The 134,693-nt window shown below is 43.1% G+C and overlaps 1 protein-coding gene across 1 annotated transcript; it reads right to left on the reverse strand.

Annotated features, from left to right (window-relative positions):
* Positions 1-30,937: 30,937 nt before the first annotated feature.
* On the reverse strand, positions 30,938-101,817 carry LOC120485521 (NACHT, LRR and PYD domains-containing protein 3). The gene is made up of 7 exons (XM_089128895.1): positions 101,714-101,817; positions 99,612-100,236; positions 88,460-90,415; positions 72,580-72,750; positions 58,164-58,337; positions 32,058-32,104; positions 30,938-31,984 (listed from the first exon to the last, which is right to left on the reverse strand). Exons 2-7 carry the CDS (start codon positions 100,184-100,186, stop codon positions 31,428-31,430), a joined length of 3,480 nt encoding a protein of 1,159 aa, XP_088985021.1. The 5' UTR covers positions 100,187-100,236; positions 101,714-101,817; the 3' UTR covers positions 30,938-31,427.
* Positions 101,818-134,693: the final 32,876 nt, after the last annotated feature.

The raw sequence follows: 134,693 nt of genomic DNA on the forward strand, positions 1-134,693 counted from the left end.
ACGGGCGGCCGCGAATGTCGGGCTTGTGTAGAACCCTCCATCGGGTCCCGAACCTTTGCATTGGGTTCACAGAGCGGGTCGTGCCGTTGCCCCAAGGCCTGCTCCAGTCCCTTTCTTCCCCAAAGTGCATGAGGAGTTGGTCGGCGCCTCTGGCGCTCAGACGGAGGCAACCTCGCTCCTCCTTCCTCACCACCCTGGATAGCGGGGCGGCGCATCGATACGAGGGAATCCGCCCAGTGCAGCTGTGTCCGAAGACCGCCTCCTCCTGGCGGGTGCCCCTCCCAAGCCCGTAGGTTTTCCTCTGTGCTGACCAGGGATGCCTACAGTGCATGTGGGGACGCCGCCTCCGCCATGCACGCCATGGCGCTTTTGCAAGTACACCAGGTGAAGGCGCTTCATGACGTGCAGGCGGGGGGTCCCGACCCGGCTCTGCTGCAGGAGCTGCGTGTGGCTACGGACTTCGCTGTCCGAGCGACGAAAGTCACCGCACATTCGCTGGGTCAGGCGATGTCCACGTTGGTGGTCCAGGAGCGCCACCTTTGGCTGACCCTGGCAGATATGAGGAAAGCGGAGAAGAACAAACTTCTCAACTTCCCCGTATCCCAGGGCGGCCTCTTCGGCAACGCGGTGGATAACTTGGCCCAGGAGTTCTCCACCGCCCAGAAGCAGTCGGAGGCTATACGGCACGTCCTGCAAAGGAGGCGGACTGCTGCGAGTCCTTCCCTTGTGGCTGTACAAGCCCCGGCCGCTTCCCGTCGCCGGGGTCGCTCCTCGGCGCTAGCTCCTCCTCCAGCGCAGACCACCGACCCTGGAGTGAGGCAGTCTGGTCGCAAGAGGGCGGACCAACCCACTCAGGCGCCCCCGGCCCCCTCCCGTAAAAGGAGGGGAGGGAAGCGTTCCTGAGACGGGCGACCTGGTGGAGCGACGATAGACTGCTCAGGAGGGTGCCTCTGCAAACCTCCTTCCCCCGGGGGAGGGCCGGGCGGAGAATTTTTTGTTCAGTTTTATTTCTGTTCTTTTATTGAAAATTTGGTACCCAAAGTTTTAATCAAAGAGCGGTTTCCTTTTCCTCCTCCAGGTCATTTTCGGTCGAGACTGACGGGCACTCAGTCTCCTCCACCCAAGAGGGTCCGAACGGCAGTGGATGCTATCTCAGAGCAGCGTCGCTCTCGTTCCCCTCTTCCCAGTCTGCAGATAGCAGCGACGCTTCCTCTGTTGCATTGCTCCGGTCAGCAACTGGACTCGGAGGGGCAGAGACCAGCTCATGAGGAGGCAGGCCTTGTGCTGCGTCTCTTCCCCTCCCCTCGCCATGGGGCGGCCCGCAGCAGGAAGCCCACGGGCTCTCTCTGCCGTCTGCCCCCTGGTGGAAGCAGGTTCTTGGCGAACTTCACGCCCAGACCCCGCTTCCAGTGGCTGCATTGCCACTGGAGCCGGGTCCCTGCCTTCCACTTCGCTCCCCCTCCGCGGGTACGCTGGTGGTTCGGGTGGGCTCGTTGGATCGGTACCTGGAAGCCTGGCTAGTGCTTCCGGGTCCGTCCCGATGGCTCATCCGCACCATTCGGTTCGGCTATGCAATTCAGTTTGCACGCCGGCCTCCCAGGTTCAGGGGCATTCACTTCACCCGTGTGCAGTCAGTGGACGCCCCTGTCCTGCGGAAAGAGATCGATGTCCTGCTGGCGAAGGACGCGATTGAGCCGGTCCTTCCTGCCGAGATGAGGTCCGGGTTTTACAGCCCCTACTTCATTGTACCCAAGAAAGGCGGTGGGTTACGGCCAATCCTGGACCTGCGAGTTTTGAATCGGGCCGAAACGGATTTTCGAGTGCATCCGTCCCCAGGATTGGTTTGCAGCGATCGACCTGAAGGACGCGTACTTTCACGTCTCATTTCTTCCTCGACACAGACCGTTCCTACGGTTTGCGTTCGAGGGTCGAGCGTATTAGTACAAAGTAGAGGTCTTCACAGTGCACCCGAGACCCGTCGACCCGGGACCCGACCCGGGACCCGTACGGGTTCGGGTCTACAATTTAAATGATCAGCCGGGTCCAGGTCGGGTCCGAATTTATTACTTCGGGTCCCGGGTCTGTTTAACATTGTGTGTAATACCCGTGCGATCGGAGTCGGACTCGATCAGAGCCAGAATGAGTCAGTCAGCAGCACTGCTTGTGTTTTTTTGCAACTTTTAAAAGTAGGTAAAGAAAAGAGAAATAAAAAAAAGCGATCTCACTCTCTCTCTCTGTCGTTAGAAGCAGAGCGCGCGCGGCTGCGCCCAGACTCAGTCAGAGAGAGTTATTGCAAGCCAGGGCACTGCGCGCACGGTAATAATGGATACCTTCATCAGTGATGTGCGAAAAAAGCTAAAAAACAGTGAGTACAAAAAGGTAAAACCTATGGGCTCCTCTTCTGTCTGGGCATCTTTCATGCAAATTGTAGACAAAGATGAGAAAAAAGTAAGTGCAGTTAAGTGTAATACGTGTGACGCACTGTTGAAGTTTGATTCAGCAAAAACTGGCACATCACATCTTTTAAAGCACACGAGGTCGTGTGGTAAAAATGTTTTGACCCAAACTTCAGTGGCGCCGTTTCTTAGGATGGGTGTAGTTCCAAAAAAAGCAAAGGATGCGATTTTGGAAAAATGCACTAAAGTCTGCGCAAAGGATTTAAGGGCCTTTAGCATGTTTGAAACACCCGCGTTCACCGAATTAGCACAGACATTATTAGACACGGGAGCAACACATGGCCGGTGTAACGTGAAGGACTTACTTCCATCTGTGTTCACACAGAAGAAATATGAAAGTCTCAGAACAGAGCTTCTGCCAACAGTTAGGAAAGCCATAGCTGAAGGACTGGCATGCGGAGCATCCACAGATATGTGGACAGATGACCATCGGAAGGTCAGTTACACCTGCATTACACTGCATTTTATAGACCAGTGTTTCCCAACCCTGTTCCTGGCGGCACACCAACACTGCCCCTGCGTCCCAATTCGCTTACTTATACTACGCCCTAAAAGTATGTACTCTTTTTGTGAAGAAAAAGTACATACTTTTGAGTGTGTAGCAAAAGAGTAGGCAAGCTTTGGGACGCACTATCACGTCATCTTTAACGGACATCTCTGTCGCGTGCTGCGTGCATCCTGTCACCATAAACTGCCCTGTCAATCATCTTGTCACAGTTAAAATCCACCATTCAATCTAATTTGATTTCCTACCGTTTCGGGAGCACGTTCATTTGCCAATCGTGGGTCTTTAATGCGGATACTTTCCTCGTGTTTTGCTATTTGAATATAATGATGCATTTAAAAAGTAATGGCTAAACGTATCCTTACAAATGTTCACAATGCTGCTGCAGATGCAATTTAATGTGGAGAACATTGAATAAATTATTTTTGTTAGGTTAGATAGTGATAATTAATCACTCAAACCTCTTTATCTAAACCTCTCAACATAACCGCGAGACTCGCGCGACCTCCGTGTCTGTAGTTTTTTTTTTTTTTTTTTTTTTTTACACTTTTTTACGCGTGTTTTATAGTTCTCTAACCGAATCCTCGTCCAACGCGCAATGAGTTGTGGGCAATATCACCCCTAAGAGTGTGCATCGATCTACACTTCGGATTCTGACCGGAAAAAGTAGACCATCCGGGTATCTTTGAAACACTCATTTCAACATACTACGGTTTGGGACGCACTAATTCTATTTTCGAATACTATTTAGGACGGATAGTATGCGAATTGGGACGCAGCATGCGTGTATTCTTTGTCTCCCTTATCAAACACACCTGATTCAACCCATCAGCTCATAATCAGGTGGGTTAATGAGCTGATGGGTTGAATCGGGTGTGTTTGATTAGGGAGACAAAGAAAACACACAGTGTTGGTGTGCCGCCAGGAACAGGGTTGGGAAACACTGATATAGACGATGCCTGGGAATTTAATACCAGGATCATATGTACATGTGCATTTCCATCCGGGGCAAAGAAAACGGCTTTAAACCTGAAGACAGAACTGCTCAAGCAATTAGGTAAATTTGGTCTATTGCCAGATGAGATCGACAGACTTGTGTTTGTCAGTGACCAAGGAGCAAATGTGCAGGCAGCGCTCTCCCGATGGGTGCACAAAAGCTGTATAGCACACGTACTGAATACAGTGCTGAAGCACACCTTTAAGAAGTCTAAGGAAGGTGATGAAGAGCATGATGGAGATGAGGAAGAACTGCAAGAAGTAAGAAGTTGCATTGAGCAATGTAAGACCCTGACAACATTTTTTAAACATTCTGGATTACAACTTCAACTTAAGAAGTCTTTGAAACAAGAATGTGAAACAAGATGGAATACTAAACTCGAGATGGTCAAATCTGTGCTTAATTCATTCGAAGACATTCAGTCCATTCTGCTTGGACAAAGGGGAGATGCATTGCATGAGTCACATATCGAAAGACATTCTTCAGATGCTTGTCCAATTCCTGCAGCCTTTTAAGCAGGCAACTGAAGAACTCAGTGGCTCAAAATATTATACAATGAACTTAGTGGCCCTCTGGAAAACCACGCTGATGACCCACTGCCAAATCTCACAGTCCCAAGCTGAACCAGCGCCGCTCAGGATACTGAAACACAGGTAAGTGTCTAATAATTACTCTTCTCTTCAGATTGCCAGCATTTGTAGTAAGTACATGTGCTCTATAAAAAATAAAAATAATATTATCCATTTAATTTGCTATAGTTAGACCTAATTAAGTGTTTTTTTAATGGATTATTCAACTAAATACATTCTATTCTATTTAATAGGTGCTTGGGTCTTTTGGCTGAACGCATAGTTTTGGGACACCATGAAAAGCTTGCCATGCTGCTCTGGCCAAAATTCAAGCAGCTTCGGATGTTCACCACAGAAGAGAGGGAGGAAATATATGAAAGTGCACGTGTAGAGTTGGCCAGCTTCCCTAAAAGAGCTACAACTGAGGTGAATGCCCAGCAGATGCAAGAGGAAGAGGAAGATGAGATGGCTGGGCCAGCACCAGCAGGACCAGAGCAACACTTTAGTCAGTGGGCTGACATTGAGGATGCCGAACTGGATTCAGGGGTTGATGAGCTAGAACAATATTTGAAGCACAAGCCCACAATGGAAAATGACAGAGACATTCTTAGTTTTTGGAAACACAACCAAAATATGTTTCCATCAATGGCACAACTGGCAAGAAAAATACTTTGTGTGCCTGCATCTAGTGTGAGTTGTGAATCAGCCTTCAGCATCTCTGGTCGCGCATTGGAGAACCGTCGGACCTGCCTCAGCACTGCTAGTGTAAATGCTTTGCTGTTTCTGAATAGCAACATGTAGGCCAAACATGAAAATTAAAGCAGCCCTATTAAGCACCACTTTATTAAAGATGAAGACACACACAGCTTAGAGAGCTGATGTTTTTTTTTGTTGCACTGCACTGCATAGCATTTCATTTTCATTTATATTTTTTTTAGGGCAAGGCTTCAAGAACATTTATGTTGAATATATATAATTATATACTTGCAAGCAAATGTAACTGAATGCAGTTGATTGCACAGAATGCACACTTCAAGATGTTTTATGTTTGTTTATTTAAGTCAGATAGCCATGGTTTGTTGCCATTTGTGTGCAGTGAGGAAACAGATCTTTATTTTCTATATTTAAGTTTATTTTATTTCTATATTTTATTTTATGTTTTTCTTGGTAGTAATTATTTTTATGTTGGTAGGCTACTATGTATAAGTGTCACTGTCATTTTGAGTTCGTGTTCCTATTATGTGACATACAGTAAATAGTTCAAATCTCAAAAATGCTTGCAGACTTTTTGAGTTGACACACTCATATTTAAATACATTTCAAATCAGCAGCAAAATCTGAGGTGAATTGTCACATAAATATTTTCTATGACTCTCAAATTCGTTAAAAAAAACAAACAAAAAAACAAAACATTTTAGGCTGATCCAGCTAGCGCGCATGTGCAGTCTCAAGTTTTTCGCATGTCATGTTTCTTTGGCAACCGGAGCTTCCAGCGAGAGGAGCACACATATGATAGCAAATAAATAACGTCAGCGGCCTCGCACTGAACGAGCAATTGTTATTATAAGTTAATTCAAAAGGACAAACGGTTAAGTTAGTTATTATGCGAGCGAGTTAACTCGAGTCAGAATGCACATGTGCAAACTCAAAGTTGCATTTGTCATCCATCACCGTGACATCAAGTGGACTTTTAAAGCTGAAATACTGAGTGGATTAAGCTTGGAATAACGAGAGAAATAACATGGATAGAACTTTCTTGTCGGTGGACTGTAATGCATCACAGTCAGTCAGGGAACGTTACAAGGATGTGAGACGATGACTACTAAAATTAGGTAAGACAAAAAGTTTTAATTTTCACAACTTGTGTGAAATAATGTGACAATTGGGTCCAGTCGGGTGTGTGTTACCGTCGGGTTCGGGTCCAGTTTTCAAATAATAGACGGGTCCAGGTCGGGTCCGGGCAGTACATTTATGGCATTTCTCGGGTCTGCACTGAAACTATTTCAGAGGCTCCTGGGGCATATGTCAGCCGCAGTAACACCGCTCGGCCTGTTACACATGAGACCCCTCCAGCACTGACTTCACGATCGAGTCCCGAGGTGGGCGTGGCAGAGCAGCACGTTCAGGGTCAAAGTAACCCCGCACTGTCGCCAAACCTTCTCCCCATGGTCAGATCCTGCGTTTCTTCGGGCCGGAGTGCCCTTAGTCCAGGTTTCCAGGCATGCTGAGGTTTTCATGGATGCCTCTGCCATGGGGTGGGGGGCCACGTACAAAGGGCATGCAGTCTCGGGTCTGTGGACAGGGCCCCAACCGCATTGGCATATCCACTGCCTGGAGTTGCAAGCAGTACGCTTGGCTTTGTGCCTCCTCAGGCGGTTTCTCAAAGACAAGCACATACTGGTCCGTACGGACAGCACTGCGACCATTGTGTATATCAACCGCCAAGGTGGTCTACGCTAGTGATGCGCGGGTCTGCTTTTTTTCCAACCCGCGGGTCCCGCTTTTATGAAATTATTTGGCCCGCCCCAGCCCGCACCGCACCACTCTCTCTATTTTTACAACCCCCCAACCCAATCCCCCCCCCCCCCCCCCCCGCACCGCACCCACAACCGTTAAATAGACATAGTAGCTACTAGGCATTGTAATGCAAATGAAAAAAGCCTTTATTTTAGCGTAATAGTGCTTGGAAACATCGCCCTGTAAACTGGCAACAACAGACGATCATGAATATTAACCATAAATCAGGTCATATTAATAAACATAACATTTACAAAGCAGCATCTAATGCTAAACCATTTTTTATTTCTTAGACCCCCACAAATATGTCTTGACATGCTGGAAGTGCCCGTTTTGTGGCGCTATTGTTTGTATATTTTTCACACGAGTTGCACTTCAGGTAGCCGAGACTACGTATGTATATTCCCGACCTCAATTTCTCCCGCGCCTCGTCTTCCATCTTCACTTATATTTCTCCGTTGTTGCTGTCCGTTGTTGTGAGCTGCTTGTCGCGGTTGGCCTTTTGCTGTGGAGATTTTCCATTTACTAGCCTACATACTGTAGGCAATCTGATTCCATGTATGGGGCAGATATTATTCATATGATACACAAACACAAGTAGACAAGGCCTGTTTTAGTTCAAAGATCACTCGTTACGGCAAAGCACAGATGATGATATGAATGATATGATGATATGACCAAGTATGCATACTATTGTGACTCCCCAACCTGCCTTCACGTTGCCCCCTAACTGTACTATGAATACGTCGACCTCATCTAACATACCCAGTGATAATAGACAAAATCTCCACCACAATACTGTCGCCGCGATCGCGGAGAAGCTTTGATAAAATGACTCACTCTCACACTAACTCCGCTTTTGATTGCACTGATTCAATGCGCTGTAACTCGAACATTTTGTAAAGAAACATGATGTTTTTTGAGTCGGGGATGAAGTATGACATGTCTGCCATGCAGTGGAGATTAAACTCGACCGTGGCACCAAGAGGGATTGATGGATAAAAAAATAAAATAAATAAAAATAATGACCCACCCCAACCCGCCCCGCAAATAAAGTGACAATTTCTTTACCCACCCCAACCATAGACTGTAAAAAATATGGACGTAGTGTCCGTGACGTCACCCATAGGTTTCTGAAGAGCGTTTTTGAAGACTAAAGTGGGCGGGGCCGGCCGTCGCCATCTTGGCAGTGCGTCACCTCTCGTCACTACCGGATAAATTAAAATGGGAAAAGAGGCGGGACGCGGGTGGAGCTGAGGTGCTAATGCTATGCTACTGCCGCTGAATTGACAGCTGATTGAAAAAGTAAAGCCAATGGTTAAAGTTCATGTTTTGCCCTTCGAAATATTATAATAGTTAAGACGTAAATAAAAGTGAGATTATTTACTTTACTTTTTTTATCAACTTTATTAATCTCACAAGGGGCAATTAGTTAAGAGCATGTATACAAATACATTAACACAGATCAAACACATTTCTCACAACATACAAGCAGTCAACTATGTGCATCGTGATGCATTATTATTCTGCTAGTTAAAAATGTATTAATTACTTACAATATTGCTCTAAGCTTGTGCATGTGACAGTGATTCAAGGCAAGCACACATGTCAGTCGGCATCTCACGTCAAGTTCGTAAAGAGCTTTAATTCAGTCCATTTTACAATCCGATTTTGGCCGCCTCTCAGTTTCTCAGATGGGTCAAACCAAAGATATTACCTCAGAACTTCAAGTAAATGAACTAGAAATCCGCGCTCATTCAAGGGTGTGCATCTATTGCATGGACGGAGAGAAAGCACTGAAATTATCAGACATCCATTAGTGCACGCGAGGGAAACAGCTGGAAACACAGCGCTGGTCGATCTCTCCATACTCAACACGACGGAATCCAACGGCGTGCACGGGTGAAGGTATAATACATGTGTGAAATAATCCCGGAAAAAGCACAAACACAGCTGAGGGTGACGCTAACAGACAGCAGACAAACGACTAGCAGTGAAAGCGGCCGCAAGAATCCACCTGTCACTCAAGTGGCCACGCCCTTAATTATGCAGAAATTTAAGGCTAAAATATAATTTAAACAGATGAGTTGTAAAAAAATTCACCCCCCTCACAGTTGTCATGAAGGGAAAAATGAGCTCAATAGACCAAAGCCACTTTTTGCTCCAGGCTGTAAACATATTTTTTTCTGCTGTAAAGTTGGGCATTTTAACATGGGGGAGATACAGATTTGACTCGCTTCTGCAGCCTGCCTCAAGCGGCCACTCGATAAATTGCAGTTTAATTCACTTCCGTATTGGCTTCAAGAGAGAGACGGGGAGGTTGCCGCTTGGCCCCAACCCGCCCCGCGGGTTACCCGCGAGCCCCGCCAGGTTACGAGTTGACCCGCGCATCACTAGTCTACGCTCCTGCCGCATGTCGCGACTCGCCTCCCACCTCCTCCTGTGGAGTCAGAAGCATCTGAGGTCACTTCGTGCCACTCATGTTCCAGGGGTGCTCAACCGTGTGGCAGACGAGCTTTCACGGTTGCCTCCCCTGCCAGGAGAATGGCGACTCCACCCCCAGGTGGTTCAGCTGATCTGGAGTGTTTTCGGAGACGCACAGGTAGACCTGTTTGCCTCTCCGGACACGACCTACTGCCAGTGGTTTTACTCCCTGTCCGAGGGGACCCTCGGCACAGACGCCCTGGCCCACAGCTGGCCCCGGGAACTGCGCAAGTATGCGTTTCCCCCAGTGAGCCTTCTTACACAGACACTGTGCAAGGTCAGGGAGGACGAGGAGCAGGTCCTGTTAGTGGCGCCGTATTGGCCCACCAGGACTTGGTTCACGGAACTCATGCTCATCGCGAAAGCCCCTCTTTGGCCGATTCCTCTGAGGAAGGACCTTTCTCAGAGAAGGGGCACTCTATGTCACCCGCGTCCAGACCTCTGGAAACTCCATGTCTGGTCCCTGGACGGGACGCGGAGGTTTTAGGTGATCTACCACAGGCAGTGGTAAACACCATCACTTCTGCTAGAGCTCTATGCTTTGAAGTGGAACCTGTTCGTCGACTGGTGTTCCTCCCGCCAGGAGGACCCCCGATCTTGCCCGATCAGAGTCGTGCTTTCTTTCCTACAAGATGGGTTGGAGCGTAGGCTGTCCCCTTCCACCCTCAAAGTGTATGTTGCAGCAATAGCTGCACATCACGATGTAGTAGAAGGTAAGTCCGTGGGGAAGCACGACTTGGTCATCAGATTCCTTAAGGGTGCTAGGAGGTTAAATCCGCCTCGTGTTTTGCACTCTGTACCCTCTTGGGACCTAGCTCTGGTACTGAGAGCTCTCCAAAGTCCTCCATTTGAGCCTTTGCTGACAGTAGAGCTGAATATCCTGTCCAGGAAGACAGCGCTCCTGTTGGCATTGGCCTCTTTCAAGAGGGTCGGGGATCTGCAGGCTTTCTCGGTCGACGAATCCTGCCTAGAGTTCGGGCCGGGCCTTTCTCGTATTATATTGAGACCCCGCCCCAGATATATGCCCAAGGTTCCTACCACTCCCTTTGCGGACCAGGTAGTGAACCTGCAAGCGCTGCCCCAGGAGGAGACAGACCCAGCCTTAGCTTTTCTCTGTCTAGTCCGTGCCCTGCAGGTTTACATTGACAGAACGCAAAGCTTCAGGACCTCAGACCAGCTCTTTGTCTGTTACAGAGGCCAGCAGAAGGGGAAGGCTGTCTCCAAGCAGAGGTTAGCTCACTGCTTAGTGGATGCTATCACCGGAGCGTATGAAGCTACGGGTGAGCCTTGTCCTCCCAGGTTGCAGGCTCACTCCACGAGAGGTGTTGCGGCCTCGAGAGGTGTTGCCGCCACGAGAGGTGTTACCACACCTTTGGTACAGCAGAAGTCGGCCTCTTTGCGTCTCAAGACAATGCTCAGTGTCCAATAAGCTTCACAAAGAACAAGGACGCGCTGGCCCATCACTGGCCCAGCTGCCCTCTCTATGCTTTCCCTGTGATCATGCTGTTACCACAGGTAATCAAGCGTATCAGGGAGAATGGTTCCTCTGTGCTTCTAGTAGCACCGTTCTGGCCGAACCAAGTTTGGTTTCCGGAGCTGATACAGGTTTAGAGCTTGGCTCCATGGCCTGTCCCGTTGAGGAGAGATCTCTTTTCACAGGCCGTGGGAAAAATTTGGCACCCACGACCCGAGCTTTGGGCTCTGCATGTGTGGGCCATCAACAGGTACCCATCAGTCTCCCCGACTAGACGGCTTTATGCTTACAAGTGGTCAGTGTTCTCAAGTTGGTGCTCAGCTCGCAACCCTGATCCATAAGATTGTGAATTATCGGAGGTTCTCTCCGTCCTACAGGAGCTCTTGGATAAGGGTAGATCCCCATCCATGCTCAAGGTTGCTGCGCTTTTCAAACATTCGCAAGGCCAGTCACTGGGTAGGAACGATCTTGTAGTCCGCTTTCTCAGGGGAGCTAGAAGGAGGAACCCTCCTCGTTCTCCCCCCCCCCCCGGTTCCCATATGCGACCTTTTCTTGGTCTTTAAGGCCATGAAGGGTGCCCCTTTCAAACCTCTACAGTCTGTGGACTTTACGTATCTCTCATTGAAAACCGCCTGGCTATTGCCTCAGTAAAGTGGGTGGGTGACTTACATGCACTTTCTGTTCGTGCGTCGTGCCTTGAGTTTGGGCCTAATGACTACAAGGTCATCCTCAAACCAATACTTGTTTGTGCGAACCCAACGCAAATCATGCGGGAGCGGGCACTTTGAACTTTGCTGTGGGCGGGAATGGGCGGCTAAAAAAAATTGCGGGATCGGGAGGTAGCCTAGCGACATGATGGAGATGTCAATAAATGATGTGGAAAAGATCCTCAAACGAGGTATTTACAGCACAAAACCTAAGCAAGGCAAGTCTGAAATTTGGACTACAAATCATTTTCCTGATCAGTGTGTCAGAATACATGCAGGCCAGGGTAACGAAAAAACAACCCCATGATTCTCTTTAATAATAGCAATACAAATACGTGTTTCTTTCCTGTGGAATGGGAGAAGACACAACGTCAATGCATCTCTATTATTGTGCGGGAATAAATTCTCAGAGTTTTGCGGGTGCAGACGGGAGTGGACATACATATTGCGGGGTGGGAGTGGACAACATACGTTGCGGGAGTGGGTGGTAATGGTCAGAAATTTGGCGGGCGTGGGCGGGATGAAGAAAACAGTCCAGCGCAGGGCTCTACCGCATCCAATAGGCGCGCAAGCTCCCTTGCCTAGGTCTGCTAGCTGCAGCAAGTGCATTTAAATTAATACAAATTATAAGGATAATTTTTGCCTTCAGTATTCTCGAGAAGAGGTTTTCCCTATAATGTTTTTTTCCATAGTAAATCTGGCTAGTTATTAGTTATCTAACATTAAAAACATTTTTCTATTTAACAAGAAAGTCATACGAACCTTAAAGTGTTAACCTGTCACCTCTGACCTTCAACAGCTGTCACAGCTCCTGGTGAAGATGGGATGTGTTGCAGCCCATGGCTCCTTAATAAATGGCAGAGAGTCTCAAACGGGTGCAGTAATTTTTATTCATCCAAATCAGCGTGAGCACCGTGAAAACTATAAGTAAACACAAATAGCTGATTAATGAACCTTTAGACACAAATTCGCAAACAAAATCCTCACCTCATTTACAGTACATCAAGATGCATTTTGTACATGTACAATACAAATCAAGTGACCTTTGAAGTTATTTAAATAACAACTAAAGACAATAATTGTCTCCTTTAACATATACACTTTCATGGTAGAAGATAAACAACAAAAATAATTTCCAATAATTATTTTTACATCCTTGAAGTCCTATTATACATAGAGCCAAATGATACACACCTTACTCCGCTCACCAAGGGTGCAAATTTTAGATTTGCTGCTTTTCGGAATTAGCCACTAGCTTGAAGGTCTCTGAACTAAAACAGCACACACATGTGTGGAAATAAGACAAAGCAAACTTCACCAAAAACGCATGAAAATGGAAATACATGAACTACTTAATATTGTAAAGTGAAGAGCACCAGGATTTCACAATTTACAAAGTTTAAGAGACAACTTACATGTCCATGATCTTCGGAGATGAGAGAAGTCAGGCAAGTGCAAATTGAATTAAAGCTGCAAGCAGCATTTAGCGGGGTTCAAGCAGTTTAGGCCGTTAAGGCCTTTAAGCACAAAAGCATCAAAAAACATAAAGTTTTAAGTTTCAATAATGGCAATTTACCATAGGGAATACATTGTTTTTAACATTTTTAACAGTTATAGCGCCACCTATAGTCCGATCTCCATGAAACTTTGCATGCTTGTTGAATAAGTTATGACACATGTGCTCATCAATTTTTGTGAAGTTCTGACTTTTCCTTTAGGATTTATAGGCTTTTGGGTGCATTTTGTCATGCCCCCTTTTATAAATGACCCTGTTATAGCAAAACAAATGACAAAGTTCAACTTTTTTTGATAATTATTGATCTAGAGTGTCCAAAGAATTGTCCTAGACTGGTCTGGTTCCGATCCGGCAAAAAACCAGGGACTAGTTCGCAAAAGTACGTTTTTAACATATTCGTGAATATTTAACGAACGATTTGATTGACAGCAATGGTTCTTGAGGCAAAGTTGTTCAGCATGAGGAGATCTATCAATTGATATACATATTGTGGGGGTGTATGCAACACCACGTGATAACAGAGCCATAAAACTCGTTAGCGCCAACTAGTGGCCGATTTCTTTCAAAATTCTTACAGATCTCTAGGGGCATGAGTCAAACATGCCCAACGAGTTTCGTTCCGATCGGCCTTCGTTAACCTTGTTTTATAGGTGCTCAAATTTCATTGGCCGATGGCGGCCATGTTTTTTGAGATACACCAATCTCCTCATACACATACATGGGGCCTTGGACAAAGACACTGCATACCAATTTTCAAGTCAATCGGACTAACGGTCATGTGGTCATAGCCCTTTTTATGTTTTTTTCATGTTATAGCGCCACCTAGTGTTCAATCGTCGCTATTTTTTTACTGTGACCTCAAATTGAACTCTTACAGATGTGTACCGAGTTTGGTGAAGATATCTCATTTACTTCTCGAGTTATAGCCATTTTAGTAAAATAGGCTCCTCCCACAACGTTTATTTTGCTTCCCCTAGCGACCGGAACGAGAAATTTCAACATTTTTTTGATAATTATTGATCTTCAGACTCCAGAGAACATTTCTGCACTGGTTTGGTTCCAATCGGGTAAAAAACCAGGGACTAGTTCGCAAAAGTAGTTTTTCGACAAAATTCAAAATGACGGAAAATCTATCATGACGGAAATGAAATCGGAGATATACATTTTTTTCATCAGGTGACCAGCTTTCCAATGATATAAGACACTTGAGTGTACGACTTGCGGTCTAGGAGTTATGAGCAGTTTCGCGCAATTGGTCGCTATAGCGCCACCTATGGGCCAATCGGGGTCATAATTTGATAACCTCTCCTCGATTTTTGTACTACCATCTGACAAAGTTTCAGAGCTCCAGCACTTACGGTTTGGGCTGCACGATGCGTTTTAGGGGAGAATAATAATAATAATTAAAGCTGCAAGCAGCATTTAGCGGGGTTCAAGCAGTTTAGGCCGTTAAGGCCTTTAAGCACAAAAGCATCAAAAGACATTAAGGTTTAAGTTTCAATAATGGCAATTTACCATAGGGAATACATTGTTTTTAACATTTTTAACAGTTATAGCGCCACCTATAGTCCGATCTCCATGAAACTTTGCATGCTTGTTGAATAAGTTATGACACATGTGCTCATCAATTTTTGTGAAGTTCTGACTTTTCCTTTAGGATTTATAGGCTTTTGGGTGCATTTTGTCACGGCCCCTTTTCTAAATAACCATTTAACACCATGCGCAAATTTAAAAATTTCAACATTTTTTTGATAATTATTTATCTAGAGAGTTCAGAGAATTGTCCAAAACTGGTCTGATTCCGATCGGACGAAAAACCAGGGACTAGTTCGCAAAAATAGGTTTTTAACATATTCGTGAATATTTAACGAACAATTTGATTGACAGCAATGGTTCTAGAGGCAAAGTTGTTCATCATGAGGAGATCTATGAAACGTTGTACATTTTGTGGGGGTTTGGGCAAACCACGTGATTACAGAGCCATAAAACTCGTTAGCGCCAACTAGTGGCCGATTTCTTTCAAAATTCTTACAGACGTCTAGGGCCATGAGTCGAACATTCCCAACGAGTTTCGTTCCGATCGGCCTTCGTTAACCTTGTTTCATGGGTGCTCAAACTTCATTGGCCGATGGCGGCCATGTTTTTTGAGATACACCAATGTCCTCATACACATACATGGGGCCTTGGACCAAGACACCACAAACCAATTTTCGAGTCAATCGGACTAACGGTCAGGTGGTTTTATTTTTTTTCATATTATAGCGCCACCTAGTGTTCAATCGACGCGATTTTTGTAACGTGACCTCAAATTGAACTCGTACACATGGGTCCCGAGTTTGGTGAAAATATCTCATTTACTTCTCGAGTTATAGCCATTTTAGTAAAATAGGCTCCTGCTACAACGTTTATTTTGCTCCCCCTAGCGACCGGAAATAGAAATTTCAACATTTTTTTGATAATTAATAATCTTCAGACTCAAGAGAACATTTCTGCACTGGTTTGGTTCCAATTGGGTAAAAAACCAGGGACTAGTTCGCAAAAGTAGTTTTTCGACAAAATTCAAAATTGCGGAAAAATTTCCATACCGGAAATGAAATCGGAGATATACGTTTTTTTCGTCAGGTGACCAGCTTTCCAATGATATAAGACACTTGAGTCTACGACTTACGGTCTACGAGTTATGAGCAGTTTCGCGCAATTGGTTGCTATAGCGCCACCTATGGGCCAATAGGGCTCATAATTTGATAACCTCTCCTCGATTTTTGTACTACCATCTGACAAAGTTTCAGAGCTCCAGCACTTACGGTTTGGGCTGCACGATGCGTTTTAAGTCTGAAGAATAATAATAATAAAAATCAGTACAATTACAATAGGGTTTCAGCACTTCGTGCTTGAACCCCTAATTAAAGCTGCAAGCAGCATTTAGCGGGGTTCAAGCAGTTTAGGCCTTTAAGGCCTTTAAGCACAAAAGCATCAAAAGACATTAAGTTTTAAGTTTCAATAATGGCAATTTACTATAGGGTATACATTGTTTTTAACATTTTTAACAATTATAGCGCCACCTATAGTCCGATCTCCATGAAACTTTGCATGCTTGTTGAATACGTTATGACACATGTGCTCATCAATTTTTGTGAAGTTCTGACTTTTCCTTTAGGATTTATAGGCTTTTGGGTGCATTTTGTCATGCCCCCTTTTATTAATGACCCTGTTATAGCAAAACAAATGACAAAGTTCAACTTTTTTTTGATAATTATTGATCTAGAGTGTCCAAAGAATTGTCCTAGACTGGTCTGGTTCCGATCCGGCAAAAAACCAGGGACTAGTTCGCAAAAGTACGTTTTTAACATATTCGTGAAAATTTAACGAACGATTTGATTGACAGCAATGGTTCTTGAGGCAAAGTTGTTCAGCGTGAGGAGATCTATCAATTGATATACATATTGTGGGGGTGTGTGCAACACCACGTGATAACAGAGCCATAAAACTCGTTAGCGCCAACTAGTGGCCGATTTCTTTCAAAATTCTTACAGACCTCTAGGGCGATGAGTCAAACATGCCCAACGAGTTTCGTTCCGATCGGCCTTCGTTAACCTTGTTTCATAGATGCACAAACTTCATTGGCCGATGGCGGCCATGTTTTTTTAGATACGCCAATGTCCTCATAGATATACATGGGGCCTTGGTCCAAGACACTGCATACCAATTTTCAAGTCAATCGGACTAACGGTCATGTGGTCATAGCCCTTTTTATGTTTTTTTCATATTATAGCGCCACCTAGTGTTCAATCGTCGCTATTTTTTTACTGTGACCTCAAATTGAACTCTTACACATGTGTACCGAGTTTGGTGAAGATATCTCATTTACTTCTCGAGTTATAGCCATTTTAGTAAAATAGGCTCCTCCCACAACGTTTATTTTGCTTCCCCTAGCGACGGGAACGAGAAATTTCAACATTTTTTTGATAATTATTGATCTTCAGACTCCAGAGAACATTTCTGCACTGGTTTGGTTCCAATCGGGTAAAAAACCAGGGACTAGTTTGCAAAAGTAGTTTTTCAACAAAATTCAAAATGGCGGAAAAATTTGCATACTGGAAATGAAATCGGAGATATACGTTTTTTTCGTCAGGTGAATAGCTTTCCAATGATATAAGACACTTGAGTGTACGACTTACGGTCTAGGAGTTATGAGCAGTTTCGCGCAATTGGTTGTTATAGCGCCACCTATGGGCCAATCGGGCTCATAATTTGATAACCTCTCCTCGATTTTTGTACTACCATCTGACAAAGTTTCAGAGCTCTAGCCCTTACGGTTTGGGCTGCACGATGCGTTTTAGGGGAGAATAATAATAATAATTAAAGCTGCAAGCAGCATTTTGCGGGGTTCAAGCAGTTTAGGCCGTTAAGGCCTTTAAGCACAAAAGCATCAAAAGACATTAAGGTTTAAGTTTCAATAATGGCAATTTACCATAGGAATACATTGTTTTTAACATTTTTAACAGTTATAGCGCCACCTATAGTCCGATCTCCATGAAACTTTGCATGCTTGTTGAATAAGTTATGACACATGTGCTCAACAATTTTTGTGAAGTTCTGACTTTTCCTTTAGAATTTATAGGCTTTTGGGTGCATTTTGTCATGCCCCCTTTTATAAATGACCCTGTTATAGCAAAACAAATGACAAAGTTCAACTTTTTTTGATAATTATTGATCTAGAGTGTCCAAAGAATTGTCCTAGACTGGTCTGGTTCCGATCCGGCAAAAAACCAGGGACTAGTTCGCAAAAGTACGTTTTTAACATATTCGTGAATATTTAACGAACGATTTGATTGACAGCAATAGTTCTTGAGGCAAAGTTGTTCAGCATGAGGAGATCTATCAATTGATATACATATTGTGGGGGTGTGTGCAACACCACGTGATAACAGAGCCATAAAACTCGTTAGCGCCAACTAGTGGCCGATTTCTTTCAAAATTCTTACAGACCTCTAGGGCCATGAGTCAAACATGCCCAACGAGTTTCGTTCCGATCGGCCTTCGTTAACCTTGTCTCATCGATGCTCAAACTTCATTGGCCGATGGCGGCCATGTTTTTTTAGATACGCCAATTTCCTCATAGATATACATGGGGCCTTGGTCCAAGACACTGCATACAAATTTTCAAGTCAATCGGACTAACGGTCATGTGGTCATAGCCCTTTTTATGTTTTTTTTCATGTTATAGCGCCACCTAGTGTTCAATCGTCGCTATTTTTTTACTGTGACCTCAAATTGAACTCTTACACATGTGTACCGAGTTTGGTGAAGATATCTCATTTACTTCTCGAGTTATAGCCATTTTAGTAAAATAGGCTCCTCCCACAACGTTTATTTTGCGTCCCCTAGCGACCGCAAAGAGACTTTTTCAACATTTTTTTGATAATTATTGATCTTCAGACTCCAGAGAACATTCCTGCACTGGTTTAGTTCCGATCGGGCAAAAAACCAGGGACTAGTTCGCAAAAGTAGTTTTTCGACAAAATTCAAAATGACGGAAAATTTATCATGACGGAAATGAAATCGGAGATATACATTTTTTTCATCAGGTGACCAGCTTTCCAATGATATAAGACACTTGAGCGTACGACTTACGGTCTAGGAGTTATGAGCAGTTTCGCGCAATTGGTTGCTATAGCGCCACCTATGGGCCAATCGGGGTCATAATTTGATAACCTCTCCTCGATTTTTGTACTACCATCTGACAAAGTTTCAGAGCTCCAGCACTTACGGTTTGGGCTGCACGATGCGTTTTAGGGGAGAATAATAATAATAATAATAATAATAATAATAATAAAAATCAGTACAAAAACAATAGGGTTTCAGCACTTCGTGCTTGAACCCCTAATTAAAGCTGCAAGCAGCATTTAGCGGGGTTCAAGCAGTTTAGGCCTTGAAGGCCTTTAAGCACAAAAGCATCAAAAGACATTAAGTTTTAAGTTTCAATAATGGCAATTTACCATAGGGTTTATATTGTTTTTAACATTTTTAACAATTATAGTGCCACCTATAGCCCGATCTCCTTGAAACTTTGCATGCTTGTTGAATAAGCTATGACACATGTGCTCATCAATTTTTGTGAAGTTCTGACTTTTCCTTTAGGATTTATAGGCTTTTGGGTGCATTTTGTCATGTCCCTTTTTGTAAATGACCCTGTTATAGCAAAACAAAAGACAAATTTCAACTTTTTTTGATAATTATTGATCTAGAGAGTCCAGAGAATTATCCTAGACTGGTCTGGTTCTGATCGAGCAAAAAACCAGGGACTAGTTTGCAAAAGTAGGTTTTTGACATATTTGTAAATATTTAACGAACGATTTGATTGACAGCAATGGTTCTTGAGGCAAAGTTGTTCATCATGAGGAGATCTATCAAATGATATGCATTTTGTGGGGATATGCGCAACACCACGTGATTACAGAGCCATAAAACTCGTTAGCGCCAACTAGTGGCCGATTTCTTTCAAAATTTTTACAGACCTCTAGGGCCATGAGTCGAACATTCCCAACGAGTTTCGTTCCGATCGGCCTTCGTTAACCTTGTTTCATAGATGCTCAAACTTCATTGGCCGATGGCGGCCATGTTTTTTGAGATACACCAATGTCCTTATAGACTTACATGAGGCCTTGGACCAAGACACTGCATACCAATTTTCAAGTCAATCGGACTGACGGTCAGGTGTTTATCTGTTTTTTTCATTTTATAGCGCCACCTAGTGTTCAATCGTCGCGATTTTTTTACTGTCACCTCAAATTGAACTCTTACACATGTGTACCGAGTTTGGTGAAGATATCTCATTTACTTCTCGAGCTATAGCCATTTTAGTAAAATAGGCTCCTCCCACAACGTTTATTTTGCTTCCCCTAGCGACCGGAACGAGAAATTTCAACATTTTTTTGATAATTATTGATCTTCAGACTCCAGAGAACATTTCTGCACTGGTTTGGTTCCGATCGGGCAAAAATCCAGGGACTAGTTTGCAAAAGTAGTTTTTCGACTAAATTCAAAATGGCGGAAAATCTATCATGACGGAAATGAAATCGGAGATATACGTTTTTTTCGTCGGGTGACCAGCTTTCCAACGATATAAGACACTTGAGTGTACGACTTACGGTCTAGGAGATATGAGTGGTTTCGCGCAATTGGTCGCTATAGCGCCACCTATGGGCCAATCGGGCTCATAATTTGATAACCTCTCCTCGATTTTTGTACTACCATCTGACAAAGTTTCAGAGCTCCAGCACTTACGGTTTGGGCTGCACGATGCGTTTTAGGGGAGAATAATAATAATAATAATAATAATAATAATAATTAAAGCTGCAAGCAGCATTTAGCGGGGTTCAAGCAGTTTAGGCCTTTAAGGCCTTTAAGCACAAAAGCATCAAAAGACATTAAGTTTTAAGTTTCAATAATGGCAATTTACTATAGGGTATACATTGTTTTTAACATTTTTAACAATTATAGCGCCACCTATAGTCCGATCTCCATGAAACTTTGCATGCTTGTTGAATACGTTATGACACATGTGCTCATCAATTTTTATGAAGTTCTGACTTTTCCTTTAGGATTTATAGGCTTTTGGGTGCATTTTGTCATGCCCCCTTTTTTAAATGACCCTGTAATAGCAAAACAAATGACAAAGTTCAACTTTTTTTGATAATTATTGATCTAGAGAGTCCAAAGAATTGTCCCAGACTGGTCTGGTTCCGATCGGGCAAAAAACCAGGGACTAGTTTGCAAAAGTAGGTTTTTAACATATTCGTGAATATTTAACGAACGATTTGATTGACAGCAATGGTTCTTGAGGCAAAGTTGTTCAGCATGAGGAGATCTATCAATTGATATACATATTGTGGGGGTGTGTGCAACACCACGTGATAACAGAGCCATAAAACTCGTTAGCGCCAACTAGTGGCCGATTTCTTTCAAAATTCTTACAGACCTCTAGGGCCATGAGTCAAACATGCCCAACGAGTTTCGTTCCGATCGGCCTTCGTTAACCTTGTTTTATAGGTGCTCAAATTTCATTGGCCGGTGGCGGCCATGTTTTTTGAGATACACCAATGTCCTCATACACATACATGGGGCCTTGGACAAAGACACTGGATACCAATTTTCAAGTCAATCGGACTAACGGTCAGCTGGTCAGAGCTCTTTTTTAGTTTTATTCGTTTTATAGCGCCACCTAGTGTTCCATCGTGGCGATTTTTTTACTGTGACCTCTAATTGAACTTATACATATGTGAACCGAGTTTGTTGAGGATATCTCATTTACTTCTCGAGTTATAGCCATTTTAGTAAAATAGGCTCCTCCCACAACATTTATTTTGCGCCCCCTAGCGACCGCAAAGAGACTTTTTCAACATTTTTTTGATAATTATTGATCTTCAGACTCCAGAGAACATTTCTGCACTGGTTTGGTTCCGATCGGGCAAAAAACCAGGGACTAGTTCGCAAAAGTAGTTTTTCGACAAAATTCAAAATGGCGGAAAAAATTCCATACCGGAAATGAAATCGGAGATATACGTTTTTTTCGTCAGGTGACCAGCTTTCCAATGATATAAGACACTTGAGTGTACGACTTACGGTCTAGGAGTTATGAGCCGTTTCGCGCAATTGGTCGCTATAGCGCCACCTATGGGCCAATCGGGCTCATAATTTGATAACCTCTCCTCGATTTTTGTACTACCATCTGACAAAGTTTCAGAGCTCCAGCCCTTACGGTTTGGGCTGCACGATGCGTTTTAGGGGAGAATAATAATAATAATAATAATAAAAATCAATACAATTACAATAGGGTTTCAGCACTTCGTGCTTGAACCCCTAATAAAAATCAGTACAAAAACAATAGGGTTTCAGCACTTCGTGCTTGAACCCCTAATAAAAATCAGTACAAAAACAATAGGGTTTCAGCACTTCGTGCTTGAACCCCTAATAATAATAATAAAAATCAGTACAAAAACAATAGGGTTTCAGCACTTCGTGCTTGAACCCCTAATTATTAGTTATACAGGTTCCTGGGTGCACAGCCTCCAACCCAGTCACATGAATTACCTCACTAAGAATATACTACCTCTAGCGGCCTCCAGTGGCCACTTACAGGATGTGTTGTTGCAGGAACTGATTTGCTATATGCTACTCCTGACAGGTCGAAATCTCATGCTACTTAGGACAAATGTAATGTACAGAAGTAGCTGCACTGCTTAAATACAAAATTAAAGTTTTTGAATGAAAAGATATGTAAAGTCACACTGATGACATTATTTTTACTTGAAATGTGCATATTTAACCCCAATTGTCATGGTATGGAAAAAATTATTATTTTTTTAAACTTGAAACCAATTTCATTGGATTCCTTAACCCCAAAAATGTACACTTTGACACTAAATTTGTCATTATAGCGATAACAGAAGGAAAGATATGGGCTCTAGAGTATTTTCGGCGCATTGGCGGCCATTTTTGAAAAAAACATGTTTATTTCTGATACAAAGTGTGATCTCACTTGTGTCTTAGGATAAATTTATTTGTATGACCCTAAAGTACTTCCATACCAAAGGAGACATTTGCATCATGACTTGAAGTCAAAGGCCTATTTTTTGGGCTTAACCTCCCTACTAAAGCGCTGATATAGTGGAGAGAGATAGAGACGCACGGAGGATGTAATGTAATGTAATGGATGTAAATAAAGTGCTGGCCTTTTTTGATGTCATGCAGGATGATGGATTTTCAGGAGAACAAAGCTTTGACAGATGAGGAACTAGATTACCAGGATAGACTCAACTGAAGTGCCATTTATTTATTTACTGTAAAATTATTATAATAGAATAAAAGTAGTATAAAAAAAATAAATAAATAAATAAAATAGAAATGCAAAACCTGTGATGTGGCCCTCTGTGTGATTGCTGATAGGAACTGTTTTGAGGCTTGGCACCAGTGAATTTCATGAGGCCCAAAACGCCTGGACTTCTTTTGGAAAAATGTCAATAGTTTTTGTTCTGTACAAGTTATAATGTTTACTCCTGTGCTCCAGGACTCTAAAGACATGAACACACTGTTTTCCAGAGGAAATTTGATTGTCTTTTATTTATTTGTGTGTGATTTCAACAAATATTTGAGTTATTCAATTTCTGATTTATTTTTTCATTTGTCTTTATGGTCCCATAACTTATTTTACATTCAGGTGACATAAATGCAACGCAAATATGGTGAAAGTTCAATTTGTCCTGAAAAAAAAGAAATGTGTCAATTGTCTCAATTGGTTGATGTTTTACAAGCTTTTTTAGTAAATAACACCAGATGGAAAATTAATTGTAAAAATATCCTTAGGTCTCTGAGGGTTAATAAACGTGCAAAAATGTCAACAATTCTGTGTTTTTCTGTCAATATGGGATGCTCTGTGTACAATAATGAGGGAAAAAACAAACTTAAATGATTTCAGCAAATGGCTGCGAAATAAGAAAGAGTGAAACAATTAAGGGGGTCTGAATACTTTCCTTACCCACTGTATGTTTGTGATTTATGCTGTTGGTTAAAGCGTAATTGAGATTCTGCATAAATATCCAGAATTATAGTTCCCTTTCATAGTCACTTCGAGTTACGTCAGAAGTGACGGAGAATGGGGGTTTCGCATAGAAAGCCAATCCTCTTCGAGTATTTAATAACGAGCCAATGGCATGAAAATGCCTTGGGGCTGCGGAATTTGCATAGCGTACTCCGCCCCACCCCGTGGGTATAAATGGAGGAGGTGAACGCAACCGCAGTATGTTTTCGCTTCGGAGCCAAGAGACTTCTTCACTCGTCAAGACATTCTCACTGATTTAAGACTCTTCGAGACGAGCGTCCTCTTCAGTGTTGGTGTGACGGCGGTACCCAGCGAGACTCTGCATTGCCTGCGATCTGAGCAGTGGTCTGCCAGACTTTGCACTTCTCCCTGGTCGCCTTAGCGCTGAAAGAGTGAATTTCCTCCTCTCTATTGAAAGAGCTGCACGAGGCACGTCTTTTTAAAGGCGGTTCGCCCGTGTTCTTCTGGGTGCGGTCGATTCATGTCATTTTCTGATGGTCACGATCGCTGCTCTGTGTGCCTGGGCATTCAGCATACAGTAGCAGCGTTCGTGGATGAATCATGTTCCTTCTGTGGGAACATGAGCATCTCTACACTGCGATCTAGACTCAATGATCTGATAAAGTGAGAGTCCCCGCGTCCGCTACTCGTTCTGCTTCTTCTTCTAGAAGCTCTTCGACTCGCGGACAGGGTGATATGACTGTGATTGTGTGGCACAACCCCCGACGCTAGCTCCTCGGGCCACACCCACCGCTCCAGTGTTAGAGCCAGCGAGCGCTGTATCGCTTCAGGCGTCTGCCTCTTCGCAGGTACCGTCTGTTTCGTTCGGCGCTCCAGAGGATGATGCGATGTCGATCGCAGCATCACAAGGTGGGCTTGACTCCTCGGGAAGTGAGGATGCGGCTGCGTTGCCTCCCTCAGGAGCGACAGCGTGGCGGTGTCTGATCCCGAGATGATGGCCGTGCTATCTCGGGCCGCCGCGAGTGTCGGGCTAGGAGTGGAACTCCACCCTGTCCCGATTTCTCGCGGATGGATAATTGTTTTTTGGGCACGGCCACGGTCGACCCCATTTCCCTTTTTTTCCCGAGCTGCATGCGGAACTGACACGCACTTGGGGGGCTCTTTTGTCCTCCCGAGAGCATTTTCAGTTACCCCCGCCTTTCCTCCCCTCGACGCTGCGGTTGTCGTGGGTGTGTTGGGATTCCCCCGGTGGAGCGCTCTGTTGCGATGCAACTGTGTCCACGGCGCGCGTCCTTACGGGGTACTCCCACGCACCTGTCCAAAGCCTGTAGGTTCTCGTCGTCTATGGCGGCGCGATCCTGTAGAGCGGCGGGCAGGCGGCCTCCGCCCTGCATACGATGAGCACCTTACTAGCTGCTCAGGAATATGCACGAAGGGGGGGACTGACCAAGCGAGCTGCGAGCTGCCACCGACCTCACTCTCAACGGGCGACGGAAGTGGCCGCTCACTCCCTTGGTCAGGTGATGGCCACCAGTGTGATCCAGAAGCATCATCTATGGCTCGACCTGGCGGAGCGGGATACCGGGCGGACACGTCTGCTCGGTGTCCCCCTCTCCCAGGTTGGCCTCTTCGGCGGTGCAGTCGAGGACTTTGCCCAGCAGTTTTCGACCGCCCAGGAGCAGACGCAGGCGATTATTGCCCCGACGGCCAGCTGCTGCCTCCACGTCGGTTCAGACGCCTCCGCCTGCTCGCCTCCGAGGACGCCCCTTTGCGGCTCCCTTCCCTCCCACGCAGTCCCAGCAGCAGCCTTCAGCCGGATCGCGTCGCGGAGGAGGCCGCAGGAGAGCGTCACAGCCCCCTCAGGCTGGCGAAGCGACGTTCCTGAGATGAGCTGCTCAGTGATAGTGTCAGGGTTTTCACAGGAGGCGGTAGCAGGGCCCCTCCTTCCCCTGGTGAAGGGCCGGGGAAGAATCTTTGTTCCCAGCTCCTCGCTGCTCACCCCCAAGTGGGCAGCACCCTGAGTTGGTTGAGGGAAGACTTGACATTGTCACTGAGCACACAGACAGGAATGAGTGCGCTCGACGTCCAGTGCGTTGACCCTCTCATTCCTCTCTGTCTCTGAGGGTGCGGAAGGGAGCGTGTGTCGGCCCTCGACTACGCCCCTCCCCTCCCCCTCTATCGCCAGACCCCCGGCAGAACAGACCCCCATGGAACACTGGTCCTTCCCTGGTCTCTTCTGTCGGGGAACGGGGCTCGACTGTGCATCCGCACGGGGTAACTCCCGGGCGCATGCCGGTCTCCCCGTCCCGCTGCCCCTCTGGGGGGACGTCTGTGGTTCGCATGACCCCGCTGGTTCACTTCCTGGGAGCTTGGCTAGAGTTTCCCGGCCTGTCCCGCTGGGTCATTAGAACGATCAGATTCGGCTACGCGATTCAGTTCGCACGGTCTCCTCCCCGTTCAGGGGAGTTCGCTCCACTTTGCAGACTGATCTCATGAAGTAGCGTGCGTATGACACGCCAATTCATATTTCCATTTTTGCCGTGCTATCAAGACGCATAATCGCCTTTCAGCGTGTTTATGAACGCCGTTGACTTAACGTTATATAAATATATGACTTACCTCAAACCCGTCCCTAAACCTACCCGTCACTGGGGTTAATGGCATTTATGACTGTTCCCTTACCATCCTAGGTAAAAAAAAGATATGATTTACCTCAACCCCATGCCTAAACTTAACCGTCACTGGGGTTAATGGCATTTATGACTGGAGATTTGACTGCGTGTTCGGACACGCGGAATGACGCGGACGTTAATGGCGTAGACATATACGCATACATGCGGATACACGCGGATAGCTCAAAATGCGTGGAGATAACACGCCACCTGACTCGAAAGTGGCGTATATGTTTACGCAAAAGTCATGATGTCATGTTGCCACTATGGTCGGTGGCAATGCCCCGATCATGAGAGCGGAGATTGCGACCCTGCTGGCGAAGGGTGCAATCGAGACGGTCCCTCCAGCCGAGGTGAGGTGAGTACGGCCCCTACTTCATTGTCCCCAAGAAGACCGGTGGGTTACGACCGATCCTGCATCTGCGCATTTTGAACCGTACTCTCCATCGACTACCGTTCAAAATGCTCACAGCTAAACGCATTTTCGAATGCGTCCAGCCTCAGGATTGGTTTGCAGCGATCGACCTGAAGGACGCGTACTTTCATGTCTCCATTTTGCCTCGACACAGACCGTTTCTTCGGTTTGCTTTCGAAGGCCAGGCATAGCAGTACACGGTTCTCCCATTCGGGTTAGCTCTCTCACCTCGTGTCTTCACGAAGATCGTCGAGACAGCCCTTGTTCCCCTTCGCGAACACAGGGTTCGCATCCTGAACTATCTCGACGATTGGCTGAGACTGGCACACTCTCGAGAACAGGTTTGCGAACACAGAGACCTGGTACTTCAGCACCTAGCCCGTCTGGGCCTTCGGGTCAACCAGGAGAAGAGCAAACTTTGCCCAGTGCAGAGGATCTCTTTTCTCAGCATGGATATAGACTCGGTTGCCATGTCCGCGCAGCTCACGAACGAGCGCGCGCACTCACTGCTGACTTGTCTTCGACAGTTCGAGGGCAAGAGTGCGGTCCCACTGAAACTTTTTCAGAGGCTCCTGAGGCATATGGCATCCGCGGCAACGCCGCTCGGATTGCTTCATATGAGACCGCTTCAGCTGTGGCTTCGCGATCGAGTCCCGAGGTGGGCATGGCATCGCGGCTCGCTCCGAGTTCTGATGACTCCAGCGTGCCGCCAAACCTTCTTCCCGTGGTCGAACCTCAGCTTTTTTCGGATCAGTGTCCCTCTTCAGCGAGTTTCCAGGTATCTTGTTGTCTCCACGGATGCATTTACCACGGGTTGGGGTGCCATGTTCAATGGGCATGCAGCCGCGGGTTCCTGGACAGGACCCCAGCGCCTCATGCACATCAATTGCCTTGAGCTGTTGGCAGTACGCCTGGCCCTGCACCGCTTTCGAGCACTGCTCAGGGGTCAACACGTACTTCTCCGTTCAGACAATACCACTACAGTGGCATACATCAACCACCAGAGTGGTCTACGCTCACGTCGGTTGTCGCAGCTCGCCCGCCACCTCCTGCTATGGAGTCAGAAGCACCTGAGGTCCCTTCGTGCAGTGTACATTCAAGGAGACCGGAACCTGGCGGCCGACGAGCTGTCACGGGTCCGCCCTATCTCCGGCGAATGGCGACTCCATCCCCAGACGGTCCAGCTGATTTGGGACCAGTTCGGGGAGGCACAGACCTGTTCGCCTCTCGGGACTCATCCCACTGCGCCCAGTTTATTCCCTGTCCGAGGGCACGCTCGGCACAGATGCACTGGCGCAGAGCTGGCCGCGGGGCCCACGCAAGTATGCGTTTCCCCCAGTGAGCCTTCTTGCAAGGGTGTTGTGCAAGATCAAGGAGGACGAGGAGCAGGTCTTGCTGGTAGCCCCTTATTGGCCCACCAAGACGTGGTTCTCCGAACTCATGCTCCTCGCGACAGCACCTCCTTGGCCTATTCCTCTGAGGTCTCACTCAGAGACGGGGCATCCTGTGGCACCCTCGTCCCGGTCTTGGAGGCTACACGTGTGGTTCTTGGTCGGGACGAGGCAGGTTGAGTTCGCTGCCACCTGCGGTGGTGGCAACCATCACTTCCGCTAGAGCGTCGTCCACGAGACACCTTTACGCGTTGAAGTGGTACCTCTTCGTCAACTGGTGCTCTTCTTGCGGAGAAGACCCCCGGAGATGTTCGATCGGTGTCGTGCTTTCCTTCCTGCATGAGGGGTTGGAGCGTAGGCTGTCGCCCTCCACCCTTTTTACGTCGTGGCCATTGCCGCGTCTCATGATGCAGTAAAAGGTAAGTCTAAGGGGAAGCATGACCTGGTCATCAGGTTCCTGAGGGGAGCGAGGAGGCTAAATCCGCCTCCCTCCCCTCGTGCCCTCTGGGGTCCTCTCAGTAGATCTAAGTACTCTGCAGAGGCCTCCCCTGGAGCCTTTGCAATCGGTAGAGTTTTGGTCCTGTCCTATGTAGACAGCACTCCTGGTTGCATTGGCCTCTATCAAGAGGGTAGGGGACCTGCACGCATTCTCCGTTGACGAAGCGTGCCTGGAGTTCGGGCCGGCTTACTCTCATGTGATTTGAGACCCCGGCCTGGATATGTGCCCAAGGTTCCCACCACTCCCTTCCAGGACCTGGTGCTGAACCTGCAAGCGCTGCCCCTGGAGGAGGCAGACCCAGCCTTGGCACTGCTCTGTCCGGTACGTGCACTCCGCACCTACGTTGACAGAACGCGGTGTTTCAGGACCTCAGACCAGCTCTTGTCTGTCATGGGGGGAGCCAGAAGGGAAGGGCTCTCTCAAAGCAACGGTGTCTCACTGGATAGTGGATGCCATTGCTTTGTCTTACCAGCAGCAAGGTCGACCGTGCCCCCTTGGTGTGACGGCCCACCCCACACGGAGTGTGGCTTCCTCTTGGGCTCTAGCACAGGGTGCCTCGCTAACAGACATTGCAGAGCTGCAGGCTGGGCGACACCCAACACCTTCGCGAGATTCTCTAATCTGCAAATTGAGGTGGTGTCCTCTCACGTACTCGCTTCCGCCAGTACTGGACCCGCTCAGGTGTCTTCGCTTGCTCGCCATTCCACTCCCCGGACTGGAGAAGTGTGATATTCCTCATTAGTCTTCCGTTGAAGCCTTGAGTCCTCCAGCACCTACGATACAGGCACCACTGCTGTTGCTCTGGATGCCGGCTAGGTGCCTCCATGTGCACGGTTCCCTATGGTAACTGTCTCATGTGTATTATCCACTATAAGCCTCTCTGAGCATGTGTCTTCCCTCGGCAAGCCATCTGCCACCCCTGGAGTTAAGTTTTAGCCACCTGCGGTTGGTGCTCCAGTGATCTCCATATGTAGTCCCTAATACAGCCATATGTGTATTCTTAAGTCCTCCCTACGGTAGGCATTTTGTTGCATGCCCCTCCCGGGATATGTTCCCAGTGTACCTTGGTATTCCTGTGTCAAAGTAGGATCCCTGGTTTAAGCTAAGTTCAGGAGTCCAGACTTTCGCAGGGCACTGGAAGACAGCTATGAAGATGGCGTGATGGCACTTACCCCCATTCTCCGTCACTTCTGACGTAACTCGAAGTGACTACGAAAGGGAATGTCTCGGTTACGGATGTAACCCTCGTTCCCTGAGTAGGGAACGGAGACGTTACGTCTCCTTGCCACTTCTGCTGTACCACTGGGTAGACGCCGAGTCTTGGCTCCTCAGCGAAGACATACTGCGGTTGCGTTCACTTCCTCCTTTTATACCCACGGGGTGGGGCGGAGTACGCTATGCAAATTCCGCAGCCCCAAGGCATTTTTATGCCATTGGCTCGTTATTAAATACTCGAAGAGGATTGGCTTTCTATGCGAAACCCCCATTCTCTGTCACTTCTGACGTAACGTCTCCGTTCACTACTCAGGGAACGAGGTTACATCCGTAACCGAGATGATATAATATAATGGATTTCTTAAAAGTTTTTTTTTAATCTTTATTTTAGCCACACACAGACCTCAAGATTCACTCAATGCATCTCAACAATGTTGATGAGCAGAATATTCAATTAGGAAAAGTAAATTACAAAGACAATTCAGATCATAATTTATTCATTCCGCAGTCCATGATGGGAGCCATTAATGAGATGTGATTGGTGGCAGCCACTGCAACGTGGATTATTATTGTCACCATTGTTGAGATTCACAGGCTGATTATCGAAGTCTGTGTTTCTACATAAATTCATTTAAAAGTGTACAATCAGAACAATTTGTCTTAAATATTTTGAATTATAAGAAAAATACTGATAATCATATTTTGTAGAATCACAAAGCTGTTGCTAACAAGTTAAACCAAAATATCTCAATAAGTTTCCTTTTTCAGATCACAGCATGATTATGCCATAACATAACCAACACTATCAGATAACACTTTTCTTTGTTCATTTGTCTGTTATAAACCAATAACAGCAGACAAACAACATTTAAATTGAAAGTAAAAGTGTCAAGAGTCCAACTAAAGCAAACGCTGATCGTGCGATATATATCACCCAGCCCTAGTAAAAACAGTGAAACTCAGGGTGACAAACGTTTATCATGAATGAAAATAACAGTCAAACATCAACAACTGAAGAAACATGTTCACATTGAACCAGGAACAAGCGTTTATTGACCATAAACTACAATAACATCATTAAACTGGAATAAAACATGTGAATTAACAGAGAAATACTGGAGCTGACAGAAGATTCATATTCATTTACAGTCATCTCTATGATTATATAGATGATGTGTTATTCATTTCACATTATTGATTATAATAATCCTCTGAGATCCAGCAGTTTTAATCAGATCATCTGAAGGATTTTAATAACACATCGTGCACAATTAAAGTGTATGAATATCAATAATGGTGATAATGCAGTCACACAAATATTCAGTTAAACAACTGGAAAAATTTAAATTTAATGTGAGTGTATTATGTAATTTCACATTTCTGATAAAAATTAAAATGTGTTATATGGTACCACATTTTCTTTGCAATTTTTTTTACAGTGTGTGTGTGTCAGTCAGAGTGTGTTTGTCGTTTAACGTGACACAGAGACACTGAAGAGTCAACATTATCAAGTCTAAATCCAGCATAGAGTGGTTCAGTGAATGTGTGTGTGAATGTGTGTAAGTGTTTGAGTGTGTGTGTGTCAGAGACGCTGTAGAAGGACAGAGTGCCGGCCGACTCGTCCACAAACACTCCTACTCTCAAACAGGATCCTGAACCAGCAGAAACATCAGTGGAGATATTATTGTGACAGACAGAGAGTGTGTTATTATAGCGTGTCAGACTCCAGGACTTCTCATTACGTCCAAACCTACAATCAGCACTCAGTCCTTTCCTCTGGATTCCTTTATACACCACTGATATATGAGTATAATCACTCCATTCAGCCTCCCAGTAACAGCGTCCAGTCAGACTCTCTCTACACAGAACCTGAAAAAAACGATTAAATCTGTCTGGATGATCAGGATACGACTGACTCTCTGGCACACTCGTCACCTTTCTGTTCTCCTCAGACAGAACGAGATCAATGTTTGCTGTGTTTGGATCCAGTGTGAGATCAACAGCATCTGAACACAAGAACACACATTACAACAGCAACATCTACAACAACACACACTAAAACTGTGTTTGAGGACTTACATCTGTGTAGTCTTGATGTCATCATGAACTCTCCTCCATGGTCCACTCTAGAACACACACGCAAACACACACACAAATGAATGATTACTTGACAACAACAGTTCTTATAATCAATATATTTTAACAAATATAAAAGAATCTTAAAGGGGTCATATAATGGTACATGCACTTTCAAGTTGATTGTACTGCAATGTGTGTTGGCAGTGGTACACAACCATCATATAATGATAAAAATCCATCCACATCTCCTTATATTGTTTTCCCCTGCCTCAAATTGAGCCGTTCGACCGTGTGATGTCACTAAATGGAACGCCCACCCACGATTGTTGATTGACAGCAGCGTTTCAACACAGACTCGCCCTGAGCGAGCTGTCATCATAGTCCATCATTGTTGATATGCTGGAACAGAATGGCGTCTAAGCGATTGTGTTGTTCTGTTCTTAGGTGTAATAACGAACACAGCAGTCATTTTGATATTCCTAAATTTTAACCGCTGAAGACGAAGTGTCTGAATTTTGTTTTCGAAGGGAATATTCCCCACAAGCTTTTCTTCTCCTTCTCTTCTCCTCCTCTTCTCTTCTCTCTCTTCAATTCTTATTCTCTTCTTTTCTTCTCTCTTATTCTTTTCTCCTCTTCTTTTTTCCTCTTCTCTTCTTTTCCTTGTTCAGAGAGACATTCCATTATTTGATCAAGCGGCTTCGGAGTGTGTGACTGGCTTTAGCACGATTCTTCATCAGACGTTTCTGAGCTAATCTCTGGATTTATTGATGAGAAAGAGCTTGTTCAATCCAATCACTCCAATCACTGTATTACACATGAGATCACATTACAGCGGAGAATTTAAAGAACACTCGGCGCACGCATGACAGCGATGAGTTCAACAACGCTTCGCTTCTGATACACCGAGACAATGATGTAGACCGACAATTCAAAGAACAATGGACAAAAAAGTAACTATGAGTTTATTCTTTCTGTTAAACTGACGTTCATATTTGTTTGCAGACTCTAGCCCAGGGGTCCTCAACTCTGGCCCACAAGATCCACTTTCCCACTTTGAACAACAACAACAACAACAAACTTTATTTATAAAGCACTTTACAACGACCGAAGTAGACCAAAGTGCTGCACACAAAAATAGGCAAATATACAAGGACAACACATCACATGCAACATAACACAAAACAAACCACAGACTGCAAAACCATAAAAACAAAAGTCAACTCCTGGTGTTAAAAGCCAAAGAAAAAAGATAAGTTTTTAAAAGAGATTTAAAATGGGTGACTGAGGTGGCCTTTTTTATCGGCTGTGGCAGGTCATTCCACAGTTTTGGAGCAACCACTGAGAACGCACGGTCCCCTCTGAGTTTCCGGTTTGTTTTAGGCACTTGTAGAAGCAGTTTATCAGCTGACCTAAGAGAACGAGTAGGTGTGTGGAGAAGAATCAACTCAGAGATATATGATGGGGCAAGACCATTTAATGATTTAAAAACAAATAAAAGAATTTTAAAATTAACTTTGAAGATAGCTGTGAAGGTGGCGTGATTACACGGGGGACCCCCATTCTCCGTCATCCAACGTAACTCTGAGTGACTACGAAAGGGAACGTCTCGGTTACATATGTAACTCTCGTTCCCTGAGTAGGGAATAGAGACGTTACATCTCCCTGCCACTTCCGCTGTACCGCTGGGTAGATGTTCCACGACTCATCCCATTGCGCGCCCTGTATTACTCTCTGACCGAGGGCACACTGGCGCACAGCTAGCCGCGGGGCCTATGCAAATATGCGTTTCCCCAGTGAGCCTTCTCGCACGGACTCTGTGCAAGATCAAGGAGGACGAGGAGCAGGTCATTTTGGTCGCCGCATACTGGTCCACCAAGACCTGGTTCTCCGAACTGATACTCCTCGCGACAGCACCTCCTTGGCCAATTCCTCTGAGGAAGGACCTCCTTTCTCAGGGATGGGGCACCCTGTGGCACCCTCACCCGGATCTCTGGAGGCTACATGTGTGGCTCCTGGACGGGACGAGGCAGGTTTGAGTACCCTGCAACCTGCGGTGGCAGCTACCATCACTTCCGTCAGAGCGTCATCCACGAGACACATCTATGCATTGAAGTGGAACCTCTTTGTCAACTGGTGTTCTTCTCGCCAATAAGACCTCCGGAGATGCTCGATCAGTGTCGTACTTTCCTTCCTGCAAGAAAGGTTGGAGCGAAGGCTGTCTCCCTCCACCCTGTAGGTGTATGTGGCTGCCATTGCCGCATATCACGAAGCAGTTGAAGGTAAGTCTCTGGGGAAGCACGACCTGATCATCAGGTTCCTGAGAGGAGCGAGGAGACTGAATCCTCCTCGCCCTCCTCTCGTACCCTCTTGGGACCTCTCGGTGGTTTTAAGCACCCTGCAGAGGCCTCCATTTGAGCCTCTGCAATCAGTTGAGATTAAGTTCCTGTCTCTGAAGACAGCGCTCCTGGTTGCACTGGCCTCCATCAAGGGCAACATGACATCATAACTTTTGCGTAAACATACACACCACTTTCGAGTCACGTGGCGTGTTCTCTACGCATTTTGAGCTATCCGCGTGTATGCGTGTCTACGCCATTAACGTCCGCGTCATTCCGCATGTCCGTACACGCGCGTCAAATGTCCAGTCATAAATGCCATTAACCCCAGTGACGGTTAAGTTTAGGTATGGGGTTGAGGTAAGTCATATCTTTTTTTTACCTAGGATGGTAAGGGAACAGTCATAAATGCCATTAACCCCAGTGACGGTTAGGTTTAGGGACGGGGTTGAGGTAAGTCATATATTTATATAACGTTAAATCAACGGCGTTCATAAACACGCTGAAAGGCGATTGTGTGTCTTGATAGCACGCCAAAAATGGAAATACGAATTGGCGTGGCATACACACGCTACTTCATGAAATCAGTCTGTCAAGGGGGTAGGGGATCTGCATGCATTCTCCATTGACGAAGCGTGCCTGGAATTCGGGCTGGCCTACTCTCACGTGATCTTGAGACCCCAGCCTGGATATGTGCCCAAGGTTCCTACCACTCCCTAGAAAACCGGGATCAGGTGGTGAACCTGCAAGTGCTGCCCCTGGAGGAGGCAGACCCAGCCTTGGCACTGCTCTGTCCAGTACGCACCCACCGTGCTTACATAGACAGAACGCAGTGTTTCAGGACCTCAGACCAGCTCTTTGTCTGTTATGGTGGGAGCCAGAAGGGAAGGGCTCTCTCAAAGCAGAGGTTGTCTCACTGGATAGTGGACACCATTGCTTTGGCTTACCAGCTGCAAGGTTGACCGTGCCCCCTTGGTGTGACGGCCCACTCCACTCGGAGTGTGGCTTCCTCTTGGGCTCTAGCGCATGGAGCCTCGCTAGCAAACATCTGCAGACCTGCAGGCTGGGCGACACCCAACTTATTCGGTGTCTTTGCTTACTCGCCATTCCACTCCACGGACTGGATAAGTGCGATTATTCCTCAGCTGAGCCTTCTATTGAAGCCCTGAGTTCCTCCAGCACTGTTGATGCTGCCGCTAGTGTCTGTTACCTGGACGTTGGCTAGGTGCCTCCGTGTCCATGGTTCCTCCTAGTAACCTCCACATGTGTATTTTCCACTGTAAGCCTCTCTGAGCATGTGTCTTCCCTCAGCAAGCCACCTTGCCACCCCTGGAGTTAAAATTCTAGCCACCCTACAGGTTGGTGACTCCAGTGTTCCTCCATATGCAGCCCCCTTGGGCCATATGTGTATATGCTCCCCAGTGTACCTTGGTATTCCTGTGCTAAGTAGAACTCCTCGTCCATGCTAAGTTTCACGACAGGGGATCAGACTTTCGCAGGGCACTGGAAGATAGCTGTGAAGGTGGCGTGATTACATGGGGGACCCCCATTCTCCGTCATCTGACGCAACTCTGAGTGACTACGAAAGGGAACGTCTCGGTTACATATGTAACCCTCGTTCCCTGAGTAGGGAACTGAGACGTAACGTCTCCCTGCCACTTCCGCTGTACCGCTGGGTAGACGGGTAGATGTTCCACGACTCATCTCATTGCGCCCTGTATTACTCTCTGACCGAGGTCACGCTTGGCACAGACGCACTGGCGCACAGCTGGCCGCGGGGCCTACGCAAATATGCGTTTCCCCCAGTGAGCCTTCTCGCACGGACTGTGCAAGATCAAGGAGGACGAGGAGCAGGTCATTTTGGTTGCCCTATACTGGCCCACCAAGACCTGGTTCTCTGAACTGATACTCCTCGCGACAGCACCTCCTTGGCCAATTCCACTGAGGAAGGACCACCTTTCTCAGGGACGGGGCACCCTGTGGCACCCTCGCCCCGATCTCTGGAGGCTACATGTGTGGCGCCTGGACGGGACGAGGCAGGTTTGAGTACCCTGCCACATGCGGTGGCAGCTACCATCACTTCCGCCAGAGCGTTGTCCACGAGACACGTCTATGCGTTGAAGTGGAACCTCTGGTGTTCTTCCTCAACCTCAACTGGTGTTCTTCTCGCCGAGAAGATCCCCGGAGATGCTCGATAAGTGTCGTACTCCCCAGTGTACCTTGGTATTCCTGTGCTAAGTAGAACTCCTTGTCCGTGTTAAGTTTCACGACAGGGGATAAGACTTTCGCAGGGCACTGGAAGATAGCTGTGAAGGTGGCGAGATTACACGGGGGACCCCCATTCTCTGTCATCCGACGTAACTCGGAGTGACCACAAAAAGGAACGTCTCGGTTACGTATGTAACCCTCGTTCCCCGAGTAGGGAACGGAGACGTTACATCTCCCTGCCACTTCCGCTGTACCGCTGGGTAGACGCCTGAGTTCAGTCTCGGCTCCTCAGCGAAGACATACTGCAGTTGCTTCTGCTTCCTCCTTGTATACTCACTGGGTGAGGCAGAGATACGATATGCAAATTCAGCAAACCCATGGCATTTCTTTGCCATTGGCTCGTTTTTTAATACTCGAAGAGGATTGGCTTTCTAGGCGAAACCCCCCCATTCTCCGGCATCCAACGTAACGTCTCCATTCCCTACTTAGGGAACGAGGGTTACATACATAACCAAGACGTTTAGTAGCCTAACTGCAAGCCCTGAAAATGTGTTAATTTTATGATCATTTGGTTTAATTTATTACACTTATGTTTCAGTTAATACATCTACTAAAAAAATAAATTAACACAAATTAAAATCAAGTATAACCTATTGAAATAGCCTTTCTAAATTATAGAAAAACTGGGCACACAGCCTAATATTGAATTGTACCTACTTAAATTTGATGGAATAATAGAGGCCTTTTTTAGTTCACATTTATTTCATTTGAATTTACTTTTTTCAGCATTGTGATTATGAATTCGTTTAGCTACAGTCATGGGCGTCAGTTTGGTTTGAAATGTGCTAGGGACAGAGACACATTCGGAAGGGCATTTTCAAAATTGCTGGGTACAATGAAGCATTCATTCTTTTTTCTCTTTTGCGAAGGTAATGTCTTCAAATACGATTTCCTGTAGCTTACTGATGTAAATAAATAAAATGTATACAAAGATGTGTTGACAGTCCGACCACGTTTCACTTGAATTAATCTGCTACTAACTTTCAATCGCTCTGATAGAGCTGCGGCGCAGCTGTAGATTACATAAAAAACTGACACTTTCTAAAGTCTGTGATTGTAGCGCCTCTTAGCGGCAAAAGGCAGCAAATACACCACAAATTTTACCGCGGCGGTAAAAAACACATTCTGGTTGCCTACCTACTGTATGTGGGCATAGAGAAACTATTTGTGTGGCCAGTAGACTAGTAGTGGGAAGTTCCGATCATTTTAATGACTTTGAGTCTCGTTCAGCAAAATGAACGAATCTTTTTTCATGTCATTTCATTCATTTTGTTCATTTCAGCATTATATAATTAAAATGGCATGTTAAATATCCCAAAACATCTAGTACTTTCGAAAATCTTGATTACATTTGTAAAAAGATTAAAAATAATTATAGGGTAATGCAGCCAAAGCTAAATTATAAGCAAGTGAAATAACTGTATTAATTGATTAGTGGCTGGGTCTCAAGTTCAGGCTATTGCAGTCTGATTCTGTTAGTTCACCTCACTTCCTGATCCGAGACGTTCTTTCCTTGCAACTTCATATTAATCAGGTCTGTTCTCCTCCTCTCGTGTCTCTTTACGTTAGCTGTTAACTCGTCAGTGTCTGACTCTGATCTGTGCTGTCTGCTGGGCCGTGCCGTGCGATACAGCAGGACCGGAAAGAGTAACGATTAGTTCATCTCTCGAGTCTCGAGTTCGGGTTCGGTCAGGTCCGAGTCTTTCGTTCTTCCTGTCAGTCATAAAGAGTCTATGCTGTCATGTGACCACTGGTCTCTCGCATCAAATACAACATTAGATTCCTATTATTGACTGCATCTGAATGTATATTTTTTTTATATTTAGGCATTAAAATACAAAATATGTGCAATAAACATTATCTGAAAAATAAAAGTCCCATCTTATTATTGTCTCTGTCCGTCTCTTTTCTATATTGTTGTAATGAATCTTGGCCAGGCGAATTATACCACACACACACACACACACACATACACATTCATCCACGTACCTCAGTGGCATCGAGTTACAAGACTTTTATGGGACCAATGGAATGTGGACAAACTAATGTCTCTGAACAAAGAGAAATACATCTCTTTTGGTTTTAAAGACATTTAACAAAGGTATTCAATGGTTTTTGTGTATATGTGTCTTCCCCATGTCACAGTGAAATAACTTTGTTTGGTCACAGTTTAAATAGGAATTAAAAATACCTTCGTCATGCATTCGAAACATAAGTGTATATTCCTTTGATATAACATAATGTTCCTTGATATCTCTAGAATGCTTATTGAATGAAACACTCGAATATGCATAGAGATGTAAAGTAAAGTGTATTTTTAATTCGTTTTACTGCCAATGAAGATCAAATTGTTATTATAGAACACACCCCCTTCCACGAGAAGCGCGCGCTGAGGAACAAAGGACCATAAAAAGGACCATAAAAGAAGGCTTCTCGCGTGTAATATCCACTCTCCGATTGGCTCAAGCCAACAGGAAGGGGATGGATTTCTCCAAGGTGATAAATGTGAGAACGCAGGTCCGCCCTCTCTTCTGAACTTTCCAGCGCTCAACATGTAAACCTAATGGGACTCTGATCCAACCATGGATCTTTCCTTTTGTTCGTCTAAAAGTTTCATCTTTTCCTCAAGTGGACTACCAAGTTCGTCTTCCAGGAAAGGAAGTGGACTTTGCCGAACTATCTCCTCGGGTAACGTCACCTCAAAGACTCTCAGCCTTTCAAACACTGGCGCTAAATGCCGACGAACGCCACGTGACTCCCCACGGAACAAAGCAGCCATGAACGAGCCGGGACGGGCCGCACCAACATGCCGCGGCCGCGCTTCACGTGACGCACGCGCGCCGGACCGGCGCACCTCTAGCCGACACGTGGCCCGAACGGGTCGAGCAACGAGCCCACGACTCACACAGACCACATGTGCCTTGCAAGTATACCTTCTTTTAGAGCTTCTAAGAAGCATTAAGAAGACGTTTTTGGGGTGTCAAGAAAGGTTAACTGACTGTTTTGATGAACGTAACTCTCTCTCTCTCTTACAACTCACTCTCTCTCTCACTCTCTCTCTCAAACTCACTTAACTTGCGCGTATCCATTGTCTAAACGCTCTGCGTCGTCTTAGTTTGTGTTTTAATGTTTGTAAATACATGTATCATTGTAACGTAGTGAATGCTTAAGTAGGAACTTTATTAAATACAAAATATGCTTACCTTGACTGATTGTCTTGCTCATGATACGGGTCAATGAAATGTCGATTTAAAGCTACACGCTTTACAGAACTATAAATACCTAAGAGGGTATTTGGTTATGTAGCCGGGAAGGCAGATTCTAGTGGCCACAGAATTTGTTTTCACAAGCTATATAACTTAATTGAGCTAATTGATTTTACCTGTCTTGTAAAACGTGGTCCTTGCAATCAATAACAATTAATTTGTGGTGGATTGCGGGGATGCACATGTATGCATATGGGTAAAATTAATAAATTAACATGTAAGACCGGTCTGATCCAAATCTGTATGAATAATTATTAATTATCAATTATTAATTATGATATGCAAATTCCCCCCTGATCAGAACCGACCCAGAATCTTTAATTTGGTGGAGAATGCTGAGCATTTCAAACTTGTTTATGAGCAATCAATTTCAAGCTAATGTGTATATTGTTATTTAATATTGTTTATGTAATATTTAATATTACACGCGCGCATCGGAGTGAACGCTTTGCGAACTCACGATATGATTGAGCTGGGCACGAAAGCCGCCTCAGTCAAGCACATTTAACAAGCTACTAAATGTTCAAACATTTTAGTCACTGTTAATTGTTAAAAATAAACTGCAGTTTCCATAGTATTAAATTTGTTCTGGCACGGATGGAAGAGAAACCTCTGTGCATAAACGACACTTTTAATAATTTTAACTCCACTGTCCGGACGAAATTCTCCGAATAGTGTCGAAGACAAGATACGGTAAAACGATGCTCTTTTACTGTTCTTAAAAGGCCTTATTATAATCGTTAGAGTAACGATAAGCTCCTGGTTGAAAAAAACATTGACTTAGCTACTCAATGTATAAAACCGTCAAGCATATTATCATAAGTGCTATTTGATATATGCCTGTTGGAGCAGGAAACAGACGAGTAATTCCTGTTTTCCTTTGCACAATGCAGCGAAGAAAACCTGCGAACGTGTTTTAAACAAATATAGCACCAAAAAATCCAAAACTGAAAACATTCCAATCATTAATACTAGTTGTGATAAATGTTATTTGGAGTTTTGAAACAGACGAGTAATTCCTGTTTTCTTTTGCACAACGCAGTGAAAAAAAAATCCTGCCAAACGTGCTTGTAAAATATAGTACCGGAAAGAAATCCGTCGCGATTTAAAATTCCGTAATATTTGTGATTATACAGCAGGGAGGGTGGTAACGCTCCACTCCCTCTGAATAAATCACCGGGTCAGGGGGCTGGTTGTAATACTACTGCCAGACACTAGGGTGCGCCCTTGAGTGCTTTGCAGTATCAAATTTCCACCGGTGTCCTGACTTTACCCCGTGTGAGCGCAGTGGCGCCATCGTGTGGACACTAACAGCTAGGTCATCTTTTCCTCAAAATTCTCTGTTAGAAAATTCCTATTTTCTTACTGAAATTTTGAACTAGTTTCTCTAACTTTCAATGCATGTGCAATTTACAGCCTCGTTGTAATAACATGATTTTCTTTACCTTGACTGTGTGCATTTGTTTTGAATTTGGTTCAAACCACGTTTGAATTTAAAATTCAGAATTAAGTCTTAGCAGCTTCTGATGACCACTTAGAGGAAAGCGCCCCCTTGTGGCCGTCCCTTTGCTAAGTCGTCAGCTAACATCACTCTGTTCTGCATGGCTCTCTCTGTTGGTTGTATTCTGGTTATCACTGATCCCTCACCGTAATCGTGATTATCATCAAATATGACACCAACCTTTAATTTCCTAAACTTACTCAAATTTGGTTTGAAACAGACAAATTTCGAAGTTAATTTGAATTAATTCTCTCATTTCCCGTTGGGAATGGTTTATGGCTTTATTCCTATAATTCCTCCTCAAATTATTTTTAATAATTTTGATCTGGTCTCGGTACAACTGTATCCTTACTAATCTAATGGTTTCTTAACCCCTATGCATTTGCTCAATTTGAACTGTGTTTAAATCAGTTTGAATGCAATTTAAATCAAGCTCTCTGTCGGCCTGGTGAAACACTAGCAGGAAGTGGCCCAAAACCCTTAGTGGCCAAAACCCGCCACTACAGCTCGCTTCCTCCTGTGCTCTCCATTGCTGCACTCTATCCCTTTCCTGAATGGAGGCTAGGTTATTCTGATAAGTAACATTGTCATAATTTCCTTTTTGTTTATACCATAATTTTAGTAAAGCTGTTGCCTTTGATTTTTCTACAAAAAAACACTCAATTTGATTTAGATAAAGGAGCTTTAATTCACATTGAAGTACACTCGTTCTTCATTCTGTTTTGTGTTTGCAAGTAGAAATCTCTCTCGTGCTGTGATGATTTGACAGTCATCTCTGCCTGGGGTCCAGCGAGCTGGTTCGTCTGATCTGCGTCACCATCACTGACTGAGCGCGAGTCTCTGACTTTTCTGTATCTTCTGTTGGTGCGGCCCGCAACACGATATCACCAATCTGGCACCGCCGGTTGTGTTCAAGGTCAAGTTGCTTGAGAGGGCGCACCTCGGTACAGATGCACCGAAAGGCCCGGGACACTGCTGTCATGTGTGGGGCGACAGAAGGACCAACCACGATGCTGACTCCGGCCAGAATGACCTCATTTCACCCCAGGCAAACTAGAAAAGGTATTAAAACCCATCCACTTACTATTTGCCACAGAATCTAGAGATTCCCCTGGTAATTTGAAGTGATTGGCTTCCTCCTCTCCGAGCCACAAACCGGCTCCAAACAGGCTTAGGCCTTCTCTTCTTCCCCTTTCTAACACTGCTGGTGTACTATTACTAATGCCATTTCAGTACAGACCTCCCCATCTCTGATGGTTGCATGTTACTTCAAACTTTGCTAGATTGCCATTGCTCTGTTCTGTTGTGCTCTGTTCCTTTCAGTTCACCTAGAGACAGAACCTCTCTGACACACCAAGGAAAGCTGAAGAATAGTTTGACAACCAAGTCGTTAGCACCAACAGGTGACCCCTAAGCTAGCGCCCTGTCAAAAACCTTCATTCAGACCCATGATGACCTACCCAAATTGTCCCACCAAACGGTTTAACTGTCTGCATCAGTTAACCAAAATTCTCATACACGGCTTAGCCTGTATTATAGCTCGTTAAAAGTAGTCGAACTGGCATTGGTCTGTCTGTGTGTGTTGTGTTCCTCTCGTCCACAGTGAAGCCAGTATGTTCCAGTCCTACAGTCCCACAACCCGCTGGGACGACCTGGGACAACCCGGAGACATGGCTGAGATTCATGACATCTCCATCCCTGCCCAAAGCCACCAGCGACTCAGAGCCCCGAGCCAAGAGCAGCTGACAAAGACTGGGCCAGACACGTCACGACCTCGCTCACCAGCTCAACGCACACGCACGCCTCCGCGAAAGGAGCCGCATCGCCCTGGAGCACAAGGTTGTAACGCCGAGGATGACAACGGCCCCGAGCTACCGAAGGGAGTGAAAGACTTCAAACTGCCCTGTCTAATTTTCTACATAGACTGAAGAAGAATAGTCAGAGAAAAGAACTAAAAAGAATTCAACGAGAAACTCCGACAAAGTGAAGTCTCTTGCAAAGAGCAGAGACCGAACTGAAAGAGACTCAAAAGCCACGGCCTGCGCAAGAGGCCCGTGCGACCACCCACAAGCTCGTTCAGCAGAGACAAGATCTCGAACACGAACTTGACCCACAGAGTTGCAACACTCTGATAGACTGCAGCATGACTGGAAAGGGGGAGGACACACACCACAAGCTTCCCCTGACCAGTCTGCACATTTCAGCCAAAACACAAGAGCTGAAAAAGGGGGGTGAAAAAGCCCGCCTTCCACAACATCTCTGACAATCTACAAGACACTGACTTTTCACCTGCTGTCTCCAACCGGTGCACACCCGACACCGACACCCAGCAGGACAGACCCAGGAGGGCCTGTGCTACCACCACCGGCTCCAAACGAGTTTTCTGTGGAACTTACAACGAACCTGTAACTGAGGAGGACGCCAGTTTCAAGAAACTTTCCCTCCAAAAAACTCGTCAGTCACCATAGTTCTCTCGGCCCCATACCATGCCCACTCAACGAGGCGTGGAGGCCCCCAGTAAAAATTCCTCAAACCCCAAATTATTCTGAACTGCAGAACCAGAAGACACACAGCACGAACACCGTGCAAGACTCTGCGTTTGTAGAAGAAGAATTTTACTAAGATTAGAGGAATCTTAGATAGACATGTAAGCCTCAACGGCCGACGGACTATGCACGACTCTTTTGAAACAGACAGTTTCTAGATGCTGTTTAAATCAGCACCGTTAAACATTAGGTTTTGTGACAGTGAAGAGTTACAGAAAACACCATCTCCAAACAGGGCCTACAGTACGTTACCCTGACGACAGAGTGTAGTAAAACCACCCGAGTTTTAAACTATTGTTAACCTACAGGCGTGCACTCGATCATCGCGATCCCACTAGAACGCAACGTGCAACACGCATTTTGATCGCTGACTTGTCTAAATGCAGATAAAACAAATAGCTGAAATTGACATCTCTACTTTAATAAAAAAAAGGAAAAACAGCCTTAGATTCCCAACTGATATCAAGAACTTCAGCATTAAAGCGTAAGTCGGTGTAACAAAGGTATCACCTCAGCAGCTTGTAATCTGTACCGATATCTTTTCTGCTTTGGTTAAAAAGAAATCCAAATCGCGGTATGACTAAACCTGTCCCTGACGAAGGAGGCTCAGGACAGAGTTATATGTAGGTAGACCTGGGCGACGCCCCCCTTTCTACAAAGGAAAGGCCTTAATTTTATTGTTAGATTGATGTAATTTACCTAAATTTTAGCTGCATCGACAAGCAGAAAGCCACTAAACGATCAAAACAAGTTACTCGCGGAAGAGCTAACACTCATGCATGAGAGAGACGTACCTATATATGCTTAGACGAGCTTTGACTCAGCAGCAAACCTATTTCCTTACTCTGTAAACAAATAGAACAAGACAAGCTTTGACTTGCAGCAAATCTATTTCCTTACTTTGTAAACAAATAGAAGACGTGTAAAGTAAAGAACAGAGTTCCATGAGAAAATCAGCAAATGCCAAAACACATTTGCGTTTTACTGAATGCAACCAAAGTTCTTGAAAATCATAAAGTATAGGCGCCTCCTTTTAACCCATTAAAACGTGCATGATTCATGTAAAATATACAGACATTCTTCAGATACTGTTGAATTGCTCTGACACGCTCTGGTTCCCATGACAACAACTTGTCACAGGAAGTGTTACCTTGTAATGTCACTTTTGTAAACAAACCAGCCTGGGTGGCTAAGCTAAACTAACCCAGCACTAAGCTAACTCCGGCTAAGCTAACCTAGCTTAGCATCAAGCTAACTTAGGCTAAGCTAACCTTACCTAGCTCCCATCCAACATAAGCTAAGCTGAATAACCTCCACAGTTAAGAGTTACCATCATTTACGTGAACCCTTACTCACCGCTCGTGTTCCACAGTGCAAAGTATTCTAGAATACTTTCTCAACACCAGTTAGGGTTTTAAATTACTCACTTTCCATGTTTACCATTCTTATTAGCTAAAGTTTACCTTCACAGGGTTAGGAATACTCCTTGCTAACCGTTAAGGGCGAACTTCGCAGATGCCTTGTTAATTAAACTTAAGTTTAACTACATGAAAACTGCGTGACTAACTACAGAATAACGCGTGTAACCGTAGGAATTTTCATCGGCATGTTGATTAAAGCTTTGGAGGGACACACAATGTGGTTTTGAACACCCAACCGCTACAACCCACTATAGTGTTGATCAAAGCAAATCCAAAGTTTAGTCACTAATGCCACTGAACACTCTTGACCTCAGATCATTCCCGTGTTTTGATCACTTTATTTCCTTTTGCTTTAATTTTAATTTATTTTGCCTCATTGATTATTTCATTCCTTCTACCTTGATGATAATAGCAAGCAGCTATTCCCTTAGGTCATCTATATGATTTAATTTCATTTCCTCTCTTGTCCAAGTGTGGTTCTATTCCCAATAGGGCCCAGAAAGGAAACAGAGACCCCCTTATTTGTTATTTTGGCTTAGTTTCAACCAATGCACTCGTTTGTGACCCTGCAACGCAAGTAATTTCAACAATTTACTAGGGCACTACTAGAGTCCTGAGGGTCGATAATAAGCAGAATTTAAATAAGAAAGCGGTCCTTTTCCTATTATTGTTCACTTCGTCGAGCCATAGTGGACCACCAGCTAAGTCCAGAGAAATAATTTAGTCATAAGGACCACCTGATGTTATTTATTTTATCTCGGATATGTCCTTTCCAGGAAATACGCTCGGAACCACACAAGACTTAGCCCTAACATGCACAGCTAAGATAAGGACACAAGAGACACTTAGCTTTATGCTAAACACTTAACTAACTTATTAAGCAGTAGTTCTGAACTTTTAGGGCCATGCTTTAGTCACTCACAACAAGTGTGCCAGAATGCCACAGAGCCCCTGCTTAAACCGACCTCAACCTGCCAAGGAACCACTGCCCCAAACCACGGCATGGCTCCAAAAAGGATGCAACAAAGCTAACCAGAAAGGTCCCAAGATTCACTCAGGACCCTGCATCTACCCACGACATGCAGACAAGACTTTCACTTGCAAACTGTCTAACCAACATGACTGCATGAAACAGATTCTGCTTGATATGGATTACGTCCAGTCGCGAGGTGCACAGCTTCCTAGATCGTCAAACAGAGACTGTCAAAATGGACTACCAGCTGTTGCAATAAGCTTTGATCGCTTAACTCCCTGATCCAGAATCAGACCAAGGGTTATCACCACCGTGGACATCAAGTAAGACCGACTTGAAACTCCACCGACTTCGGCAAGCCTACTTCGAGAAGCAAACCATCAGGTATGAAAAGGATACCAGTTTCAGAACTTTGTTCCCTTAAAACCTGCATCCCACAGTGAGTTAGTCGATAAGCACCCTGGCCTGTGCTTGTAGCCTGTCTACCTCAGCTACGAGACTGGGCCCGCAAAGCTCACATTAAGCAAAGGCTTTGTCCGAAAAGACTGTGTAAAAACCCTCAGACTAACCTGTCTCTGAGCACGACTCAGAGCTGCCCCTAGAAGGCACCCCATACATCACAAACACCTTCACTGAGAGTTAAACCGTTCCAGGCCAGCAGAGGGCAACACAACAGTCATGGTGCTCATCTAACGCCCCAGAGCAAGAGCTCTGAAACATTTCTGGAAGCCAGCCGGCGACCCAGAATGGACCGCCCAGCACCAAGAGACTCAAGCCCAACCAGCCCAGAGCGGTACCCTCTCAACACGCCACTGGTAAGCACAAGTCTGAGCACACATCAGATAACAACAGTGCAGCCACGTCACAGACGGCAGAAATCCTGAAGGTGCTGAAAGCGTTTCTGCACGAGACATCACAAGGAGACAAGTCAGACATCCTATGTCTCAGCGCAAGACCCAAGCCAGACACCCAGAACACTGCTCGTCAGCATCAGACCACAGAGCTCACGGTCGCATCACAAAGCGACAACACCAAGCAGCCACCACAACTGACAGCTGCACAACCTGAGCATGACAGTCCGGTGTCCCACACAAGACCGGTCCTAACCGCTCATCGATCACAACACCAGCCCAGATGCCTAAACTTCTGGGAACCCTAAACAAAAGGGGGGTGGCACAAAAGACTCTACATAGCCACCACGAGAGACAATCATTTGAGCCTTGAAGGCCTGTCAGACACTAGCTCAAACATCACGCTAATGTCAGCCCAACTCTTCGAAAGACTCACTGCTAAAGCTAAGAGTCAAGAACGCACTCTCAAAGCCCAAACATGTGAGCTGAATGAAAACCCTACAGCCAAAACAACTTCTGGCTCAAAACAGGTAGCTCCCATTCATCCATTTGGTCCTATGAGCCTGATTCACCCAGGGTACCGATCAAGAACGATCACGTACCCACTTCTGATTGCCCAAGATCTGTTAGATCGCTTTGAGCCTTTAATAGACTTTAAACAACTGAATGCCTGAGCTCAAGTTCAAGAACCCCTCCCCCTCCAGTCATACAGGTCAAGAGAACCTAACTGGTAGGTCACAGAGGTCACAAGAACTCCCGCAGCCAGCCATGAAGGCACAGCCTCAGCACCAAATGGAGAAATGAACTTGCTACTCTGCACCTTTCAGCTCACTAAAGACTTTGACTAACCAAATGAACTCTGAAACTACCACCTCTTTACCCCTCCAACCTCCCAAGCCTGCCGTCGGACACATCAGGCAGCACACCAAGAACATGCTGCTCAACGGCCCTACAACTCAGTTTCATGCACCTCGTGACATCACTTCGCCACGGCTTGTGCTGCCACGGTGCAGAAAGGGGGATATGCCAGTGTATGCCCAGTCACGCACCATGTGGGCTGCACACCGCAGCACCAGGACATCTCGGCATCCTCAAAGGCATCAGACTGTCCCAGCCGACAGCCGCTGAATTCTTTCCTCCCTTTCTCTCTCTCTCCCCTGTCTCTGTTACAGGATGCTGCTGTGGTCGTCTTCCTGTGCCTCCAGCCAACCAGAGGACAGCTACTGTCGACCGCCTCACCGCCGGGTCCGACATCAGACAGCATATGGTCGACTGCCACGCAAGCAGAGCTAAATGGACTCCCACGCCGCTGCTGTCAGTACGCAGTCAAACACCGGCCTGTCCAGCAACCAAACGAACTGAAATCCCACAGCCAAAAGGTAACTCACAACACAGAGTGCCTCCTCACAGACCATCAAGAAATTGAAAGGAACTGTGATAAATCCGCAACGCACACAGCATTCTACTGAACCAGACAAGTGAGCTCCAGCGAGACAACTGTTCACTGTCTGCCAGAATGACTTTGCTAAAATTCACCAAGCAGCCTTTGCTCCAAGACCCGAGCTACCCTGCTGCAACCGAGCCTGAGTCAAGTCCCAGCCAGGACGAAACCCACGATTTCACCCTGATTCCAGAACTGGAATTATGAACGATGATAGGAGGGGTCCAGCCAAACTGGACTTGTTCCCAGTGACCGCTGTGTCTCAACTGCACACCTGTTGCACTGCACAACTGCCTCACCGGTAGTCCAATCCTGGACTGCAGCTGATTCTGCACTGGGTACCTCTACGGTAATCAACCACACCCTGACACTTGACATCCACGCTGCACAAGAGGCAAGGAAATGCAAACCTCCACAGCCACCACGGGACCCTCAGGAAGAGGGTACCACGCTGGAGACTGCGTCAAACCTCAGCAAGCTGAGCCCCTACCTCAGCCTAGCCGCCGCCTGCCACCTGACCCTCATGATTCACCTGCCATCCGTCCATTGCGATGGTGTCGTTCGATGAAGTCACACAAGGACTTCACCTAACGAAAAGGGGGAGATGTAATGAATCTTGGCCAGGCGAATTATACCACACACACACACACACACACATACACATTCATCCACGTACCTCAGTGGCATCGAGTTACAAGACTTTTATGGGACCAATGGAATGTGGACAAACTAATGTCTCTGAACAAAGAGAAATACATCTCTTTTGGTTTTAAAGACATTTAACAAAGGTATTCAATGGTTTTTGTGTATATGTGTCTTCCCCATGTCACAGTGAAATAACTTTGTTTGGTCACAGTTTAAATAGGAATTAAAAATACCTTCGTCATGCATTCGAAACATAAGTGTATATTCCTTTGATATAACATAATGTTCCTTGATATCTCTAGAATGCTTATTGAATGAAACACTCGAATATGCATAGAGATGTAAAGTAAAGTGTATTTTTAATTCGTTTTACTGCCAATGAAGATCAAATTGTTATTATAGAACACACCCCCTTCCACGAGAAGCGCGCGCTGAGGAACAAAGGACCATAAAAAGGACCATAAAAGAAGGCTTCTCGCGTGTAATATCCACTCTCCGATTGGCTCAAGCCAACAGGAAGGGGATGGATTTCTCCAAGGTGATAAATGTGAGAACGCAGGTCCGCCCTCTCTTCTGAACTTTCCAGCGCTCAACATGTAAACCTAATGGGACTCTGATCCAACCATGGATCTTTCCTTTTGTTCGTCTAAAAGTTTCATCTTTTCCTCAAGTGGACTACCAAGTTCGTCTTCCAGGAAAGGAAGTGGACTTTGCCGAACTATCTCCTCGGGTAACGTCACCTCAAAGACTCTCAGCCTTTCAAACACTGGCGCTAAATGCCGACGAACGCCACGTGACTCCCCACGGAACAAAGCAGCCATGAACGAGCCGGGACGGGCCGCACCAACATGCCGCGGCCGCGCTTCACGTGACGCACGCGCGCCGGACCGGCGCACCTCTAGCCGACACGTGGCCCGAACGGGTCGAGCAACGAGCCCACGACTCACACAGACCACATGTGCCTTGCAAGTATACCTTCTTTTAGAGCTTCTAAGAAGCATTAAGAAGACGTTTTTGGGGTGTCAAGAAAGGTTAACTGACTGTTTTGATGAACGTAACTCTCTCTCTCTCTTACAACTCACTCTCTCTCTCACTCTCTCTCTCAAACTCACTTAACTTGCGCGTATCCATTGTCTAAACGCTCTGCGTCGTCTTAGTTTGTGTTTTAATGTTTGTAAATACATGTATCATTGTAACGTAGTGAATGCTTAAGTAGGAACTTTATTAAATACAAAATATGCTTACCTTGACTGATTGTCTTGCTCATGATACGGGTCAATGAAATGTCGATTTAAAGCTACACGCTTTACAGAACTATAAATACCTAAGAGGGTATTTGGTTATGTAGCCGGGAAGGCAGATTCTAGTGGCCACAGAATTTGTTTTCACAAGCTATATAACTTAATTGAGCTAATTGATTTTACCTGTCTTGTAAAACGTGGTCCTTGCAATCAATAACAATTAATTTGTGGTGGATTGCGGGGATGCACATGTATGCATATGGGTAAAATTAATAAATTAACATGTAAGACCGGTCTGATCCAAATCTGTATGAATAATTATTAATTATCAATTATTAATTATGATATGCAAATTCCCCCCTGATCAGAACCGACCCAGAATCTTTACATTGTGCATCAGTGGTGTGTTTAATTATATATTATCCATTAATTAACTACTATTATATTATACATCATCTACGTGCTTATTTGTAAAAAGTTTGTGAATTAGTTTGTAAAAGGTTTGTGAATTAGGCTATTCAATACGGTGATAATTCATGTGACAAAAGAACGAAGGACTCAAACCGAAGACTCAAATGAACTAATCATTTCTCTTTACGGTACTGAGCTCTATGGGACTGACAGGAAAAACTAAAGACTCGGACCCGGCCGAACCCGAACTCGATCGATGAACTAATCATTTCTCTTTCCGGTACTGACAGCATAGGCTCTATGGGACTGACAGGAAGAACGAAAGACTCGGACCCGCCCCAAACCCGAACTTGAGACTCGAGAGATGGACTAACCATTTCTGTTTCCAGTACAGATTCAGAACCCATATGTTGCGCAATGCGCATGCACGGGTAACACAAAATGAACGAATCACTCTCTGAGACAACTCAGTAGTCCCAAGTCAAATTAAAGATTCATTCAAAATGAACGAATCATTCATGGACGACACATCACTAGTGGCCCGGAGCTTGGCCCGACAACAATTGCTATGTGGGTATTTTACAAAGGACTTTATAAGAGAACATTTTATTTCCAAGTGAACAGAGATCTCAGACTTCCTGTACTGGCTTTTAGAGGAGCCACTTGTATACAAGGGAGTTTGTTTAGACAAGAAATGTGCTGAGAGTCAATTAGATTTTGTGCACTTCTGTGGGACTTAGACTTATTAAATTGTTAATGTGTCCGGTCCTGCGTTAAGTGACATAGCAGTATCAGTCTATTTGCTGGGGCATAGATACATTTTTCTCACAAAAAAATTGTGAATTTCTTTGTGAAAACAGTAGAAATACAGAGGAAAAAGCTCACAAATGAGATCACGTTGCTAACAGACAATGGCACGTGCCTTTTTGCTCCTCATATAAAGGAACCAAAAAAACTTAAAGGCCTAGTGCTCAGTAAGGAAAAGTATTAGACAAATTAGGGTTGCACAATAACTGACTCGGGTACATGATTGTGCGAGTGAAAAAAGACCCAGAATCAAGCACTTTTTGTTTTTTAAACACCTGAATCAGCCATGAACTATCAGGAACTGTGAAATGGAAATATATTTAACAGCTATTTCTAGTAATACAAAAACAGGGCATCTAAACATTTTAGGGGAAAATGTAAGGGCGATAAGTGCTTTTTTGTAGTTCTGTAAATAAAACAACTGCACTTCCAATACCAATCAATCTCATTCAGAAAATAAAAATCCACCCAAACTTAACTACAATAAACTACAATAGGAATAGGCAACATAAAAATGTTTTTGTGTTTGGGGAAACTGTCATACATCATATTCTGGCAACACAAATAAAAACAACCTAAAAACCATTTATGAATTATATTAATGTTTTTTAAACATTAGAAAATGAAGACTACACATAAAATTATCAGCATGATATATAAATAATATTAACTGGAATAAACTGTATACAGAGAAGGAGCAGAGAATGTGATAGATCGAGCCCAATCTTCACAAGTTCATGCTTTGCGTGCTATTTATATGCATAAATGACCTTTTACGTGCAAGCACTATTGCGTGCATATGATAGAAAATATACACCCAGCCAATTCTACACAGCAGGTAAATTTTGCACACCTATGTGGTGAGCAGGACGCCCGAGGGACGTGAGAAAGTCGCGAGGACGGTGGTGCGATTGCTAATGAGCAGCACCTGTGAAGCACACCGGTCTCGCATCTCTCATGGAGGAGCGAAGGGGGAGCGACGGAATGGATGATTGAGAGAGGAACAGGCCTGCTTTTGTTTGTATTTTGTTATATTTTATTTGGGAAGCCAGCAGTCGTCCGCGAGGGGCTGCTGGCCGGTAGTTATGTTTTATTTGGGTAGCCAGCAGTTCCGTGAGGGACTGCTGGCAGGTAATTTGTTTGTTTATTTCATTTAAATAAATTTTTGATATCCGGTTCCTGCCTCCTTCTTCCCTGAACCTTGCTACAACCAGATGCACGTAAAAAGAATACTTTTGCATATAAAGCGCACGCCAAATAAAAGTAGCTACTCCTGCTATAGATACGCAGCGCTAGAGTGATCGTGAGGCTGTCCATAACTTGGGTTTAGAGCAAGTTTAAGTTTAAATACTTAAAAAAAAATCTCTTACATTGAATCTGCGCTTGAATCTGTTGTTTTATGATAGAATAATTTGCGAGTCAGAATTCAGCAAGAGAAAGCGCACACTGAACCAAACTCTTCTTTTCAGCGATGACTAATCTGATTGCCACTGATTGGCCATCACACTCAACGGAAACATGTGCGATTGGTTATAATCCTCAATCCTGCATAACGAAATTTGATGGAAATGCAGCAGTCGGATGGATCGAATGAATGGTGTGTAGTTTGTTTAACCAATATTATAACTTGAACATATTCTATTATATACATATTTTGAAACAAATGTCCACAACTTTTCCAAAACTTAAACACCCCATCCCTGATAATTATTTTTATTACTGATCTGCATGATTCAGGTGGGTCTTGATTTTAGGCTGATAAAAATATATATTTTTTAAAGAATTATAGGATAAGGTACCACAGACCGTAAGATCCTGTAGGCTACACACTGAGTATGTATAATCAAACTAGAAGCTAATCGCAATATGCTAACCTTGCTGATCCTTTTATAAGTCATCTTTTAGATATTAAACTCATCGTGCTAAGTTTAATAAAACTACATGATGATAATATTACCATCTGATGATCTTTTTCCCATGGTAAGTTCAACTGTTTCAGATGTGCAAAATAAATGCACAGATGCAGCAAACAGAGAAAACTAATGTTAAAGGGACACTTCACCCATTTGCATTAAGCTTTGTATCTTTAGAAACCCAGTCATATTTTTGAATGGTCATGGTTTATTCCCTTTTCCCCTGATATGGGAGAAATAAGGATTTAAGTGTTTTACTTCCTGCTTATCGTGACGTAAAAATTGTCATTTTGCGTCATAGTAAGCAGGAAGTCACATTTCATTTTAATCTGTAGAGACTACAAACATTAGCTCATTATTATTCAAGGGTTTGGGACCCACTCACCCCACAGGCCAGATCAGTGGGTGGGACTTCACTTGCAGAAACTGAAATCAATATCCGCCATCTTGTTTTTGGAAGCTAAGCTAACAAGCGCTGTGGAGATAGGAAATATGATAATGACAGAAGAAACTAAACATGATATGGAAGAAGAGGATTTTGAAAGTTTGCTGCTCGAATCCGATGTTAGTGGCTATCTTTACGAGACACAGTATAGTGAAGAGCAGCTGAGGCTGATGGAGAAGCAGGATGTTAAGTGTATTTACAACATCATGGCTTCCCAAACTTGACAAGAGAAGGAATCAGCCAGACTCAGGATTTCACTCGTTCTTCAATTTATTTGACCAAACATACAAAAAATAACAAATTAAATAAAGTTCAATATTTCCCATCAAATACAATAAAGCACATCAAAATACAACAAGCAAAGGATAAGCTGGATTAACACATCAATTAACCATTTCTTCAAGTTTATCACCCCAGGTAAACAGCGTAAATCAGCCATTACATTTCCAGAAAGCCAGCTCTACTGGGGCCCATTTCTTTTTAAATGAACCTTTACCACAGATCGTTCCATCCAGAAGTTATATATGACATTGCATAATTACAAACCTACATGTAAAACATTTCAAACTAGTTTAGCACAAGGTTTGCATTGTACAGGAATGGTTAAACAGCTTTGTACAAAATATTTAGCCTCAAACTATTAATAGTGCAACTAACAATGCATTTATCAGACCACACAGTGTACCCATCCAGACAACTACATAGTTAGAGATCTTGTTTGCAGTCCTCAGAAACCAGTAAAGAGTAAAGATGTGAGCTTACCGGTAGCCCCTTTGATCTTTTCATTTTTCCATGAGTTTTATCCGTGATTCTTTAGCGAATTATTCTTTCTTCCACTACACTTAGCTGCATTGCAAAGCTGAGCAAACACATCCTTGCTTTCATTGTCTGAAGCTTTCTCACGTCTCTGCTAATTAGTCTAATTTCGCGCACCTGCTGAGGCGCGCAGCAGAGCTGCACACTCGCTGTCACGTGCATGTAGAAACAAGGCTACTGCACTCACACGCAGACACACCTCCCAGCAGATCACCGCAACACAGGAGGCGGCTGCTTTTCATGGTCAAGGAGCCCGGACTGGGTCGAGCTGAGGCGAACTGCTGTTTCTCTCTCGATCTGCCGTTTATTCTCCCGCTCCTCTGTGAGAGATACGAGACCGGTCGGTGCGTCTCTTGTCTTTCATTATCACTCACGCCACCGGCCTCGCGTCGTCCTCTTGCACCGCTCCCACGTCCCTCGCCCTCGATCATCCTGGTTGCCACAGCCAACTAACTAGAAATTTTTCTGATGTGCGCGCAGTTCCGTATTAGTGGGTGTGGCTTGCGGAGCTATGCAATGTGATGCATTGTTATTGCGGAGCTATGCAATGTGATGCATTGTTATTGCGGAGCTATGCAATGTGATGCATTGATGCATTATTATTTGCCAGCAGCCATATCACCCTGTAGCCCAAGACTGGTTGCCCACTGAAGCTAAGCAGGGCTGAGCCTGGTTAGTACATGGATGGGAGACCTTCTGAAAAAGCCAGGTTGCTGCTGGAAGAGGTGTTAGTGAGGCCAGCAGGGGGTGCTCACCCTGTGGTCTGTTTGAGTGCTAATGCCCCAGTGTAGTAATGGGGATACTATACTGTCAAAGACCACCGTCCTTCGGATGAGACGTTAAACCGAGGTCCTGACTCTGTGGTCATTAAAAATCACAGGATGTCTTTCGAAAGAGTAGGGGTGTAACCCCGGCATCCTGGCCAAATTTTCCCAGTGGCCTCCGTCCATCATGGCCTCCTAATCATCCCCATATATACCAATTGGCTTCATCACTGTCTCCTCTCCACCAGTAAGCTGGTGTGTGGTGAGCGCTCTGGCGCACTATGGCTGCCGTCGCATCATCCAGGTGGATGCGGCACACTGGTGGTGGTTGAAGAGATTCCCCCCTCTATGTAAAGCGCTTTGAGTGCCGAGAAAAGCGCTATATAAATGTAATGAATTGTTATTATTATTATTAATTGTGGGTGTTGTAGTCTTTCATACAAATGCACTCTTCGGTTATTTTCTGTCTTTTCTCGGTCAAAATTAAAAAATTATTTTACACATACCTGCCAACTTTTGAGTTTTGCTTGGCGTGAGATCTGTCGACGGGGGGGGGGGGGGGGGGGGGGGGGGGGGGTGGAATCGTTCGCTATGTATCACGGGAGATTTGTAAATAATTTGCGGTATAACTAGTGGATCACGAGTTGCCCAACAGATAGATCAATAGATAAACTCTTTTCCAGGAACCATTTTTTCTCACGATTCACTAATCAAAAAGTCTAAAGAGTTTAGAACTAGCCCACATATGTGTGAGAAAGAGCACTGTGTCATTAAAAAAAAAATACCATAGAGAATGTTTAAATACTAAGATCAGCTTACGAGGGAAACGGGGAGGCTGCTTCTGCTGGAGATGATTGGGAGAGGTCTCTGCACCTTGAGGTCTCTGCGCGCGCTGACATGGAGTAAAGCCTTGTTTATACTCGACGCGTCTGCACAATCGCGTTAAAAATGACGCGTTGGGTGCGCAAGACCGGCAAGACCTCACTTCGAGCTGTGTGCAAAGCTATTTTGTTACAGCGCGCACGGAACCGCATCCGAGGACGATCGACTTCAAGCCGAATCTGTCTGAGCTTGTACGTCTCACACAATCAGAGTGTAAAAATACGAGATATTTTATGGGAAATACTAACATGGGAAGACAGTAAAAGAGCTAAAATACTTGAGAAACCCGGAAAAACGGGAGGGTTGACACTTCAGCGTGAGAAATCGGGGGTGTGGCGTGTGAGCGTGTGAAACCAATCAAATGCGGGTGTCTCACGGCCAATGCGTGAGAGTTGGCAGCTATGTTTTACATATTCGAATACATATATGATCCGATTGCAATAAAGATGAACGTTGAAATGGGTGAAATGCTCCTTTAAAGAATCAAGGCACAAGAGCCTAAATAAAGCTGACACTAATCATGATTCTGGTGACTTCAAATGAAACATTCAATGATTCGTCAACACAAAACCTGGTAATTCTCAATAAGAGCTTCTGTAGATGTCTGACAGAAATAAATTGTTATAATAAATTGGTTATTAATAATAAGTGAAATCAGCATTTGAAAAAAGAGGCATGATGTGATTGGCTGCCAAAAAAACACCCGTTAATCTAAGTTTTTATGAAGATTTTATTTATTTATTGTAATGTATTGTTTTATTTATTTTAGAGCTTGTTATGAGATACCATATAAAATATATTACCTATAATTATTTTCATAAACACAAACTTCCTTCCACCCCCGTGCTATACAAAGAGTCGTAGTTAACCGACAAGCTGAGCCATATCGCATTAAATTATCACTGGCGATACGTCCGCAATATTAATGCGATATGGTTCAGGTTGTCAGTGAACTACGGCTCTTTGTAGTAAATGCCGCTCCATCTGAAAGCAGGTGAAGGCGATTTACTACTAATCAAGGAACCGACTTTACTGACGAGATGCGCATAACAACGTGGTTCGATATATCACCCAGCCCTACTTTAGTGATTCTACTTGTTGACATCAGGTGTCTTCAGTGTTGGTCAATCATCACTCAATTAATCACTTATTATCTCATTAACTTTAACACTGCTACAGTGTTAATTTAACACTCTTGAGTGTGGAGTCATATAAACTTCCAGGAGAGATCATTTAACACTGGAGTTTTTACACATTGGGTTTTTGCACAATGTGTGTTAAAATGTAACTACAGTTACATTTTAACCCACATTGTGTGTTAAAAATCTAGACAACATGTGTCAAAATACCATTAACACATGCTGTGTGTTGTTTTTTTAAACACTTGTCTTTTTAGAGTGTATCAGTCTATACATAATTTTCTCAACACATTCTCACTAACAACTCATCTGAATGTTTTGTCAGGACTGCTTGGTGTCACGTTTTAACACACTGGGAGCCCATTCAGTGTTCAAAAACTATTCAAAACTCTCAGTCTCACATGCACACCAGACAGGATGATTCTTACTGATCCACTTACTTGAGTTTGTCCAGTGTGTAGTCTGAATGCTTCATTATATCAGAGAGCAGCTTCACTCCTGATTCTCCTGGGTGATTGTAGCTCAGATCCAGCTCTCTCAGGTGTGAAGGGTTTGAATTCAGAGCTGATGCCAGAGCAGCACAACCTTCCTCTGTCACCAAACACTGAGATAATCTACAACAACAGGAAGTGTTAATGTTAGCATGCTTCATTTTTTAGAGAATATACACTACAATAAACACGGCTCTCCAACCCATCAATTATCTTTACAAGGACCTCTGATTGATTGCAATTAGTGATGTTGAGAGTGACTACCCAATTTAAAAATTGACCGTGATTACAATGGTCACATTATTAAACCGTAAGAATTTGGATACTAAAAAAAGAACACATTAAAATTAGTCTTTCAGAGTTGTGTGTGGCGTGCCCTCTGTCTGGATAGTCTTTGAGGCTGTTACTATTGAGTTCACTAGGTGATTGTCTAGGTAAGGCAGACTGCATGCAAAGCAACTTCCAGTGGATGTGAAACTCTCAAATTGAAAACATGGTGGAACAATGCAATCTCCTGGACTTGTATTTGCCATAGAAGCAAATTAAATAAGCTATTGAGTCATTTGGCCATCTAAACATGATTCAGGAGTAGTTGAAGACAGGTATGCAATTTTCAAAACATGTAGATGAAAAGTGTAAAAGCAGTAAACACATCTAATTTGTACAGCACCTGTGGGATCATCAATTTCCGATTTTGGTCCCCTAGTGAGGGGCTCACAACTCTGAGATCAGAATGGAGGATCTGGGGGAGGGGACACCTTAGAGGGACACATTACTTCTCATATATTGTAACTTCTTTTAGCTTTTCATTATGGTTGGGAGAATAAGACCATTTTACCAGGCGCACTGAGACACTTTAAATTATACTGTAGATGCGTACAAAACAGAGGAGTCGTTGGTAACTTTATGACGAACTCACTTTAATGTCATCTTCCATGAAGTCTCTGAACATTCTAACTAAACTCCGCCCCCTAACCTCGCGCTCTCATTTACTGCTCCCGTACATCTAAGAATAGATGCGTACAGTACATACCCTTGCTTGGGGTTCTGGAGAGATCACGGGCATGGACGTGATGGTGGTATCCGGACAGTATGATTCAGTCACCCGTAGAAGGTGACGGCTGTTTCTTACAAAAGTCTTCCCATGAGACTGGACCATATAACTGTTAGGTTGAATAGCATTTCCTGAAACTGTGGCCAGCTTGTCAAACCCACGCGTTGTTTCCATGCGTATCGTCTGCCCGGGCTCCAGTGGTGAAAGACATCTGGCAGATTTATCGTGGCTGATCTTCCCTTTTTTTCTGAGTGCAAACAAAGCAGCCTGAACATTGGTCTGAACTTTCGGTGTGAGCTGGGATGGTACCATGGGGATCAAGGACCTGGTGCGTCGGGACAGTAGACGTTGAGCCGGAGAAGGCATGCCGTCTCTGGGTGTGTTGCGCAAGTTGAGCAAAGCTGCATGGATGTCAGAACCATCACGCACACACTTTTCTAGAAGATGCTTTGCAGACCTGACAGCACGTCCCGCCAGACCATTTGACCTAGGGTAATTGGGACTGCTCGTGACATGTTGAAAGTCCCACTGGTGAGCAAAGCTCTTGAAATCCCTGCTTGAAAATGATGTTGCATTGTCAGTCATCAACCGGTAAGGGATCCCATGTACAGCGAATTGCCGTTTCAATAACCTGATCACAGCATTACTGGAAAGGTTCAGAAGGACCTCATACTCCCACCAACCAGAGTACGAATCCACTAAGACCAGGTAAGTCTTCCCTGACCACTCGAATATGTCAGCTGCCGTGATGGACCATGGACTGTCTGGTATCTGGTGAAGTTGCAGAGGTTCTCTCATCTGATGCTGCTTTAGAGCATTGCATGGGGCACATCTGGAGACCTCCCTTTCAATATCACTGTATATTGTGGGCCAGAACATGGTTTCGCATGCCCGTCGCTTGGTGGACTGAATGCCAGGATGACCTTGGTGGAGCTGTGTGAGGTAGTGTTTCTGGAGCGAGTGGGGGATTACATACCTCTGACCACGAAGAATCAAACCATCATCCACAGTCAATTCATCCCTCATGGCATAGAATGGACGGATGTCATGTGGAACGTCCTTGTACGAGTCAGGCCAGCCAGTGAAAATCGTGTCTGCGAGTCGCTTGCAGACAGCATCAGTCTGTGTGTTTAGCCTGAGTTCCTCAATCCTTCTAGATGACAGCACCCCTTCTAGAGCTAGCACATCATGGTCCTCGATGGTTTCAGGGCTATCAGTGGTGTGGAGGTGTGCGCATGATAGTGCATCCGCAACATACATTTTACGGCCTCGTTTATAAATCACATTCAGATGATAACGCTGAAGTTTGAGCATCATTCGCTGGATGCGCACTAACGCTGTGTGAAGTGGCTTTCTCAGAATGGTTATGAGGGGTTGATGATCCGTCTCCACAGTCACTGGCCGGCCATAGATATAATCATGGAATTTTACACAATACAGTAGGACTGGTGGGCTTGTCAGTTGTTCTTTAAGTGTGTCTGCAGCAGCATCATGTTGTTCAGTCCAACACCATTGTGCATCTTGGCACAGGAGCTGACGAAGGGGAGCCCTTATCTCGCTGTACCGATGGATGAATTTTGAGAGATAATTTGTCATGCCAAGAAACCTCTGCAAACCATGTTTGTCTTCTGGAGTGGGCATCTGGCGAATAGCCTTGGTTTTCTCTGGGTCAGGTTTGACACCTTTATCTGTAAGAAGGTGGCATACATATGGCACCTCTGAGACCCTAAAACGACATTTTGTCAGGTTCAGCTGCATATTAATGGCTCTGACACACATTTGAGACATTTGTCATGTTCTTCAACAGAAGAGCCCCAGATCAAGATTTCACATGGCTGGCCTGCAAAGAGCTGTTCCATGCATCTCAGAAAAACTTCACTTCCAGTCGAGATCCCATATGGCATTCGTAGAAATCCTCCTAAATGGGGTCATGAAAGTTGTGAGTTTCTATGATTCCTCATCCAAAGGGATCTGCCAAAATCCATACCTTGCATCCAGAATGCTGAAAATCTTTGCCTGTGGCCAGGGGCGGAGTGGGACCAAAAAATCAACCGGGAAATTTCGTAGACCACCGGCCCTCGTTGCCGGCACGATTTTAATAGCCGATAGCATTACAGTTTTACTGATTTAAAAGGAATTTTGTTGTACTATGCTGGAGTAAAGTTCATAAATGGTTGTTCTGTTCCATAGTAATTTCTAAAACTATGTTGGGTGGACTCTGTGCTTCTAGGGGGGTTCAGGGGCATGCTCCCCCGTAAGAAAATTTTGGACATTTTAAGGTTAAATACATCATCTCGTGCTCTCTGAGAGATCACAATTAAGAGCTTCAACCCATGAACTGCTTGTTGAACAAAGAAAAAGTATTAATTTGTACCAGTACAATAAAGAGGGCTCAAACATCTTTTTAGTTATGAGAGTCTCAGTCTACACATTACATTATCAATGGTGTTTTAGGATGCCAAACATTTATTATAATAATGTAATAATGATTTATAATTATTCCTATGACTTACTGTAAAATCCATTTAGCCTATAAATGTACTATGTAAATGAAAATGAGTATTTCAAAAGTATATTTTAACCTACATTACACTATAATATAGGAAAATTAAAATACTTTTGTCCTAATTTCTTCACTTGCAAGAAATAAACCCTTGAGCTTTTATTTAGGAGAAAACACCATGATGATCGCGTGAGCAAAGTAATCACGCAGCACAAACTGGATGCTATTCTAATGTCAGTTATTATAATGGCGCAACGCCATATCATGGTTTCAATTTTAGTTCGTTGGCAAAATATAACGCTAGAGATCTTAATGTTAGGTTTTATATTTTACATCTTTACATATGTGTTGGGAAAAGGGAGAAGAGAGAGTTCGGTAAAAGGTGGATTCGAACTTGCGTTCAGTGCATCAAAAGCTGCATTCAAGCACATCACGCCCTACGACCTACGCCACTGAAGCTGTTTCAAGACAAGCGTCTTTTTGCTGTAAAGACAGGCACTTAGTGCAAATATATGTTCCGTTATAGAAAATGTAAAAAAAAAAAAAAATGTTTTCTTCCCTTAGCTTGGGCCCCAAGTGCACATGGCGAACATCCAATAAATACATTTTATCAGACCGGTCCTCGCGGCCTCGAAACACTACCGGCCCACCGGGAAAACTCCCGACTCTCCCAATTGCCACTCCGCTACTGCCTGTGGCATATCAGCGATTACTTGCTCTACAGTCTTTAATGGGTGATATGGCCTCAGGAGAGCTGTATTAAGATGTACAGGGTCTATGCATATGCGTACCGAGCCATCCTTTTTGACAGCAGCTGCCATGGCAGACACCCAAAGAGTAGCCTCCTCCACCGGCACAATAATGCCCTTTTTCGTCATTCTTTCCAGCTCTTGTGCAACTTTGTCTTTCATGGCCAGTGGGATCCTTCTGGGCGCACATACAGTCGGATGCACCGACTCATCCAGGCACATGTGATATATGACTGGGAGCTTGCCAACAGTGTCAGTACGAAACAAGTCCTCATATTCGTCCATCTCGGGAGCCTGTTGTTGTATAGCATGTACTTCTGGGCTAAGTTGTATGAGATTTAACCTCATGCTGTCTGGTAAGCCTAATAGGTTCTTAACATTTCTATCTACTATGTGGAATTGCAATTTCCCCCCTGAGAGAACAAGGGTCACAGTGCCCAGTGTCTGAATTGTGTGACCGCCGTAAGCTATCAGATTCACTCTGTGTGACTGATCAATCTGGGCACTTGAGTCAACGTGCTGTAATGTAGATAAAGACATAACATTGCATTTAGCCCCAGTGTCTATTTTCAGCTTAATCTGATTGTTACAATTTGTTGTGAGAGAGGTGAATATTTCTCCTTTGTTTGCAAACAGGTCCACGCTTTCACAAAGAAAATCATCTTGGTGGAGTTCACCTTCCACTGCATTTACTCTGTGTAGTTTTTTTTTCACTAGATGGCGCCATCCTCCCACCTGTGTATCGAGGCTTTGATCTACAACACTTGGCAAAGTGGTTCCATTTGTTGCATGAGTGACAGCGTTTATTGAAAGCTGGGCATTTGTTGCGCTCAAAATCATGCTCACTCCCACAGTTGTTACATCGCCTTTTGTTGTGCTGCTCTGCAAACACTTCAGCCTCCCTTTTAAGCTCCTTGGTACCCTTTTCAGAACGCTCAAACAGCATGCAAATCCTGATTGCTGATTGCAATGTCAAGTCTTTTTCCCTTAACAGTTGAGAACGAACTGCATCATTATGTATGCCACAGACAATTCGGCCACGTACTAGTTCATCAGTTAGCTCTCCAAACTCCAAACTAGGTCTGAATTCCTTCGTCAGGTTTTTGCATTGTGATTTTGAAAGCGTGTCTGTCCATTATCACGTTCCGTTCTGGCAGGCATATCTCATTAAATTTTTTTATTAACACACCAGGATCCTCTTTGTCCTCACCCTCTTGAAAGTGAAATGACTCATATTTATCTAGTGCATCTGAACCGGCAAAGTTGAGGAGAGTGTGAGCTTGCACCATTTTTGATTTGTCCACCAGTCCTGCTTTGCTGTACACATCCCATTCTCTCTTGAATTTCAGCCAGTTGTTAGCGATGTCGTCATCAAATATGAGCGGTTCTATGCGCCGGAGACTTTGAGCCATGATTTCTCAGCACTCTCACTTCTGACACCATGTAGATGCGTACAAAACAGAGGAGTTGTTGGTAACTTTGACAAACTCACTTTAATGCCATCTTCCAGTAAGTCTCTGAACATACTAACTAAACTCCGCCCCCTAACCTCGTGCTCTCATTTACTGCTCCCATACATCTAAGAATAGATGCGACACCCCAATATTCTACATATACCAAACATGTATAGTTACTTTTTTTGTACACACTTAAAGGTGCCCTAGAATGGTTTTTTAAATTATTTTATAATCTTTTCTGGGTTGCCCTTATAATGCTAGTATGTTTTTTAGATCCAACATAGTCATATTTTAGAAATAAAAGGCATTTTTCCTAGCCTGATTTTAGCCTCTGATTTGAACGCTCTGTTTGAAGGGGCGTGTCTGCTGTGTGTAACCGGCCTCTGCTGTTATTGGCTGACATGCTTGGATATGAAATAGCTATGTATTACATGTGAAACTCTCTCGAATAATTTTACTACAGCTATTATAGGTTTTTACTATAACAGCTATCGAGATTAACAAATCGTGAGATGTTTTTGAAGTATTTAAAACTATTCCCATCACATAAAGTGTTGCTGTGATGAGCATGAGCATGAGCACAGTCAGAATTATGTGGAGATTCACCTGTTTTTCAGGGGTGTTTTTCAAAAACGAGATTTAAGTAAGAAGGAGAAAACAATGGTGATTGAGACTCACTGTATGTCATGTCCATGTACTGAACTCTTGTTATTTAACTATGCCAACATAAATTCAATTTCACATTCTAGGGCACAGTGTTGTTTTTGGCAGCCCTTTTAGTTTTAGTCTTAGTCTTTTGGATGAAAATGCTTAAGTTTTAGTCACATTTTAGTCACTTATAAACTTAATAGTTTTAGTCAAGTTTTAGTCGACGAAAACACAAAAGGTTTTAGTCAAGTTTTAGTCGACGAAAACACCAAAAGGTTTTAGTCAAGTTTAATCAATTTTAGTAAAAAAAAAAAAAGTAGTCTTTAACGAATTAATTTAGTTTAAAAAGTAGTGGAAATTGGCTTAGGTTTGACAGATTTAGCAAGTGTTGCAATTCATAAAACAAGCTAACCTTACAACCTTTGCATAATAAACTAGATTTTCTCATTGATTGAGATGCAGTGCTGCCATTGCCAAGCTGTACTTCATTGTCACATTGGGCAGAAACCTTTTATCCCCACATTTCAAGGTATAGTTTTACCCCTGAATATTAAAAGCTATTTTCACCAGTTATAACAGTAATAAAGGAATAAAGGAATGGTTTAAAGTTTAAACAGCAAAAACGTTGAGCTACTAGAACATTGTAAAAGTGGTAACAGTGGAATCACTGTTTTACTCCAAAAAAAGCCAAGAATAAAAACATTCTTACTTTGACAATTGTGGCTTTATTTGAGAAATTGCTAAAGTGCAATGAACAACGTAGTATGCAACAATAAGATGCATATTATTTTTAAACACAAACATTACGTATACAACCCAGTCTATCTTTAACTTGTGCAAACTGCAAAGTGCAAAGTTGCAAACATTCTGAAACAAAATAATAAAATAAACATCTAATACTGAGGTGCATTGAACAAAGAATGCATACTTGAATATAGGCTAAAGTATGAAACAAACATGACACTTGGAGTGTGTTGAACATAAAAATGAAGTCAATCCCTGAATAAACACTGTATTTGGTCTTGGTTAGTTCGGTATTTTACACTTAAAGCCCTGTCTTAAGATCGTTTCTGATGAAATAGAACGGTTAAGATTGAAATTTGGACAAATGCTGTTGTCCCGAGAATTTTACGTTTGTGTGTTAGCACCCACACAATCATTCATAAAACGCATTAAACATTCGTTTACAAAGACGTCAAACTCACAGAGTGGTCAGGGATGTTCACTGATATGCTCACACAAACATCGCTGCAAAATATGCTTTCCAACAGGTTTTATCCTAGTTTTTGTCCGACACTATTGACTTGACTTGGTACAAAAACTACCATTAAACCCTGTGTTGTTGTGTGGAATCTGGTGCGCGCGTGGCGGCCGGTGCTGGGCGCACGCGATAGGAAACAGCAGCATTACTGATACTTATTTTTAGCTCCATACAGACCGATTTCACGCAAAACAGGCATAAGTTACATGCATTGTGAACATCAGACTTATAATCATTTTCGTTCCGTCTCGTCAACGAAAACTCGAAAACGTCTCGTCATGTTTTAGTCACCTCAGAGCTATTTTTAGCTAGTCATCGTCGCGTTAAAGTCATAAAAAAACGGTGCGTTAACGAAACCATTTCCTTATCGTCATCACTGACGAAAACATCACTGCTAGGGCACCTTTAACATTTCATGGGTTTTCAGTGAGTTTCAGGTAAGGAAAAGGGGGGAGAAGGGGGAGATTGTCAAAGTGAGGTGTAAGCTGCAGTGTGTGCTGTGTCTGGGATGTTGCGGTTACATAATTTTGCAAGTGAGGGTTCAAATGTTAATTCTCAGGAGAGCCTTTTTATTCTCTCGAGGGGGAGTCCAGACTCTTCATCGATTGCCGTTCAAAATGCTCACAGCCAAACGCATTTTCGAGTGCGTCCGGCCTCAGGATTGGTTTGCAGCGATAGACCTGAAGGACGCGTACTTTCATGTCTCCATCTTGCCTCGACACAGACCGTTTCTTCGGTTTGCTTTCGAGGGACAGGCATATCAGTACACGGTTCTCCCATTCGGGTTAGCTCTGTCGCCTCGCGTCTTTACGAAGATCGTCGAGGCAGCCCTTGTTCCCCTTCCCGAACACGGGGTTCGCATTCTGAATTATCTCGACGATTGGCTGATCCTGGCACACTCTCGAGAACAGGTTTGCAAACACAGAGACCTGGTGCTTCACCTTGTGCTCCGGCACCTAGCCCGTCTGGGCCTTCGGGTCAATCGGGAGAAGAGCAAACTTTGCCCCGTGCAGAGGATCTCTTTTCTCGGTATGGAGATAGACTCGGTCACCATGTCCGCGCAGCTTACGAGCGAGCGCGCTCACTCACTGCTGAGTTGTCTTCGACAGTTAGAGGGCAAGAGTGCGGTCCCACTGAAACTTTTTCAGAGGCTCCTGGGGCATATGGCATCCACAGCCGCGGCGACGCTGCTGGGACTGCTTCATATGAGACCGCTTCAGCTATGGCTTCGCGATCGAGTCCCGAGGTGGGCATGGCATCACGGCTCGCTCAGAGTCCCAGTGACTCCAACCTGCCATCAGACCTTCTTCCCGTGGTCAAACCTCAGCTTTTTACGGGCCAGGGTCCCTCTTTTGCTAGTTTTCAGGCATGTCGTTGTCTCCACAGATGCCTCTACCACGGGTTGGGGAGCCATGTGCAATGGGCATGCAGCCGTGGGTTCCTGGACAGGACCCCAGCGCCTCATGCACATCAATTGCCTGGAGCTGCTGGCAGTACGCCTGCTTTCGAGCACTGCTCTGGGGTCAACACGTACTTGTTCGTTCGGACAATACCGCTATGGTAGCGTATATCAACCACCAGGGTGGTCTACGCTCACGTCGGATGTCGCAGCTCGCACGCCACCTCCTATTATGGAGTCAGAAGCACCTGAGGTCCCTTCGTGCTGTTTACATTCCAGGAGACTGGAACCTGGCAGCCGACGAGCTGTCACGGATCCGTCCAATCTCCGGCGAATGGCGACTCCATCCCCAGTCGGTCCAGCTGATTTGGGACCAGTTCAGGGAGGCACAGATAGACCTGTTCGCCTCCCGGGACTCATCCCACTGCGCCCTGTTTTACTCCCTGTCCGAGGGCACGCTCGGCACAGACGCCCTGGCGTACAGCTGGCCGCGGGGTCCACGCAAGTATGCGTTTCCCCCAGTGAGCCTTCTTGCACGGACTTTGTGCAAGATCAAGGAGGACGAGGAGCAGGTCCTATTGGCTTTATGCCCAGCTGCACTACTTCCTGAACTTCAGCCAGCTTCTTGTTTCCTGTCTGCCATTATTGGCCAAATTGATTAATTCAGGTGTGTCTGATTATTGTTGCCATGACTACTGAGGTCAAGCACACCTGAATTAATCAATTTGTCCAATAATGGCAGACAGGAAACAAGAAGCTGGCTGAAGTTCAGGAAGTAGCGCAGCTGGGCATAAAGCCCATTGGCCCACCAAGACTTGGTTCTCCGAACTGATGCTCCTCGCGACAGCACCTCCTTGGCCTATTCCTCTGAGGAAAGACCTACTCTCTCAGAGAAGGGGCACCCTCTGGTACCCTCGTCCCGAGCTCTGGAGGCTACACGTGTGGCTCCTGGACGGGACGAGGCAGGTTTGAGTACTCTGCCACCTGCGGTGGTGGCTACCATCACTTCCGCTAGAGCGTCGTCCACTAAACACCTCTATGCGTTGAAGTGGAACCTCTTCGTCAACTGGTGCTCTTCTTGCGGAGAAGACCCCTGGAGATGCCCGATCAGTGTCGTGCTTTCCTTCCTGCAGGAAGGGCTGGAGTGTAGGCGGTCGTCCTCCACCCTAAAAGTTTACGCCGCGGCCTTTTCCGTGTCTCATGAAGCAGTTGAAGGTAAGTCTTTGGGGAAGCACGACCTGGTCATCAAGTTCCTAAAGGGGGCGAGGAGGATTCCTCCCCTCCTGCCCTCTTGGGACCTCTCAGTAGTTTTAAGTGCTCTGCAGAGGCTCCCTTTGAGCCTTTGCAATCGGTAGAGATTAAGTTTCTGTCCATGAAGACAGCACTCCTGGTTGCATTGGCCTCTATCAAGAGGGTAGGGGACCTGCACGCATTCTCCGTTGACGAAGCGTGCCTGGAATTCGGGCCGGCCTACTCTCACGTGATTTTGAGACCCCGGCCTGGATATGTGCCCAAGGTTCCTACCACTCCCTTCCGGGACCAGGTGGTGAACCTGCAAGCGCTGCCCCTAGAGGAGGCAGACCCAGCCTTGGCACTGCTCTGTTTGGTACGTGCGCTCCATGCCTACATCGACAGAACGCCATGTTTCAGGACCTCAGACCAGCTCTTTGTCTGTTATGGGGGGAGCCAGAAGGGAAGGGCTCTCTCAAAGCAGCGGCTGTCTCACTGGATAGTGGACACCATTGCTTTGGCTTACCAGCAGCAAGGTCGACCGTGCCCCCTTGGTGTGACGGCCCACTCCACTCGGAGTGTGGCTTCCTCTTGGGCTTTAGCGCATGGCACCTCACTAACAGACATATGCGGAGCTGCAGGCTAGGGGTGAACACATTTGCGAGATTCTATAATCTTCGAGTGGAGCCTGTGCCCTCTCGTGTACTCGCTTCCGCCAGTACTGGACCCGCTCAGGTGTCTTTGCTTGCTCGCCATTCCACTCCTCGGACTGGATAAGTGCGATATTCCTCAGTTGAGTCTTCCGTTGAAGCCCTGAGTCCTCCAGCACTTCTGATGCCGGCGCCGGTGCATTGCTCTGGACGCCGGCTAGGTGCCTCCATGTGTACAGTTCCCCCGGTCACATGTGTATTCTCCACTGTAAGCCTCTCTGAGCATGTGTCTTCCCTTGGCAAGCCATCTGCCATTCCTGGAGTTAAGCTTCTAGCCACCCTTAGGTTGGTGACTCCAGTGTTCCCCCATATGAAGATCCCTTGGGCCATATGTGTATTCTTAAGTCCTCCCTATGGTAGGCGTACTGCGGCATATTCCTCCCGGGATATGCTCCCCTGTGTACCTTGGTACTCCTGTGTTAAAGTAGGACTCCTGGTTCATAAGCTAAGTTGTTAGGAGTCCAGACTTTCGCAGGGCACTGGAAGACAGCTGTGAAGGTGGTGTGATGGCACGGACCCCCATTCTCCGTCATTCCGATGTAACTCGGAGTGACTACGAAAGGGAACGTCTCGGTTACCGATGTAACCCTCGTTCCCTGAGTAGGGAACGGAGACGTTACGTCTCCCTGCCACTTCCGCTGTACCGCTGGGTAGACGCCTGAGTTCAGTCTCGGCTCCTCAGCGAAGACATACTGCAGTTGCATCCGCTTCCTCCTTTTATACCCATGAGGTGGGGCGGAGATACGCTATGCAAATTCCGCAGACCCAAGGCATTTTCATGCCATTGGCTCGTTTTTAAATACTCGAAGTGGATTGGCTTTCTATGTGAAACCCCAATTCTCCGTCATTCCGACGTAACGTCTCCGTTCCCTACTCAGGGAACGAGGGTTACATCCGTAACCGAGACGATATTGTCTCAGACTGGGGTTACCAGTTCACATCTCGGGTCTGGAAGGCCTTCCACCAATTCAATTTAAATATAAGCCTCACTTCAGGATATCACTCACAATTGAATGGTCAAAGTGAAAGCCAAAACCCAGACCTCACAAGGTTTCTTAGAATGTACTGACAGCAGAATCAGTCGGACTGGAGAAGCTTCTTAAGCTGGGCTGAATATGCACAAAATTCCCTTCAGAAACCCTCCACTGGCATTACTCCTTTACAATGTGTCCTGGGATTTTTTTAACCAACTTTATTTACCTGGTCAAAGGAAATCTCTGAGGTACTGGCCATTAATGAATGGCTCCTACGGAGCAAGACCAAGCAGTGAAGACGGAGCAGTGAACCAAACACACGTCCAGCTTCAACGTGCAGCAAATAGATAGAAGAAACAATCACCGTCGTTCCAACCCCAATTAAGTTTTATATATATATATATACTATATATATACAATGGCGCCACCAGGGGGTGGCCAGGGGTGGCCATGGCCACCCCTGGCCGACTCCTGGCCACCCCATTGGCCACCCCAATGGCCAGTATTAATTTTTGTAGCATCAGTTATGCATTTTATAAATAAGTCAAAAATATTCTTAAGTAAAAGAAGACGGGGAATTATGTGTCATGACGTGCTTTTTAAGTGCCAAATGGTATACTGTTACAGCAGCTTTTTGATGTGTTTTTGCCACGTTTGGACAGGCAGGGATGCAAACAGCGCGCTTTTCGGCGCCTCCCGCTTTTTTCACGTCAGTTTGGGTGACAAAGTCATCTGAAGTCATTCCATAGCTTAATGTGAGGGACAGAAGTATATTTACATCATTAAAGTATACGGAAACTCGTTTTCCCTCCTCTGCGGCTGTCAATCATTCTCCATTCATATTCAAACAGCACGCGCGCCTCTTGGATGCACGGTAAAACTCTCTCCAATATGATATATTCACATTATAAATGCATGATCTGTAGATAAAAGGCTGTGTATTCGCATAAAATTACTTTATTTTCTTGGAGTTTGTTGCTGTTTTTAAACGACTCACTACCGTGTGCTTGTTACTGTTAGATCACACATATCACACGGATTATGAATCGGCATCAAACACAAAATAACTGTGAAACAAAGGAACAAATCGCACTAAGATTTGTGCGCTCAACATTTCTTCGATTTGTGACATGAGCTTTTAAATGCGCACTTATGCAGCGCAGTGCTGCTGCACACTGTGACTCCATGTTGCTTTGAGCACATCATTCTGCACCCGCTCTGTTTTTCATGTTATCATGGGTTTGCGCACTGAAATTTTATTAAAAGCCAATATATTTTGTTATACCTAGCCTGCTCAATACATTTTAAATAAGCATAATTTAATTGTATATTATTTATTTGTAGTTTAGGCTATATATGCACTTCTGAATTCTTAACATTAATATATAAATATAAAATTGTGACATGAATGCCTGATTGAATTTTAAAAGAGAACTAATAGTAATTTGTTTTTATTAACATATTTAGATTTTATAAAATTACTGTGCAGATTTTTTCAAGAATTACTTTTTGCTGCTGATATATACACTCATTATACACTCATTAAGTTTATTAAAAATTCATAATACATTTATGTAATATTTAAAGGTGTTAACTGTATCTTACACTGCAAAATAATAACTTAAAAATGATTAAATTCATCACAATTATGTAAGTATCTGGAAATTTGCTGTGGGGCAAGGGCCCTTATATATATCATATAATATATATCATTATATACAATATAATACATATTAGTTGGGCCCTACTAATATCATTAGTAACATTAAATATTACACAGTAAACCAAAGTATATCAGTAGGAGTTTCCTTAAGTCTTTCTGATAGTTTTCTGGCTGGTTTACTACAACAGTAGAATACAATTCTGAAATTATGGTTTATACTGTAGTTTTGGTGTGCCACCCCAAGATTTTAACTGGCCCCATCTGGCCACCCCTATGAAAAATTTCTGGAGGCGCCACTGTATATATATATATATATATATATATATATATATATATATACATATCTCTTGATTTCTCACTTGTCTGCTGTTTTTGGCGAGTCGGAATAAACGGCAGCACTAATCGAGTCTCATGAGTGCAGTCACACTTTTGTTAGGTAAAAAACTACATTTTGGAACACTTGGAACATATGGCACGTGTCGCATGAGACCATTCGTGATACTTTTGCCTCTTTTTTTAGTTTGATGCTGGTTGCCATTCACTTCCATTTTGTGAATGGGTGTGAGCAGGAATTTTTTAAAAACAAATTCCTTCTATAGTCCAAAAAAGAAGGGCATTAACAGGACTGGTAAATAATGACTCAATTTTTGGGTGAATTATCCTTTTAAGTCAATTGCATAAAATAATAGAACAGAATATGTAAAGACCCTTAAATACCTCAATTTGTTGAGTTGACAGTTTGGACTCTTTAATCCAGTAGAGAGCAGCTTCACTCCTGAATCCTGCAGGTCATTGTTACTCAGGTCCAGTTCTCTCAGAGAGTTTGATGATTGTAGAACTGAAGCCACAACTTCACAGTGCTGATCACTGAGATTACAGTCTGTTAATCTAAAAAAAGAGAGGACTCTAATTAAAAGGTTACCACCAGATCTCACTACTTCCTTGGTTAACCAACTTCAACATAATAGATCATGCTGAATGACATTCTGCTCTTTTGGAAGCAAGATTCACCAATTAAAATAGATATGACTTCATATTTCATTAACATTATAATGTATAATGTTTTATTTCTTTGTTTATACAATCCATTAGTGAAAAAAAGTCTTATTTTCTGAATAGTATCATTTGAAATGATTTTTTTAGTTTTGTTGTACTTTTTGCCTTATTTATTGATAGTACTGCGACACAAAGATGGAAGAGAAGGGAACAGAATCAGGAAGGGACCTTGAATCAGCCCGGATCTCTGCAATGTATTTTTCAATTTTATTTGTATTCCAATTTTCACAGTACACATTGTTCCAATGCTGCAATTCACCTCTGATTATAGAGGTTCTAAACCCTGCTTTTAGCCCTGGGGAAAAAAAGCATTTCACATTTGTAAGTTAGAAGTGGAATTAGCACCACTTCTTACATGGAGTAATGACACTCTGGTCCGGACAAGGGTTAGAGTCATTGTGTGCTGTTCACCCTGCTTTGCAGTGCCAAACTTGCAAAGAGTGAAACAATAGTGTTAGAATGTTACGGCTAGATGCTTAGCAATGGACAACCAATCAAGTGCCTCGTGTTCACATGCTTTGGACAGTCACAGAAATTGTATAAACAGTTGTTTCTACGTTTGATGGGAAAGATTTCAAATGGCAAAAAAATAAAACTCACCAATTGGGGTAAAGAAGTGACCTATTCATCCTTAACTTTACAGTCCAAAAAGTCCATATAAAAAAATCTTGATAGCATGTGGCAATATATAATATGAGGACGCGCAATGCAAAAGTGTTGATGTAAACACGTAGCATTCATCCAATCAATGACAATAACACAGCAAATATGCAAATAAGTATGTTAACCCAGGGTTTAGGAACATACAGCATGAAACATCAGTTCATAAATACCCAGGATTAATTGCTAACCCTGGGTAAAGTATGATCAGTGTGAACGTTTACAATGACAGAGGGTTAACCATTTCAAGTGTGAAAAGCCTTCGTATATGTCAAAACTTAGTTATAAAACAGATAGTTCTGGACCTTCCCAGCTAACAGAATTTTGTTATAAGAATGTTCTCTAAATATTCAGTGTTGGTTCTGGGAATGTGAAAAATGTTGTGTTCCACCACACCTAGAGATTGGCATGGTTTTACTTCAGTTAGCCTGATAGCTGGTTTGATTTGCATTGAAAGATGATCTTATGGAAAGTACCCCATGCCAATCTCTAGGTGTAGTGGAAGGTGTGTGATAATTTGGGGATATTTTAATTCCAAAAGCCAAGGGAACTTTATCAGGATGCATATTATCCTGGATCCATGAAATAACTGGCTTTTAAAAATAACAATCTGCCTGACTCTATGGGATTTTAACATAGGGGTGCCCTGACTTATGCACCCTGTATTTTAAGGAAAAACATTTATTTATTTATGATACATTATTCATTCACAAAAAAAATTGGTGTCCTTAAAGGTTGGAGTTTTCCTCATTTTTCTAATTAAGGCATTAAGATCAATATCCAAAAGATGATTTTTTTATTCCTCTTTTTAGGCAACTTTAGCATGGGTTCCAACACTTATTCACACCACTGTATGTGGATGACTTGGAACCTTCTTTACCTGAACTATGAGTTGCCATTAAATCATTAAAGAACAACAAGGCTCCTGGAGTTGATGGCGTAGTGGCAGAGGCCTTGCAGCATGGAGGAGAAGTTCTGGAAGGCCGCCTACATATGTTGCTAGGACAGATATGGAGGACTGAAGTTATTCCTACTGCCTGGAAACGGGTGACCATCATCCAGATTTCCAAGAAAGGGGACAAGTCTGAGTGTAAAAACTATCGTGGCATTAGTCTCCTGTCGATCATTGGCAAGGTATTCATGAAGATCATTTACCGTAGGACGCCGTGAGGAAGCGGCTAGAGAAGAACAAGCGGGATTCCGGTCTGATCGCAGCTGTTGCGATCAGATCTTCTCCCTTCGCCAACTCCTCGAAGAAAGGATGCGATGTGGCAAAAGAACAGTGATGGTTTTCATTGATTTCTCTGCAGCATTCGACAACGTGCACCGCCCAGCCTTATGGAACACACTACGAGTGGAAGGGTACCCTCCAAAGATCATACGCCTACTATGAGGGGTCTACCAATCATGTTCAAGTTCAAGGAGGAGTTCCACTTGACTGAGATTTCCCTTTTTATTTTAAATAGTGTGTAATTTTGCTGTTGGTGCATGAAAAGTATCTGCAAAGTTGCAGCGCTGAAAGTTCAGTGTAAGCAGAGATATCGTCTTTTAAAAATCAGGAAGTATATTGCCTAAAAAAACGACTCGATTGGGACTACAGCTGGGTTATGGTACGTCACTAACCCACACATTTGCATCAACACCTCCCTCAGAATATGCAGAAAATGGCATGTGCATATTTCTCAGGCAGTCGACTCGTTGAGTGTGTTGTTCACGCAGCTGTCAGGTCTTCTGTGTTCGGGCTTCCAATGGACGCAATACTTCCTCAACAATGGATACAATTTATGTTTGATAATGTTCCTGAACATGGCGATCGTAATCTAGCTCTCTGTGCTGCGCATTTTACGGAAGACAGCTTCCAGAATCTCCACGAGTTCAACACCGGATTCAACAAGAAACTGTTACTAAAACATGAAGCAGTTCCGACTTTAAAACCAGAGGCAGCAGTTGTTGGGCCACAACCTGTAAGTAGGCTAAGACTTCATTATTTTAAATGTATTTGCATGTATAATTCCAGACGTAGCCTTGTGTTTTATTTTTTTTTTCAAATGCCAGCGCTGGCTTTATAGGCACTACTAGTTAGCCTATGCTATTTTGGGTAACACTTTATTTGAAGGGGTGTGCATAAGACTGACATGACACTGCCATAAACATGACATAACACCTGTCATGAACATGAAGGAGTCTTTATGAATGTTTATGACTGTTGTCATTTAGTGTCATTTGGTAAATTATGACACTTTAAATGCAAAGTTGACATTGTTTAAAATGTTTTTGTTATGACAACTTGACATTAACAAAGACAAAAATGTCTTTGTTATGACAACTTGACATAACCAAGAAATCATAACCTGTTAACCTGTAATGTGTTAACATTGCATTACCCTATCATCTGTTATGGTTGGTTTTAACTTTGGTTGTAATGACACCATTATAACTATGACATGAATATTTTACTTGTCCTCAAATAAAGTGGAACACATTGTACTAGTTATAAAGATGTCATTAAGGGTCATTACACTGTCAAATGCTTTAACAACAGTGTCATTAATATTTCCCTTTACCTCAAGTAAAGTGGAACACATTGGACTAGTTATGATTTCTTGATTAATGTCAAGTTGTCATAACAAAGACATTTCTGTCTTTGTTAATGTCAAGTTGTCATAATCAAGACATTTTTGTCTTGGTTAATGTCAAGTTGTCATGACAAAGACTTTTTTGTCTTTGTTTAAAATGTCTTTGTTATGACAACTTGACATTAACAATGTCAACGTTCTATTAAAAGTGTCATAATTTACCGAATGACACTTAATGACAACAGTCATAAACATTCATAAAGACTCCTTCATGTTCATGACAGGTGTTATGTCATGTTTAAGCCTTATGCACACCCCTTCAAATAAAGTGTTACCCTATTTTGTGTCTACGACAAACGCGTACAAACATTATGGACCTGAATTTTTGAATTTTCCTGAATTCAGCTCATGACATGCACATTTCGCCTGTAAAGGTAATGGGCGTTAAACCTTCCGGACAACGTAAGCGACAGTTTAGCCAATCACAACACACCGGGCCAAACTAACCAATCTGAGAAATTTTTAAGAAATGCACCGAAAAAGACATGGACCAAACAAGGAGATGGATTTAGCAGCGTACGGTATTTCACCCGATTATGCCAACAAGAACGCGGCTCAGGACAAGAAACAGTGGAGAAAGATCGTGGAGTTCGTATGTGAAGGCAATTTTCGTTCAGCACCCACGGTTCCATATAACCTACGGCCATGTTAGGACTACGGAATCACGGGAGAGAAATAATAAAAAATAATAATAAATAATTTAACTCTGTTAATGTCACAGTCTCGTCTGCACCATTCTGTCTGCGTCTCCTTCACTACACTTCCCATGATCCTCTCGTCTGCACACCTGAACTCACTCCCTCATCAGCCTCCCGTTCAGCGTCTTGTTTCATCTGTTTCACCTGTTTTCCACCTCATTATGTTTGATTCTTCCATGTATTTAGTTCCCTCTGTTCCATTCAGTCTTTGTCGGTCGTTGTCTAATGTTAGCCTGTGTTGTTCCTGTCTTCCTGCCTGTCTTTTATATTAAAAGTAATCTTTATTGCTACCCTGGAGTCCTCTGGTTCCTCTACCAGCACCACACCCTGACAGTAACAAACAGAGCACTTCTTGAGGTAGCTTGAACAATCAGGTAATAAACATAAATTCTTCACTTTTGGACTTGTGCAAATATATATATATATATATATATATATATATATATATATATACACAGTATATATATATATATATATATATATACTTTTGGACTTGTAGTGCAAATGTATATATATATATATATATATATATATATATATAAAGTCTAATATAAAAACAAATAGCACTCATTGCGATCATTTGTGCTATCTTGGCTGTGATGTCCTGCGACCCATCTCACAATCAAGGGGCATTTTTCTCTCCTCTTAAAACTGTATCAGGTTTGTTGTGTTAAATGTTGCCTTTTTCTTTCCACCTCTTGAGATCCCAAGTTTACATATCTCACAGTTTGCTATGGTAATGTTGTTGTCATCAACTTTAAAATGTTAAGCAAATATACTGATAAAGACACTGTCAGCAGTATTGATTGACAGCAAAATAGACGACAGAATATTTCGTTCTGTACAGACAGATACTGAAAGGTATAGATCTGTATTGCAATATTTGAAAATTGATATTTATTTTTAAATTATATTTATATCAGAATTTGTCAAAACCTAGACTTCAACGATCAACATTTAATTTATCATGTATTCGTGTACAAAATAACATATAAACATATTTTCCTATTCTATTTTACCTGGAAACACTTCCAATGCTTGTGTGTCGCGTGAAAAATAGGCGTCGGTTCTATTTCTGGCATCCATGCGTTTGCCGCGCGGCTCATGTGCGCCTGATATGCGCGTGTCACTCAGGCAGTGTGCAAGCTCTAACCTGTTAACATGGGAGCCGAAATAAAAACGGACACGCCGGACAGCAACAGCTGGCTGTTTTGAATGAGACGACCCGGTTGCTGTGAACAGGGAGCACTTTATGAAAATTCTGTGATGCGCGAGCAGCAACGGGGACAGTGTGTCTGTTCGTGTGTCTGTGAGTGAGTGCTCGTGAGCGGGAGACACACATAACCTGATTTATACGAGGTTGAACTGGCCGTGTGACAAAGCGGGCATAAGATGCACACGAACGCGATCACGGGCGAATTTAATAACACGGAACTTTGTTTATTGATCCATATATAAGCCACTCCGGATTATAAGGCGCACTGTCATTTTTTTTTTTGTTGAGAAAATTAAAGGCTTTTAAGTGCGCCTTATAATACAGTGCGGAAAATATGGTATATGTATATCCGAGTCCTGATCAGGAGGTAACATCCGATTCCGATCGAGTCTAAAACCACGTGATCGGGCCCGATTTCCGATCATGTGATCGGATCGGGACATCCCTAGTTCTTATGACAAAATTCTGTCTCAAGCCATCCAAGCCACATAACATCTTCAGTGCTCTTATCATGGTTACAGTACCATAGCATTGAGCCCGGACTCTTAGGCTCAGAGACAGTTTCTGGTCAGTCCTGTTCCTGGAGTACCCACAGCACTGCACATTTTCAAATTCAACTCATCAGCTAGTTAGTTAAGACTCCAAGAGCTCTCAGGATTTCCCATATCTTCATTTATTTGTGGCGGCCCGCAACAATATCAACGCTGACCGCCACACATTGATTTTCGATTGTTTTTTAATTAAAAAAATAAAATAAAATTAAGCCTATTCAAAATATTATTTGATTGCAGAGCGCCGTAGCACATTCGCGCAGCACTACCTCTACCTCAGCTCAGCTCAAATTTATTAAAATGTTTAATTTAGCTTCTAATAGTATATAAACTGAGAAAGTTCTGTAGATTGAATTTCACTTCCAGCTGTTGAGCATGAGATTCCTGTCCTGTTCTGTTTCTCTCTATGCAGCCGCCAGACCATTTCTTTCTATTGTATGTTAAATGAAACATATTACTGAAACTCTTGGGGACTCTCGTGAGCTTTTGTCTCAGCAAGAGAGAATAAAGCACATTTGTTGTGGCAAGAGAAACTATGATCTCGACTGAGTTTGCCAAAAGCATTGTAAGCCTGATTTGATAGTGTTGCAGTTGTTCTATGATCAAGTTTGGGCTTTTGGGAAATGAAGCCCAGGTAATGATGGTTGTGTTTAGAACCAACATTATAAAATAAGTATACAAATATTTTATTCATATTCATTACAGTAGCTGATTTCAGCCGTGCTTTGATAATCTGAAGGTTTTAAAATCACACAGATGTCAACAATCTACATATGATTCTCAACAATGGTGACAATCACACAAATGCTTCATGTTTCAGTGCATGATGGGAGCCACCAATCAAAACACATCCATGGCTCACATCATGTATTGCAGCATGGATAAATTATGCAGCTGAATTGTCCTGTAATTTTCATTGTTTTTTTCTGTTTGCTTTTATTTTGCTATTGTTTTGTTATAACTTTAGTAGCTTGTTTTGTGATGTTCCGAGTTGATTTTTTGTCACTAGTTTGTTTGTCACCATTGTTGAGATGCATATGCTGATTCTTGATGTCTGTAGGTCTAAACACAAGACCTTCTGTGCACACAGAATTTTCTAAATTGTTTATATAATTTTCTAAATTGTTGCCAGCAGCCATATCACCCTGTAACCCAAGACTGGTTGCCCATTTAAGCTAAGCAGGGCTGAGCCTGATTAGTACCTGGATGGGAGACCTTCTGAGAAAGCCAGGTTGCTGCTGGTAGAGGTGTTAGTGTGGCCAGCAGGGGGTGCTCACCCTGTGGTCCGTGTGGGTCCTAACGCCCCAGCAAAGTGATGGGGACACTATGCTGTCAAAAAGAACACCGTCCTTCGGATGAGACGTTAAACCGAGGTCCTGACTCTCTGTGGTCATAAAAAATCCCAGGATGTCTTTCGTAAGAGCAGGGGTGTAACCCCGGCATCCTGGCCAAATTTGCCCAGTAGCCTCTGTCTATCATGGCCTCCTAATCATCCCCATATACACCAATTGGCTTCATCACTGTCTCCTCTCCACCAGTAAGCTGGTGTGTGGTGAGCGTTCTGGCGCAATATGGCTGCCGTCGCATCATCCAGGTGGATGCTGCACATTGGTGGTGGTTGAGGAGATCCCCCCTTCTATGTGAAGCGCTTTGAGTGTCCAGAAAAGCGCTATATAAATGTAACGAATTATTATTATTATTATTATTATTATTATATTGCTGTTGGATCTCAAAATGTAGAATCTCGGGGCTACAATTACCAGTGCTAACATCAGACAAAGAATATAGACAAAGATTTAGACTCTGAATAACATCAGTGACTCAGGTCACTACATGATGATAATGTCATCATCAAAACATATTGTGAGCAGATCTTGATTTCTTTTGCAGTAACAAATGTGCTTTTTGAACACAATGTGAAAACCATCAGAGAAAATCTAAGCTAATATTAAAAAGGGTTAAGAGCCCAACTAAAGCAAACACTGACCACCATAATAGAGACTTGAAATGAAAAATTCTATAAAACATTACCGTCTAAATTTTTGTTGAATCTCAACACCCTTTGTAGATGTACGACAGAAATAAAGTCAAATTTGTTAATATTAAGTGCAATAATGTGTAATCGCTCAAAGTCAGTTGTAGTTCTTGTGTTTCTCTTTTTTTTGTTCTTCTTGTTTCTCTTTCCTTCAGTGATTCTGCTTATTAACATTAGGTGTCACCACTAATGGCCAATTATCACTTAATTATCTAATTAACTTTAACACTGCTTCAGTGTTAATTTTAACACCCTGTAGTGTGGACAACTGGAGACACTGGTTTAACACTGGAGATTTTGCTGTGACATGAGTTTTCTCCATCAAAATATTAAGCCCCGCTTCTGCAGTAAATGTATAAATTGCAAGGGAACGTTTCCCTTAGTTAGACAAGATTGAGATGCTACAGTGATGAAATAAAGAACTTGTGCTTTGAAAAGATACCTCAGCGTCTCCTGGTCTTCGCTTCTGACTTTTCTACACGTTAGAAGAAAAAGTTCACAACAATTTGGTGCCTGTGACCCGGATAGAATTAACTTCACCAGAATCCAGAACTGGACCTCAACAAAGATCTCAACAAAGCTGACTGAGCTCTGACTGAGTTCCAGAAACTTCGACCTTAACATAGATCTCAACAAAGGATGAACATTTCTGATTGAGTTCCAGATTGAATCTTGAAACATTGAGTTAAACAAAGATCTCAAAAAGAATGAACAGTTCTTACTGAGACGGAATTTTTCCATACAACCAAGCGATTTGTTGAGTTTCACCCTATTCAAAGAACCACTGAACCGACCAGTACAAATTTGCTATGCCTCTGCGCCATCAGAGAAGTGTTAACAGACAGCTGTAGAGTTTGGTTAACTAAGTTTATCCTTTATAAAGATTTTCTGTTAGAGATGAAAATATATACTTTGTCCAGTCAGTGAAGATTTTAGCATGAATAGCTGGGTTTCAGTCACGTGATTATGATGATGCGCAGAATTCAGATGGAGGGCAGGGAGTGAAAAGCGCAATGGACGAGATGGAGGAAAGTCTGTACTGTACTACTTTACACGGTATTACAAGAGAAATAAATAAACAAAAAAATCAAACATATGTTGGACGTGATCCTTACGTAATGAAGAGGAGCGATTTTTCAACTGAATTGAAATATTTTCCTGGCATCAGGGTGGTAGATATCAGCAACTACCTCGTCTTGCAGACATACTTTGACTTTACAAAATTCTAAAACTTTACACGTTACACAAACGGTCACTTAAGTTGTATTAACTCATCTTTGACGAAGTGATCACTAACGTTACACACACATGCGCATTTTCCCATTCGACTCCTCCCGACCACAGACAGGTTTGCAAGCTGTTTTTCCCAGACTGATCTCATGAAGTAGCGTGTGTATGACACGCCAATTCGTATTTCCATTTTTGGCGTGCTATCAAGACGCATAATCGCTTTTCAGCGTGTTTATGAACGCCGTTGACTTAATGTTATATAAATATATGACTTGCCTCAACCCCGTCCCTAACCGTCACTGGGGTTAATGGCATTTATGACTGTTCCCTTACCATCCTAGGGAAAAAAAGATATGACTTACCTCAACCCCGTCCCTAAACTTAACCGTCACTGGGGTTAATGGCATTTATGACTGGACATTTGACGGCGTGTACAGACACGCGGAATCACTCGGATGTTAATGGCGTAGACCAGTAATTCTCAAAGTGTGGTCCGCGTCGCCCCCTAGTGGTCCGCGAAAAGATGACCTAAACTAGGCAAGTGTTTACAAAACCGACACTTTTTCGCACGTACCAGTGTGATCAGTCTTCTTGGCTGATCCCTGGAGCGTACGATCACACCGGTGTGATTAGAATGTTCAGTGCTTCACGTCAGCAACTGCTAAATTCAAACTTGCTCTCGCACGCTGGCTGGCGCTAAGCCAGAGACGGACGCACTCAGAGCTGTCATATAACACAACTATTGAGTGTTTTCAATGTTTATTTTAGGTTTCAGACATTTAAATACACATAAGTACTAGCAAAACAATGATTTTGAGCTTGTAAAATACACACTGATGTCTATGGAAGCGGCAATAATCTTTTCAGTTATAATAAGACAACAACACGTTTTATTCATATCAGATACACATTGTGTAAGTAGCTTTACATTTGACCCTATTCTTTTCCCAGTTCACCAGCCACTTACTATCATGTATTTCGTGAGAAGTGGAGGAATTGACGTTGTAAATCCAACAGATCTGATTCTCTGAACTGAAAATGAAACTAAACGCGATCGTTATAAAGATGTTTAAACAATGTCAAACCCATCCACTTGCACATATTTGACAATCGGAATATCAGAGTTTCATGTTATAACTAATTCATTTATGAATATTTTTAACAAAAGAGGAAAAATTACACAAAAACAGATCATCCTTCATTCAGCGCTGTGTTTTGGTTGTGCTGTGTCACGTGACAGGCAAAGACGCGTCACCATGGAAACATTAAAGTGGCAAGTTCTAAATAACGGTCGCCTTGAAAAACTCACGCTGGGGGGGGTCAGTTAGAATATTTTAAACTTACGTGTGAAAGGGTTAATAAACTTAATTACCAAGCTTTAGCTTTCAGTAAATAAAAAAAATATTCACAGGCAAAATCAACCTATATCAGTTGACCCTATGTGACCCTATGGGGGGGGGGGGGATGCGTAGAACTCAAAATGCGTAGAGATAACACGCCACTTGAGTCGAAAGTCATGTATAGTCATGTATAAAGAGTTTTTCGATCAATTTCTTGCATTTTCCCCCTTATGAACAACAACTTGTGGTGCACGATAAAAACTCCTTGTGGTTTAATCGATTCAAGTAACCATAAATGACTCAAAACATAGGCATTTTGAGTTTGTTATAGTGCTTCCTAAATACAGCAAATCACTTCCTGCCCTCCATTTGCATTTCGTGCCATGTCAACGCAGTGGCGTGATGTCAGAGGGTAAACAATATTTTAATAATAGCTTGTTTTCATATGTGCAGACAGGGAAGATTAGTCTTACAGGCTAGTTATTTTGGTTACCCTCTGTTTCAGGCAGGGAAGATTAGCATCATGTGCTAATGATTTGGTTGTCCTCTGTTCAAGCAGGGAAAATTTGCGTAAAGTGCTACTAATTTGTGTTATCCTTTGCTCTGTCAAGGAAAGTTACCAATAATTGATTTGTGTTAACAAGTGTACCCTCTGTTGATCAGATAAGTTTAGTGTTTGTTTGTGGGAACAAAGAAATCCACAAAAAGTTTAGGAAAAGTGCTAGACTAATCCCCACAACCGAAAAAGGTGATCTTGCTACTCCTTTGTGGTCAGATAGCAAATTTAGAACACTGTTAGGAGAACAGATGAACCTAATAGTCACTGAAAAAGTGAGACAAGAACTAACACAGAAATATGAGATTCATCCAGACAAGAATTGGTCTGTAGATGAGTGTAGAAAAGTACTAGGAGCAAGTAGTCGCAAGAGCAATGTAAAAGCCATAATTTTTTTGCCATAGAGAATTTCTTCTAGCAAAAGCAAAACAACTTGGACAGTTTAGCTACTTGGGAAAGAAACTTTGATGTCAAGGTACGATTGTGTTATGTAGATCAAGGGATAGGATAGGACATTGAGAACATTGAGGAGCCCCAAGCAAGAACCTAATGCAACAGGCTTCGGGAAGACTCCTTCATAGGCCTTCCCCATTCATTATTCCATCCTCACCTCAGTGTTTTTTTAGGTGTCACAGAAATTAATAAATAGGGAAAGAAGGAACAATAGCAGACTCAGAAAAAAAGTTACAACCCTAGTGTTTGAACAAATACTGCTCTCCTGTCTTTTGATGGCTTGACACCAATATGCACCGGCCTCCTCATCTGCGTATGAAGACACAACCACAAGAAAACAACTAGACCCACTTCCGAGCCAACTATCACCAAAAAAAAAAAAAAAAAACACAATGCAGAGACCCACATACGGAACGTTCAGTCATCCATCATCATGATCAAGATTGTCCATGCAAAATCCAACAAGACATTCTTGATCTTTCAACACAAGATGACTGAAAATAATTCTTCATGGTTCGGAAACTGGTTTGGTAAACCCTGGCTGTGTATAAAGGAAATAGAAATTCTGTTGTTGTTTCCCCTACTGGCGTACTACTATGTGTCCACAGTATCAAGTGTTGTCATTCAACAAATGACTACCCGTAAGAACTTCATGGACCCTAACTGGATGTTTGTTTCTGTGTCAGCATGCAATTACAGAAAAGCAAACACAGAGCATGCCTTATGTGCCTGTAACGATCACAAGTTACAAGAATGAACTTTTAATTTGTATTTTGTGAGAGTTATTAGAACTCTCAAAGGGAGAAATGTGGTGTTACAAATGTATTAATATGTTTAATATAGTAGGTATGTGGACATATCAATAAATAGTGGCCGCCATTGTGTTCCAAATCTCTGTGCCGGATTTTCCCGAATCACTCTGAGCGGGTCTCCTAAAATGCGCTGTTTTCATTGACTCGCTGTGGGAGTCCTTGATTATTTTTAGCCAATCACATCATTAGGGCTTTCGACTGCACATTTGTTTTCAATTTTTTCTAGTCAGGCTGCATTTTCCTCCTGAAAGCCGATTTCAAACAATATGGAAGAATCCAACTGTCAAGAAATTATTTTTACCCACTTTGGACACTTTTTAGAGGAAGGTAGACATGAATAACATATGTTTTGGTGTGCTGTACAAAAATTTCGTGGCCATTTAAACTCCCCCACTTTTTTTATGACTACCGCCACTGAACGTTACCTGTAGAAAAGCTGTCAAAATGCAGCGCTTCGTGTAGGCTACACTCAACATTTGTGTGGTCTCCTCCACTTTCTTTCCTCCACCAGCGTTAGTATTGTTAAAGGGACTCTGTGTAGATTTTTAGGTATTTTATTATCTGAAATCAATATTTTTATTCATAAATATGTCCTCAATGGTGTACAAATACCTCTGCAAATTATCTGACTTATCCTCGTAAATGAAGAATTTATTATCTTTATGTACATGGGACGGGTAGGTTCACGGAGGCTTCCATGTCCGTTCCGCCATCTTGAAAACTATAATAGCAGAGAGGGTCAAAAAGTACCACCAGCCAAACGCGTTTTCACAACGCGTTTTCGTTCAGACTCAGAGCCATCGTCACGTCACATTGAGAGGCGCATTCCCTGCAAGTTTAAACGGCTGCATTGCACTCCTATGATTGCTGATTGCTCTTTTGCTCTATTATTTGTTGCGGACCATATGCCGAGTCACAGGAGAATGCATCCTCATCGCAAAAAAAGGCCAGACTTGAACGAAAAAGGAAACGTGACCGGAGATTGCAAAAAACACGGCCATTAATTTTTCCGTCATAAAATTAATCAGATATGGTTCGATTTTCTGCGTTTTTCGCATCCAGAGCCAGCATTTTGAGAGGTCTTTTGACAATTCAGGGCCGGGGGGAGCTCGTCCTCAAATCATTGAACATTATGCGCCGTGCTTTCAGTTTCGGTTTTCAATTCGATCAAGTGTTTATGTTCTCTTCTCTATAGCTATTGGATTATGAAATTAATAAACCTCCCCTTTGAATCAGATTGAAATTTAGGATCGAATAAGGTGTGATTGAGCAGCCTATTCGATAACTAATGTATTATTTGGGCACAATATACACAATACACAATAACAGCCTAGCTGTTCTGTCTGCCCAGCGCTTCCACAGGGCCGCGCGTGGGTGTGTGTGTGTTTGTGTGTGTCCATACCTGGTCCATACCAGACACACTGCCAGTCTCCGTTCAGAATCGATGGTTCACGGAAATTGGTGGTCTTGTTTTTAATATGTGGCTCCAGAATCGCTAGCAAAGCATCAAACTGTCCCGCTGACATTCTGAGGTAAATTTTGAATCGCTCAGGATAAATCCTCTCGGCGCAATTTCAGGATTGGATGGATATTTTCTATTTCTTCTCTTTTCAATATGAGAGAGGGCAAAAATCATCCTCACTGCTTGACGAATCCATTTGGTATTTTTGCGTTTTTTCCCGCAAAGGTTTAATAAATACGCAACGGACTCGGTGTGCAAGGTTTCTATGCGTGACGAATTTTTAGGCTGACGTACAGGAAAATACGCATACGAAAATTTCGTACTCAGTGTGCAATGGCCTTAAATATCGGGATAGCGTTTTCAACCGTGGAAATAGCTAATGCAGCAGAAAGATTTCAGAAGAGACGCTGAAGTTGCCTGCTTTCTCCTCGACAGGTTAGTCAATGTTACAGTCTGACTTAATTTTTTTGTCATTGCTTGGTTGTGTACTTTATTATATAGACAGTATAACATTTATAGGTAAAAAAGTTAAACAAGGTCTTTGATGAATAGCAGCTATTGACTACTTTACTCGCAGCTATTGTGAAGGAAGGTGCTAAAAACAAGGTTTGTAAGTTAATTCTTTATAACCTATAAATTCAGTAAGAATATAGAGATAATGATTGTAAGAAAATATTGCTCTCTGTAAGATTTATAGCTTTCTTTTTATATATAAATGATCAATTAGCTAAAATTGTGATTTTGCTATGTGGATAAGATTGTACAGAGAATTAAAATTAATTTATACAGCTAGACACATAAATTGTACACATAAGTTAACACATAAGTTGCTGTTTTTTTTTTTTAAAGTTACAAACCTGTTCACCCGGAGAAAAACTCGATGAAGTGATACTACAAGACATCCTGTCATAGCATTTTTGGTACATAACGGCAACCGTAGATGCAATACACACTTGAAAATGCGAGGCGCTGGAGAGCAAAATTCGTTTGAATGCAAAATAATATTTAACCACTAGATGGGGGTATTTCCTACACAGAGTCCCTTTAATTCTATATTGTCACACTACTGGAAATAGCATGAATCAACCAAAATACATCTTTTAAATTAAGGATATATAATTTTACTTGGATCGTTGTTTTCCATTCAATTATTTGTATTTTCAACAACTGCTCGTCAGAAAAATACCATAAAAGATAGGCCAAATCAGTCTTTATGTGTGTTAAAATCAAGTGTAGATCCAAATAACTATATGAAACCCACATTAGATCCAAATAACTATATGAAACCCACATTAGATCCAAATAACTATATGAAACCCATCTCCACAGAAAATTTCATTAAGATATCTTGAATATTGAGAAAGTTATGGTCATTTTTGTGAAAGAACAACTTGTTTTCAGTCGCACTAAATTCTATTCTTTTCACTTTAGAAATGAGACGATAATAGGCGCTGATTACTGAACTATAAAATGTTGTAACCTTCTTCATACTTGACATATTTACCTTTTTTTTTTTTTTTGTAAAGGGGGTAAGTTAAATGAAACAAAGATCTCAACAAAGAATGAACATTTCTGACTGAGTTCCAGACGGAATCTTTTCCGCACAACAAAACGATTTGTTGAGAAACGAAGAAAAAGTTCACAACATTTGAAAAGACTGCAATTGCTGAAGAACATTCAGCTTTTAAAACTTCAGAAATCTAATTACTTGGATTTCAATTATAGATAAAAAATTAAAATAATTAATTAAAATATTTTAATCTGTAGACACTTCAAATTTATGTAAATGAAAAAGCCATTACAGCGCATTTAGCTAAACTATTAGCCTACATGAGAGGTTTTATGTTCATATTTCAAATCAGTTGATATTATGTTCATATTTTCACACTCACAGAGCTTTTCTGCAGTTCCTCAGAGCAGGTAACAGTCTCCTTTGACTCTCCTTTGATGATCTGATGTTAAACTTTTTAAGGTCAAACTCATCCATCACCTCCTCTGACATTAAGATCATGTTTGCCAAAGTTGAACATTGTGCAAGAGAAAGGTTTTTGTTATTTGTATCAGATTGTAAAAATGCTTGCATTTCTTCAATAAGAGAACTATCCTTCATCTCAATCAAGCAGTGCGTCAGATTCATCCATCTTTCAGGGCTGACACTGTCTTTTTTGTTTTTTTGATTTTTTGATTTTTTAAGGTTGTGGATTATTTTCTTGATGCTCTCTGGGTTGTTCTCTGTGTGAATCAGCACATCCTGTAAGAGTCTCTGGTTGGACTCCAGTGAGATGCCATGAAGAAATCGAAGGAAAAGATCCAGGTGTCCATTTTTACTGTTCAAAGCTTTATTCACTGCTCCGTTCAGAAACACATCCAGAGAAACAATCTCACACTGAGTTCTGAACTTCCCTGATAGGAACATTTTCAGAACTTCACTGTTCTTGTGTAAATAACAGAAAAACACAAACAGTGCTGCAAAAAACTCCTGAAAGCTCAGATGTACAAAGCTGTAAACCTTCCTGTGATGAATCACAGATTCCTCCCTAAAGATCTCAGTGCAAATCCCAGAATACACTGAGGCGTCAGTGACGTCTATGCCGCTCTCAATCAGGTCCTCCTCATAGAACATCACATTGCCCTTCATCAGCTGATTGAAAGCCAGTTCAGCAAGTTTCACAATCACTTCTCTGTTGGACTGCAGGAGTTTCTCTGGACCTCTCTCTTCATACTTCTGGTTCCTCATATGAGTTTGAATGAGGAGGAAGTGTATGTACATTTCAGTCAGAGTTTGAGGGATTTCTGCACTGAGATCTTGTTTCAGGATGTTTTGAAGCACAGTGGCTGAGATCCAACAGAAGACGGGTATGTGACACATGATGTGGAGGCTTCTTGCTCTTCTGATGTGAGAGATGATTCTGCTGGCTTGATCCTCATCACTGATTCTCTTCCTGAAATATTCCTCCTTCTGAGGCTCATTGAATCCCTGAATTTCTGTCACACGGTTGATGTATTTGGAGGGGATCTGATTGGCTGCTGCTGGTCTTGTGGTGATCCAGATGAGAGCTGAGGGAAGCAGATCTCCTTTCATGAGGTTTGACATCAACACACCCACAGATGAAGACTCAGTCACATCAGAAACTTTCTCACTGTCTGAAAACATCAGTGTCAATCTGCTTTCATCCAGACCATCAAAGATCAACACAACTGTACATTCATCATAAATCTCTGAGTCTAGATCTTGAAGTTCAGGATGAAAGTCAAGCAGAAGTCTGTGAAGACTGTACTGATGATCTTTAATCAAGTTCAGCTCTCTAAATGGAAGCACAAACATGAAATCTACATCCTGATTGGCTTTTCCCTCGGCCCAGTCCAGAATGAACTTCTGCACAGAGACGGTTTTCCCGATTCCAGCGATGCCTTTAGTAAGAACAGTCTTGATTTTGTCTTTCTTCTCTCTTCTCTTCTCCTCATATCCTGGTTCAGGTGAAGGATCAAAGATGTCATTGCAGTTGATTGGAGTGTCTTGGAGGTTCTTGTGCCTTTTCTCCATCTGTCGCACCTCATGTTCATCATTCACTCCTTCACTCTCTCCCTCTATGATGTACAGCTGTGTGTAAATCCTGTTCAGGAGAGTCTGATTCTCTTGTAGTTTGATTCCCTCAAATAAGCTCTCATATCTGTTCTTCATGCTGGTTTTGTGCTGCTCTTTGACTCTCTGCAGATCATCATGCACTGGCTGGTGAGAATCGAGCTGCAGGGCTGCTTCTGTGTCATGACGACTGATGGGTTTCTGACAGGAGGAGGATGTGCTGGTCTGACAGGACACATATCGGATTTGCTCAGCTCTCCCACCACTGAAAACACATTAAGATGAACAGAGACACAAAAAGCTTTGTTAAAATAAAGAAAATATTTAAATATGTATAATATGAAATCATACCATGTAGAAATAAGTGTTGGATCTTTCCAACAGATTTCTATCTATTGTGGCCAACTGACTTCCTAATATCACACATGTAGATCCTCAAAGTTCTCACACAGATTTTAAATACCCATGTTTCCAACAAACTGCAAATTATGCACATCAGGCATTTAAGGGCAGATAGTTATCTACATATTAAAAGTAAAGAAACATCAATATTTCAGTAGTAAAAATGTAAAATACAAAAAGAAATATAGCTGCGAGCAGCGATTGCGGGCCCAAGCCTGTGGCACCGCAACCCCGGTGCCTTTAGTTACCTAAAGGCACCGGGGTGGCGGTACCGCCGGCTCTGGCCCTTCATCGCTGCTCGCAGCTATATATATATATATATATATATACTGTATATATAAAGCCAGTGGCACCATGCACCACCCTCGTGTTTTATGTGTACGGACGGAGAACCCAGGCGCAGACAGCAGATGATGAACAAAGGATTTATTTAGGGCAAAAACAGAAAATAAAGCCCACGAGGGGGCAAAACAAGACAGGGTAGAACACACCAGACTAATACTAGAAACTAAGACAGGAACAATTCTAAGACACGAACAGACTCTTCTTGAATAACGGATAACTCAAAGAATTACTCACTGCTAGAAACACACAACGTCAAACAATGAACCGACACAGGACAGCAAACACAAGGGGATTATAAAGGGAACACTAATGACGAGGAGAGGTGAAACTGACTAGACAATAAATCACAAGACGGGGATAACAAGGGGGCGGGGTAACGTAACTAGACAACACAAGCACATGGCCCAAACAATTGGCCATGCACTTGTACACAAAACATGATTCGGTCACGATCCTGCCTCACAACTAGGGAAAAATCAATGTCAAGTTGTGATATATTTCTTGTGCAATTCCCCACTTGAAAAGGACAGTCCCTCCACATGAAGATCTTAACTGGATTTCACTCAATAAACAGCCATGGGATCAGTTGTTTGTCTTTTATTAACCATTCTGTCTTGGGCAGTAAACAGGTGAAAAACCTCAAAAAGAGATGACAAATACAAGTTACTATCTGAGTTGACAAGCAAATTAAATAAACAATTCACATTTAACTCAGATAAACACATTACTGTCATTATAATTATAAGGTTTCCAACTTTAAGCAAATGTTATCCAATAAATACCCAGCATTTTAAATCAAATGATCAGAATTAGTATCTTTAGTCAAATGCAATACAAAATATTTTTTAGTAATAAAAATTCAATTTATTAGTTCTAAGCCATAATTTCCTAGTAAAGAATTATAAGGTATCATTGAAACCACACATTTAATAAAACCAAACAACATTTGAGGTTACAAATCCCACTGCAAAAAATCCTATCAATACAACGAGAGTTTATAGTCAGTGTTTTTCCAGAGCATTATTAGCACTGCTTTAGTCAATCTAGCCAAAACAAGGCCAATATGGCGCTTACCGGCTGTCCTTCACAGTTTTGTGGAGGGCTTGATCTTGCACAATCACTTTAATGACAAACATAAAGTTTTCTTAGTCTTGTGGTGCTATAAATGGTCCTTCCACTATGGTTTAAAGACAACAATCAGAGCCAGGTACTAGCACGCTCAGATTTCTTGGAAGATTTGTTCCACCTGGTGATTGAAGGGGAGGAGGAGCTCCCAGGCAGTTTGTCAGCACAATCAAGGACATTAAGGCAGAATCATGACATCGTGCCTTAGGGTTATTGTGCACATTGTGCTTTGACTGTCGAAAGGAAGTGTGCTGAAGAGCTTGCATCAGTGTGGTCAGGTTTACATCCAGGTCTACATCTGCCGTGTGTTTCCATTTTAGAAGTTAGTGATGCGCTGATCCGATACTGCCATTTTTGCCGGATCAGGTATCGATCAGACGAGGCTGATTCAAATCCTGTATTGTGCGTATACTATTCTGTTATTGTTAAGCCCCACAAAGGGCACAAAAACTCTCTAAAGAATGCCATTATTTGAGATCGCAATTAATATTTAAATTCATTAAAGTCATTAAATTCAAGATCATGCAAACTTTTCCCTATGCTGGAGTGTTCAAACAGCGCGTCGCGTTCGGTTACAGTCAATGATGAAACTATCTTCAAGATGATTCAATGTTAATACTATTATACTTTATCTGTAGATAAAGGTCTATGGTTTTGAATAAAGAAACTTTATCTTGCTGGACTTTAATAGAGAATAATCGTGTTACTCTCTACCGGGAGTCAGAGCACTATAATTGTTCTTCACACGCACAGTAACTGAAATTTAAAATGTTAAAAGAAAAGGCTCAATACACTATTGCATAGATATATAATGTATAATACACTGTCCATCAATATGTATTTTCTTTATGCTTTGAACTTCTCAATGCGGACTCGACGCCAGTGCTTTAAGTGGGCCGGTACGCGCCGGTTCTCAGTACCGCCACTTCCAAAAATAGCTTTTGAGCGTACTGCCACCTCTCCTTGCGGCCAGAACGTGCTTTTAGCGTACCGGTACGTTCATTTGCACATCTGTTTAATTACGTGAATGATAAATAAAGTAATTGGGTTGATGTGCCCGTTTATAGGTCACGTATATGAAAGCAGACATAATGTTAATTTGTCTCTTGTCATAATTTAGAGCATATTAACCATTTTGCCGTGCTGATCACGCAGTAAAAATGCTCCTCCCCGCGGCCAAAACCAGACTTCTGTGGGTGAGAATACAAAACAAAGACTGGTGGAACGTTGTCCTGCTTCACTTCACATACGCGTGAGTAAAATGAGAATTTAAAATTGGCGGAAAACTTATTAATATGACACTTTATTCAACAGGGTTATTTAAAAGTATTTTGAAAGTGACACACTTCCTGCAGCCAGTTGGTGGCGCTATAAGCGGGGTTGTGGTGCCACCGGCTTGGGGCCTTAATTGCTGAACATAGCTATATATTTTTACACACACACACACACATAAACACAGACACCAGCAACCCCCCCCCCCCCCCTCCACATAGACACTGATAGAGACAAGATACACATCCAAACTACAATATATGACTTTCTTTTGGTCTGAGCTTCTTACTGTTAATTAGAAAGTTGATCGGCTTGACGGGAACAATATACGTGTCCTTTTTTAGTCATAAAGTTAATTTCCTCGCCACGGCCAAACCGTTCGAGATATCAAACATCCGTCCGGAATTGAGCATCCTCAATGTCTTGACTTCATGCACACCGAGTTTGGTGGTGATTGGTAAACACATGCGTTGTAATTTGATGTATTTCTCCTAGGAGATTTATTCAAACAACCCATAATTCCCGACTTCCATTTGAACTGTCGTAAAACTTATAGATCACATCAGGCCAAACAACTTTCAGGCTCTAAGTGTACCGAGTTTCATATTATTACATGCAAGTTTTTTTGTTTTTGTTTTTTTTATTAAACCTTTATTTAACCAGGGAAATAATCACATTGAGATAAATATCTCATTTACGAGTGAGCCCTGGCCAAAATAGCAGCACACAATATACATAAATACATAAAACAGAATACACAACACGCACATGTACAAAAAATAATACAAAATTAAATGTTAAGAGCAAGTGCAGACAGATTTGAATGATTTGTTTAAGTGTAGCTTGAACTCACTTATCGAAATAAGTTCTTCAAGTTTCAGTGAACTTTGGATCTCATTCCAAACAGTTGATGCAATAAGTAAAAGCAGTTTTTCCAAATTCTGTCTTCATTAAAGAAACATTTAAAAGAATATATCTACTTGAACGTAGATTATACCCTTGACTATTAAAAGTTAGTAAACTACTCAAATATTGGGGAAGCTGGCCGACTAATGCCTTGTATACAAGTATGAGCCAGTGTGTTTGATTTATGGACCAAATTTTCAGATCAAATTTATGGACCAAGTTAATTTAATTAATAAACTAATTATATAAAACTATTGTCAATGCACTACAATTAAACTGGTTATATTATGCCTTTACTTATAAAAAATTTAAATAAAAACTTATTTAAAACATACCAGGCTTAAGAAATGTATTTTTTTTTATGCAGGCCAGACACACAGCAGTGAAATGGTTAAGCCCCCTCCCCCTACAAACACACACACAAACACACACACACACAGACAGGCAAAGACAGAGACAGAGACGTAGGCTCAGAGAGAGCATGACCACATTCAAACAAACATATCTGACTTTCTGTGGGTCCTAGCTAATAAGTGTCAATTAGAAAGTTGTCCGGCTCGAGGAGTACAATATACATACCGATTTTTGTAACTGTAGATAAACTAACAACCCCACTTTTGTCAAAAGGTGGCGCTACTGAGCCCTCACCACGCCCGTTTCTGAAACTTTGCACATGTCTACTGGCTAATAAATGTGATGTGTCTGACGAGTTTCATGCAATTTGAAGCATGCTATGGGTCTCAAAAGCATCCTAAAAGAATGGTAAAGTTTGATGTGTTGCCACGGAAACAGTTTCAAAGATATCAAGAATCCATTCACAGGTCTTCATCTGCCGAGTATTTACATTATAGTCACAGATGAGTATAGTATACAGATGAAGTTTGAAGTAAATCGGGTAAAAATAAGAGGGTGATTTCAAAGCATTTTGAAAGTGACACTTCCTGCTGCCAGTTGGTGGCGCTATAACTTTGAATCACAATAGTCACATCCATGTGATCGGCCTCTTACAACGAATACACTGCTGAAGTTTCATCAAGATCAGTTAATGTATAAAGAAGTTATGACACACTTCCTGTTTCACGTTTTTCGCCATAATTTCGTTTAATCGCCACGGCCAAACCGTTCGAGATATCAAAAATCCCCACACAAGCTTTAACCCTCAATGTCTTAACTTCACGCTGACCGAGTTTCGACGAATTAGGATCAGTGCTCTAGGAGGAGTGTTTCAAATTCCATTGCGTGTGTTTTACAAAGAACCCTAAATAGCCGACTTCCTGTTGGGCTGGGGTAAAAAGTAAAAGTATGAAGTATATGTGAAACATGTGTATCGATGAGATCAACATGTGTACCGAGTTTCATATTATTACATGCAAGCGTGTTTGATTTATGGACCAAGTTTTCGGACCCCATTCAAGGGGGCGCTGTCGAGCCCCCCTGCCATGCCCAGGTACCATCTTCAGCCCGGCTCTGATGGCCGCGGGTTCTGACCCGTGTGCATAGTTTCAAGAGTTTTCGAGCGCGTTAAGGGCCCCAAAAGTGCCTGAATAGTCGTAAGAAAAATAATAATAATAGAAAAGAATAACCCCAAGGAAAACAATAGGGCCTTCGCCCTTTCAGGGCTTGGGCCCTAATTAAAAAAGAGAGAAAGAAGGCTAAAATTCTCAACATGTCCTCGCTGTGGCGTGTAGCACGATGACATAGTGGATCAGGTACTGGACTTTGTTACACGCATGCGTGGTGGTGTGTTTTGGTGACTTCATATATGCAGACACTCTTTTCCATCCATTTTGTTTTTTTTCTTTTATGACTCATTTCTCATTTATGCTTAACCTCTTAACTGTCACCCCCCCCCTTTTTTATATAGACATGGAAATGCTCATTTCAAACTTAAATGGTTGTAATTCAAGAATGCTTTGGAATATAGACGTAAGATTGGTCTCGTTTTAAAGAAGACATTTGGCAAATTTTTCTCTAAGTGAAATAAATTAGGAAAGTGAAACAGAAAAAAGTTATAGAAGTTTGAGTTTATAGAAATGTACAATGTAAAAAAATGAATTATTCATATTTTATATAAAATATATATTTTCAAAACCAGGGCTACTCTAAAACTGCAGAAAAATCAAAGCCAAAAATCTGAACAAGTTGTGTTTCAAATTTTAGGTTGATATCTCAAAAAATGAGCTTTCAGTGAGATTTAGTTTGGGCGCAGTACCAAACTTCTTCACTAGGGCACAACCAGACTCCATTACTGCCCATATAAGGGCGTCTCCATTTCCATATGTGTTTGGAGTTATCTGAACCATTATTTTCAAAAATTTCACACAATTTATGAAGTAGAAATCCTATTCAGAAGTAGTATGGGTAGTTTGGCAGATTTTGATATGAATTCAACCTCTAGGAATCACATACAAAGCACACGCATGCGCGTTATAGCTTATTGACATAACACAAATGGTGAATCTATTTTTTTCGTAATATTTAAAACATTTTCAGACCTTTTTTTCTAAAATAATTGAATGGATGCTATCTTTTGAACTCTTGGCATGAAATAAAACTGAGGTTTCTAACTTTTTTTCATGATTTTTCATGTTCATTGCTATTTCAAAATAAATGTTTTAAATGCATTGTAGAATACTTGCACAGCAACTACATCCTGGGCCGTGGAAAGAGTATGGACATGATGATCTCAACGTATGCGGTTTTCTTGTTGCCATCACTAAATTACATTTTAGATATTCAACCACATGGTTTATTTTTGAATAATTATAACATATTTATTTCAATTTATTTCATTCCAAGGCATGTTGATGGTAGGAAGAAATGTTTGATCATAATAATAAATGTTGTTTTTTTTGTTTGTTTTTTGTTTGGGTTTTTTGGATGGCTTTATCAGACTGCTGTCTGTCATTAATTAATTTTTTTTAGTTTGAGCAAAAACAATATCCAACAAACTTATTTATGAAATCTCCCAAAGCAATTTAAGTTAATTACTATTGTTTATGTCTTTTTTGATGCAACTTGCTAATAATGTTACAGTATGCACTCTCTGTTTTAATGGAAGGACTCTTTGATTTTGCTGAGGTGAGCTATCAAAACTAATAATTTTGGAAAAATTATATTCTCAAAGTGTGATTGAGATTTACATTAAACATATTTTCCAGTCTGACATGGCTGCAGCATGGTGGTGCTTGCTCCAGCTAGAAAATTATCCAGTGAAGTAAGCCTGTTTGCAAGTACTTCCAATAAATAAATTATATTTATTAGTAGTACACTGTAAAAAAGAATGAGTAAAATATACTTAATTCTTTTAAGTTTTTTTTTTGCACTGATATTTTTTGAGTAAATTTCACACACAGAAATACGTAAACTATACTTAAATAAGTTAAGTGAAAGTAACATAAGAAATTAAGTAATTTATATTTAGCTAATTAAAGGTTAGTAATATCTATTTAATTTGATTTTTCTTTGTACAACATTTCACTCAAATAATATAACATTAAATTAGACCACACTTTTTAAGTATATGATTTACTCAGATACGTTTAAGTAAACAATACATATAGTGTGTGTCACCGTATCTTCATTTCTCAAGTTATATGAACGCAGATACTTGGTAGACAATACATAATGACGGTAACATTTGATGGATGGTTTTTGTGTTTGAATGTGTCATTTTAAGTAGAAAATGGACTCCAAATGTCACAAAATGGCAAGTTACTAATCCTAACAACAAAAGTAATGCTAAAATAGTGTACATATGGAAAACAGTGAAAAATAAACCTCATTAATTATTCAAGGCCCAGTGCATGATGGGAACACCAGTATCAGAAAAGTTGAGTACCGGTACTTTTACCTAATTTTATAATGTTGATATTTACGTTTTCATTTCTACACGATTGAATTGAGTACTACAATAGAATTTACTTATTTTAATTCTTGCCTGAACTAACTTTTTTCATGTAAATTACATTGTTTTTTTCTGTAGTATTTACTTCACCACAAAATAATTTTATCAGGAATAGAATTAGCAGTTTTTTTATCCTCTCTTTAATAATGTTAATTTGCACACTATTTGGTAATTTATGGTGATTTTTTTTCCCCTGTGTGGAGTAAAATATTAAAGGGATACTTCAGGATTTAGCATTAAGCTTTGTATCAGTAGAAAACCAGTAGTTGGTACGGGCGAGAATCTGATGCTCGCGGCTAGCGGCTAAACAGTCGCAGGAGATGGAGGAACAATAGGCGGCCGGAGCGAGACAGACTCGAGCTGGGACGCCCGAGAATCTGATGCTCGCGGCTAGCTGTACGAGCCGCAATACAGTGATAAGCAGTTGCGGGAGATGGAGAAACAACAGCCGGCCGGAGCGAGACAGACTCGAGCTGGGACGGGCGAGAATCTGATGCTCGCGGCTAGCTGTACGAGCAGCGATAAACAGTGATAAACAGTTGCGAGAGATAGAGGAACATCTTCTGGTGAGATTGCTGAATAAAAGTTATAACTCACATTGATTGTGGTTCTTTTTATAAACCTTTAGTGTTAGTAGAGTATGGATTAGCCTAGATAATGTATTAGCTTGGAGAAATAGTGATTTCAATTGAGGGAAAACAGTTCAAGCAGAGCTACTAAGCTACTTTGTTAGCATGGTCCTGTCTTGCATCATATTTTTAATGTTAAAGTCTAAGTCGTGTTATACATTAGGCTAGTACATCCCGGCACAATGCAATTCAGCACCATTTCGATGGAAATTTATCAAATAGCTCACAATGTATCAAAGCAAGCCTAGTTGTATCCATTTTTGGATTCTGCCGTCTGTAACCGGTAGGCGTGGTTTGGGAGTGGCCTCGTAAGGGCAGCAAAGCAACTGCATTCTGGGAGTTGAAGTCTTTCAGCCACAGTAAAAAATACATTTTCTGCATTTTCTCAATCTACAAAGCTTCAATTTCAAAAATAATTTCACATTTCTACTATATAAATTTTTTGATGCTTTTGTGCTTAAATGCCTTAAACATCTGAACTGCTTGAACACCGATAAATGCTGCTTGCAGCTTTAATTATATGTTGTGATTTGTATAATCACAGTGTGTACAAATAACGAGGTCATATGAGACACAGCCATCTTTTAACCATATACATACTGGGAACTATATTCTCAGAAGGCGAAGCACTGCTACTTGGGCGGAGGCTGAGGTTGATGAGACTAACTAGTTATCTGGATTCCAAGACTATCATAGATATGTTCAATTTGGATACATTTTTACATAGCCTTTTTGCTCTTTTATTTTAACAACTATTTCTGCAACCATACGCACACTTGTTTTTGTCTTTATGCGTGTTATTTACAGTTTTTAGGGGGGATGAACCAATATAATCTCTTGACTGCCCAGACAGCCCTGAAATTCATGATACTCACGCAGAGGTGACAGCAGGTCCATCGCTGAGATTAGGGGGTTCTCGCAAGGAGATGTTACTCTTCATGGACAGACAGCTGGATCCTGGAGATGGTCCATCACTGAGATTAGGGGGTTCACGCAAGGAGATGTTACTCTTCATGGACACACAGCTGGATCCTGGAGATTGTCCATCCCTGAGATTAGGGGGTTCACGCAAGGAGATGTTACTCTTCATGGACACACAGCTGGATCCTGGAGATGGTCCATCACTGAGATTAGGGGGTTCACGCAAGGAGATGTTACTCTTCATGGACACACAGCTGGATCCTGGAGATGGTCCATCACTGAGATCAGGGGGTTCATGCATGGAGATGTTACTCTTCATGGACACACAGCTGAATCCTGAAGATTGTCCATCACTGAGATAAGGGGGTTCACGCAAGGAGATGTTACTCTTCATGGACACACAGCTGGATACTGGAGATGCTGCCCTCTGAGTGTGAACAGACGCCTCCTCCCCTCTCTCCTCACACACACTCATTTTACAGGTAGGCCTACGGTTCTCCTCCTCCTCTCTTTCCTCACACACACTCATTTTAGAGGTACTGTTCTCCTCCTCCTTGATGTGACACTTTACTTAAAGGCCTGTGTGTGGACACAGAGGACATGCACAAAATACAATTGATTTTTGACACATGGCATTTAATTAATTTTAACTTAAAGTAAAAAAAAAAATTCTCCAGTTAATGGTGTTTGTTAAGAGCAACATGTCAGCCACAGTTTCAAACGCAGTTTACACAGTGGACCTTCAAATTGACACTGCTGAACTCTTACAGGTATTTTCCCAATCCGTTTTTTCTTACATTTAATGGTTTACCTTTACTTTATTCAATGCAGAACTGGCTCTAGTTGTTACGTTAACTGGAACAGATTAGACCTTCTCATAGACTCGTAATAGCCTACAAATGCAAAATATTAATAATCCTCGGGCTGCGATGTGCGATACAGTTTTGGATCTCCACTGTGTTTGTATTCAGAAATGATAACAGTCGTTTTATAATAGTGCTTATGCAATACTACGATTTTTGATGATCTTCTGCACCTTTTCTGAGCGCTGGGAAGCGAGGGGAAGGGGGGGAGGGTATGTGGCTTAGCTCCACATACTTTATTTAGAAGCAATTAAAATGCCTAGTTCATTTTAAAGACATATCCTTATTATTAGCCTGTTTTTGCAGTGAGATTTATGCCTATTCCTCCATGCACCCCGTATTTAAGCAGAAATTAATGTGCAATAGTCAACCAGAAAAATATTTTGTACAACTCCAATCAATATATTTACTATTTAATTAGTTACAAGTATCAAGTTATTTATATTTAATTTGTTGAGTTAACAATTAGTTCTGATTTAATAAAATAATAAACATGATTTTTTTTAAATGAAAATGATTAAAAATTTTAAAAATGATTAAAATAAAAATGATTGTTTAATTTTTAAAGAATACATGGTGTCATTTGTCCTAGTCTAGCCTAAAGGTATAGTTTAATATGTTCTATATTTTGCTAGCCCACCCTGGCTGTCCATAAGGCAGGCTTATAGCTTAATGTTAATATTATATTAAAATTAGACCTTCAGATTAAACCCGTGGTATACTAAAACAGCATTGAAGTTTTGTTGATATGCTGGGATTTCAACATTTGTAATCGAAACACCATTGAAATTCTGTTGATCTCTAGGTATGATTTAAACGTTGTTTCAATGACAATAGAGGGTGCAACATATGATGAAGAATCAAGACGTTGGTTCAATGACTTTTTCGTTGACAGCGCGATGTTGATTTAACACCATTTCAAATTTTCTATGTGTTACAGCGTAACTCAACATTATTATTATAAAATTAATTAAATAGCCTACGTATCGCCAACCGAAGATCTAAGCATTTATTCTCCTAAAGGAAAAACGTGTATCCATTTTGTTACAGTTGACGTGAAATAGGCCTATAACCAAAGTAGGCCTAACTTCAACTTTATCATGTATTTCGAGTTTGATTTCGTCATAATTTATTTTTAAACGCAAAACCCTATTGATATTACAGCTATGAAAAGTGTAAAGAACTTAACTTACCTGTCACATGTGAAGCGATTGCTGATTTTCTATCTCCCGAAATGGCGTCTTCACAGTAATCGGCTGCTTTCGGTTTCAGCAGCTCCTCCTCGAATGGATTCTTTTCACACTTCCGGGTTTGGAATGAGGGAAAAAAGTACAGAGCCAAACAATATTATGAAGCTGCTAGTCTCGCGTAGCCGGGTGATTCTCACGAAATCTTGGTTTTAAAAATTTCAAACATGAAAATTAAAAAATGCTTGAATTCACAAAAAAACAAATCATACATTAGAAACCAAGTCTGGAGAATTTGTGAATATTAATTTAAAAACATTTACTTACAATTTAAGACCTTTTTGAGCATAATTTCCAAAACAAGTCCTAAAAAATCTCATTACCGCAACAGTGTGAAAACATCAACACTGTTAGAAAATAAAATAAAATTTCACATTTTTAAAAACAGATTATTAACAGTCATGCACAGTTACTTAGAAATCTGAAATAATATTTATTTTTAAATTAGCATTATTTAAATTTTTAGTTTAATTTCTCTCATTACCGCAACACCTTCCACAATTTACAATCTTTTTTTTAATATATTTTAATGAAACCTGACACATTTTCAAAATGATGTGACAAACCTGAAAGAACATAATGTGTAGATACTGTACATGCATTTAAAATCAAACTACACATTTTATATTAATTAAATTAAGATTTAATAATCATCTGTTGCGGTAATGAAACTTGAGTTTTGGAAATGAGGTTGATTATTTCGGTAATGATAATAAGTTTACTATGTCTAGATTTAATATGGAAAAATGTATAATATATGCAAAATCATGGATTCAATTTCAAATCTGTTTATATTGTAGTGCTTCAATACATAACATTAGCAACAACAACAAAAAATACAAAAATAAATAACTTTAATATTTCGTTAAACAATAACTTATAAAAGTTCAGAGAGGGACAAACCTCTTCATTCTTCTACCTCTTCATAACTAAGTAAATGCCTATTGTTTGAAATATTTGTCAATGTATACACCTGGCTGCAAAGAATAGATGTTTAGGAGATGAATGAGAGGAAAATATTGCCAAAAAGGAAGAGAAAGTATTTACAACATAAGTTAGTTTTTACTGAATCTTTCTTTTTAATGAATGTAGAGGGATTAGTAGGGCTGGGCGATAAAACGAAAATTATCGCGATATATTTTTTCTTAATAAAACGAAAATCAAGAGGTTGATAAATGTTCGATAATGTTTATGCGCCAAAAGTGGAATGAAACTCATTTGAACTGTGTGTGCCAGCCACACGGAGCATTTATCCGCTCGGCTCTCTGAAGATCTCAGCAGAGGAAGATTAAACATCTCCACAAACAACATTACCAGCCTCCTTAGTATTAAAAAGTTTGACTTAATTACTGCCATCTACAGAAGTTCTTATTAGAAATAACAGAGGTTTAGAAGTTGATGATTTGAGTTTTGTTTAAGGTCACCATGATGGAGATCAGTGTTTTCTTTGGTTGTTGTGAATTTACTTATTGTAGAGTTAACAAAAGTTACCATGAGCATTTTAATGTTTATCATAAGCATTGTAAAGCAGTTGTCTTAACAAATGTTGACCGGGATTTTTTTTACGAGCAGTTCATTCATACCTATGCAAGATCGCTGTGAAAATACAGACCGGAAGTCAAAAGACAACGAGCGCAGAGCTGAAAAGGGGCGGGGCTACATAAGGTCTATAGTAACTGAGTGTTTATAAAAGAATTATGGCATTAAATTCATGGAAAAGTATGAATAGGTGTTGATTGTTAAAGATTAATGGTGACAATCATCATTTAGAGACTTGATTCACTGATCTCATTCAGAGACTAATCTCTGATTAAAAGGGCAATATTAAATTAGTTTTATTCAAAACTGTGATTCTACAAGTGACAGTGTTGTGACCATCAGATATTATGAAATACTTTACAAACAGTTTGTGCAGAAAAAAGTTTTACAGACAATGTATTGAATTACCAAGACTCACACAGACAACAAGGATCAGCATATGAATCTCAACAATGGTGACCATTAAAAATGACTCAAGCTGCAATGCATGCTGGGTACTAGCATTATACAAAACTTATCCATGGCTCCCAGCATGAATTATTTTTTAATGGTCACCATTGTTGAGGTTCATATGATGATTCACAGTTCTACTATAATGTATAATACAAGTAATACATCAATGTTTATTCAGAGATTAGGCTCTGAAAAGATCAAGGAATCAAGTCACTAATTAATATTTTTTATCATCAAAACATAACCATCAACACAGGATCATATTTCCTTTTGGCTTTTGTTCTATAACAAATGTGTTTTATAAACACTCAGTTTCAACAGCCAGAGAAAATCTGGTGTTATAGACCATTTCACAAGATGTAAACAACACTGGTCTAGAAGCACTTCCTGTTTCAGTTTGTAACTGTTTTCTTTATTTCACATGTAAAGAAAACATCTTAAAGATGTTTGTTTAACTTTTTGATTCAGTTTTAAATGTTCTGTTGGTTGTATTTTATCCCAGCTTTTATGTAGTGTTAAAAAACTGAAACAGGAAGTGCTTCTGGACCAGTGTTGTTTACATCTTGTGAAATGGTCTATAAAGTCAAGGGTCAAGAGCCTAACTAAAGCAAACACTGCCCACTGTCATGGTGTCTTTAAATGAAACAATACATCATCATCACTATCAAAAAATCATCCAAGCCTCTGTCCATTCTCAATAGCAACTTATGTAGATGTCTGACAGATATAAAGTCAATCTGGTCAGTAGTAATAATCTGCAGAGATCTTCAGAGATTTAATATCATCTTTTATCTTCATTTGATTTCATCTAAGACTGTGTATGAAGACAGCTTTACTTCTTGGGTTTATCTTTCCTTCTGTGATTCTGCTGGTTAACAGCAGGTGTTCATCACTAATGCTCACTCATAACTATTGTTTTCATCAACTTAATTGAATTGAGGCAATTGGTTACCTCAAATGAAACGAGTTAGCTCAACTTATTGTATTTTACTTTGTGTGATATTGGGAGCTGGCAGTAACTGCAAGTGCTCTGATTTCATTTAAAGTTTGTTATTTCACTGTTTTTACTCAATAAATGAAGTTTCAGCTATATAAACTATTTAAATGCAGTGTAAAGTTTAATTGTGTATTAAGAAATATCATTGTTTTAGTGGACTCGAGTAAAATAAGTTCAGAGTACTCCGTCATAACTATTGTTTTTATAAACTTAATTGAATTGAGGCAATCAGTTTCCTCAAATGAAATGAGTTAGCTTAACTTGTTGGGTTTTGCAGTGAACAGAAGAACAAATAAATACAATAGAATAAAGATACAACTGAAATAAAGAGTGTTTCAAGTTTTTTAGGTAGACCTAACAGACGTTTTCAGGAACAGGATAGTTAGGGTTAGAACTATAATTATTAACGTATTATTAATTAAAACTATTGAAGTTTTTCAAGTTTTTTATTAATATTAATCTGCTGAAAATTTATTTATATAGCCCTGTTATTATAGTGGCTAAAAGGCTGTGTTGTGTGTTGCTGGGTGGGTTGGTGCACACTCCTGTACATTTTATAGGACTGTAAAGTGTTTATTGCTGATTACACCTGCAACATCTCCAAACCTAACCGCTCTCTCTCCTTCGTTCTGTACTCCTTGAGCAGTTCTGGGTTGCTGTATATTTTTTCCCTGAACTTTGTCAACCTGGCTAAAACTTTTTTTTTCTCACTTGCTGACTGCCTACAATGAAACAAATCATGTAGCAAAATATCAACAGTTAGAAAAAAAATTAAATTCATATTTAATCCATTAGGTATATTTAAAAGTAGTATGCAATGATTGAATTCTCATTTCCGAAACAGAAGTTCTCTCTACCGCAACTTGCCCTAAATGGTTGCAGTATATGAGAATGGTGTTTCGGAGGATGAGGTACCTTGGTATGTTTTGCTAACAAAAGAGAATCCATGATGACTTTCTAATTTTTTACTCAGTGCATATAATTAGACATTAATGAAGTACATTTTTATAAAAAAAATTTAAATATATCCTTTTTCTAAATGTAGAAAACTACTTGTTTCGGTAATGATAATCAAAATGTCGCGTACACATTCTGACAAGTGAATATTTACATTTAATTGGAGAAATATAAAGAGATCTTCTTACCTAGTAGCCATCTTGAAGGAACTGGCCCATGTCCTTCTTTATTCAAAATCATACTTTATTTAAATTCTGAATGTGCGTTTTAACAGTCCTCAAAAAATGTTGCGGAGCATGAGAACCGCAGTCATGGACAAGTCATTTTCCTGCTTTTTTACATTTTTATTATACATGAATATTCAGTAAATTATTTTTTCTGCCATCTGAAATAATCTAATAGAACATCCATTTATTGTTTTTCTAATTTCTTTTTATTTTAATTTGTTTAAACTGCAACATAACATACATTTAGTTGAGTTGGACGCATTTCGGTAATGAGAATTTTCGCAGAAAATACAGTAAAATAGAAAATAAAATTATTCCCATGTTGAAATTACACATTGTGCAAGGTAGAGATCAGTATTGTCTTTATTGTGATGCTTTTTTATATCACTAAATACCATGTTTAATATTTAAAATCATTAGTGCCGTGGTGTTTTAATGGTTTCGTGAGAATCACCCAGCCAGACCTTCAGACTGACGGCTGAAGGTCTGGAATTCATAGCAGCTTTCTTTGGCCAAGGCCCGCCCATAAGGCCGTTTGACTGACATGTCAAACAACCAATTACAGTTCGTTTCGTACAGCGTCACGTTTCAGGGCGTGGAAATGTCCCCACAACAACAGATCGGCGTGCAACAAGTCAGTCAGCAGTCAGCAGCAGTTACTGGAGTGCCTTATATATGGATCAATTGGTTAACAACGCTCCACGCTATTAAATTCGCCCACGAACTCGCGCTCATGTCCATCTTATGCCCGCTTTGTCAATGCTGCACATTGAATACTCATGAGTCAGGCTGCGAATGTAAGTTACGTCCCCGCCACAGCGCGCTCACGCCTACTAAATAAACGCCTCACCTCCGGCGCCGCGTACTCGCTATTCCATTTATTCCCTTTAGCACATCTAGTGGATGCATAACGCAAACCCAGTCAAATGTTTGACTCTGCAGTATCTTATGTGCCTTATAATCTAGTGCGCCCTATATATATATATACTGAATCGGCCAGCTGCGATGTCAGCGTAGACCCGTTTGCCCACAAACACGGCTGATATCCCCTTCGCAGTTAGGTACTTCACTTGATCTTCCATAATAGATAGGAGGGGACATACAACTACGTTTAGCTGATCTTGATAAATGCTCATTGTCACCTTTTACGGTCTATGATTGTCACTCATAAACACAACAGTTTTTTTTCCGCAATCACACATCTGCGCTTTGTTTCCCGGCGGACCGAAAATAAACGCGACACTGGCGCCCCCGGAAATCCGATAAAATTCAACCAATCAGGTGACGACTTCGACATTCCTGAAGTGTTTCCAGTTAAGTGTACCATATGCATCAGACGTTTAGCCAACATTCCGTGGGCGTGACGTCTGAGGCTGAGACTATGAAGCTGCAGACTCGGAGCCTGCATCTACAGTCCCCCACCGAGAGTCCCGCATTCTTAGACCCCTCGTTTTTCGAACACAGCGCCTCCCGCTGTTCAAACGGTCGAATAACACCCACACACAGAGTACAGCGTACGATTATCCAAATGCAATTAAAAACAATAGGATGCAATATTACGGTCTCCAAATAAATTATCCAATAAATATTTGCGTTCCCTGCTTAATGTATGTGCAGAAAAAAACGAATTGTTACTGATGGAAGGGATACAATTACAGATTGAACTATCTTCAGAAAAATAGTATGTGATATTATATTGCTACAATGTTTTTTTTATATATATTTTTTTATTCAAATTCCAATTTTTCCTTCAGTTCAACCTATAATTTTCTAATTATAATTTTACGATGCTAAGATTACAAAATCTGTTTTTTTTATATTTTGAATGCGAAGCAAAACAAATCAGAATAGACAAAACACCAATAAAATAAACAATTCCTACTTTATTTAGGCTAATGATCACCTAAACATCATCTTGCTGTAAAGAAAAAAGCAAGGAAAAAATGTGTTCGTGACTTTACTTTTCGTCTTCAATTGCATTAAAAAAACTCATTTATAAGTCGCTTTGCATAATCCTAAAATGATGTTGCTGGGTTCGGCAGGGGCAACTCCATCGATGTATGGTGTACCCTGGAATAGCCTTCAACATAGGACGATAGCACATGTCTTATGATGTTTCAAAGCTAAATTATAAACGTTAGCTATCTAAATATTTTCGGGGGGGAAAGGGTGAAAAAACATACATTAACGGCTCAAATCTTGTTACAAACTAACTTTACAAATATTCAATGGACTATTCATATGTTGTATCGATGAGCTAAATTAGTTTTATTAAAAAAAAATTAATCAAACGAGTAGGCTATATACTACGATTCGCTAAATAAAAGATAGCCTACTCACGTTTATGTTTATCCGATACAATTTGATAGGAGGCGCTGTCTCGAAAAACGAGGGGTCTGAGAATGCGGGACTCTGGGTGCAGGTCTCCGAGTCTGCAGCTTCATACTACTCGAGCCAAATGCGAGACCATAAAAAAAAATGTTTTCGTTCCCACTGTACTATTTTTATAGAAAGAGAAAGGTTTGAAAGAACATTTGGGGATTAATTTGTATAATATACACAAACAAAAATACAATTTAAAATTTTGCTAAATCCAAACAACTACATTTGAACATGCTGTTATGTAACTTCTCCATATCAGTCATGCAGTCTGCTGAGTCTCTCTAACAGAAATTAAAGAGAATAAAATAAACAAAAAGGGTCAACGTCTCTATATAATTCTCTAGCGTCTGTCAACAAAATCATTAAGTTTGGTATTAGCTAAACATCCATTTGAAATGGTTGATGTAAAAATTGTAAACCTTCATGTATGGATGTAATAGGCTTGTTTGAGATGCGCCTCGCCTCGCCTGCATTGTAGTCGAGAGTAGGCGGCTGCAGTAAGAGCCGAGGAGGAGTGAAAAAAGCGCATTCAAGCCGGACAGATCTCGGTTCTCGCAGTGAATCGGACACCTGTGAGATCATTTTATAACAAATGAGAATAGTTTTTGGTTTTGCATTCCCAGAGGTATATTTAGAAAATTGGGTGGAATTGATTTCCTTTTGAGATGCGATTATACTGTTTCCATGCTGCCAATTAAATTATCATCTTTTCACCAGCAGATTTTGTTATATTGGAAATTATTATATAAACATAACTTTTCTCCACATAAAATCCCAATATGGAACAATAGATTTATTGTTTCTAAATATAAGTCTCTATGTGTTCTTGAGTGGCTAGAAAAGGGTATCTGGTCAGTCAACACAGTCTCATGAAGATGCGTATCTATACCACGAGTGTCATTTCTCGTGGCATTTATACGCCAAAAGTGTTTTTTTCGTGAATATGGTACGCACTAAAAAACCCTGGGTTAGGTTTAGGGGGGAGGGGGGTGGGGAGTTCGTGCGTATTATACGCAAAAAAGTGCGTATCATATGTACGTGAAAATCGCGTGCCATATACACGCAAAAACTGTTTTTGCCGTATAAATGCCACGAGAAATCACATTCGTGCCATAGATACGAACTTTCATGAGATCGGGCTGGGTCAGTTCTTCATTTGATAGATGAAGATGGGAGATTGTTAACTTTTAAAGACTTTTGTACTAAATATAATTTACAATGTGAACGCAAACTTTTTGAGCGTGTTTTAAATGCCATTATACATTTTGTACAAAATGCTTCTGCCAACATACCTGATGGACCTTTTGAACTTCCATCCCTTCTCTTCAATGGTAATGACCTCAGAGTAATGATTCCCAACAAGCTTATCCGCTCTTGTTTCAATTCTATATTATATCCGACACTTCCATATAAAAACTGTGTTTTGCAATCTTATGATAAACGAGCTGTTAAAAATTGAGAACACAGTACATTAGTTTTCCAGTGGCTCCTAAAGCTAAGGAAACTCATTTTAAAATATTCAATGGAGTATACCCTTCTAGTGAATTCTTAAAGATGAACTGAACTGAAAAATATCGACGTTGAAAACGTGTTGTTTATGACAATTAAAAGTAAATTACACTAAACATTTTTTAAAAATATATATTAATATAGCTTTTTAAGCAACGCAAAATTGCGCTTGTTAACGCTGGCAGTTCCGATGACGTCACTGGCATGGTAGGACCCGCGGAGCGCCATAGACAACAGCTGTAGGTCCTGTATACACAGACGAAAATGAGCGCTTTTAACGGCATGGATTACGCATTTGAGCCCGTGAGGGACAGGCCGGTAGTGTCTAACTACCACCACATGGAGGACGATCAGTTTCAGGCTTCACTTGCAGTACAGGATCGTTTGGGGGAAAGTGACTGTGGGCGCGAGCTCTGTGGAGCATAGACACTGCACGGAGACGATCTGTTGCAGAGAGGTCAACATGGACATTTATTGATCGGCGAAAAATGCATCACCATGCACCGTTCATTTCGGATGCTGTTCGGTGAGAGAAACGTGTTGAAGGACGGAGGCTATGCTGTCTCTAATGGATGTCCGAGCTGAGACGCTGGACCGCCCCATAAGTAGCAGGGTATTTTACGAATAGGTGACGGCTGGGCTAACTTGTTACACTTTTCTCAGATTGTTTAGATTAACAGCGTACTGGCAGTTCACTCTATGGGCGAGGGTGCATTTAGGAAGGAGAAAATCCCATCCTTTACAGTGAACTATACATCAGGGATCTTTTCCCCCTCACCCGAATATCAAGGATTTGAGTAACGTTAACGTGATGCATTGAACTTGTAACTTGTGTAAATAAAACATTTCGTGCATTGTCAGACGTTTCATGTACTCATTGACGAAAGTACACATCTCTAAATAGTGTGTCGCTAAAAAATCTGTTTCCTCAGCCATGTCAGCTAGCCTTAGACAATTTACAAGCTACGGCTGTTCTGCTGGTGCGGGTAGGCAACGGAGTGGCTTACCATGCCAGTGACGTAGTCGAACGTTGAAATCCAACATGGCGGCGCCCGTGTAACAAAAACAACACTTTCAATGTACCATTTTATCCCTTTTAACAAATTCTGCCATTTTAAAAATTGTACCAATGAGAATAAATAAAATACATCTGTTATATCACCTTTTCTCAAATTTCAGTTCAGTTCATCTTTAAGACAACGGTTTAATTTTGAAGAAAATGCCTGTACTTTTTGTCAAGTTGACAGAGACAACTGATCATCTTTTTTTTCCTTGTGTTTCTTCAAATACTTTTTGGGAAAATATGTCTTATTGGTTGGAATCAAAGATTCAATCACTGCCTACTTTTGCCAGAAAACATATTATGTTTGGAATGCTATTGAACGAGAAAAGAAACTAATTTCTTGTTAATGTAATGTTGATACTGGGAAAATTTTTTATTCATAAATCCAAATGTATGAAAACGAAACCTTATTTCTCTGTATTTAAAAAATAAACTTGATTTGCAATTTTTTTCCAGCTTTGGAATGCATGAAAAGTAAAAAGGCCCAGAAATTGACTGTAATTATAAGAGACCTTGAGCTTTTAAAAGAGGAATAAAGTGACCCCTTTGTAATTTATTATTACTATTATTAGGGCCCAAGCCCTGAAAGGGCGAAGGCCCTATTGTTTTCCTTAGGATTATTATTAGGGCCCAAGCCCTGAAAGGGCGAAGGCCCTATTGTTTTCCTTGGGATTATTAGGGCCCAAGCCCTGAAAGGGTGAAGGCCCTATTGTTTTCCTTAGGATTCTTCTTATTATTATTATTCCGTAACCTTTTTGGCACTTTTGGAGCCCTTAATATGCTCGAAAACGTCTCGGTTACGGATGTAACCCTCGTTCCCTGAGTAGGGAACGGAGACGTTAAGTCAGAAGTGACGGAGATTGGGGGTTTCGCATAGAAAGCCAATCCTCTTCGAGTATTTAAAAACGAGCCAATGGCATGCAATGCCTTGGGGCTGCGGAAATTTGCATAGCGTACTCCGCCCTACTCCGTGAGTATAAAAGGAGGAAGTGAACGCAACCGCAGTATGTCTTCGCTGAGGAGCCAAGACTGAACTCGGCGTCTACCCAGCGGTACAGCAGAAGTAGCAGGGAGACGTAACGTCTCCGTTCCCTACTCAGGGAACGAGGGTTACATCCGTAACCGAGACGTTCCCTTTCGTAGTCACTTCGAGTTACGTCAGAAGTGACGGAGATTGGGGGTCTGTGCCATCACGCCATCTTCAAGCTGTCTTCCAGTGCCCTGCGAAAGTCTGGACCCCTAATACTCTTCTTAGGGGATCCCACTTTGACACAGGATTACCAAGGTACACTGGGAAACATATCCCGGGAGGGACATGCTACCAGATGCCTACCGAAGGGAGGACTTACAAATACGCATATGGCCGCATAGGAACACATATGGAATCACTGGAGCACCAACCGCAGGTGGCTACTAGAATTTAACTCCAGGGGTGGCAGATGGCTTGCCAAGGCAAGACACATGCTCAGAGAGGCTTACAGTGGATAATACACATGAGACAGTTACCGTGGGGAACCGTGCACATGGAGGCACCTAGCCAGCATCCAGAGCAACAGCAGTGGTGCCCGCATCGTCGGTGCTGGAGGACTCAAGGCTTCAATGGAAGAACTGAGGAGATATCGCACTTATCCAGTCCGAGGAGTGGAATGGCGAGCAAGCGAAGACACCTAAGCGGGTCCAGTACTGGCGGAAGCGAGTACGTGAGAGGACACCGGCTCAATTCGCAGATTATAGAATCTGGCGAAGGTGTTGGGTGTCGCCCAGCCTGCAGCTCTGCAGATGTCTGTTAGCGAGGCGCCATGTGCTAGAGCCCAAGAGGAGGCCACACTCCGAGTGGAATGGGCCGTCACACCAAGGGGGCACGGACGGCCTTCCTGCTGGTAAGACAAAGCAATGGCGTCCACTATCCAGTGGGACAGCCGTTGCTTTGAGAGAGCCCTTCCCTTCTGGCTCCCCCCATGACAGACAAAGAGCTGGTCTGAGGTCCTGAAACACCGCGTTCTGTCGACGTAGGTGCGGAGAGCACGTACCGGACAGAGCAGTGCCAGAGCTGGGTCTGCCTCCTCCAGGGGCAGCGCTTGCAGGTTCACCACCTGGTCCCGGAAGGGAGTGGTGGGAACCTTGGGCACATATCCAGGCCGGGGTCTCAGGATCACGTGAGAGTAAGCCGGCCCGAACTCCAGGCACGCTTCGTCAACGGAGAATGCGTGCAGGTCCCCCACCCTCTTGATGGAGTCCAATGCAACCAGGAGTGCTGTTTTCATGGACAGAAACTTTAACTCTACTGATTGCAAAGGCTCAAAGGGATGTCTCTGCAGAGCACTTAGAACTACCGAGAGGTCCCAAGAGGGTACGAGGGGAGGACGAGGCGGATGTAGCCTCCTCGCTCCCCTCAGGAACCTGATGACCAGGTCGTGCTTCCCTAAGGACTTACCTTCCACTGCTTCATGAGAAGCGGCAATGGCCGCGACGTAAACCTTAAGGGTGGAGGGCGACAGCCTGCGCTCCAACCCTTCTTGCAGGAAGGAAAGCACGACCCCGATCGAACATCTCCGGGGGTCTTCTCCGCGAGAAGAGCACCAGTTGACGAAGAGGTTCCACTTCAACGCATAAAGGTGTCTCGTGGACGACGCTCTAGCGGAAGTGATGGTCGCCGCCACCGCAGGTGGCAGCGAACTCAAACCTGCCTCGTCCCGTCCAGGAGCCACACGTGCAGCCTCCAGAGATCGGGACGAGGGTGCCACAGAGTGCCCCGTCTCTGAGTGAGTAGATCTTGTCTCAGAGGAATAGGCCAAGGAGGTGCTGTCGCGAGGAGCATGAGTTCGGAGAACCACGTCTTGGTTGGGCCAGTAGGGGGCTACCAGCAAGACCTGCTCCTCGTCGTCCTTGATCTTGCACAACACCCGTGCAAGAAGGCTCACTGGGGGAACGCATACTTGCGTGGGCCCCGCGGCCAGCTGTGCGCCAGTGCATCTGAGCCGAGCGTACGCTCGGTCAGGGAATAACTGGGCGCAGTGGGATGAGTCCCGGGAGGCGAACAGATCTATCTGTGCCTCCCCGAACTGGTCCCAAATCAGCTGGACCGTCTGGGGATGGAGTCGCCATTCGCCGGAGATAGGACGGACCCGTGACAGCTCTTCGGCTGCCAGGTTCCGGTCTCCTGGAATGTAACTGCACGAAGGGACCTCAGGTGCTTCTGACTCCATAACAAGAGGTGGCGGGCGAGCTGCGACAACCGGCGTGAGCGTAGACCCCCCTGGTGGTTGATGTACGCTACTGCAGTGGTGTTGTCTGAACGGACAAGCACATGTTGACCCCTGAGCAACGCTCGAAAGCGGTGCAGGGCCAGACGTACTGCCAGCAGCTCGAGGCAATTGATGTGCATGAGGCGCTGGGGTCATGTCCAGGAACCCGCGGCTGCATGCCCATTGCACATGGCACCCCAACCCGTGGTAGATGCATCCATGGAGACAACGAGATGCCTGGAAACCCGCTGAATAGGGACGCCGGTCCGTAAAAAGCTGAGGTTCGACCATGGGAAGAAGGTTCGGCGGCACGCTGGAGTCACTGGAACTCGGAGCGAGCCGCGATGCCATGCCCACCTCGGGACTCGATCGCGAAGCCACAGCTGAAGCGGTCTCATATGAAGCAAACCGAGCAGCGTTGCCGCGGATGCCATATGCCCCAGGAGCCTCTGAAATAGTTTCAGTGGAACCGCACTCTTGCCCTCGAACTGTCGAAGACAAGTCAGCAGTGAGTGCACGCGCTCGTTCGTGAGCTGCGCGGACATGGCGACCGAGTCTATCTCCATGCCGAGAAAAGAGATCCTCTGCACGGGGCAAAGTTTGCTCTTTTCCCGGTTGACCCGAAGGCCCAGACGGGCTAGGTGCCGGAGCACCAGGTCTCTGTGTTCGCAAACCTCTTCTCGAGAGTGTGCCAGTATCAGCCAGTCGTCGAGATAGTTCAGGATGCGAACCCCGTGTTCGCGAAGGGGAACAAGGGCTGCCTCGACGATCTTCGTGAAGACGCGAGGGGACAGAGCTAACCCGAATGGGAGAACCGTGTATTGATATGCCTGGCCCTCGAAAGCAAACCAAAGAAACGGTCTGTGTCGAAGCTAAATGGAGACATGCGTCCTTCAGGTCGCAAAACAATCCTGAAGCCGAATGCATTCGAATATGCGTTTGGCTGTGAGCATTTTGAACGGTAGTCGATGGAGAGAACGGTTCAAAATGCGCAGGTCCAGGATCGGTCGTAACCCACCGGTCCTCTTGGGGACAATGAAGTAGGGGCTGTAAAACCCGGAACTCATCTCGGCTGGAGGGACCGTCTCGATTGCACCCTTCGCCAGCAGGGTCGCAATCTCCGCTCTCATGACCGGGGCATTGCCACCAACCATCGTGGAGCGAACTCCCCTGAAACGGGGAGGAGACCGTGCGAACTGAATCACGTAGCCGAATCTGATCGTTCTGACGACCCAGCGGGACAGCCCAGGAAGCTCTAGCCAAGCTTCCAGGAAGTGTACCAGCGGGGTCATCCGAACCACAGACGTCCCCCCGGAGGGGCAGCGAGGCGGGTCGACCGGCATGCGCGCAGGAGTTACCCCGCCCGGATGCACCGTCGAAGCCCGCTCCCCGACAGAAGAGACCAGGGAAGGCAGAGCGTTCCTCGGGGGTCTGTTCTGCCGGGGGTCTGGCGACAGAGGGGGAGGGGAGTGGCGTAGTCGAGGGACGACACACGCTCCCTTCCGCACCCTCAGAGACAGAGAGGAATGAGTGGGCTGACGCACTGGGACGTCGAGCGCACTCATGTCTGTCTGAGTGCTCAATGATGATGTCAAGTCTTTCTTTAACCAACTCAGGGTGCTGCCCACCCGTGGGTGAGCAGCGGGGAGCTGAGAACAAAAGATTCTCCCCCGGCCCTCCACCAGGGGAAGGAGGGGGCCTGCTACCGCCTCCTGGGAAAAACTCGACTTCATCACTGAGCAGCCCGTCTCAGGAACGTCGCTTTGCCTGGCGTTTAGCGGGGCGTGCGGCCTGAGGGGGCTGTGACGCCTGCCTGCGGCCTCCTCCACACCGCGGCCCGGATGAAGGCTGCTGCTGGGGCCGCGTGGGAGGGAGGGGAGCCGCAGGGGGACGTCCTCGGCGGCGAACAGAGGGAGGCGTCTGTGCCGACGGCTGGGTGGAGGCAGCAGCTGGCCGTTGGGGCAGAATATATTTAATCGCCTCTGTCTGCTTCTGGGCAGTCGAGAACTGCTGGGCAAAGTCCTCGACTGCACCGCCGAAAAGGCCAACCTGGGAGAGTGGGGCGTCGAGCAGACGAGTCCGCTCGGCGTCCCGAGTGTCTGCCAGGTTGAGCCAGAGATGACGCTCCTGGACCACACTGGTGGCCATCACCTGACCAACGGAGCGAGCGGCCACCTTCGTCGCCCGGAGAGCAAGGTCTGTGGCGGCTCGCAAATCTTTAAATGCCGTTTGGTCAGTCCCGCCCTCGTGCATATCTCTGAGCAGCTTAGCTTGGAAAAACTGCAAGGTGCTCATCGCATGCAAAGCGGAGGCCGCCTGTCCCGCCGCTCTATAGGAACGCGCCGCCATAGCAGACGAGAACCTACAGGCTTTGGATGGGTGCTTAGGAGGACCACGGGAGGAGGCGCTCTGTGGACACAGTTGCATCGCAACAGAGTGCTCCACCGGGGGCATCCCAGTGTACCCACGGGCGGCCCCACCATCGAGGGGAGGAAAGGCGGGGGAGACTAGATCGCGCTCTCGAGAGGACAGGGGAGCCCTCCAAGAGCGCGTGAGCTCCGCATGCAGCTCGGGGAAGAAAGGCACTGGAGTCGGCCGTGGCCTTGCGGCGGCAGCTTTGTCCAGAAACCAATCATCCATCCGCGAGAGATCGGGGCAGGGCGGAGGGTTCCACTCTAACCCGATACTCCCAGCGGCTCGAGACAGCATGGCCGTCAGCTCGGGATCAGACATGGGCAACGCTGGCACTCCCGAGGGAGGCAACGCAGCCGCATCCTCATCTCCCGAGGAATCAAGCCCGCCTTGTGATGCTGCGATCGACATCGCATCATCATCTGGAGCGCCGAACGAAACGGCCGGCGCCTCCGAAGAGGCAGCCGACTGAATCGAACTGGCGCTCGCTGGCTCTACCACTGAGGCGGGAGGTGTGGCCCGAGGAATCGTCGGGGCTTTATTCCACACCGTCACCGTCAGATCACCGGGTCCCCGAGTCGACGAGCCTCTCGTGGAAGAAGCTGATCAAGTAGCGGGGACCGGGACTCTCACTTTTGTCAGATCATTGACTCTCGACCTCAGTGTAGAGATGGTCATGTTCCCACAGAAGGAACATGAGTCATCCACGAACGCTGCTGCTGCATGCTGAATGCCCAGGCATACAGAGCAGCGATCGTGACCATCAGATGACGATATGAATCGACCGCACCCAGAAGAGCACGGGCGAGCCATCTTTAAAAAGACGTGCCACGTGCAGCTCTTTTAATGAGAGGAGGAAATTCACTCTTTCAGCGCTGAGGCGACCAGGGAGAAGCGCAAAGTCTGGCAGACCACTGCTCAGATCGCAGGCGATGCAGAATCTCGCTGGGTACCGCCGTCACACCAACACTGAAGAGGACGCTTGTCTCGAAGAGTCTTGAAACAGTGAGAATGGCTTTCAGGAGTGAAGAGTTCTCTTGGCTCCGAAGCGAAAACATACTGCGGTTGCGTTCACTTCCTCCTTTTATACTCACGGAGTAGGGCGGAGTACGCTATGCAAATTTCCGCAGCCCCAAGGCATTGCATGCCATTGGCTCATTTTTAAATACTCGAAGAGGATTGGCTTTCTATGCGAAACCCCCAATCTCCGTCACTTCTGACGTAACTCGAAGTGACTACGAAAGGGAACTCTTGAAACTTTGCACACGGGTCAGAACCCGCGGCCATCAGAGCCGGGCTGAAGCTGGTTCCTGGGCGTGGCAGGGCGGCTCGTCAGCGCCCCCTGGAACGGGGTCCGAACACTTGGTCCATAACTCAAACACGCTTGTATGTAATAATATGAAACTCGGTACACATGTTGATCTCATCGTTTCATCTATACCTCACACTCTTACTTTTTACCCCAGCCCAACAGGAAGTCAGACATTTGCGGTTGTTTTTAAAAAGCACACAATGGAATGTGAAACACTCCTCCTAGAGCTCTGATCCAAATTCGACGAAACTCGGTCAGCGTGAAGTAAAGACATTGAGGATGAAAGTTTGCGAGGGGATTTTTGATATCTTGAACGGTTTGGCCGTGGCGAGGAAACGAAAATCATGGCGAGAAAAGTGAAACAGGAAGTGTGTCATAACTTCAGCATACATCAACCAATCTTGATGAAATTTCACCAGTGTGTTTGCTGTAAGAGGACGATCACATGGATATGACTATTGTGAGTCAAAGTTATAGCGCCACCAACTGACAGCAGGAAGTGTGTCATTTTCAAAATGCTTTGAAATCACCCTCTAATTTTAACTCGATTTGCTTCAAACTTCATCTGTATAATGCAAATACACGGCAGACGAAGACCTGTGAATGGATTCTTGATATCTTTGAAACTGTTGCCGTGGCAACGCATCAAACTTTACCATTCTTTTAGGATGCTTTTGAGACCCTTAGCATGCTTCAAATTGCATGAAACTCGACAGACACATCACATTTATTAGCCAGTAGACATGTGCAAAGTTTCAGAAACGGGCGTGGTGAGGGCTCAGTAGCGCCACCTTTTGACAAAAGTGGGGTTGTTAGTTTTATCTACAGTTACAAAAATCAGTATGTATATTGTAATCCTCGAGCCGGACAACTTTCTAATTGACACTCATTAGCTAGGACCCACAGAAAGTCAGATATGTTTGTTTGAATGTAGAGAAAATCTCAGAATTTTGCCAGTCTCTCAGTGTCTCTCTGTGTGAGTGAGAGGAGGGGCGCCTGTCAGGTTAATTTTAACCCTTTATTTGCTGTGTGCGACTTCTCTGGCATTTTTGGGGGCCTTAACATCCTCTAAAACTCTTGAAACTTTGCACACGGGTCAGAACCCATGGCCATCAGGGCCGGGCTGAAGCTGGTAACCGGGCGTGGCAGGGCGGCTCGACAGCGCCCCCTGGACTGGGATTCGAACATTTTTTCCATAAATCAAACACACTTGCATGAATTAATATGAAACTCGGTACACTTATAGATCACATCAGGCCAAACAACTTTCGTGCTCTAAGTTTTACGACAGTTCAAATAGAAGTTGGGAATTATGGGTTGTTTGAATAATTGTCCAAGGAGAAATACATCAAATTACAACGCATGTGTTTACCAATCACAACCAAACTCGGTGTGCATGAAGTCAAGACATTGAGGATGCTCAATTCCGGACGGATTTTTGATATCTCGAACGGTCTGGCCGTGGCGAGGAAATTAATTTTATGACTAAAAAAGGACACATAAAGTGTGTTATAACTTTGCTCATTTTACCTACAGTTACAAAACTTGCCACGTATATTGTTCTCGCCAAGCCGATCAACTTTCCAATTTATAGTCATTCGCTCTGAGCAACAGAAAGTCAGATATTGTAGTTTGAATGGATTTATTTCCCCTGCGATTCTCTCTCTCTCTCTCTCTCTCTCTCTCTCTGTGTGTGTGTGTGGGTGTGTGTGTCTGTGTGGGGAGGAGAGGGCTGTTGTCTGTGTTTATGTGTGTGTGTGTGTGTGTGGCTGGCTGCGATTTTTCCTACAAGTCCTTGTCTCTAAGTCCTTGTCTTTTTGCACAACAATTTTGTATTTTTTTAAATGACAAAATAGGCATATAACCCCCATCTTTTAAGTGTATAGTTTGCTTTAAATAAAAGTAAGATTGTATTTGTAATTGAAGCTGAATGAATTTAAAATTCATGTGCTATATTTCAATAAATTTGTCTTCCTTAAGATTTTAAAACACTAACTTCATTCTTATCTGAATTACAAATATTTGTTTCTGTATAAAATAATACTCTGACTAAAAACACATTTGATGTTTCTTTTTGTATTTTTATTTACATGTATTTATGTATGTATGTGTGTGTGTGTGTGTGTGTGTGTGTGTGTGTGTGTGTATAAAGTGCAGGGTTTTTTTTAGATAAAGTAGAATTTCTATAACTATGTGTTGAACTAATAAATCACTCTTGTGTGTGTTAAACACAATCTACTTAATACAGACAACTTCATTATGAAGATAAATAACAAATCCAAAAAATATATGATTATAATCTATGACAAAAAAAGCCATTACAAACTATATTAATGGAAAATACAATTGTTGTAAAATACATTCATGAAAAACAAGATAACAAAAATCAAAAAGATAAATTATTTTAGATATAGCCATGGCTGCTATAAAATTGAGACAACATGTTTTAAATGTATAGCAGAGATGTTAAATGAAGCAGCAACATACAAACTTTCTAGAACAACATGGACCTGAATAGCTGTTTTTTACGCAGGACAGTGAAGAGGAAGAGGGTGCAAATCAAACAGCTCATTCTCAGACTACACAGCAAACAGCTTAAGTTTTTAGTGCTTTGTTTGAGGTTTTTAGTGCTCTGATCTATTATCAACATATAATAGATGGAACAGAACAAGAAAGGCAATTAATAATCTGTCATTGCGTCACTGCATTATGATATGAAAGGCTCAGTACAGTGTGGCACAAAGCGCTTATCCGCATCCCGAGTGGAGAATGATGCGCTTAAAGCCACATGGAGTTACAGCGCACAGCGCATCGAGTCCGCATTGATGCAAGTTCTACAATACACTTCTTTTCAACAGTCAAAGCGGGGGTTACGTTTTTGCACGACGTACAGAATAACCCTAAAGGCACCAAGGTGGCGGTGCCACCGGCTTTATATTAAATATAAATATAGCTGTGAGCAGCGATAAAGGGCCAAAGCCGGCGGTACCACCATCCCGGTGCCTTTAGGTAACTAAAGGCATCGGGGTTGCGGTGCCACCGGCTTGGGCCCGCAATCGCTGCTCGCAGCTATATTTTTATTTATTTTTTTATGTTTTTTTTCTTCATTGTAATTATTTTTATTTCTTTATTTTTACCTTAAGTGATATGTGCCTTGCTTAATACTCATTTACCTGTATTTGTCAATGCCACTGTAGATGTATATTCTATTCTTGTTTTGTTCTTATTGTTCAATAAAAAAAAAAAATAAAATAAAAAAATAAAAAAAGACACCTGTGAGATCAAAGTCTGATATCGCGGGATTCACGGGATTCACGCTCGTGCACGTGTTGCTAATAAACTGGATGTGATTTAAGTTCTGTTGCTTTTATATGAAAATAAATGTAATGAACAAGACACTCAAAGTACTTGTTATTTAATTAGGCTACATTCCAAATATGTGTTTGTGGCGGGGGGTGCGTGGTTTAGCGAGATCTGCAGCGGGAGAGCGGGGGCGGAGCCAGGCGGTGAGTAAACGGGTCAAGTTCAAATGACGAACACCTGTCTGTGATTGCAGTAATTGGCGTGAGGAGACTGCATATAAGCGGCCCAGGCGGACAGCGAGTGAGAGAGACTGGGAGCTCGTGCACGGCCGGAGAAGACGCTGCTGTAAAGTACAGACCAGAGCGAGAAGCTGTAGCCAGCGGAAAGAGTTGTATGGAGCCTATGTCCTGCTTTCTGTTTGTTTTATTTTGAGTTATGCTATTGTGAGCGCCAAAGGCGCCGTGGGAAGAGTACAAAGTCTAAATAAAAGTGCACGAGCCCCAGATATCGCCGACCCCGTGTCTCCTTCCATCACCACCCTCTCACACTGAGCCGAACCATATCACACTGGTGCCGAAACCCGGGATGGAAGGGGAAGCCGCCGCCAGACAGCCCATGCCAACCCCATTTGCGGAGGTCATCCACGCGCTCGCGGGCCTCCACCAACAACACCAAAAGGCGCTGCTCAAGATGGAGGAGCAACAACAGCGCCGTTTCGAGGCGCTCCTCCAGGACCAGAGGGAGGACCACGAGCAGTTCCGGAGCTGGTTGGACCAGGAGGTTCGAAGCCCGACATCGCTGGCCGCGGCCGCAGCCATGCCTCTCCATAAGATGGGGCCCCAGGATGATCCGGAGGCATTCCTGGACCTCTTTGCGAGGTCGGGAAATGGCCGGACGAGGACTGGCCCATGCGCTTGATTCCGCTGTTGTCAGGGGAAGCGCAGATCGCCGCACAACAGCTGCCAGTCCAGAACCTCCTGGTCTACGAGGATCTGAAGCGCGCCATCCTTCAGCGGGTCGGCCGGACCCCAGAACACGACGCCGGTTCCGATCCTTGGAGCTCAGTGAGTCCGGTCGGCCCTTCGCCTTTGCGCAACAGCTCCGGGACGCGTGCCGCAGATGGTTGGTGGCCGAGGACCGCGACGTCGAGGGGGTCGTGGAACAGGTGGTACTGGAGCAGTTCGTGACCAGGCTCCCAAAGAAGACTGCCCAATGAGTCCAGTGCCACCGCCCGACGTCACTGGACCAGGCCATCCAGTTGGCAGAGGACCAGATGGTGGCGTGCTCGGGGGTCGGCGAGCCCTCCATGTCATCTCTCTCTCTCTCTCGCTCTCTTCCCCACCCCTCTCTCTCTCGTCCTGTCCCCGCTCCCAGGTCCAGAGGCGGAGTCCGAGATGGAGAACCGAGACCGGGCCAGGACCAGAGTTGGATGACCCGTGGGCCGCCTCGGGAAACCCCTCCATCCTCCAGCGCAGTGGGGGGATCCGGGCCCGCGCTCTCCTCACGCCCGTTACCTGACCCGCTTCCCGCCACCGGGGTGGTGGGGAAACCTGGGCCGGCCTGCTGGCGTTGTGGGGACCCTGGGCACTTCATTGATCGGTGTCCCATGATGGAGATCGGAACACTGGTCAGGGTCCCCGACGCGCCGCAGGCCGCCCCCGATCAAGCTGGATTATACCAAATTCCAGTAAGTGTAAAGGGGGGTATTTATCAGGCTTTGGTGGATTCAGGTTGTAACCAGACCTCCATTCACCAAAGCCTGATCCATCCGCTGGCATTGGATAAGAGCCGCATGGTTCGGGTGCGGTGTGTGCACGGGGAAATTGTGGGGTATCCCTTGGTGCCAGTTACAATTCAATTTTGGGGGCAAAAGCATAGAGTCGAGGTGGCAGTTAACCCGCACCTCCAGCACCCGTTGATATTGGGGACTAATTGGCCGGGGTTTAAATCCTTATTGGCATACCTGTGCACGGGTGCTCCTGAGGAGTATAAAAAGCAGGATGGGGGAGCGTCAGTGCAGGCGGGGGAGGCTGTCCCGGGGACCTCGGGTCCTGCTCCGGAGGAACGGAGCGCATCTGGAGAACTGATTTTTCCAGAGCGTGCGGATTTTCCTCTGGAGCAGTCCCGAGATGATACGCTACAAAATGCGTTTAACCAGGTCCAAATGATCGACGGACAGCCCGTCCATCCAAACCGGCCGCTCTCCTATCCATATTTTGCGGTGATAAAAGATAAGTTGTATAGGGTGACCCAGGACCCATATTCAAAACAAGATACAACTCAATTATTAGTTCCAAAGAGCCGCCGGGAAATGCTTTTCCAGGCGGCTCACTCTAATCCAATGGCTGGACATTTAGGGCAAGCAGCGACTTTAAATCGTATAATGGCCCGATTCTTTTGGCCGGGCATTCACGAGAATGTGCGCAGGTGGTGCGCCGCTTGTCGTGAATGCCAGTTGGTGAATCCACCGGCCACCCGAAAAGCACCATTGTGCCCCCTTCCTTTGATAGAGGCCCCCTTGGAAAGAATTGGTATGGACCTCATCGGGCCATTAGAACGATCTGCACGGGGGCATCGCTTTGCATTAGTCCTGGTGGACTATGCAACGTGATACCCCGAAGCAGTACCGCTGCGCAACATTTCTGCTAAAAGTGTTGCGAGTGCACTGTTTCAATTAATCTCCCGGGTGGGGATCCCGAAAGAGATTCTCACCGACCAAGGCACGGCGTTTATGTCACGCACTATTCGCAAATTATACGAATTATTGGGCATTAAATCGATTCGTACCAGCGTCTATCACCCACAAACAGATGGCTTGGTCGAACGATTTAATCGCACCTTGAAATCCATGATTCGTAAGTTCGTGCAGGAAGATGCCAAAAATTGGGATAAGTGGTTAGAACCCCTCTTGTTCGCTGTACGGGAGGTCCCACAAGCCTCCCCCTTTGAGCTGCTCTATGGGCGCCAGCCCCGCGGGGTGCTGGATGTCCTTAGAGAGGCTTGGGAGGACTGTAATGTAGCAAATGCAACATATAGTAATATACATAAATGTATTAAAGGGGCCGAAGGCCAATTTAGCTCAAAGGGAAATGATTCATTGATTTCCAATGAATCTATGGAACCGAATCACTGAACCGAGCAAATGACTCGTTTGGAGTTCATTTGAACGGGCCGTAATTTGCAAGGATATAAATTCCAAATCTATAGTGAAACACTATGTCTTAGCAAGGTAACTTTAGATCGAACAGTACAAGACACTAAATGTGCAAACACGACACAAGGCAATTATCTTTTCAAATATATGGACAAGACTTTATTAGCTATTCTAAGCACAAAACTAAGGTCTAAACATAATCACGCACACACACATTCATACAGTCGCGAAAGGGAAAGAGTGAGTTGAAAAGAGTGAGAGAAAGTTTCAACTTTCTATATGCACGTAAGACATGACCTGAAAGGACCACCAAGCATTAATTTGAACCTTCGTTTCTTAGAGAGGTTATTCAATTAACATTAAACCACCAGTTCAGTTAGAGCCTGGAGTACTTGCGCTTTGTAGTGGCTGAGGGAATTCCCTTTGTCTGCGTCGCATCGAAGGGGGGGGGGGTTTCCCGGCCGGGTCCGTTGCGTGGTTTGTTGTCTTTGAAGTGCAGGGATGGAAGTTTCGCCGCTGGTCACGTGTGATTAGCAAGCGAATGAGAGTCTTTTCCAATTCGAAGTGCGTTGCAAACTTAACTTTGAAACGAAACTTTTACGAAAAAGGAAATAAAGGAAAGAAATGAAAGTAAGGCGAGTCGGATGGCTTGAATGAGCTGAATTGTAACCCTGATCTTGATGGGTTATTCGTCTGCTGGTCGAATTTGGTCTAGTCAATGTAGAAGCATGCGAACACACTCTTTGTTTCAGATATAAGCACGAACAGAACACTCTCTTGCTGGTTTTAGAGAGAGGCACGAACTTAACAGTTACAGAACTGAACGAACTGAACTCTCTAACAGGAACGGAACACAAAACTGAACATGAGGATTTGTTCCTTTGTTTGGATCTTTAACTTAAACTCTAGTCCAACCTCCTAGAAACTTCTGGCCAATTGGAGGCGGATCTACTTCTTGCTTATCATAATTTATGCATGGTCTGTGAGCTGGTCTCCAGCACTTAGCAGAGAACAAGAGAACACAGTTTAAGATTATATATTATAATCATAATACAAAGCATTTTAGACAGATTTCAGTCAAGCCATCTTTTGCATTAGGAGAATACGGTTCGTTTAAGAGTAAACGAGGCATTCACACTTCTAATGGTTGTATAACAATTACAAGAGTTAATAGTTAACAACATTTACATGATTAATATGTGATATAAGCAGAACACATCAACATATGAATTGTAGGAACACATAATAAGAATTATGATGTTTGGTTATCAATCCGAGAATTGTTCTGTGGTGAGTTCAAATGATTTTATGTGTGAGATCTTCGATCTCAACAGTGAGGTTACTGTGTGTGTTGAGGGGTCAGGCACAGTTCTTGCTGATAACCGAGTTTAGCAACAGATCTGTGTAACATCTCTGTCAGGGGATCAAAGGAGTGCCCCCTTTCTGTGGCACTCTGTTGGTCTGCAGGACCATAAAAAGTCTCCTGAGGGGGGGTTTATGATCCCCCAAAGCAGAACCTTGGCACCGTTCCGTGACTCTGGAATGTGGGCTCCAGAACTTTTGGAGTGTTGAATCCATGTGAATTAATCCCATGAGAGATTCATTTGATTAAGTTGTGTTTGATTCGCCTCGATTCTCTACAGGACGGACCTTCGAATAGCAAAAACGAAATTCAATATGTACTGGACCTGAGAACAAAACTCCACACGTTGGGGCGGCTCTCTATGGAGAATTTGTTGCAGGCTCAGGACAGACAGAGTCAGCTGTACAACAGGGGGGCTAAACTACGCAAATTTTCACCGGCAGAGAAAGTGCTTGTATTGCTTCCCACATCCAGCTCTAAATTACTCGCCAAGTGGCAAGGACCCTTTGTGGTCACACGGCGAATTGGGGATCTCAACTATGAGGTTCTTCGATCAGACAGGGGCGGGACGCATCAGGTTTATCACCTCAACCTCCTAAAAAAATGGAGTGAGGCGGAGGATCTCGGGCCGGAGGCGAATGTAAAGTCGCGATCCGCCCCTCTGGCCATTTGTGGAGATCACCTCTCACCGTCCCAGATCGCTGACATTCACCAGGTACAATCAGAGTTTACTGATGTGTTCTCGCCCCTTCCTGGCAGGACGAACCTCATACAGCACCATGTTGAGACCGACCTGGGTGTGGTGGTACGCAGCCGGCCGTATAGGTTACCTGAACATAAAAAGAAAGTGGTTCAGGATGAATTGAAAGCGATGCTGGATATGGGGGTAATAGAAGAATCCAACAGCGACTGGGCGAGCCCGATAGTTTTAGTGCCTAAGACGGACGGCTCGGTGCGGTTCTGTGTGGATTATCGCAAGGTGAACGCTGTATCGAAATTCGATGCATACCCAATGCCGCGGGTGGATGAATTGCTTGATCGGCTCGGCGCTGCTCGGTTTTATTCGACACTGGATCTAACGAAGGGCTATTGGCAGATCCCCTTATCTCCAATGTCTAAAGAAAAAACTGCTTTCACGACGCCGTTCGGATTACACCAATTTGTGACCCTTCCTTTCGGCTTGTTCGGGGCACCGGCCACCTTCCAGCGTCTGATGGACAGAATCCTACGGCCGCATGCTGCATATGCCGCGGCCTACTTGGACGATATAATCGTCTATAGTAATGATTGGCAGCGGCATATGCAGCACCTGCGAGCTGTCCTCAGAACGCTGCGAGGGGCTGGGCTCACGGCCAACCCAAAGAAGAGTGCAATTGGGCACGTGGAAGTTAGGTATCTGGGCTTTCACTTGGGTCATGGACAGGTGCGTCCCCAAATTGATAAGACGGCAGCGATTGCGACCTGTCCAAGACCTAAGACCAAAAAGGAGGTTAGACAGTTCCTGGGGCTAGCAGGATATTACAGAAGGTTTGTACATAATTATTCGGACCTTGCTAGCCCGCTGACTGATTTAACTAAAAAGGAGGTGCCAGATACCGTTCAGTGGACAGAGCAGTGCCAGCGGGCGTTTACCCAGATAAAGGCAGCCCTGTGTGGTGGCCCGCTGTTACAAGCTCCTAACTTTTCTCTCCCTTTTTCCCTGCAGACTGACGCATCGGACAGGGGGCTGGGCGCCGTCTTGACCCAGGAGATGGAGGGGGAGGAGCGACCGGTGCTGTACATTAGTCGCAAGCTCTCGAAGAGAGAGACAATGTACAGCCCCATTGAGAAGGAGGCTCTCGCCATCAAGTGGGCGGTTCTCACGCTCCGCTATTATCTCCTGGGCCGAGAGTTCACCCTCTGTTCGGACCACGCTCCCCTGCAGTGGCTCCACCGCATGAAAGATACCAACGCGCGGATCACCCATTGGTACCTAGCTTTACAGCCTTTCAAATTCCAGGTGATCCACAGGCCGGGGGCACAGATGGCTGTGGCTGACTTCCTCTCCCGCAGGAGGGGGGGGGAGGAGGCTGCAGGCCGGATGGCTCCCCGGCCTGAGTCGGGCGGTGGGGGTATGTGGCGGGGGGTGCGTGGTTTGGCGAGATCTGCAGCGGGAGAGCGGGGGCGGAGCCAGGCGGTGAGTAAACGGGTCAAGTTCAAATGACGAACACCTGTGTGTGATTGCAGTAATTGGCGTGAGGAGACTGCATATAAGCGGCCCGGGCGGACAGCGAGTTAATAGTGTTTTTGTATTTTTGTATTTAGTTTATTCACCCATATGTATACACATAAAACATGAAATCAGTTTTAAAATCAAGTATTTTAAAAGAGAACAATTCATCACTGTTGTTTTTTTATTATTTATTTTATTTTTTATTAGAATGCAAGTTACAAACATAAAAGCACTACAATTCGTGAAACAAATATTATACAGCGACAAATAAATAAACATCAGAATAAAATTAATAATAAAAAATCAAAATAAATCAAAATAAGTTTAGTTTAAATAGACAGACTTACAAACTTCATCATCTATAAAATGAGATAAATTTTCCTAATTTTCACTTGAAAATTTTAGAGTATATTTGATTTACTGACATAGCGTTCTTATTTTTAACCTGTTTAAAGGCACAATATGTATTTTTTCTGCTTTAAAAATAACAAAAATAACTGTATCTATGTTATATATTTCTATTAGATGTGTACTTACATTATCCCGACAGTTTCCACCAACTTTCAAATACGGAGAAATTTATGGTTTAATTCGAAGACACGGGACGTTTTGTTTATTTCCGTTTTGTCGCCCGTGTATGGCGTCATATAACCTTTGATTCCTCTATTTTCTGTAACTTCCTTGCGGAACCCGGCGAACCACGCCAAACACAAAGGGGAACACTGGACTACCGCCAATAAAGCAAAGAAAATGACGAAGAAAAAAAGTAGTATGTATTTTTATGTGTGTAAATCACGTGCCCGCTCACGAGCGCTCACTCTTAACAGACACACTGTCCCCGGTGCTGCTCGCGCATAAAACGCTCCCCGTTCACAGTAACCGTGTCGTCTCATTCAAAACAGCCAACTGTTGCTGTTAGCGAGCCGCGCACATTGAATACTCATATGAGTCAGGCTGCGAATGTACGTGCCCACTTCAGCGCGCTCATGCTTACTAAATAAACGCCTCACCTCCGGCGCCGCGCACTCACTACATTCCCTTTAGCCTTTAGCACATAGTGGATGCATAACGCAAACACAGTCAAACGTTTGACTGCAGTATCTAATGCGCTTTATAATCCGGTGCGCCCTATATATGAAAAATTTTCTAAATAGGTCATTCATTGAAGGAGCGTAATATAAATATTTATATGCGTCTGTATTGTAGTTATGGACCACGATTACGCTTTGCCTGCACGTTCTGCTGCTACAGCCAGCTCATTAGCTAAAGCTCAAACGTACGGGTGAAAAATATGACCTGAGAAGGAGAAAAAGCATGACACAGGTAAACATTGGGGTTGCATTTAAAGCTTCTTGACAAGCTAAATCTACAGAGAGATGCCATATATTTTGTGAAACGATGATGTCATGTCATGAGCTGAGCTGGTTGTCATTGACAGCGACAACAACTCCTGTAAGCCCACGCTCTTTCCCGACGTCATCAAAGTACGTCTTTTGTTATTATTTTAAACGAGTGACCCCTGGTGGCCAAAAATCGCATACTGTACGTTTAAGAGACTCACAATATCAGTTTCAATTTGAAAAAAAAATTAAAACATGGCCTTTATTTGGAGAATTTAGCTTTATGAATATGGAATTTACCTACATCACTGTTGTTTAAACCAATGACCATTAAGCAGTGTCGTCAGCAAGTCGTTTCCCATCATGCTTTTGATCAGCACAGTCGGTGGAGAGCAACTGCGCGCGACTGCAGAATCCGACCCTTCCGCCTTGCGCTCGCGAGAGTTTTTTGACATACGTCGGCATGACATCAGAGCCAGGCGGACCGTTCTCGGACACATTTCTAACCGGCATGCATCTGGCACTGATCACCGGTGATCGATTCTGCGCAGGTTTTGCTCATCTCAAAAAAGCCTAATATTTTGGCATAGTTCATTTAGCATACCTTTAGCGTTTTACTTCTGGCAGCTGCATTCAGGCTTCGCAATGCATAAAAGTTGTGTTCATCTACGATAATTATCTTGATGGGCAGTTATCTTGATTACACCCAGCTAACAAAAAGAAGTTGGCAGAACGTTTTGCTAACATTACCATTAGGTTAGGAAAACATTACTTCAGAATGTATTTTAAACATTGAAAACGTCCATTTAGAACGTTTTTTTTTCTTGGTTAATGTGAACGTTACAGGAACGTTCCATTCACACAATTTAAAAACGTTATTTCGGAATGTTTTTTGGATGTTCACATCACCCTGATGTGGTTGGCCCATCCATCACCAGGCTTACACACAGATACTCGAGTATCACTAATTCAGCTTTGCTGCATGGGTTTGAACTGTGGTGGAAACTGTTGTAGCTTACCTGAAGGAAATTACAGAGAACCAGCTAACTCCTGGTTCAGCCGGGACTCAAATCGGGAACGTTCTTGCTGCGAGGTGATAGTGTTACCCACTGAGCTGCTGTGCTGCCCTATTTCTATTTTTAGTCCTATGAATTAAAAAAATGTAAGCAATTAATTTCAAAGTGACAGCATTTTTAAGTACCTAAACCTGTTGACACATTTGTCCAGAGTGTTTACATTTTTCCAGAGTATAACGTTTCGGTAACACTAAAGAATACGGCTCCTTCGTTAATTAATAACTACAGAACCTATGAGTAACACAATATTAACAATCTAGTAACTATTAGTAACTAACAAGAAACTTTGATTAACAAACTGGTAAGTAATAGTGCACCGATGAAAGTCGTAGTTCACTATTAAAGGAGCATTTCACCCATTGCAACATTAATCTTTATTGAAAGTGGATCATATATGTAGTCGAAATGTAAAAGATTTGTTTAATTTGGTGCCCTCTTGACCGAGAAAAGAACCAAGGGGCGCATTTGTATGAAAGACTACAGGTCCCACAATGCACCAAATTGCGCAGCTCCGCAAGCCACACCCACTAATCCGGAAAAGCGCAAACAGAGAATTCACTCTTCCGTCTACAACGCTAACATTAGCTGTCACCAGTTTGAAATTTATTTCACACAAAATGTCTAGTTGGCTGTTGCGAGCAGGACGATCGAGGGCGAGGGACGTAAGAGGACGGCGTGCCGCGCGAAGACGGTGGCGTGAGTGATAATGAAAGACACCTGTGAGGCGCGCGCTGGTCTCGCGTCTTTCACGGAGAAGCGGAAGCATAAAATGGGGAGCAACGACGGCAGATCAAGAGAGAAACAGGCCTGATTTTATGATGTTTTGTTTCTGTTGTGTGTAGCGTTACAGCAGTCGCCAATGAGGGGTACTTTCGTTTTGTATTTGTTTATTTTACTATTAAAATGTTTAGGCCTGAGACGAGAGTTCAAGAGATTTCCATGACGCATGCGCGAGAACTGCGTCCTTATTCAACTACTTCAGTTCAGTTCTCGCACATGCATCGTCGAAATCTCTTGAACTCTCGTCTCAGGCCTAGAAGGAAGAAAAGGAATAGTCGAAAAAAGTCGTTATTTTGTTTTATTTCCGCACAAAAAGTATTCTTGTTGCTTGATAAACTTATAGTTGAGCCACTGTAGGCACATGGAATATTTAAACATTTTCTTTAATGACTTTATGGGCCGTCAAGTGCTAGTCCCTTAGGAAGTCTATGTAGGACTGAGCCACCTCTCAAATTTAATCAAAAATATCTTCATTTGTGTTCCGAAGATGAACAAAGTTCTTACTGGGTTGGTACAGCATGGGGGTGAGTAATTAATGACTTAATTTACATTTTTGGGTGAACTATAATAATAATAATAATAATACCTTTAATTTATAAAGCACTTTTCATTTGCGAACAGATCTCAAAGTGCTACAGCAAGCGTAAAATGAGCAAGAATAAGATAACATAAAAAGTGAAAATTCTAGATTAAAAGAAGCTTTTTCTAAATAAGAAAGTTTTTAAGCCTTTTTTAAAATGGTCGACTGGCTGTGGTGCCCTCAGGTGGACTGGCAGTGAATTCCATAGTTGCGGGGCAGCAGAGGAAAAAGCGCGGTCTCCCATGGTCCGGAGCTTGGTTCTGGGAGAACAGAGAAGATTGCCATTTTGTGAGCGGAGGTTTCTAGTTGATGTTTGCTGGGTGAGGAGTTCCTTGAGGTATAGTGGTGCATTACCATGGATGCATTGGTGTGTGAGGAGATTGATTTTATATTGAATCCTGGCGGAGATGGGAAGCCAGTGGAGTGCTTGAAGGATGGGTGTTATATGTTCATATTTACGCACTCTCATCAGGATCCTAGCAGCACTGTTCTGTATGTATTGGAGTTTCTGCAGAGACTTGTTAGAGATCCCATAGAGAAGTGCGTTGCCATAGTCCAGCCTGGAGGAGACAAAGGCATGGACAAGTTTTGTGGCGTCGGAAAGAGTGAGAGTGGGGCGCAGTTTTGCAATATTCCTGAGGTGGAAAAAGGATGATTTGCACAGATGTTTGATGTGGTTGTCAAAAGTAAGGTGAGGGTTAAATCTTACACCGAGGTTGGTTACTGTTGATGAGAGAGGGATGTCTTTTCCAGAGAAGGTGATAGAGGTAATCCGGGACGACTGGACCTGATGGGGAGTGCCGACAAGAATTGCTTCAGTTTTGGAGCAGTTTAACTGAAGGAAGTTCTGACTAATCCAGGCCTTAATCTCCTCCAGGCATGAGGTCAGAAGGGGTGGTGGTGTGAACTAACCCTTTAACTAATCAAAAACTACTATTTTTTTTAATGCTTCTCAGAGAACTACTGAAAAAGTTTATTAAGGATCTAGTAACTACTATTAACTAAAAAGAAACTCTGATTAACGAACTAGTAAGTAGTAGATGAAAGTGGTACTTCATACTTCTATGGGAATTACTAATTATTTGGGTCAGTATTATAAAGTGAAGATCAGTGGAACTAACTAGTAATGACTCAAGTGTTACTACATGATCTAGGCATGATTTGTGCAACCAAACACTAACGTCATTTCAAGCATTTGGAATTTTTGGTGAACATTAGTATACTTTTAGAAAATTTCTTTAGAATTATGTAGTAACTGGTCGCCCCATTGTCCATGGTTGCTCAACTCAGGCGGATCCTGCCGACTACGCCACTTTGTCACAGGTCGGGGTGAGCTCCCCACCCCAAAACTGAAACACCGCTTCGAGAAGCAGACCGTGGAAACACATGAGGCAGAAAGGAGGTTAAAATAAATAACAATGTTTCTTTATTGAATTCTAAAAAGTCTTTAAAGGGGTCATATAATGCCATTTTTGTACAAGTTAATATTAATGTTTAGGGTCTAAATGAAAACTTTGTAATATTAAAAATTCTCATTAATTTTGTAGCAAAATCAGCTGATCAAAATCAGCTCTGTTTTCAGCATTCCGTTTCAGTGCACATGCCTTTAAAAAATAAACCCCGCCCCTCTGTTCTGCGGGTGTTTAGACACAGTGCACATGGAGTGTTGCCTTGACAACATCTGAGGGTATATTTTGGAGAAAAAATGGCACTGGGAATCTCTGAGGACACTTCTGTGTAACCGCATCAGACCCGGAACAAGATGACAGCCACAAAGAAGTTCGACAATAAGGCTCGAACAGGATGTTTCTGAATCGTTGGTTAACATAATGTCACTTTGATCTATCTTTGTATGCACTGGCAGGGTAGAGGAGTGAGATACGAACGCTGTGTGTTTACTGATGGATACGTTAGTTCATTGACAGATTGATGTTACAGTTAATGGTCATGAAAAACTTTTTTTCCCGATTTGCAAAGATTAATATAAAGGTTAATAAAACTTTACACTCCCTTCTTCTGGAGGTGCAGAGGGAACATAAATAGCTGGTACTGATTATTTTTTCAGGAGCAGCTTCTTAGCAAAACCAGCTTGATTATAAAGAAGACCTTGTTTGTAAAGAAGTCTACGATAAATGATTCGTGCAAACAAGAAAGTATTGACGTTGATCGTGGGGAATATTCCCTTCGTAAACAAAACTCAGCCCCTGCGTCTTCAGCGGTTCAAATGTAGGAACGTCAAAATGATTTCTGTGTTTGTTATTGCACCCAAGAACAGAACACCACAATCGCTTAGACGCCACACAGTAAATTCCCCGGAGTTAAATCAACACCGCTAGGTGTTCATATGGGAACCACCAGCAAGGTGTTAAAAGTAACACTGAGGCAGTGTTAGAGTTAATGAGATAATTAAGTGATTAATTGAGTGATGATTGAGCATTATTGAAGACACCTAAAGCAGAATTACAAGGAGAAAACCTAACCGTTATGGAGGTGAGTGTTTGCTTTAGTTGGGCTCTTGATCCTTTCATTATTAACTTTATATTTTAATTGGCTGTTGCATCTGTTTCTGTGGCATTGTAATGTTTCACGGCGTTAATGTTCATTGTAATTTCAATTTATGAGTAAAATAAAGCCTGTGGTAAACAACTTGACAATACTTTGTTTTGTTCCACAAAGTAATCTGCCACACACTCAAAGCTCAACTGTCTTTTCTTGGTAATTATTAAGAACGTACATTTTCAAAAATGTTTTCAAAAAAAACTGTTCATGTTTTTGCTATGGGTGTGTGTAATTTACTTTGTAGAACAAACTTATGTTTACCACAAGCTTTATTTTACACATAAATCAGAAAACCCCATTATCAAAACCCCTAGGAAAATTTCAAAGGAGCAGCGAAGTCGACTTTGGGGTTCCTCAAAACAAAATCACATGGCATGCATGGTCTGAAAGTTATCCTCAGATATGAAATAAAACACAATCAGAACAACATTAAACTATAGTTATTTTATTTTATCATATGCTC

This window comes from Pimephales promelas, chromosome 3 (assembly GCF_988280905.1).
Source record: "Pimephales promelas chromosome 3, fPimPro1.hap1.1, whole genome shotgun sequence".
NCBI classification, from domain to species: Eukaryota; Metazoa; Chordata; class Actinopteri; order Cypriniformes; family Leuciscidae; genus Pimephales; species Pimephales promelas.

Bases quoted from the DNA above. Each gene is read 5' to 3' on its own strand.
- LOC120485521 (XM_089128895.1), bottom strand. From the start codon at position 100,186: ATGAGTGTGTGTGAGGAAAGAGAGGAGGAGGAGAACCGTAGGCCTACC. The intron at 72,751-88,459 runs GTGAGTGTGAAA...CTCTTTTTTTAG, and splicing joins AGGAACTGCAGAAAAGCTCT to ATTAACAGACTGTAATCTCA. The intron at 58,338-72,579 runs GTATTTAAGGGT...CTGTTGTTGTAG, and splicing joins TGTCAACTCAACAAATTGAG to ATTATCTCAGTGTTTGGTGA.